The following is a 144,179-nucleotide window of genomic DNA, read 5'->3' on the forward strand; positions in this document are numbered from 1 at the left end:
CCAGCAGGGCGAGGTGCTTTCAGGAACGGATTTCCACCCTCGCGCTGATCTACAACAACACACGGAGGAATCTTCCTAATTCTGCCCCAATACCTTGAACAATACCGGTTTCCTTAATGAGGTCTCTCCAAGGCTCTGTGGATTAGAAGGAACCTGTTCTCCCACACCCTCCGGAGGCCCCAGGAATCTGTGTCTGTCGTCCTGTGGGTGAAACCGCCAGAGCTCAAAGCATCTGGGAGTGGAGGCATGTTCACCTAGAATGTAACATTAGTAGGGGCTTGCATGCATGTCTGTGGACTTACAAAGTGAGGAAGTAGGAAGAAAGCACCGAAGAGGATGGAAGATGGTGTAAAGTTCAAATGTAGAAATAGCAAAAGTATATAAAAAAGTTAAAGTTTGAAAAAGAAGCATAAACAGCCAGATTCATCAATGTCCCGATTTGCGAGTCCTGAATAGCAATCATTAAGGAATCGCTATTAATGACTCGCAAAACGGGATTCATGTAGAAATCGCAATATTATTTGCGTTTTCTACAGCTTCCTTATTTGCGATTAGCAAATTGCTAATCGCAAATAAGGAATGACTCCCCAAGCATTCCTATGGGCCTAGTATTTGCGATTAGCAATTTGCTATTCGCAAATAAGGATGCGATTTCAAGGGTGCCAGGGGTGTCCAAAGGACACCCTGTAGCACCCCTGAAATGTAAATGTAGACTGATGTTGCGCACACACATGTCCAAAGGACATGTGTGTGTGTAACATACAACTTTGAAAAATGCACTAAAGTGCATTTTTCAAAGTTTTCGCTATTTTCCACGAAGTCAGACTTCGTGGTAAATAGCGGCCAAAAATAGCGATTTCGCAATTCAAAAATGGTTCATGAATTGCATTTAAGGAATCTCAAATAGAGATTCCTTAAATGCAATTCCTCGCAATTTAGCGATTTCGCAATTTGCGATTTTTGCATTTGGGATGATGAATCCCAAATGCAAAAATTGCGCTTGCAAAGGGCCAGATTCTCAGAATCTGGCCCTTTGCGAGACGATTTTACAATGATGAATCTGGCTGAAAGTCCCAAAAACTTTGAAGGCAGGTTTGTGGTTAACGACAGGGCTTCTGAAAGTTTTAGGGTTGGTCAATGATTGCATTAGGGTAGGAGTATGGTATTGTTAGGGTTGGGATATGTTTAGGAATAGCGAGAGGGTGTGGGTAAGGCTTTTGCACAGGTTAAGGGAGGGAGATGGAATTAGCAATGAGGTTAGTGTTGTAGTTAGGTTTGTGTTTTAGGGTTCGGCAGGGCTTAATATGTAAAAAAAAAACAAAGTAGGTGCCAGGATCCTTCTCAGGAGGCATTGCAGGTTTGGCAACACATTGCCCCTGCTAGTGTTACCAAAGACAGTACAGTTACGCGTTGAGCCAGGGAGGGGGTCCTCGCGGGGCCATGCGCGCTTGGCAGACGCGCAACGTAAGTAATGGGACACCCACACGCTGCTCGTGTTGGCGGTGGACTGCCTAATGGGGTCATGCCCCGTTTATGTTAGCTACGCGCTCCGCCTTCTGGCGCAAGCGCTGGGCCGGATATTTCCGGTGCGTGCAGCAGCGTCAAAGGCTGGCACGCTAACTCACCACAAGTACCAACACAACTAGTAACCATCACAATCCTACAACTGTGACAATTCAGACTATTACAGGACATCCAAAGCTATACGAATGTCATAGGTGGCAAGTATTATTTATTTTTAATGTATATTGAAGTATTAAATACTGTTGGGCTCATCTGAAAATTAGCAAACATCGCCCCCATGTGGTGGACTGTCATAAGGGCGGGTGTTGAGAATAGAGTGCAGAGCACCCGAAACCACTCGCTCAAAGTACGCCCTGGGGTTCAGGTACACAACCTTATGGTGTAAGTGATGGGGTTAGCATTGGGGATGGTGTTTAGGAATAGGGTGCCTTATAGCACTGGTAAATATCTGCAAAAACATGTTTTTATTAGAAAAAATTTAAATAAAATAACTTTTGACTTTCAGTCTAATAAGCAACTACATTACATTGTAAGCTTTAAGTTTCTAATTTTTTCCTCTAACCTTTTTGGTTTTCTTACTTTAAATTCAGACGTCCAAACTAAATTAGAGAGGAATATATGGGGAGGATGGAACTGCAATTTAGTTCAGGTAGTGGGGACACTTCAATTAGGCCCTCTGTTATCAATTTGGTTACTGGTTGAGATGGGTGAAACCCTACTCGTACAGTAGGCTGAAACACATGCCAACCTTGAATTAACCTGTGCTTAACCTTCTGGTAGCTTGGCACAAACGCAGTCAGGCTTATTTAGAGGCAATGTATAAAGTATTTATGCAGCACATCAAACAGTAATGAAGTAAAAACACAACACAAGAAAAATCCCACTCCATTTAGGAAAAAATAGAGTTAAATGTAATAACAATTTGACACCAAAATGACAAAAAAATCCAATCAGAAGAATTGGAGATATGCAATTTAAAAGATTTAAGTGAAAATAGTTCCAAAAAGCACAAAGTGCCACTCATGTCTATCTGGTAGTGAGAAACCAGGTGAAAGTCACAAGTTCAGGTCACCTTGATGAAGTGATGGATACAGGAACAGGGTTAGTCCCACTGAAAAAGTTACCTTTAAAGTCCCATGTGAAAAATTCGGCTCATGGTGGAAGGAGCCGCCAGGATCAAAGAGAGAATCCCGGATGGGAGTCCATGTGGAACAAAGAGCAGGCCAGGCATCACAGAAGGACCTCACAGTAGCATGAAGTTCCTTTCAGCACTGCGCACGGTCTTTGCTGGAGCTTCGCATTGGCGATCATCGCAAGCTGTCAATGCTGCAGCGCAAAGTGCAGATCGAGCTCTGCCAGGTGTCGTTGTGGCTGCTGTAGCGCGAAGAGTCCGGTTCGCTGGAGCTTCACGTTGGCGGCTGACATAGGCGGCCAGATCTCGACATGAATGGTGCCATTCACGTTTATAAAGAGCCCAAAAATTCAGGGGAGCTCAACTGAGGCCACACCAAGGGTCCAGGACATAAGGGACACTCAGGATGGTCTAGTTGTAGGCCCAGGTGAAGGTCGGCTGGGCAGATGCGGGGAGCCTCTGGAGCATGGTATGTCTCTGTATCTCAAAACAGGAGGTCAGCTGGCGTGGAGAAGTGTGGCTCAATGGTTAGAGCGGCAGACCCTGATGCAGAGGTCTGGCCCGGGACCAGGGTTCAATTCCCCGCCTCGGTGGGTCTTGGGCTCAAAATTCCACGGACCTGATCATTCTCGCCTCGGTGCCTATTCCAATCATGGAGTCCCACTCTGCAACTCTGGGCAATAGCTTGCTTAATCTCCACAACGGCCCCCGCAACGGTAAGGATGCCTGGCCTCCACCTTGGGGGTGCCCAGGAGTGGACGCCTCACAGGGAAAGCCAGGATGGGTTCCACAGCGGTATTCGTACAAGCGCCTTGAGACCCTTGTGGGTGAGTAGTGCGCTATACAAGTATCAATTTACATTTACAATTTTTACCCTTGGAGTCACTTCAGCCTGGGATGAAGGGTGCAGGTCCACTCTTACTTCTCAGCAAGCAGGGCATCAGAGTGACAGGGCAGCACAGTGGCAGTCCTTCTGACAGCAGAGCAGCACAGCAGTCCTTCTGTCGTGTTCATAGGTCCAGAAGTGTACTGAAGACTTTGGGGTCTGAAGTCCAATATTTATACCTGATGCCCACTTTGAAGTAGGAGAAGCTTCAAGAGCTTTCCGCCCGAAGGTGTTTGGAATTTCCTGCCTCTCCGTCCTGGCCCCAGATTGTCTGGGCTCACAATATATTAGTGTCAAGCCCCTTTGGGAGAGTGGTCTGGCAAGGAGTTATATGTAAATTAAACATGCCAATTGAGTATAATACCATGTTTAGAGAAGAGAGCACAAGCACTTTAGCACTGTTTAGCAGTGGTAAAGTGTACAGAGTCCTAAAATTCAACAAAACAAACAAAAAAGCAAAAAGTCTGGGGAGGACCCCACAGAGAGGGCCAAGTCCAACACCCTCATTATTAGTGGCCTTTAAAAAATCGTATTATTTCCCTCGTGCAGATTTACTGTTACTGGAGGACCCAGTAACATTAGAGAGGGAAACTAATAGGAATTATGAGTTTTGTGGAATAACATGCAGATATCGGACTTACTGTTCTGATTTCTACATGTGCACCCCAGGATTCCATCCAGATACTTGCCTGCTCGGAGCTCAGTTCTGTGTGGAACAACAGCCCCAAGTGTTGCTCTGGCTAAATCCGTAATTCCAATAGGTGAAGAAACTCCTATAACCAGTAACATCAGAATTAATAGAATGCTCATAAGGACAGCCTTAGAGTCAGTCAGGGAGGGCAGAAGTTGTATTACATACAGGTGCTTTATTACGTCATGTTATGAAATGTTATGTTATTATAACGAAATAGGCGTTTAGCATGTTTCCTCCCACTTTTTGTCCCCATTTGGCCTACCAGCTGCTTGTTTTTTGACACTCAGAATGCTAACCAGACCCCAGTGCCAATGTTCTAACTCCTTACAAAGTGTATGTCACATTGGCTACCCCCAATTGGCAGAGACTGGCTTACATATAAGTCCCTAGTATATGGTACCCAGATCATGAATATATGATGTTATAATGCATGCAATTACAACACATGCTTTTACAACACAGTCTTTACATCGCAACTACTATTACATTACCATATTTTACAATGCATGTCATTAAAACACATTTTTTAAAACTACCATTACAACGCATTCCATTACAACACATACCATTAAAACGCATAATACTTTTAGGACAACAATAGGGAAGTGCTGGATAGTGTAGGGGTAAAAATTACTATTCCCACTCCAGTGAGAGCAACTGTAGGGTAAGTGTTGGCTAGTGTAGGGGTAAAAATTACTATTCCCACTCCAGTGAGTGCAACAGTAGGGAAAGTGTGGATACTGTAGGAGTAAAAATTGCTATTCCCATGTACCCCAGAACCCATACCCACCCTAATACTAAACAAATATCCATTACTTACCTTATAATGCGTTGTAATGGCATGCGTTGTAATGGTAAGCGTTGTAATGGCATACGTTGTAGTGACATGAGTTGTAATGGCATGCATTGTAGTGACATGAGTTGTAATGGCATGCATTGCAATGGAATGCAAGGTAAAGTCAGTTGCATTGTAACAGTTGCGTTGTAAAGGTTGGTTGTTGTAATGACTTCGTTGTAATGGATGTTTCCCCCCAGGTCATGTATGATAGAGAATCCACCCAGGGCTGCAGAACTGATTGTGCCACCCTTTGTGAGACCAATTGCAAAATGGCTCCTATTTGCTGGGCGTTTAAAGACAAGGGGCAAATGTCAGGCTATGTATTCAGACAAATTGCAGCTTACTTGGAAACTGTTATTTACTTAGAAATTTCTCTGACTCCAAAGTGAAGGGATTTGAGAGAAAGTGACCTAGGTGATAATCTTAACATGAAGTGAAATGAACTGCAGTAGGTTGTCTCGGTTTTCTATCACACAACAATATTTAAATACTTGTAAATGAATGAACTATACAGATATTTCAAAATATATTAGCAATTAGGAAAGAACAAATGAAGCACATTTATTTGTAATTCTGAAGTGTGTTGGAAACAAAAATCTTAATATGATCAAAACAAATAAAGACGCTTAACATGATGATGCATAAATGATCAATATTGGCTGAAACATGATTTCCTCACGTTATCATTTGTGCAGTGTATAGTTTTACGATCAAAACAGAATCTCTATGCAACTTTAGTGGCAATTACAATAGAAAATGTGTTGTCTGTTATTGACAGCGCTACCAAAGCAGTGCTCCAAAATACACCACCGACTTCATACCACACCCTTACTACTCTGCCACTGAATGGTCGTGGCACATTTGCATCACTTGTTGTTTGTGTGCTGCTTGGATTTTTCACAAGTCCTATGACTTTATTGGGGAAACATCATTTACTGTGAAGGCATTACCACGCGTAACGTTTACTACGGTTCACTTACCACGCAAACGTCTTTTCAATGCGGGTGCATTCCACGACCGTCTTTACCACGCAACGCAAGTTTAATTCCTTAAAGTTTTCGTTCCTTCGTCCTGCGACTTCATCATTAAGTAAAAGGAAAAAATAAAAAAAGGGGGCTTGAGGGGTTGGGGGTCTCCCCCCAAAAGAAACAAGCGGATTGTAAAAAATAAAGAAGAAAACTTAGAAAAAAACGATATTCAGTGCCTCTGTCGATCAAGGAAAGAGCCTCCCCAACGACGTGGCGTGTACGTCATTATAGAAGTCCTATCTCTATTTTTCAAGACGTGTTTTGACGCTCATTTCCGTGAAGGGCTGCTGGTGAAAGGCGTGGAGAGGTGAGATAAGAATCCAATGTTTATCTTAAAAAAAATAAAAATTAAGCGCATTGTAAATTAAAAGAAAGTTAAAATGTATGGTAATCTGTTGTATTTGTTTGTTATAAACATCGATCTTTTGCTTTGTTCTGCAGTTTGGACAATTTTTTATTAGCCTATCAGTATCATTATGTACGTTTCTAAGGTACGTAAGGGTCGTAATGTAATTTTTGCGGAGTATAATCCAGCGTTATCAAATGCTGCGTGGTAAAGACACATGCAAAGTAAAATTCGCGTGTTAATGTCATGTGTGGTACTCGTTAGCGTTGTATAATCATATAACCACTTTATTGATATAACATTAATGGAGGCACCCCGACTTTGAAAATCGTTCCAGCACCACTGCATGGGGCGGAATAGAGCCCCCTGTGAAAATACATTTTGTTTTCCATGGGGGGAGGGACTTCTCCCATGAAGTAAGTTTTTCCTCTGCACTTCCAACATGCCTAGTTCCCACCCCTTGAGAGGGATGTAGAAGTGCAGATTTCTCTGCACTTGTGAATTCCTAGAATAGGCTTCATATGGTAGAGGCAGTAAAGTTATTTTCAATAAACACTTCAAAACAGATCAGTTAATTTTACATTTATTTCAAAGTTATTATAAAAATAAAACATTGATTGGCTTAGTAAATAAGTTCAAATAAGGTAGCGGAGCCCTTAAGTATGTCTGTGCAGTATACAAGTGAAACAACATAAGGAAAGGAAATCGCACTTGAATGCCCTCTTGCTTGGCTATCTGTGCTCTTTGTGGCGTAGCATGTGCACAGCGCGCAGATGAGTGGTGCCAGGAGGCAGGAGCATGCCTGGTAATGTTTATGACGTGGTAGAAGGAATTGGCAGGTAGGGAGAAAGAACTGGTTGTGGAAAGAGACAAGCAGTAGAAAGGGTAGTGGTTAATGCTCAACACTCCAGAAGTCCCTCATGCATTCAAGGCCATCTGCAGGAGCTGGAACCAGCTTTTCCATGTCTCAGATGAGAAATCATTGGGAAAATCACTGAATTATTAGAGATAAAAACAAATACATACTGAAACCCTCTAATAGGTTCCATATCACAATATCCTAAGAACAATTTATCCATCTGGATCACCCTGGGGGGTTGGGTCTTTCAAGTTATAGGTAGCCTGCCTAGATGAATGTACACATATCCAAGGCATGGGGGGGAAATGTATAAAGCAACCTGGGATCTTGTGTGTAAAATGACAGAAATATGTAGATGTTCGTTACACACAGCAGGTCACAGGATACAGAGGGGGAACATCCTTTACCACAAAACATTTAACAAGCGGTACCATTACCACGCAGGTTTTACAACGAAAGTCATTACAACGACTTTCGCTGGAGGGCGCCCTAGGATAGGGAATAGTTTAATTTACTATCCAACACCTTCCCTACTATCCACGGGGACTGGAGTTAGAATAGTAAATTAAACTATTCACTATCCAGCGCCCCCCGACGCAAGTCGTTGTAACGACTTGCGTTGTAAAACCTGCGTCATAACGGTACGCGTTGTAAAAGCACGCCTTGTACTGTCATACATCCGATACAGAGCACAGGTAATAAGCACAAGTCGTTGTAACCTCGGGCGACTGGGATCGGCGACTCGCGACTGCAAACCAAGGCATAAGGTCCTCACTGAACTGCAGAGACCAATAGGATTCAAGTGATAGACAGAGCAGAACCACTGGTAGGAACAAAGGGAAGGGAGGAAACCATGGGGAGAGGAGCAGAGGGTGAAAAAAAAACTAACTGCAAAAGTAGAAAAATAGAAGGCCTTCCTCCTCCCTCTCTTTGAGAAGCGGTGGGTGCTCGTTGTTGTTACTTGAATTAACCTGTAAGAGAAAATAAAGCAGTAGTGATTATTAAGAAAATCATCAAGAACAGATATTTAGTCCACAAACTGAAAGTTTAACTCAGCTTTAACAAAGTCCTAAAGGTTGGACTACAAGGAGACCTGGCTGCAGGCACTTTTACTATGTACTAGAATGCCCTTGAGCAAATTTTACAAACAATTGTGAATGTTGCCCTTTATTATTGTTTTGTATAATCGAGGGAGGTAGGTTTATTTTTTCTTTCATTTTGATGAATTGTTGCTAACATTCTGCTTGAAGTATTTGTGAATTATTTCATATACACATATATATTCACTGAAAAATACAAAGGTTAAAGTAATGTTATAGTTAGTTGAGAATTTCAGTAAAAATATAATGCTTTAAATGTACAAAACCACTGAAATTCACCAGTTTATGTTAGCTTTGATAATTATGACTTGTGCCCTAAGGTAACTATATCTCATGCCCTCACCGTGCACAGTTTTCTCATCAATAATTTCATTGCAAATGTTGCATTGATATTATCAATGATGTCATAGAAGATGTCATGAGTGATGTAACATGTGGGATAAGTAGCAGTGCATGGCGAGGGTGCATGTCATTATAAAGGGGAGGCGGGGCCCGTGTGACTCCCCTCCCCAAGACCTATTAGGCACCGGGGACCCCATCCATGTGGCCAAAATATAATATAAAAGGTGGGGGAGCCAGACAGCCCCCTTCCCAGGGACTATTATGGCCCTGGGCCTGACTTAATTATATATGGGTTCCTACCCGGGGCACACACCGAGATGCACCCTATCCGCCTCCCTCCCCTTTATAATGACAAGCACTCTCATCACAACGCACCCCAGTTGTCTTCCTGCATACTGCAGGAGCCGACAGTGCTCCCGCCCAGAGGGAGCAGCTGTTTTTTACATGCTTTCTCTGAGCGGGAGCAGTATCTGTTCTGTTTCCCTGCCAGCAGGAGTGCAGGCAAGGAAACAGAAGTCTGCTATCACACAGTGGAAACAATGTTTAAATCTCCCATCAGCTGGGATCAGACATGCCTTCCCTGCCCATGCTGCTGCAGACAAGGAAGGAATGATTACTCCTGTCTGGCAAGAGATTTAAAAATGCTCTGGTCTGGCGGTAGCAAACATGTGTTTCCCTGCCTGCGGTTGTGCAGGTAGGGAAACTACTCTTTCCTGGAGGTGGGCTCCCGGGACAGAGTTATAGAGCTGGTCTTGAGGGTTGGGGTTTCAGGGGCCTATAGAGGCTGAGGGAGGGGGGCCATGCGACCTCCCTCCCGTTTAAGTTCAACCCCAGGGGCTCAGGGTGGGAGGCCCCTCCCCTTCATTTAAATATCTGCCCCAGGGGATGGGGTATGCGGGGCTTACCAGAGGCTTGGGGATGGGACAACATGCCCCCTTTATAAACATGTCAGCCCCAGGGGATGAGATTCACAGGGTCTTTTTAAGCTTTGGGAGGGGATCTGCATGGCCCCTCCTCTTCATAAAAACATCGGCCCCAGGTGATAGGGTCCCCCGGGCCTCCTATAGTCTTGGGTGGGGCATGTGCCCCTCCCCCTAATTTACCTATCTGCCACTCTCCAGGCCCTGGACAACCCCAGTGGGTATATGTTTTACAGCGTGGGAGACCCACTATAAAAATGTTTTTACAGCAGATTTAGGGATCCTCTTCAAATATGACATAAAGTGTAAAACAAATTTGGGGACCCCAGGCGGGGTCCTTCTGGAACCCCACCACAAGGTCTAGGGCTTTCAGAATATCCCTACCCTGCAACCTTATGTCTTGTTTTGGCATTTCTTTTAGGACTTGGGACTGGTTCCCGAGTCCTAAGATGGCTTCCGCCACTTCCTGGTTAATGTGGTGGCACCCAATCTGATCTCGACATGAGATCTGTTGGGTCCACGATTCCTCCGTGGCGTGATGTATACAAATTTTGTGAGCAATTAAAGCAAAAAAATGCTGGTTTCCCCAAGAGGCTTTGCACCGTCAATACGAGCTGTGCTTCGCGGTCAATGGAAAACACATTGTTAAAAAATACAACAATGTAGTTTCCATTCCACGTGAAGCACAGATCGTATTGTCTGTGCCTCTTGGGGAAAATACTCCCATAACTCTATTCCAGCAACGAAAATCAGCTCCAGGATGTTATGATTCTAGCTATTCATGTATTACTGCAAAAATAAGATGACCACGCTTTTCGACAGAAGTGTCGCTCATAAAACACCAATTCCCATAAGCAACCTATATAAATAGTCTTTATATGCTGTTCATGGTGCAAGGTATTGTGGGAGTTGTAGTTTACTTTTTCACATATATTTTGGCCTTGCCAGGACACAGTATACCATTACGGTCAGGGTACGAAGGTTCCTAATCACAGAAGCATTTCACGATTGCACCTGATGGCAGTAAAGTCATTACCAACTTGTACACCGATGAATCGGTATTGTTTTCATCTCCATTACATATTTCTGACCCAGGATATCAAACATTCTTTCCGTATATCTCTCATGGCCTCAGGTGGACCATGTCATTATGCCTCGGGTCATTGTAAGACATCAAGGCCTCAATTTCTGGCAGCTCACACATCATTGAGTGACCCTGTGCTTGGCATTGTGACTGCTTTTACATTAAAGGAGAGGAGCTGCAATGCCGACACATTGGGAACGTGAATATGGTGACAGCAGTAATTTGTAATTTGTAAAAAACTCGCCAGGATGCCACTGCAGCTTGCACCACATATTGCCCCAGCCAGCGCTGCCAATGATAGTAACAGCGCAACTACTAACATCACACTCCTACAAGTGTGACAATTCGGACTATATCAGGTCCCCAACGCTATAAGAATGGCTTAGGCGACAGGCAATAGTAGTTTTAAATGTATATTGAATTAATAATTAACTGTTGCTCTGCATATCTCTATATTGGCCAGACAGCGCCACCTTGTGGCAGAATGTCACAAGAGCCAGTACTGACAATTAAGTGCTGGTGCCGAGCACCAGAAACCACAGGCTCAAATTGAGCACTGGGTGAAAGAGACCTGCTGCCCATTGCAGGCCTCCGTCCAAAGTTTTAATACAATGTGCAAAGAGGAGCACATCAAATTCCTTCCCCATTAATATTATCAGTAGTTTACCCCTCATTGTGTACAGTCCCATTGCACGGAGAAGTATTTGTAATGGAATATCACATAAAGCAGACTCCTTCAAATGCCTGCACAGTACAAATTATTTTGAGTTTTGAGAGCATCATACCTCTGAGAAAGTTTCGCTGAAACGTGACTGAGAAGTAAAGAAAGACTAACTGTAATGTAAGCAAAGATGAATATTCTCAAAACAGAAGTTTACATTGTAAACAACACAAATTAGTTACCAAATGCCAATATATAATCATCAACCCCAAGTATCCAGGTGCCCCCAGTAACCGCACCACGCTAAGTCCCCAATTTAAAAGCCTTTGCAGTGTCCTGGCATCACACAAGTTGACGCAAGGACAACGCAAAAGCTTCATTTGGATTTGCAATCAGTGATTTGCGCCACCTTGATAGACATTGGAAAGAAATGTAATGCAACGCAATGGCTTGCGGTGACTTGCGTTACATTTCATAGTGGTAGTCATTCTATGGGTGGAGCATAGGCGTTGACGGGCATCCACCCCTGGAATCAGACACAATCGCAGATTTACTAAAGGCAACAATACTGGGATTGCAACCAAAACCTGCACCTACCACAGAAAGTCCTAACAGGTAGAAATATCTGTATTTCTCCTCGTTACTTCCTCTTCCCATGTGTGTTGCACAATTAGAAATAGGAATATGCCTCTAAGGATGGATTGTTTTTCTACAGAAAGGTGTCCCTTTGTGCACAACAACAATCCGATCTCTAACACATGCATCCTTGCACCATGGTGCAAGGATCCATGCTTTGCTGCTAGGCAGCCTCAAGTGCTCCATAGCAGGGAGCAGTGCTTAATTTGAGCTGGTAGTCCAGTGCTCGCTACAGGCACTTAACTGTCCATAACGGTACGTATGACAGTCTGCCACAGGGTTGTTTTGTCAAATTTAGATATAAGCATAGCAGTTGGTTATTAATTTAATATACATTGAAAAAAACTACTAATACCTGCCACCCAAGCCATTTTATAACTTTGGGGGCCTAGAATAGATTGATTTGTGAAACTTGTAAGAGTGGGATGGTTGTAAGTTGTGTTGCTATGTTATTTGCAACACTGCAGAGGCAATGTGTTGTGCAAGCTGCAATGATCTCCTGAGGAGGGCGCTGGCACTCACAAATTAAGAACGGCCAGGAAGAGACCTGAATAGCGCTATACCTCAGTAGATAAGGCACTGTTCAGCTCTCTCCTATTCATGCAACACAGCACAGCATCTTTGCTTGCTGCCCTGCATTGCATAAACTTCCAATAAATGCATTTCCAGATGCTTCATCCAGCCAGGTGTGGGACATAATATGATTTGAGGAGCAAAACACTCATACCCAAGGAAGTGTGTTGGTGCCACCAGGGGCGGCTCTAGGCTCATGGTGGCCCTGGGCAGGGAGCATAGTTAGGGGGCCCCGGAAGAGGGGGTCCGGGCGTGGGCGGAGCACGGAGGCCAGTGAAGAGGGGGGGGGTCAGGGTGTTTGGAAGTGGAACAGAGCCAGAGGCCACCATATCCCTGCCAGGGGCCACCACACAAATATGTATCCATCCTCAGAGGATTATTATATTAAGTATATATATTGGCGTGGTGGCCCCTGGGGTTTGGTGGCCCTGTGCAGGTGCACAGCTTGCACATGCCTAAGGCCGCCCCTGCTTTATAGATAAAGGATATTTATTGTTACTTACTTCATTGGTACTCCTGTGTCTGGGACACAGGACAGTGTGGCCCGGTTCTTTCTCTTCAAGGGGACACAGAGGGCAGCAGCAGGAGAGAGATCTTTCTTGCTTCCTAGAAATGGTCTATGACCTCCACTTATTTACGAAAAACCATTCAAAAGGGAAGTTCCCCTTGCTGACTCCCCTGTGTTCTGATGGAGCAAGGAGTGTTTATAGAAGGGTGGCTCGAGTACTAGGAGAGGGGCTTATGACGGTGGCTCCTACTTTGGCATGTGGTTCTGGGACATCTCACCGCAGGCAGGAGTCCGGCACATGCTTTCCATTGGCGAGTCTCCAGAGGTGAGTGTTGCAACCTTAAGGCAAGCAGCCCTGTGCTGCTTGAATATTTCCTTTTAGAAATATGTACTAATCAGAACTTAGAGGTTTAAAGCTCTAGGTCAGGTGCTATTGGCTGGCCTAGGGGCCACACCATTTGTGTTATCTAATCAATAAAAACGACCACTTTAAAGATATTGACTGGACTCTATTTTCTACAGTGAGCACATTCCAATATTTAGGCGGTCTTTTCTTACCCCATATCATTTGTTTTTGGGGTGTTGTCCTTTTCCTGATCAGGATTTGCTATTTCCCTTTTGGGTCTTATCTCAACTGACCAGTGGCGCCCGCCATAACCAAAGGCTGGTGGGGCGGGTGTGGTCGCGCGGGAGTCGTCACACGGAGGGGGGATAGAAGTTCATTATTAAAAGCATAAAAACATACCTTTTAACACCGTCCGCCTCCGGCGTCGAATCTCATCACGCGCCTCTCCTTTTCTTCCTGGGTCCCAGCGGCCCCTGGGATAGGTTCCCTGTCCAATCCCCATGCTGCATAGCAGCGCGGGAATTGGTCTGAGTGGGCAGGAAAGACGCCCTGCTCAGACGAGGGAGTCTGTTGGGTTTCTCCAGCCCGGCTACTCAATGCAGCCGGGCTGGAGAAACCTAAGTGCACATGTGTGTTTTAATCGGCCTGAGACGGCCGGCGAAACCCCTATGAGCACTTAGGGAGTGGAGTGCACGTAGCACTCCTCCTCCCCCTCTCATGCCTCGGTTCCACCCCTTCCAACACTGCTGGCAAGATTATTGTTTTATTTTTCATGTCCTGGCTCTGAGCCAGGCAGTGGGGCGACGCTCCTCTGCCATTGCGGAGGAGCCGCTGCTGCCTCTGACATTCCTCAAGGTGGGCAATGATTCGATTTTCATCTCTACGGACCAGACACTTTTTTTACTTATATGACGTGAAACCGCAGCCCGTTTATTTTTTGTTTTCTTTTGTGCACGGGGTCCTCTCACAAAAGACCCCTTTCTTTTCTTATATTCCTCACCTGCTTCAATTGTGCTATAACATCAAGTGATGAAGCGCTGTCTAGGAATTATCCAGCGACGCACAGTAAGGGCTACAAAAGTAATCAAAACTGGCAAGTACTACTAAGCATGGCCGACCAGAGAGTGGGAAGTTAGTCATAAGGTCACCGCCTTCAAACAGGCAGGATGGGAAATGTCTTGTCGTGGCCTGCGAGCCATGAGGGCTCTTCAAAGGAGTGAGGCCAAAAATCCAAACTGGTGGCTAGGGTGCACCTCACCCCAAACATGCAAGCACACTATAGGCAAGAAGAGCGGGGGTACCTAATTATGGCACCTTTTACACACACAACCTTTTGTACTAATGAACTCAATCCTGAAGGTAGAACTCAATCACCTGAGCTTCAGGAATTTACAAAAAATGGAGCTGTGTGATTATACTTACAAGAAAAGAAAGGCATGGGGTGACCCTCACCCAAAACAAGGCAATATGGGTGTGTTCGCAGTCTGTCCCTTTGGGGGTGTAGAAAGACCACTAGACACTAGAGAATAAAAAAAATGCAAAGGAGTGGGAGCAGCCAACTCTAGAATAGAGCTATGCTCCCACCCAAGGAAGGGAGGGTCACCACAGTCTTTCTGCCCCGCCCCCACTGCCACAAGAAGGCTGATAGGGAGTTCTGCTTACAATCTGGCCGTCCGGGTAGAAAACCCACTAGATACCAAGGAATTTCAACAAAAGGGATGTTGGTGTCCTAGCCTGGCATGGGGTATGCTCTCACCCTAAAGGAGGCAATATAGTCTTTCTGCCCCTCCAGGAAGCACATTTCGGGGCTGCCTGCGATGAGCCCCCCCCAAGGGGTAGAAGAGAACTAGACACCAGGGATATACTTTAGGTAAAAAAGAAAGGTGTAGGGCCAGATAGGATGTTTTCCTCTAATTTCTCCTCCAGGTGGATAAAAAGCCCTCTAGACAGCAGCAATGTTTGCAGTGGGACATAAAAAAACTAAAGCGTCCCACCAGGGAATTGGGTTTACCCCAAATACCAAATGTGGCAACAGTCTTTCTGCCTCCTCCCCTCTACACCCCGGAGGAGACTGGGGGTTTGCCTCCAACCTGCTCCCTGGGGGAGAAGTGAGAGGCAAAGAGATCACCGGATGCCAGAGTAGTTTTGGAAGAAATAATGTGGTTGGGTCCAGCTCATCTGCCTATTGGACAACCCCAACCCACATGTAAAGCCTCAACAGTCTTTCTGCTCCCCTACATGCTAATACATACATTTAGATTTCTATTTCTCGCAGAGTGCAAGTATATCATCATTTCATCCAACTTACCATGCTGAATGGTTGCACTAATCGGGCCCGGGGTCAGCCAGCCAGCCACCAGGAAAACCTTCTAAACCCAGAGATTTCTGAAAACTAGACACCCAGCGGAGTCCAAGGTGGTGTGACTTGTGTGAATCCAAAGGTGTTTTCCTACCCATAATGCTCTGCAAACCTCAAACTTTAGCTAAAAATCACACATTTTACTCATATTTCAGTTGGAGAAAATTCTGTAAACTGTCGGGATCCAGGAAATTTCTACTGTTCTGAGTTCTGACACATCTCCTGAGAAAACAGAAAGTGACTTGTGTGACTCACAACACAAAACACCCCAAAACAAGACATGGAGCCATACCTTTTCACCAATTGAAACCGACCATGGGTGGCAGCGGATCGCAGTCCCACATTCCGTATCTACTGACATCGCCAAACCAGGTAATTTTTTGCTCAGATTTTTTTAATGTTTCCATGTCACATTTTGAGGTAGTTCATGTTGCTAGCGCTAGACCCAGCTCTACAAGTGGGGGACGATTTCAACTGGGAGAAGTGGGGGAATGAATGCTGGATGGTAGGAATCTTGAGGATCCCCAAAGCTTGCCAAACTTTGTCTCACAGAAATATAAAGAAAAAGCATGTTTTGCAGCCAAAGTTTGCGGCATTCAGTGCCTTATGGGTAAGAAACTATTGTGGGATTTTTGTTCTGGGAAATGTTTTGTCTCTATGTCATGTTCTGGGTGTTTGTGTTGTAAGAGCTAGTCCGATCCATACAGGTGGGGTACCATTTTTATTGGGAGTGGTGTAGAAACACAGAAGAGCTGTGCATTCTTTCTTGACTATTGGATTTATCCGTATTTTTGGATTCCAAATGTAAGTCAGTAAGCAAGAAAGAACACAGTGTGCAAAATGCCCTCTCATTCACATAATATTGTGGGTAACCCTAAATTCAGAGGTGTCCAAATAACATCTGTTCCTAAACTCAGTATCATGTGCACATTTCAGAAATACATTGATTTCCTTTATACCATGTTTATGTTCAATATACTTTACCATATAAGTTACTGCATGTTGAGTACATAATGAAAAATCATTATAATCTGCAGGACAGTTGTTGACTCTGTGTATCGCATGTTTTTGGAGAACCTACAAACCCTATATATATGTTCGCACCTGAAGGCTCTATCAAACGTAACAATGTATTGCCTTTGTGAATCTGCCATCAAGACCAAACATTACTGATGAAAACTTCATCAATGGCTTTTTTAACTACTTACTGCTATTTTTTTTAATTTCAATGATTATTTTATCAATGGAAATGTTCAGGTATTTACACAAATGACCCTTTTCTCAATTCATAAGTTTGTCTACTCTTCAGGAACAAGCAGCTTCCCAGGATTTCCCAGGGGTTTCACACCTGTTTCCACCTCAAACTGCAAATAGGTTGAAACAAAAAGAAAAGTAGAAAAATGGACTGCCCCTTAGAAAAATACAAAACGTGTGGTAAAATTATTTTTACAACTTAGCTTGTTGCTGAAATATGGTGATGCTAGAACCCTTCACTGATGCTATTTTTAGAAAACATACACTTTCTTGCACAGCAATTTCGACCAAATAGCTATATTTTGGAAATGTTCTCAGTGCCCGCTAATGTAATCCACAAACCCCAGGTACTATTAGAATCACCAGAATGTTGGGGAAAAAGAGGGTAAACTGACGTGGACACCTTATGTGGAAAAATATCCCAAGATGAAAGCACAAAATACCCAAATATCAAAAAAGGGTCTCTTTACTGAAGTAGCCAATTATCAAAAACAGAGGTCATCACTGGGGCTAGAGAAGCACCAGTGAAGACGTTGGGGTACTCACTCTAGCCTGTATCATTTTTTTTTTTTTTTAGAATTCAGCTTACCTTGAGCTTCGTCGCAGTCATAAACATTTTTGCAGTCCTGGCTCTCAGTTACCCTTCGCCTTTGTCCATCGAGTTCCTCACACAGTACATTTGGCGTACCCCAAAAGAAGACCTCGTTTACCTTCTGGATCCCGGTTTCATTCCTGGGAAGTAAAACAGAGAAACATATATGTTTTCCCCTTGACAATTCCTGGACTGCTACCCGTCCAGCTCAACCTATGGAGGTAGCTCTACCTTGCTGCGAGGACTGGAAATTGCTTTAACAGACACTGCAACAATGAAGATCGACACCTATGAGGGCATTGAAAAACTGTCTTTTAAATGGAGTCATGCGATCCATGTGTGAGTCAAGTCAGTGACTAGGCAAAATAGTGCCCCAGTGGCTTATTTTAGACAGGAATCCCCACCTGGGGGTGGCACGCCGGGGAAAGAGTGAGAGGTGTACGAACCACAAAGCAGGGCTGTAGAAGATTTGTTGCAGTGGTGGTTATTATTAGTAGTAGCGGTGTTATCCGGCACACGTTCATCGAAGCACACTGACACTTGGAACAAAAGATTTAAAAAGAAATGAAAGAAGGACTGAACCCAAAAGGGAGAAGGTAGTGCAGTGGTGCAGATGTGATGGATGTGCTCCCCAATGCAGAGAGGTCCAGGAAATCCTAAAAGCAATGCATCCTTTTCCAATTTAACTTTTACAACCCACATTTACCAGAAATGAGGGAAAACAGTGTTTAAAAAAACGAATTCACCCGGAAATACGATGGTCCTCTTTCCAGGTTGTTCTGGAATACAGAGATGTAAAGCCACCAATGAAAAAACACTACTGCACCTTTACCTTCCCCCTGGCTGTTTTTACTTTCTGGTTTCGAGTTCTGCAGGTCAGTGTGAAAGGCAACAAGCAGGAACAGTTTTACAGAATTGGAAAAACACCTGGAGGAACTTGCGATGGCAAAAATGGCTGGACCATGCGCTAATTTTGTGCAACTCAAAATTCTGCTTCCACCTGAGTCCAGATTTAATGAAGCACTCCGAATTAGCAGCAGTGTTATATATATATGTATTCATTATTTAAAACCTAAACAGGTTACACATGTCAGTGTACACAAAACTATATTCCAATGGGTAGACATTGATATCTTAATTTTCACCCTGTAAGTGGTAAATGCTCAAGAGTCAGGACCAGTATAGGGATATATAGTCCCATTGGTTAAATGGCATTCTGAGAATGCCTTCTTTCAAGGGGACCAGTTGACTGGTTGAGCTGACTGAAGGGACAACTTGGCTCCACCTTGTTAGTGTGATGTAGGTGGCCAATTAATACAGGCGCAAGAATTCACCAAGGTCCAAGTGGCAATAGCCATAGAGGGGAGTGGGGCTTAGAGGAAGATAGATGGAGGTCAGGGTTTGGCCACAGTTTAATGCTGATATGGGACATGTCTCAAGGAAAGGTGTGTGGTTCAACTTGATGAGGGCTTCAGCGGGTCCTAGAGCATAAGGCAACAGGAGACTGGAATTGAGGTACAGAAAGGGAAATAGGGGTGTGTATCAATGGAATGGATGGGGGTAACTAGTTAGATTGGAATGGGAATAAGTTAAATACGTTTGTTCATGGCAGAGACAAGGATAAAGTTCATTGGGGTGGAGCATATATGGACTGAACTATTCTAAGTGCACGCATCAATTATTTTGAATCTTTTTGTTTCCCTAGAAGTACGTTTTACTCAAGTGATGTTGATCCATTCTCAGGCCCACTTGCTCAAGTTCGACAATGCCCTATGTAAACTCTCAAATATACTCACTTATATCCGCGCAAGAGAGGCTGGCACTTCCTGAAGCGGCTTCGGGTGGAATCTCCACATGGTGGCTTGCACAGGCTCCACTCACTCCACTCTGACCAAAAGTTGCCTTCCTCTGCAAAGTACAGTGATAAGAGATGATCTATCAGATGAGAAGACCCTCAGGTTTACGGAGACTTTTGAAACAATGCTCAGCATTCATGCAATCCGAAATATCTGTGTAGTGTCAGTGGAATGTCGCTGACCATACAGAAAATGTGCACTATGAGCGGAAAAAAGATTTGGCGTAACGGCTAGAGTGATCGACCTTGAAGCGGGGGAGCCAGGTTCGAGTCTCGGCATCGATGCTCAAAATCCTGTGATTCTGGGCAAATCACTTTTAACAAAACTGGTGCCCATGTAAAGCACGCTGACACCTGATAGCTTCGGGTCGACATTGCGCTATATAAAACTCTATAAATAAAAATAAAATAAAGAAAACCAAATATCCCATGGGGCCTTGGTATAAAGCATAACAATTAAATAATACAAATAAATAATATGGAAAAGTTCTTTTAAAACTTAGCTCTTTATTTTGGGCATCTATATTAAATTAAGGAGCACTGAATACCTCAGTGTATGTGTGTCGATGTGCTTACTTTGGCCGCAGCCAGGAAGCAGTCAACCAGGTCACAGCACTATGGACCGTCTGGCCTTTTGCATCTCTGACCTGTAACTCACGTTCCATTGGAAAAAGATGTTTTGAGGACTCACCCACCATTGCAAGTTAAATACCTCTTCTCTTTGGAATGGCATACTGGTTGGACATTGCTTTGTTGATTGCTAATAGATGTGCTAGTGAGTTCGGTTCTCTAGTCCGCGTGCACCACCTGCCTGAGAAAGCCTTGAGCTGCTCGATTTCGCTAGCCAGGGGGTCAAGTGCTAAATGGGGAACTTGGTGCCCAGTTTTGGACTCCCCATTACAGTGAAACCCCAGGATGCCAGTGGTAAAAGACTCTGAGGCATATTTACAAAGAAAGTGCACTGCGCTGCAAGCAATTTCGCAGCGCCGCGTAATGTAGAAAATGCAGGGAAGCCCCGTACTCACAAGAATATGGCGCACCCCTGTGTTTCCCCCAGCGCTGGCACTGAAAAAACCTGTCTAGCACCAACACAGACACCTTTGCGTGAAAGTGCAAGGGTGCCTGCGTTTCAGGGATGATTGTTTATGTGCAGGAAAGGACACTTTCCTGCACATAAACAATCATTAAAGTTGATTTGCTCTTTCAACGTGTGCTGCAGACTGGAGCACACATTGAAAGAGAAACAAGCATTGGAAATGCAATAGGTCTCGCACCATTAGAGTTAGTGCTTTTAGAATTGTTTATGGGTTTTTTTTGCAAATGTTTATCATTTTTGTTTCCTGTAGCCAATGCTAAAGAATTACAAATAAAAAAAGCCATAAATATTTCTAAAAGCTCTAACTGAAATGGTCTGAGAGCTATTGCACTGTGTGAGGGTGAGGTGTTGAGGGTGAGTGAGGGTGAGCGTGAGGGTGGGTGAGGGTGAGTGAGGGTGAGGTGTTGAGGGTGAGTGAGGGTGAGTGAGGGTGAGGTGTTGAGGGTGAGTGAGGGTGAGGGGGAGTAGTTGAGGCTGAGTGAGGGTGAGTGAGAGTGAGTGTGAGTGAGGTGTTGAGGGTGAAAGTTTGAGGGTGAGGATGTTTTTTTTTTTTTTAAATTGCGAAAATAATTGCTTTGTTATTTACAATGCCAATAGTTTTATGTTTTGTAAATCTGACACATATTGTAACACAAAATGTGTTGTTGCACTGAGTGGTGTGAGGGTGAGTGGTGTGAGGGTGAAGGGTGTGAGGGTGAGGGGTGTGAGGGTGAGGGGTGTGAGGGTGAGGGGGGTGAGTGTGAGGGGGGTGAGGGGGGTGAGGGTGAGGGGTGTGAGGGGTGTGAGGGTGAGTGTGAGGGGGGTGAGTGTGAGGGGGAGGGGGGTGAGGGGGAGGCGGGTGAGGGGTGTGAGGGTGAGGGGTGTGAGGGTGAGGGGGGTGCGGGTGAGGGGGGGAGGGTGAGGGGGGGAGGGTGAGGGTGAGTGTGAGGGGGGTGAGGGTGAGTGGGGTGAGAGTTAAGGGTGTTGAGGATGAGGGGGGTTAGTATGAGGGAGTTGAGAGTGAGGGGGGTGAGGGTGGGGGTGAGGGGAGGGGAGGGAGGGTGAGGGAGGGTGAGTGGTGTGAGGGTGAAAGGTGTGAGGGTTAGGGGTGTGAGGGTGAGGGGTGTGAGGGTGAGGGGGGTGAGTGTGAGGGGGGTGAGGGTGAGGGGTGTGAGGGGTGTCAGGGTGAGGGTGAGGGTGAGGGGGGTGAGGGTGAGGGGGAGTGGGGTGAGGGTGAGGGGGGTGAGGGGTGTGAGGGTGAGGGGTGTGAGGGTGAGGGGGGTGCGGGTGAGGGGGGGAGGGTGAGGGTGAGTGTGAGGGGGTGAGGGTGAGTGGGGTGAGGGTTAAGGGTGTTGAGGATGAGGGGGTTTAGTATGAGGGAGTTGAGGGTGAGGGGGGTGAGGGTGAGGGTGAGGGGAGGGGAGGGAGGGTGAGGGAGGGTGAGTAGTGTGAGGGTGAAGTGTGTGAGGGTGAGGGGTGTGAGGGTGAGGGGTGTGAGGGTGAGGGGAGTGAGTGTGAGGGGGGTGAGGGGGGTGAGGGTGAGGGGTCTGAGGGGTGTCAGGGTGAGGGTGAGGGGGGTGAGGGTGAGGGGGAGGGGGGTGAGGGTGAGGGGGGTGAGGGGTGTGAGGGTGAGGGGTGTGAGGGTGAGGGGGGTGCGGGTGAGGGGGGGGAGGGTGAGGGTGAGTGTGAGGGGGGTGAGGGTGAGGGTGAGTGGGGTGAGTGTTAAGGGGGTTGAGGATGAGGGGGGTTAGTATGAGGGAGTTGAGGGTGAGGGGGGTGAGGGTGAGGGTGAGGGGAGGGGAGGGAGGGTGAGGGAGGGTGAGGTGGTGAGGGAGTGTAAGGGAGAGTGAGGGTGAGGCTGAGCGGGTGTGAGAGGGTCAGTGAAGGGGTGTGTGAGGTGGTGTGTGAGAGCGTGAGTGAGGGGGTGTGTGAGGGGTGTGTGAGAGGGTGTGTGAGAGGGTGATGGTGTGTTAGGGTGAATGAGGGTGAATGAGGGGGTGTGAGGGGGGTGAGGGTGGGGTGTTGAGGGAGTGAGTGTGAGGGTGTGAGGGGTGAGGTTGAGGGGGTGAGGGTGAGGGGGTGAGTGTTAGGGGGTGACTGTTAGGCGGGTGTGAGTGTTAGGGGGTGTGAGCGTTAGGGGGTGTTATTTTTAGGGTGTGTGAGGGTGAGGGTGAGTGAGGGTGTGTGACTTTTCGGGTGTGTGACGGTGCGTGAGTGTTAGTGTGTGTGAGGGTGAGTGAGGGTGTGCGAGGTTTTGTTACACAGAGGGTGTGTGCCGGTGTGTGAGGGTGAGGGTGTGTGAGGGTGTGTGTGAGTTATTTGGAGTGAGTGTGAGTGAGGGGGTGTGAGGGTGTTGTTGTGAGTGTGAGGTGAGTGAGGGTGTGTGAGTGTGATGGGGTGTGAGGGTGAGGGGGTGTGAGTGTGTGTAAGTGTGAGGATGAGTGATGTTGTTTGCGTCTGAGAGTGTGTGAAGTGTCGTGAGTGTGAGAGTGTTGTGATGAGTTTTAGGGGAGCGTGTGTGTGTGAGGGTAAGGTGTTTGAGGATGAGGGGGTGTGTGTGTGAGGGTGAGTGAGGGTGTGTTAGGTGTTGTTAATCAGAGGGTGTCTGACGGTGTGTGACGGTGTGTGAGCGTGAGGGTGTGTGAGGGTGAGTTAGAGTCATTGGTAGTGAGTGTGAGTGAGTGTGAGTGAGGGGGTGTGAGGGTGTTGTTGTGAGTGTGAGGGGTGTGAGCGTGTGTGAGTGTAATGGGGTGTGAGGGTGAGGGGGTGTGAGTGTGTATGAGGATGAGGATGAGTGTTGTTGTTTGCGTCTGAGAGTGTGTGTGGTGTAGTGAGTTTGAGAGTGTTGCGATGAGTTTTAGTGGAGCGTGTGTGTGTGAGTGTAAGGTGTTTGAGTTTGAGGGGGTGTGTGTGAGGGTGAGTGAGGGGGTGTGACGTTTATGGTGTGTGACGGTGTGTGAGTGTGAGTGTGTGTGAGGGTTATTGAGGGTGTGAGAGGTGTTGTTAGGCACAGGGCGTGTGAGGGTGTGTGAGCGTGAGGGTGTGTGACTTTGAGTGTGAGTTAGTGTGAGTGAGGGGGTGTGAGGGTGATGGGGTGTGAGGGTGAGGGGGTGAGGGTGAGCGAGGGAGTGTGAGTGTGAGTGAGTTGTTGCGGCTGAGAGTTAGAGTGTGTGAGGGTAATGGTGTGAGAGTTATTGTGCATGTGTGAGGGTGAGGGGATGAGGCTAAGGCTGTGTGAGGCGGAGGGGTGTTGATGGTGATAGAGTGTGAGGGGTGTGAGTGGGTGCGGCTGTCCGGTGTAGTGAGTGTGAGCTTGTTGTGAGGGGTGTTATTTTTTGAGGGGAGTGAGGGTGTGTGAGTGTGTGTGAGTGTGAGTGAGTGTGAGTGTGTGTGAGTGTGAGTGTGAGTGTGAGTAAGTGGGTGTGAGGCTGAAGGTGTGTGATGGTGTATGAGGGAGATGTTGTGTTAGTGTTATTGAGGGTGTGTGAAGGAGTGTGATAGTTTTGGTGTGTGAGGGTGATGTTATGAGTGTGTGTATGTTAATATTAATTAAGTAATATGTGTTGTGTTTTACAAAAGGTGTTAGATGTTCCCTTTGTATTTCTTCTGTCTTATGTGTATATTTGTATGTAACTGTGTATGTTTTGTACTAACTGTGTGGTGTTATGTGTTTAACGTGTTTGTGGAGTCCCGTTTATTTTATTTTTTTTTTTAAATGGCCGACGCAATGCGTCACTTCGACGTTGGCTATGTTTAGCGGTCTAGTTTTTTTGTGTTGTGAGTGTTTACTTTTTTTGACGTTTATTTTTAGCCAATCGGAGCGCGACGTTTTTGACGTAGCGTTCCGATTTGCTTACGTCAACGGTGGAATTTCCCAGAGATCGAGAATGTTGGTGCGCGGAAGGCGTGTTCTTGTTCCTGTGGTGTTGCTGCGTCGTTTGACAGGTAAGAATGTATTCCAAAGATTGTTATTATGTAATGTAATGTAGTATATATGCTATGTTTAAGTTAAAGACTTGAGAAATGTATTTTTTTCGATCGTAATATTTGTAAATGTTTGTAATGTAACGGAAAGTTTTGTTTTTTATTGTTGATATGTAATGCATATGTTTTGTTAAACTGTAATGTAATGTATTTTTTGCTGTTTTTTGTTATTTGACGTACAAAAGCTGTTATTCGAACTTTGAAGTGCTAATTATTTTTTAATATATTGATGTAAGTTGTGTTTGCATTATTTTTTCTTGTGATGCTGAAGTAGCCGGATTATATGTTATTGACGTACTTGATGTATGAAAGGAAACTTTGTGTATTTGCTGACTTTATTATTCCTAGCAATGTATGAAGTGGATGTATAGTGATGTAATGATATTTATTTTTGCTTTTTGTGAAAGAATAGTTCTATTTTCGTAATATGTTTCTTATATTAGAAGTAATTACGTGTGAATAACTGCTATTGTTCTATGCGTACGGCTTTTTGTGTAACTGTTGACCATTGTCTTTAATCCGTCCCATTCTCGGATGAATAGTGCTTGTTTATTGCCCCAAGAAAAAGTTGGCTGTTTCAGAATAGTTGTATTTTCGTAATATGTTTCTTATATTAGATGTAATTCCATGTGAATAACTGCTATTGTTCTATGCGTACGCGTTTTTGTGTAACTGTTGACCATTGTCTTTAATCCGTCCCATTCTCCGGATGAATAGTGCTTGTTTATTGTCCCAAGAAAAAGTTGGCTGTTTCACTTTTGTCTTTGTACATCCTCGTCCTCGCTTCCTGCCACATATTTGTATTTGTTTTGTTGGTGTAATATTGTTGTAATATTGTACGAATTTTTTTTGCTTTTTGGCCCGAAGCCTGATTAACATCCTTGCATGCTGTAGGTCACTTTTGGGAAGTATATTTTGTGTATAACGTATCTGATGCACTACTCCGTAGACCCCCTTTTTTTTCGTCCTAAAAGTTGTTTATGTGTATGAAAATGGCATAACATTCATAAATTTGCAGAGTGGGTGAATGATGCAGAGTGGGTGAATGATGGAGAGTGGGTGAATGATGGAGAGTGGGTGAATGATGGAGAGTGGGTGACTGAAGCAGAGTGGGTGACTGAAGCAGAGTGGGTGACTGAAGCAGAGTGGGTGACTGAAGCAGAGTGGGTGACTGAAGCAGAGTGGGTGACAGAAGCAGAGTGGGTGACTGAAGCAGAGTGGGTGACTGATTGGAAAGTCTGTGCTATTGGTATTGTAACGGACAGCTTTTTTATTTATGTGCTTGTTTTGAAAATAGTGAATTAATATGTTTGTTATTTACAATGGCAATAGTTTTATCTTTTGCCAATGTGATACCAATTGTAACATAATATGTGTTGTGAGTGAGGGTGAGGGGTTGAGGGTGAGTTGTTGTGGGTGAGTGAGGGTGATGTGTTGAGGGTGAGTGAGGGTGAGGTGTTGAGGGTGAGTGAGGGTGAGGCGTTGAGGGGGAGGGGTGGAGGGTGAGGTGTTGAGGGTGAGTGAGGGTGAGGTGTTGAGGGTGACTGAGGGTGAGGGTGAGTGAGGCTGAGTGCGGTTGCGTTTTTGAGGGTGAGTGTGGGTGACTGAGGGTGAGGCGTTGAGGGTGAGTGAGGGTGAGGTTGAGTGAAGGTGAGGGTGAGGTGTTGAGGGTGATTGAGGGTGAGTGAGGGTGAGGTGTTGAGGGTGAGTGAGGGTGAGTGATGGTGAGGGTGAGTGAGGGAGGGTAATTGAGGGTGAGGTGTTGAGGGTGAGTGAGGGTGAGGTGTTGAGGGTGAGGGGGTGAGGGGGGGAGGTGTTGAGGGTGAGTGAGGGTGAGGTGTTGAGGGTGAGTGAGGGTGAGGTGTTGAGGGTGAGTGAGGATGAGTGAGAGTGAGGGTGAGTGAGGGGTTAAGGATGAGGTGTTGAGGGTGAGTGAGGGTGATGGTGAGTGTAGGTGAGGGTGATGTGTTGAGGGTGAGTGAGGGTAAGGTGTTGTGGGTGAGTGAGTGTAAGGTGTTGAGGGTGAGTGACGGTGAGGTGTTGAGGGTGAGTGAGGGTGAGGTGTTGAGGGTGGGTGTGGGTGAGGAGTTGAGGGTGAGTGAGGATGAGTGAGAGTGAGGGTGAGTGAGGTGTTGAGGGTGAGGTGTTGAGGGTGAAGTGTTGAGGGTGAGTGAGGGTGAGGTGTTGAGGGTGAGTGAAGGTGAGGGTGGGTGAGCGTTAGTGAGTGAGGGTGAGTGAGTTGTTGAGGGTGAGGTGTTGAGGGTGAGTGATGTTGAGGGTGAGTTAGGGTGAGGGGATGATGGTGTGAGGGTGAGGGTGAGTGAGGGTGGGCGAGGGTGAGGGTGTGAGGCTTATTGAGAATGTGTGTGGGTGTGTGAGGATGTGTGAGAGTTTGTGAGGGCGGGTGTGTGTGAGGGTGGGGGTGTATGAGTGTGGGGGCATGTGAGGTTGTGTTGTTGAGGTCATGAAGGTGAGTGTGGGTGAGTGTGGGTGAGGGTGAATGAGGGTGAGGTGTTGAGGGTGAGTGAGGTTGAGGGTGATGGTGAGTGTAGGTGAGTGTGAGGTGTTGAGGGTGAGTGAGGGTGAGGTGTTGAGGGTGGGTGTGGGTGAGGAGTTGAGGGTGAGTGAGGATGAGTGAGAGTGAGGGTGAGTGAGGTGTTGAAGGTGAGGTGTTGAGGGTGAAGTGTTGAGGGTGAGTGAGGGTGGGGTGTTGAGGGTGAGTGAAGGTGAGGGTGGGTGAGCGTTAGTGAGTGAGGGTGAGTGGGTTGTTGAGGGTGAGGTGTTGAGGGTGAGTGATGTTGAGGGTGAGTTAGGGTGAGGGGATGATGGTGTGAGGGTGAGGGTGAGTGAGGGTGGGCGAGGGTGAGGGTGTGAGGCTTATTGAGAATGTGTGTGGGTGTGTGAGGATGTGTGATAGTTTGTGAGGGCGGGTGTGTGTGAGGGTGGGGGTGTGTGAGTGTGGGGGCATGTGAGGGTGTGTTGTTGAGGTCATGAAGGTGAGTGTGGGTGAGTGTGGGTGAGGGTGAATGAGGGTGAGGTGTTGAGGGTGAGTGAGGGTGAGTGAGGTTGAGGGTGATGGTGAGTGTAGGTGAGTGTGAGGTGTTGAGGGTGAGTGAGGGAGAGGGTAAGGTGTTGTGGGTGATTTAGGGTGAGGGGTTGAGGGTGAGTGAGGGTGAGGTGTTGAGGGTGAGTGAGGGTGAGGGTGAGTGCGGGTGAGAGTTTGAGGGTGAGTGTGGCTGACTGAGGGTGAGGGATTGAGGGTGAGTGAGGGTGAGGTTGAGTGAAGGTGAGGGTGAGGTGTTGAGGGTGAGGTGTTGAGGGTGAGTGAGGGTGAGTGATGGTGAGGGTGAGTGAGGGAGGGTGATTGTGGGTGAGGTGTTGAGGGTGAGGTTAGTGAGGGTGAGGTGTTGAGGGTGAGGGGCTGAGGGTGAATGAGGGTGAGGTGTTGAGGGTGAGTGAGGGTGAGGTAGTTTGGTCGCACTCTGATGTTTATTTTTTCTCTGACTTGGCTTTTTTGTGTTGTTTGGACCCGTATGTGACTTGTTTCGCTGCTATGCTTTTTTTTTTGTTTGTTGATTGTTGTAGTTAAAAGTATTATGTATGCACTGTTTATGTTCTGTTTGTGTGTGTTTTTTTTATATTTTCTACATTTCAGGGAATGAGCTGCTACGATCGACAGGTAATGAGAATTTTATTTTCATATTATTAAAGAGTGCCTTTGTGAGTTGTTATACTTTTGTTTATGCATTTCCTTATTGTGATGTTAATCTAATTATTGTTTTCGGTCTTGCTTTGCTCGCACGTACTTTCTGTCTGGCTCCTTTCTTTAGAGTGTGTTTTGTATTTTATCAATGGCTGCTATTTAGTTTTATTTTTTGCCATGGATTGAGTTCCGTTTTGCCGTACGTGTTTTTCGGTCGCACTTGCCTTGTGTTTGGTATTTTTCTCTTCCACGGCCTCCCTGATGTCCATTTATGCAGCACGCAGCAATAGCACATTATAATTCGGCACCCCCACAGTACCATTGAGCAACATCAGATCATCACTCTGCCCCACTAGAGCCGTATTTAGCACACCCCCAGTCTAATTTAGACATACTACTGCAGTACTGTACAGCACCAAAGCATGCTTGTATAGCTGTAATTGTGTGTGCTACGTAAAAAAAGTTGTTAGAAAGCGTGCACTTCCGGCTGGTGGTGTGTGTGACTGTTGAAAGCGTGGACTGATGCCTGTTTGTGTGGGTGTATGCATGGTGAAAGGATGCACTGATGACTGTTGTGTGTGTACGCCTGGTGAAAGTGTCCATTGCTAGCTGTTGGTGTGTGTGCCTGTTAAAAGCGCACATGTTTGGATTGTATGACGTTTGTCTGCTGAGTAATGCTGTAGTGGTAATGAGTGGTGCTGTGGTGGTAAGTGTTTGTGTGTGGTTGTAGTGTGATAGTGTGTTGTTGTTGAATGATGCTGTTGTGGTGGTGCAGAGTGATGTTGGTGTGTTGCTGAGTGATGTTAGTGTGGTGCTTAGTAATGCTGTGGTTGTGATGTGTTGTTTTGTGCTAGTGATGAGTGGTGCTGTGTTGGTGTTTAATAATTACCACCACAGCATAACTCAGCACCACAACAGTTGCACTTCTCCCAACAACGGCATCACTGATGTCCACGAATGCAACACGCAGCAATACCACTTTATCATTCTGCACCCCCACAGTACCATTGAGCAACAACACAGCATCACTCTGCACCAACTCAGCCGTATTTAGCACACCAACAGTCTCATTCATACATACTACTGCAGTACTGATGAAACCCCAGGATGCCAGTGGTAAAAGACTCTGAGGCATATTTACAAAGAAAGTGCACTGCGCTGCAAGCAATTTCGCAGCGCTGCGTAATGTAGAAAATGCAGGGAAGCCCCGTACTCACAAGAATATGGCGCACCCCTGTGTTTCCCCCAGCGCTGGCACTGAAAAAACCTGTCTAGCACCAACACAGACACCTTTGCGTGAAAGTGCAAGGGTGCCTGTGTTTCAGGGATGATTGTTTATGTGCAGGAAAGGACACTTTCCTGCACATAAACAATCATTAAAGGTGATTTGCTCTTTCAACGTGTGCTGCAGACTGGAGCACACATTGAAAGAGAAAAAACGAGGAGAAATAAAAGTATTTCTCCTAGTTGCACCAACCTAACTCCTACTATTCAGTGGTGTTAGTTTTTGACGCTGCCTCATATTTACACATCTTTGTAAATCTGGGGCAGTGTCAAAAAGCAATCGGTGTTGTGGTGGAACTCTCACAGCAACACCCATCGCTCGCCCCTTGCATGCAAATACCTGCGTGAAAAGGTACTAAATTTCCAAAGCGGCGTTAAGGCATACAAAGTGTCTTAACGCCACTTTGTAAATATGGAGCAGGGCATTGCGCCACCGGAACATCCTAAAATGTGAAGCTGCGGTGGCGCAATGCCCTTGTAATTATGTCCCTCTGATTCCAACAATCTGAGCAAAGTAGCCCCTCAAAAACTTCCCACAATTGGTAGAAAGTGGTGCCGAATTATCAGATTCTTATTCCAGGGAACACCAGTAGCAGTTAAGAAGCTCAGATATTTTCCCACACAACCTACACATAAAATGCAGATGGAAGATGGGAAGAGTAGACCTTAACCTGTCCCTAGATGAGCTGAAGGGGATGTGCTGGTGCGACCATAGAGGGCTGTATTGTCCAAGGATCCACTAACTAATGTGAGCAGAGGTCTTCCACTTCCATACAGCTGCTGTGTTGGTTTATGCCAGCAGTATAGTTCACAAAAGCCTTTTATTACCAAGCAAAGTGGGTGAAGTGGCCGTACTGACTACATTGGCTCTTGACACAAAGGTAGGGATAGAAATCAACTTCAAGAACCCAACAGGAGTTCCGATCCACCATTTTGGGAGAATGCTTCAACTGCGTGCTCCGGTCATCTCAAGAGCTGTTACGAGCTGGGAATTCCTTCCACATGCGCTGTCAGCAGTCAGGTCGCCCTAGCTCAGGGTGGCTTCTTTTGTTGGACTCCTTCCCCCTCCATTCATACTTTGAGTCCCTGCAGCATCAAACCATGAGCTAAGAAATTCAAAGGTAAGGCTTTAGAGGTAGGGGAGCAGTCATGGTAGTAGAGACGTCCAGCTGTCAATCGACAAGGAAGCCACGTACCCTTCAGTGGTACCTTTTCAGTCTTGGAGTTCAGGCAAAGGTTTAGAGTCACATTTTTTCCCCCTCGTCCTCAGATTTTGGAGTTTTGTGGTCAGGGCTCCACAATGGATTAGCATCCCTCGAGCTAGAGGTGGAGTGGGCGGCTGTTAAGTATTTTGGATCTCCACAGACAGAACCAGAAATATTAGAACTTTTCTCTCCACTCACTGAAAAAGATCGTGATTATTACCTTTCCAGGAACATCATAGCACCCCCATAAACTTCCCCTTGCTTCCAAGTATTGTTGACACCTTTCCTTTGCATTGTTTGAAGAGCCTTTAACTCCTTGTTGTGTATAAGTTTACTCTTGGTTGCCGCAATGTCTGGTCGACAATTAGGATATATTGAGTCTCCAGTACATTCCATCAACATCTTTGGACTTTGCCAAATTCTTTGCTATTGAGGGGGGGGCTTTATTTCTTCTAAAAATGTTGTTTATGATTTTTTATTTCACAATTTTATAAATCGATACTCTACCAAGAAGGTTTCTGGGAGATGTGTGGGTAAAACATGATTGAAAGGCGGGACATGTCTTACAAGGAGCCATCATCAGTAACGCTGAAGGTATAAACATTAAAATTCATCAAAAGGCTCAAAGCAAATACTAGAGTTGTCGCCCTGAGTGGGAGGATTAGGAAAGTAAGGGAGCAGAGAGGGAGTAAAATAATCCTAAAACTGAGAGTATATTGACTAATGGTGCAGAAGGAGGGTGGAGAAGGCTGGATGCCTTTAATGACTGTTTATGTGCAGGGTGGTGTCCCTTCCAGCACATAGGGCCCGATTCACAGAATGAACTTAAGACTAAATCCTAAACTTACTACTATTTTGGTATTCACAGAATACACTTACTACTTTTGGCATTCACAGAATGAACTTACTACTTTTGGTATTCACAGAAGTTAGGATTTTGTCTTAAGTCTGTCTTAAGTGTGTCTTAAGTTTGTCTTAAGAAAAACTTAAGACAAAATCCTAAACTTACTACTTTTGGTATTCACAGAAGTTAGGATTTTGTCTTAAGTTTTTCTTAAGACAAACTTAAGACACACTTAAGACAGACTTAAGACAAAATCCTAACTTCTGTGAATACCAAAAGTAGTAAGTTCATTCTGTGAATGCCAAAAGTAGTAAGTGCATTCTGTGAATACCAAAATAGTAGTAAGTTTAGGATTGAGTCTTAAATTCATTCTGTGAATCGGGCCCATAAACAATAATTAAATAATGAAGATTTGACACTTCTATTTGTAAACAATAATCAACTGCAATGCAGGCACTTTTGCACTATGGCGAACAGTTGTCTGTGTAGGAGCTAGGCAGCTGTTTTTTGTGCAGCGCTAGAGAAAACACAGGTGTACGCTGTATTGTGTAAATATGGCGCATCGCTGCATTTTAAAAATGTCAGAGCATGGCGCCGCCAAAATTTGGCGCAGCTCCGGGCTCCGACATTTTGTAGCAAATATGCCCCTGAGCCTCTTATCGTCTGGAGTGGGCTGGGAGGGAGCTCCGAATAGAGGGGTCTGCTCGAGACGCAGCGGTGTCACTGCTTCCCGTGTTCTTCTACCTAGGGTTCATTTGGATCAGGATGTAGCTGTGCTTGTTTCAAGTTCAGGTGCAGATTGTACAGAAACCAATGTTTACAGGGGCATCACATGAGCCGAGTGCTATCTGTATTAATGAAATGTCTCATTCTATTGCATGCCTAGATTATATTCGTTAATACTGCTGATACTTGATTGTCTCACTCCATTGCACGACTAGATTGCATTTGGTAATCCTCATAACACTGTATTGTTTTCTTCCATCGTATGACTAGATTATGTTTAGTAATCCTCATAACACTGTATTGTTTTCTTCCATCGCATGACTAGATTATGTCTGGTAATCCTCATAACACTGTATTGTTTTCTTCCATCGCATGACTAGATTATGTTTGGTAATCCTCATAACACTGTATTGTTTTCTTCCATCGTATGACTAGATTATGTTTAGTAATCCTCATAACACTGTAGTGTTTTCTTCCATCGCATGACTAGATTATGTTTGTCAATCCTCATAACACTGTATTGTTTTCTTCCATCGTATGGCTAGATTATGTTTGGTAATCCTCATAACACTGTATTGTTTTCTTCCATTGCATGACTAGATTATGTTTGGTAATCCTCATAACACTGTATTGTTTTCTTCCATCGCATGACTAGATTATGTTTGGTAATCCTCATAACACTGTATTGTTTTCTTCCATCGCATGACTAGATTATGTTTGCTAATCCTCATAACACTGTATTGTTTTCTTAAATTGCATGACTAGATTATGTTTGGTTATCCTCATAACACTGTATTGTTTTCTTCAATCGCATGACTAGATTATGTTTGGTAATCCTCATAACACTGTATTGTTCTCTTCCATCGCATGACTAGATTATGTTTTTTGCAATCCTCATAACACTGTATTGTTTTCTTCCATCACATGACTAGATTATGTTTGGCAGTCCTCATAACACTGTATTGTTTTCTTCCAACACATGACTAGATTATGTTTGATAATCCTCATAACACTGTAGTGTTTTCTTCTATCACATGACTAGATTATGTTTGTCAATCCTCATAACACTGTATTGTTTTCTTCCATCGCATGACTAGATTATGTTTGGGAGTCCTTATAACACTGTATTGTTTCATTCCATTGCATGACTAGATTATGTTTGGTTAGCATTTTAATGCTGGTTCGTTTTCTTCCATCGCATGACTAAGTTATGGTTGTTTATCCTTATAATACTCGATCGTCTCATTCCATTGCTTCCTACACTTCGTCCCACCTAGGACTAAGAGTAACAATGTTGTGACACATACAAAGATAAATTGTGGACGGGGTTTCAGAGAATAATAAATACTGCTGGGAACTGAATCTATCTGTGGTATGGGAACCTAAAATAAGCAACTCAACCAGGAAGGGGAGATCTGGACTATTGGACCTTAGGCCTTTTGAACAATGTTCCTTGCTGAGAGTGTCAACACACGCTTCTCACAATTAATATAAATCTATAGTTTTACAGTACTTAAGACTACATTTTACACAATTTTTAAGTGCTGTAAATCCCCAACTCAATAGTGCTGTATTTTTTTTTGCCAGAGATGGAGGAAAGACTAGACATCCATAATGCAAGTCTTCGCCGTGAACGTCACAAACAGATGTGAGCTCTCAGTGCTTGATTCACTGAGCCATGTTGCCGGCACTCAAACTATGCTACTCCCTACAACTTCCCTTCCACACAGACACTGCATACTTTTGAAACAGTGCTGCTTACCAGCAATGCCAATTAATGCTGCTCACATGGCAGCCACCCAAACAGTATGAGTTTAGTGAAATCAGAATATTCATACTCTTCTTATCAAGGCTGACTGTGAGTTTTGAACAGGGACACTGAATGCTGATGTCCAAGAACTTCATGCTATATATTCTAATTTTTTATAGTGCAAACCTAGTCAACGAGCACTTTATGTGTATGTGTAAATGTGTATAGGCATTTATATAGCGCACTACTTACCCGTAGGGTCCCAAGGCGCTGCGACCGCTGCGAAACCCTTCCTGGCTTCCCTGAGAGATGGTCCCTTAATGGGTATCTCCAGGGTGAGACCAGGCATCCCCAGCGGTCTGGTGGGGCCGTTAGTGAAGATGAGGCAAGCTAATGCCCAGAGTTGCCGAGTGTGATCGCTGATCAGAGTGGGCACCGAGGCGAGAGAATTATCGAGTCCGCTGACCCTGGTCCAGAAACCTGCCGCGCCGGGAATCAAACCCTGGTCCCGGGCCGTCCTCTGCTCTCGGGTCTGCCGCCTCTAACCAGTGAGCCACACTACTTCACTTTATAACTGAACCAGAGTACCTTATAATTTATTTTTCTTTTCAGCACCAGGAGATTGAGTGATTTGTCCAGAATCACACGATGTTGAGCCGAGGCCGGGATTTGAACTTGGTTCGCCATGTTCTAAGGTTGGCAGAGCTAGCCACCAGGCAAAGTCTCTACACAATTAGGCTTAACAGGAGTATCATAAAATGAGGCTACTGTTGCATGCCATAAAAGGCATTCAATTAAAGGAAGCTACAATGTTTACTGAGGGGACAGTATACAACTTCTCCCTCTTCAGATATAGTGTTAGACAAGACCTTTTGATTTTACTAGAATGATATGTATCACACATTTATACTTATAAGGGCTTTCAGGCAGAACTCTTCATTCATTGGTCTATTATTTTGTAATTCACTTTTTTCTTCCGCCCACTATAGTGTACAGCATGTGCAATGGCTCAGCCTGCTTCAGTGAGTGACAGTATTCCCCTTTTCACAAGGTACACGTCTGCACACAAAGTAGTTCCCTTCAACGACAGGGACTACTATGGCCATCTGTGAGTTTTGAGACCAAAAAATATATTTGCTTTTAGTCAGTGTTTTTTTATTTATTTTTTTTAGATTAATGAGGGGCTGGCCCTTCTCCAGCACTAAACGTTGGCAAAAACCATGAAAAAAAAAGAATTGATAAAGCCAGAAGACAAGCAGCCAACACCAGACCTCCTGGCTTTGTCAATGCTTGTTTTACCTAAGGCATCAACTCTACTCAGCTATGACCAGATATAAGAAATCAACCACATATATTTAAAATTAAAATAAACATGAAGACATGGGGCTTTATAGAGGCAGCTTGTGCCCACCTCAATCCCATTCGGCCATCCACAATATCCCGCCCCGTAATTAGGGACAATGCCCCATCAATCGGAGTCCACCCGCCACCCAAGCCCAGACCTGAACCCCTGCTTCTCCCCCTTGAGAAGTAAAAATATCACTTCTAGTGGGGAATTCTCAACATGGAGCTGATGGCAGTGGCAGTATTCATAGAGCTGCGAAGTAGCTTCATGTCACAAGACAGCGCTATATGAAACAAATCATTTATTATACTTAAAAAAATAAAGAAAAATGTCAAGGAATGTCTAAGCTTAACCGTGAATAGAAAAGAAGGCTTTCTTTTTAGTGGGGGCAAACTGAGCTACACAAGGCAGATGTGGGGGCGGCTTTGTAGTGAAAAGACCCCACCGCCACGCCCACCATTAGTAAGTCAAAACCATTCAGAAATGTGGTTTTGGGGTTAGGATTGTATGTTTCCGCCACTGCTGCTAATTTCACATATTTACAACCACCCCCTCCCCTCCCATAGAGCATGGGGGAATTTAGTGGACCAACTGGATTGGCTAACACTGAAGTTTTTTTCCTCCGCAACACAAAAAATTAATAGTGTTCTGACACCGCCTTGTTGGAGTTGGAGCAGTCTTTCAACTGACCCACTTTTTTAGAGAAGCTTTCATCATCTAAAGAATCGGGTCGTAATCCCCTACCACTTAGGGTGCACGGCCACTCACCATTCCCACAAAGTTTGGGTCCTTTAGATGCCAATAGATGCCCATGAAAAAAAGCAGAGAATTCAACAGAAGACACCCTCCATGGGACAAGCAGAGAGACAGACTGGACACACACACAGGACAGTTTCAAAACATGTATAGTTTGTGACTGTTATTCCAATGGAGGGTCTATGTGCATAAGTGTACTTGAGTCTGCGTGTGTGCGGATGCCTGTATTTTTGTGTGTTTCTGTAAGTATGTGTGTGCGTGTGTCTGTGAGCAAGTGTACGTGAGCCTGTGTGTGTTTAAGAGTGTATTTTTAAGGGTTTGTGTGTGTGTGGTGGGAGTGTGGTCGGTGTTTGTGTCTGTGTGTGTGTGTGTGTAAGAGCATGTTTTAAGTGTTTGAGTGTGAGTAAGTATTTAGGTGTGTGGTGTAAATGTATGTGTGTCTATGCAAGTGTACTGGTGTCTGTGTCTAAGAGTGTGTTTTTAAGTGATTGTGTGTGTGTGAGTAAGTATTTGGGTGTGTGGGTGGAAGTGATAGTGTGTCCGTCAATGTGGTTATGTAAAAGCCTGTTTTAAGTGTTTTTGTGTGTGTAAGTGTGTGTGTGAGAAAGTATGTTTTTTATGTGTGTAAGAGTGTGTGTAAGTATTTGTGTGTGTGGTTGCAAATGCGTGTGTGTGTGTGTAACAGGGTGGTTTTTAAGTGTGTTTTGGGTGTAAGTATTTTTGGGTGTTTGTTTGCCTTTGGTTGTAAATGTGTTGTAAATGTGTTTGTGTGTGCAGGTGCCTCTGCGTCTGTGTGTGTGAAAGTGTGGTTTTAAGTGTTTATGTGTGTGCAAATGTGTGTTTAAGTATTTGTGTGGGTGTGAGTATGTGTGTGCAAGGGTGTGGTTTTATGTTTTTTGTGTGTAAGTGTGTCTAAGTATGTGTGTGTGTATGTGTGTGGTGTGTGTGTGTGTTTGTGTGTGGATGCTTGTGTTTGTGTAAGTATGGCAAATGTACAGGGCGAAATATAAGCAAGAGCACAGCCACAACATGCACAAGTGTTTGCAGATGAGATGCACACTCCAGCAGTACTCACTGAATAGGCACAGGTTGATGTTGTAGCAGCTCTGGTGCTCGATGGTGGAGCCGGCGCACGGCTGTCCGCCGTCCTGGGGCTGCTCGCAGCGCCGAGTGCGCTTCTGGATCCCACTTTTCGTGGTGCACTTGATCTTAAGCCCAATCCTATCGCACTCGGTCCACTCCGACCACTCGCTCCAGCGCCCGTCCACTGGGAAGCACAGGCACAGAACAGAACTCAGTGGCCATAGGGTCATCAATGGGAATGACAAAGCACTATTGTGGGAGAAGGAGCTGGGGATGTGAGGGGCTAATCCTTTGGGATGACCCACTCTTGAAAAGGGGGAGCACCAGTTATCTTTTCTGATGAAAAGCCATAAAAATCCATGCATGAAATGAGACAGTACAATTTTAGGTCTGGTTTAAAGAGGTGTACATATGTCACATACCTCATGTTTCCCAAAAAATCATAATAAAAATACGTACACATAATTACAGGAGCCTTGGGTCAGCCCATTCCATCCATTGGTTTGTTCAAGTGTCATTATCAATCAATCAATCAAGTTTCTCGTAAAGCGCGACTACTCACCCGTTAGAGTCTCACTGCGGTGAGGGAGTGGGGGGGGGGGATCTATGGTTCAGTCGATGAGCCAAGTCTTGAGGTCCTTCCTAAATTGCGACAGGAATGGTGATTGTCTTATCATCTTGATTCCGCCCACCACAGCAACATCATAGGGAAATGGGTGATCCCACTTTACTCATTAGCTCTGTTTACTGTGAGCAATGCTATTGACGTATGCACAAGTAGTGTGCTTCAGAGCCAGGGTTGGTGGGCCCATCTCTTCATTTATCTCTGCTTTCAATTTATGTTTTGACATTTATTTTTGCAATGGATAATTTCTTTACTTATGTTTTGTGCGAACATGCGCACATCACTTTTCCATTGTATATATTTTTACTTTCAAAAGTTTAATACCTGTTATATGTGTTTGCAAAACAAAAATAATCTCAGGCTCAGCAAAGCCAGACTTGTTGGCTTTGCCAATGCCTGTTTTAAGTCTAAAAACTTTTAAACCTAAAAAGCTGAGAGTAAGGGCCAGATTTTAGCGGTCGCAAGTGGAAAATTGGGCCATTTGCAACTGCTAAAAAGGGTTGTAGCATCTACAAACCCAATTTTACGTGTCGGTAACCTATTACCGACTTGCAAAATAGGGTTTGCGAGTCATTATTATGAATGGGCATAACAGGGTCATCCTTCCCTAATAGTGAGTTGCACTGGAATGTACAATTGTTTTGCAAGCACAAATGCAATCGCAAAACAATTGCAGTTACCACCTACTTCAAGTAGGTGGTAAGCCAGTCACAAGCAGGAAGGCGTCCTTACGGGACCCCTTCCCCTTTGTGAATGTATGCTAAAATATTTTTTAAGAGGCAGTGGTCCGCATCCTGTTTTCCTTTAAGGAAAATGGGCTGTATTTTGAAAAAAAAACGTTGCTTTTTTCAAAAAGCAAACACGGACAAGGTGGGTTGCTGTCCCCAGCAGACCACCATCGCCTGTGATTGTAGCCCATTCCCAATGGGTCTCAAATTGCGACCTGACTCATGAATATTGATAATTACATTCCGTTTTGCGAGTCACAAATTGCGAGTCGAAATAAATCCAATTTTTGACCCGCAAAACGGAATGGTCGTACATCTAAAGGCCAGACAAAAATGGAAGTCAAATATTGAGTGAGATGCTGATATCGCACGATACACACCTCCTGTTTTTCAGATCAAGGGTCAGAATGTAGCAGGGGACGCCAAATAGACTTTTAAGAGTCCAAATTTGATCACAGGTAGATGTTCAGGGAGATGGTCAGAAGAAGAAGGGACCATGAGCTTGTTTGTCGACAAACAGGCATCTTCACCATTGGGAGTTTTAAGTAGCATTTTCACCGCACCGGAAACCACGACAGATGTTGACATCTTGGATCCAGTTTTGAATCATTTTGCATTTTTCTAGCTTTTGAAATGTCCTTGGACGGGACCACTATGTCCTGACTGTGGGGAAAGACCAAGCTGTAACGACGGAGGGGGGAGATCTGAGCTGTTCAGGTCAGTGGGAAGGATCAAGCTGTTCTGATTACTGCCAGAGATTCAAGGTGCGCTAACTGATGGGGACGATTAAAGGGGTGCTCGCCACGGGAGGGATCTGGGAGGTACTGGTTGCTGGAGAGAACAGAGCTGTGCTGATCACTAAGAAAGATGGTGCAAACGTGTGGAGGAATGCAAGCTGTGCTGGCTCTAGGTGGGATGCCAGCACTAGTGACCAGTGGGAGACATCAAAGCTGTGCTGACTTTGCTAGGCTGAATCTTTGGAGGGATCTGAGCTGTCAGGACTGCTGGGACAGATCAGAGACATGCTGAACACTGGATGGATGGGGTCTAAGATGGGCCAACCACTAGGAAACATCAGAGCCCTGGTATCTTCTGGCAGGGATCTGAGTTGAGCAGGCCCACTGGAAGGGATCCGTGATAAGCTGAATGGTGAGAGGATGTGAGCTGTGCTGACTACTGGGTGTCAGATCTGAATTGTGCCAACCACTGGAAGGAATCTGAGTGTGCTGTCCCCTGAGAGGGAACTGAGCTCTGCTCTCCGCTGTACAAAGTCCAGCCTGCATTGTCTGATCGGAGAGTTCCGAACTCTTATTTACTAGTATTTGACAGAGGTCTGCGTTGCAAGTCACTTTGCTTTGCCCCCCTACTTCTTCCTATTATTAAGAAAAACAAAGGTCCAAAGCTGAAAAGGAATGTAAAGAACAAATGCTATATAGACCACAATAGGCTGCTATATGTTTTCCTTGCCCAGCCGGGCAGGGAATTTAATATAGAAGAATCCAAATGATTTGACAGTTTAAATACATTTAGCAAGCAGGCATTTTCCCCAGGTATCGCTTGTTGTGTCCTGATGATGACCCCCTTTATTATGTTAGCGATCAAAATGTTGTCGACCTCAGCACCATGACGCATACTTGTTTATATATTTATTATAAATATGTGCAATGGTGCTATTTATATGTTTTTGACTTAATTACTGATAACGCTTCGGCCACACGTTGCAGTGCCTGAGTTCCGAAACTCTCTTATTACGTTGGATACTGTCCCACTTTCATGGTTTATTTATTCTGATTTAATATGATTATAAATTCAATTGGGATTTCTAAAACATAGACATCGTTGTATTTCTGTGTCCATTGCAGTTTATGACTTATGCTGTGAGGGACCGTTGTTCCTTTATAAGTATCTATCAGTTACGGTGCATTCCTGTCCTCATTCACAACGCTGGCAATCAATTGGCTGCCTTGCGCCACCGCAGGCACCCGTGCACCATGGTGCGAGGGAGTCAGCATTGGAGGGATGATTGTTTTTGTGCAGGAAGGGACATCTTTCTGCACAAAAATAATCAATGGAGGTGATATCCTCTTCCTATGAGGGCTGCATAGAAAGAGGAAAAACAAGGAGATACAATGTTATTTCCCTTGGGGATCTGCAGGCTTTTGAAGCATTCGCAGGTTTAACACGTGTTGTAAATCTGGAAATGCGTCAAATGCCATGGATATTATGTGGGAACACCCACCGTAATGCCCATGGCACGCATCCCCATCGTAGGGCGAGGCAAGGCAGCGACTTGCGCTGCTTTACCTCACTTCATATCTACAAGGCCATGAAAAGCCATGCAGGGTGTTTTTACGTGGCCTTGTAGATATGGCTAAGCCCTGTGCGTCAAGGGAACAGCACAAAAAGTGACGTTCCTGCGGCGTGCAGGGCTTGGAAATGAGCCCCCAGTTGTCCAGGAGAAGGCGTATTGTTTTAGCCCCTCCCATAATAACAGTAGACCCTAATGCGGTCTGGGAGTGACCCAACTTGGTGTCAAAAGAGAAACTCCTGAGGGCTTGAGATGTGACTTCTGAGGAGATTTACTAAAATAATGTAATGTTGCAACTATGTTTCTAAGAAAATACAGACCCTTCTTGATTCACCTGCAGTTCCAAGTGATCATATTTTACCTGGGCAGGGCACTCCGGTGTTGCACGTCCATGTCCTGGTGTCGCTGCCAATGCAGTAACGACCATTGTGGCGTGGAGCTGGATTGTTGCACAATCGCTTTTCTATCTCACGCCCAACTCCGCAGGTCACAGAACATTCACCTTCTTTCTGCCATTCGCTCCACTGACCATCCACTGCAAAGAAAACCACAAAACGGAGTAATGGTGGGCGGGAGTACCTGTTCCAGCCACCTGGTAATCACACAGGTGAACCCCCTTCAAATATGTATGTAAAGTGAAGACCTGATTTGGCAGTTCGGGCTGGACTGTTCCCATGAGGCAAAGCATCAAGACTGATTTGCATATAGCTGGGTCTGAACTGAGGCGGCAAAGTGAGCTAAAGAATGATGATGGATTCAACCCAGATCTGTGACTGGGGCTGAGTGTCTGAAAAGTTTCAATGCTCCGCCCATCATCTCCTTGTGTTTGCTATGTAATGTGCCAACATTGGAGTTTGCCAACCAGTGGTCCGAGTCCATTTCAGAAAACATTTTCTAGCTTCCTGTACTGGTTCATCCCTGCTGCTGTGGAGGATTTCAACTCTGACATACAGTTGCGTCTTCACGGCAAGAGTCCAAGCTCAACTTCAGAAATGTGCCCAGGATCACACATTTGTGAGCTAGGAGTCTGAGCTGACTGTAACTGCTATTCCCTGTAACCAGGCAGGACATTCAGGTACAACATACTGAAGGCAGATCTCATAGCTAACATCTAGAACCCCACAGCTTCAAATCACACTGAGCTCTACCTTGGAGGATAGACTGACAGACATCGCTTAACAGGGGTATGACTGTGTTTCTCTGTGCTTCAGGTTCCCAGCAAGAAGGTGTACATGAGTAAATAGCTTGATGCAGTTAAACACTTGATTTTCCACACAGGACATTTTTATAAATTCTTGCTAATAAATGGTGTTGTTTCTGAGAAGTGTTGTCGATTGACTGGCTTCTGCTTTTCTGCAGGTTGGGGCACAGAGCTTAAAAGTGACATACGAAATGTTAGTTGTGCATCAGATCATTTTCAAAATGTCTCACCTTCTTCTAGCGCCATGAAAAGATGCCTGAGGTACTCTCTTCTGGTTCCACAAAAAGGTAACTGAGTAAATCACACTTACCTCCTGTTAGCAGTGCTTAGTCTGTAAATAAAATAAGGGGCAGGGCCCTAGTCAGGAGGCCACTACTGCTAGCATCACCCAGTGCCACTGTCAGTGCTGGCAGTTACCATAACAACACAACTAATAACCATCTCACTCCTACAAGTGTGACAATTCTGTCAATTCCAGGCTCAAAAAGCTGAAAGAATGGCTTTGGCAGCAGGTATTAGTCACTCATAGTGTGTATTTAATTAATAAACAATTGTCGCTGTGCTTGTCTCTAAATGAAACAAACAGCACCACCATGTGGCAGACTCTCATAATGCTGGTGCTGACAATTAAGTGCTGGTGCCGAGCACTGGAAACCACCGGTTCAAATTAAGCACAGCCTATTAGCCACTTCTCTATTACAGTTGACCCACTAGTAACCCAACTCCCCAAATGCTGGGAGATCAGACCCTCCACCCTCTACAAACATGTCCATTTCTGTAGGGTACTTGCAGAAGTTTATCAGACAAATGACCTCTACTATATGTCATTTTCACGAGATATCATGTGTAAAGTCTTGTGGTGTGTTGGTCGGTCACTCTAGGGTCTTGCCTCAGTGCCTCCCCGATCACCCGTACCTTTCACATAGTATGATGCAAGGGGGTCTCTTACCTGGGCATAAAGGAAGGCCACTGCAGTCCCTGACCTCATTCCCAGTTCCAGGGCAATCATTTCCTGGTGGGTCGGTGGAGGGTGGTGGATTGTTGCACTGTCGGTGACGTACTTGCGTTGGTAGGTTTTTTGCAGCTTCTTGTACGCAGCTGCTGGAGCACTCACCCCAGGCACCCCAACTACTCCAAGAACCGTGGGCTAGAGAGGAGAGAGATAAAGTAAACCATGGGACAGTAGGTCAGTATCTAACATGGATGGTCAAGTCACTCACTCCATGTCCCTACTCAGGCCTGTGTGTAAAGACAAAGCTGGACTTTGCTAGAGTGTGCAGGGCAGGCTTATCCAAATTTGTAATTATGAACCTTGACCATGCACTAGTTATGGTTGTCTTGCGTCCTTAAGGTTGCGTTTTAATGACATTCACTCTTACATTCTGTTGTAGTTCTTGAAAAGTATGGCAATTAGGGGTTTAGTTAGACATTGGTACATGGGGAACACCTGACAAAAATTGACGGATATCATGCCTGCCTTATCTAGAGTTTACCCACATGTGTACACCCCATGCACACCCTTTGTCTACAATGTTAAAAGCATTAATCGCCCCAAATATAATGCACAGAGAGAAGTCTGGCATCCCATAGGGGAGGTCTGACATCAGGGTCCTGAAGTGATGAAACACTGGACGCGCTCTAACCGGAAGGGTGTGATGTCATTGCTTATGGCAATCTATGGGGAAACTACAGTATTAATAAAAGCAAGCAAAACAGAACTCGGCAAGTTACAGAAGTCTACAAGAAAAGAAGCTTTAAAACGTAAATAAAAACAAGATTTGTGCAAACATTATTGACCACACTGTAGATTGTTAGTTTAAAGAAACTATTTGGCTTTCTTCTAATGGAAACACTCACCTTTAAAGAATGTTGAAGCTTTAAAGAAGTGTGACTTGGAATAGGCACATGTGTTGTCCTAATTTTTGTACTTGCGATTGTCATACAAAATAATTAACAAGGAAAATGTACTTTTTCCTCAAGCACCTGTTCATTGCCCAATAGCAGACTGTAAAAAGTGACACCTGAACTCACAGGAGTCGAGTTAACTGGCACCTCGACTCTAAACTCAGAAATCCCCATCCAGCTCCACCATCCCTTGATTTCTTCACTAGGATGCCTTTCATCCTCTGATCACCAGTCCAAGTCCAGTTCCAAGCCAGCTTCACTTCCATTGCACTCCCACGTTGACACGGCTGTTATCGCCCTCGTCGGCTTAAAGCTTGAGCTTCCATCAACCTTTTGAATTTTCGTGGCTATAATATGGCCATTGCACTGTCTATCTTTATTTGTTTCTTTTTTTATAGAGTTTTATATAGCGCAAATTTGACCCGAATCAGGTATCAGAGCGCTTTACATAGCACCAGTTGCATTACATGAGGACACATTCATTTTTGTTAGGCACAGGGATATTAAGTGATTTGCCAGAATCACAGGATATTCAGTGTCATAGCCAAGACTCGAACCCAGTTCCCCCGATTCGAGGTCGACCGCCCTAGCCGTTAGGCCAACTCCCCTCCATCTTGACTTGAGCTTTTGTGCCTATAGTCTGCCCATGGCCAATGATCTTGTCAACCTAGTCCCGGCTTCCCCTAAACTCCTGAGCTCTCATGTCTCCCATCACCGCAACGGCCCCCTTAATGACCCACAGTCAGATGGATCCATCTTTCCCTTCAATTGGCCTCCTGAGCAGCCATGACTACCTCTTCCTCATCAACATATATTCTTCAAAAACCAGCTTCATCTGTCTTTGAGGCTTTAAATGACATCACTAGCCTCTCCACATAATGTTCCAAATGCAGCGCCCCCTTTCTTTAACCTACTGAACTGATGCGGTTATCATCTTATGGTCTTATAAATCCAGTCCAACCTTCCCTTGTATTCCTCCATCATCATAGCTGCCTTCTGCCGTCACGCACCGGTCTATCAAGCCGGGTCTACCTTAAGTTCCTACATGTCCATGACTGTCATCAGCAGAACTCCCAGAGGGTTTCTTACAATCTAATGCCAGCTTCCCTCAAGCTTCTCCTTTGCTATAGACAACATCTGACCATTGTCCCATAACTTCATCAACCCCAACTCAGCCTTCCCTTGAGCTCCAAAACTGCCATTGATATTATCAATGTCATCACCCTTGAGCCTACTCAATGTCATACCCACCTTGAGTGGCAAAAACCACCTACCCTATTAGACCATGGTATTCCAGGGCGGATCCTCATCAGCAGTGGAGGAGAGCTGCCATGTCTGCTGCGACCGCAGCAGGCACACATGAATTAATAAAATGGAATTGCAATACCATTTATTTATTTGCCACAATACTGGCTCGCGCTGTCTACAGCGAGAGGGTGGGGGCAGGGCTGAATCCTGCAAATGCAGGATGTCAGCACTAGTCTACAGTGCGCATGTCGGATTGTCCGGCCATCTTGCGACAGCCAAGGCATTGTGCGTTTTGTAGATCCAGCAATACCTAGGCTGTGTAACAGCCTGGAGAGTGCTGGCACAGGCACCCAGCATCAAAATGACCACTGGGTTAGCCTGCTCCCACCAATCCTGGAGCTGCCTGCACAGCATCAAAGCAGATCCAGGATTGGTTAGGGTTCCAGTCCACAAGCAGGAAGGAAGTCCTTCCTTTGCCAGCTAGTGGAAAGGAGAATTGCCTCAGCGGTCGTGCTCAAGCTCTGCATTTATAGTGAGTCGAGCGCCCTCGTGCCTCACCATTTTTTATCAAAGCTAGCTGCCACTGGGTTTTCCCAAAAAAAGCCATGCTCCCTTGAGCGCTAACACTGACATGTCTCTTTTTCCACCCATCAGCTTTGCGTTTCCCTGGTCTAGTCCCATTCTGGGAAGGTTCTACCTATGAATGGGTTTCCTTTTCTCCGTCACCCAATGGATATCTCAATTAATTTCCACATCAGAGGGAGGTGTGAAATGGGCACTCACTTGGGCAGATCCTTCCGGTGTCGCAATTGGAGATTTCCTTGTTTGTGCCATGGCAGGTTCCTCCGCAGGTTGGTGTCGGGTTGTTACACTCTCTCCTCCTCTCCATGGTTCCAGACTTGCAAGTCACTGAGCAGGGTGACCAGGGGGTCCAATTTGACCAGCCACCATCCTCTGGAAAAACAAGGTGACACAAGAAGCTTGGTTACAATGCCTCAGCAGATGGTAGATAGGAAAATGAGGGGGGGGGGGTCTAGGACATGAGCAGGAACCTAGGGAAAGAGACAGGCAGAGAGAAAAGAGTAAAATACAAAGAGGAGACAGGTAGCCAAAGGAAAGAGGCTGATAAAGAAAAAACAGGGAAAATAAGTCACAGTGGATACACAGGCAGAGAGGGCAGAGAGAAGCAAAGAGGAGTGTGGTTGGTAGGCCGGAAAGGAAGTGCGAAGCATTTAGAGAGGAGAGTAACATGCAGAGAGGATAGACAGGAGACAAGCAGGCAGAGATATGAAAGAATTATTCGCTTAGCACCTTTGCTGGGGTAAGACAAAACCTAGGCTAAAGACATGAAAAATCAAGCCAAATGTGCATATGGTGCAACATTGCCAGTGCCTCACAATTCCCTATGGCCTGTCTTCTGTCTTGTCTGGGTAGAGATGGGCCAGTTGCCTCACTGGCCCCATCAAGGATCATGATGTTTCGACCGCCCTACAATTGTCTCCGAAATATGCTTTGCACAGATGATGAAGAGCCACATTTGCCCTAAAGAGAAATGTGCCTTTTGTGGTATCATGGAGCCAGTGTTCCTTTTAAAGGTTTACTCAGATCATGTGGCCAAAGGTCCTCCTACATCCCATGATTCCAAAAGACATTGCATGCATGGTATGCATGCTCACCTTACTGTCGACACTACCACAGTGTACTACTTGCACATGGTCAGCACCCTGCGCCAGTACTTACAAGCCTTCTCACACATAATAATGACCCTTATGCCATCCCTACACAGCTAAACAGTTGTTTGCCCTCCATTCTCTAAACCTTCCTTGGGCCCCTCCCCACAGTCTGCAATCCAACATCATTCAACTATAGAAAAAGTCCTACTCTATGCCTTCAAAACCAACACTCCCACACCATGCAAACAAAGCAGGAGTCCTACCTCAACTCTCCACAACCAGCACCACCAACCACACAAACAAAGCCAGAAACCTACTTTATGTCCCCAGCAGCAGAACTCCTACACCATGCAAATAAAGCAGGAGTCCTACCTCAACTCTCCACAACAAGCACCAACAACCACACAAACAAAGCCAGAAACCTACTATATGTCCCCACCAGCAGCACTCCTACACCATGCAAACAAAGCAGGAGTCCTACCTCAACTCTCCACAACCAGCACCACCAACCACACAAACAAAGCCAGAAACCTACTATATGTCCCCACCAGCAGCACTCCTACACCACGCAAACAAAGCAGGAGTCCTACCTCAACTCTCCACAACCACACAAACAAAGACAGAAATCTACTATATGTCCCCACCAGCAGCACTCCTACACCATGCAAACAAAGCAGGAACCCTACCTCAACTCTCCACAACCAACCACACAAACAAAGCCAGATCCCTACTATATGTCTCCACCAGCAGCACTCCTACACCATGCAAACAAAGCAGGGGTCCTACCTCAACTCTCCACAACCAGCACAACCAACCACACAAACAAAGCCAGAACCCTACTATATGTCCCCACCAGCAGCACTCCTACACCATGCAAACAAAGCAGGAGTCCTACCTCAACTCTCCACAACCAGCACCACCAACCACACAAACAAAGCCAGACACCTACTACATGTCCCCACCAGCAGCACTCCTACACCATGCAAACAAAGCAGGAGTCCTACCTCAACTCTCCACAACCAACCACACAAACAAAGCCAGAACCCTACTATATGTCTCCACCAGCAGCACTCCTACACCATGAAAAACAAAGCAAGAGTCCTACCTCAACTCTCCACAACCAGCACAACCAACCACACAAACAAAGCCAGAACCCTACTATATGTCCCCACCAGCAGCACTCCTACACCATGCAAACAATGCAGGAGTCCTACCTCAACTCTCCACAACCAGCACCACCAACCACACAAACAAAGCCAGAAACCTACTATATGTCCCCACCAGCAGCACTCCTACACCATGCAAACAAAGCAGTAGTCCTACCTCAACTCTCCACAACCAGCACCACCAACCACACAAACTAAGCCAGAAACCTACTATATGTCCCCACCAGCAGCACTCCTACACCATGCAAACAAAGAAGGAGTCCTACCTCAACTCTCCACAACCAGCACAACCAACCACACAAGCAAAGCCAGAACCCTACTATATGTCCCCACCAGCAGCACTCCTACACCATGCAAACAAATCTGGAGTTCTACTTCAGGTCTCCACTGCCCGCACCACCGACCACACAAACAAAGCCAGAAACCTACTCTATGTCCCCACCAGCAGCACACCTACGCAATACAACCACATCAGTAGTTTTTCTGTTTGTCTTCACCACCAGCACTCCAACGCCATGCAACCAAAGTTGAACTCCTATTAAATGTCCCAACCCCTGCCAATTGGGAGCAAACACCCTGATAATGTGGGGTAATTCCTCTTAACTACAGCGGCAAGTATCAGACTTGTTCCACATATTTATATCACACATGCAATTTGCATGCCCACTTTTCACTCCCGTTCTCAGGGTAAGTGGCTTCATCGCATCCCACCCTGACGAAAGCACAAGACCATTTACAGGCCATTAGAAAGTGCTGAAACGTGTTGCTGTTCTAGTTTGGGTCATAGGACCACCACATCCTCTAAACCCTACTATTTTGTTTTTAAACCATCCCTCCCACTTCAGTAATAAAGAATACTTTAGGAGTGGGGGAGGAATTTTATCTTTAAAGTTATGCCCGATACACCAAGTCTTACGTAAGTGCTCTCTGAAATATGGTTGAGCCCACCCCAACCTTTAAGAGTTGAGGTGAGCCCGATGAGGAAGCATGTCAGAGTGAGCTAGAGTGACTGGGGACTATATTAAGAAAAGGGCCTTTTCCCCTTCCCACCCACATTAGTGGGTTGGCAAAAGACTGACGAAAAAATCCTTGGTGTCCCCTAGACCTCTTTTTCTCTCTTGAATGAATCAGCCTGGTTCCAGAAGGGATACCCAATTGTCTGCAGATACTTTTAATAGGGAAGATGTATCCCCTCCAACCTCCTTTGTGGGGACCTCTCTACCCTTTAAGGGCCCCCACCTAGATCCCTTTCCTTGTGAACGGTCCTACTTCAAGCCCCACAAGATCCATTCGAAGCAGCAACCATCCATGCCTGGAGTTCTGCCCCACAACAACCATTCCATCCATGCCTGGATCCTGCTCCAAGCCCCACAAGAATCGTTCCAGCAGCATACGTCTGTGCGTGGAGTTCTACTCTATTCCCCACAACCCAGCATGTACAGCAGCCAATGCGCTTCTATCTTGCCCCTTACAGGGAAACTGATTCCCTGTTGCCATCTTGAGGCTCCCACTGCCCCAAAATTGAAAACCTCCAATTGTCAGAGCAGCTCAGTTCTATCACCCAACATCCTGGTAAAAAAAACACAAGAATGCAACAGAAAGGCTAGCACGGCCTGTGGGCACTCGGAGGAGCTCTGGGCACTCACGTGGGCAGCAGTCTTGCAAGGCGCAGACTCTGGTCTCCATCTTGTTCTCGAGCTTCTCATCTCCCCCGCAGCTCCCCTGGCCGTAGCAGGCCCGCCGACGCTGCTGCACCCCCTCGGTGCACGTCACGCTGCAGGGCCCCCAGGCGCTCCATGCACTCCATTCTGCAGGGCTGCAGGGCACGAGACAAACAAAGCAGAGCGTCAGTATGACGTCATCGACCAAGGGCTCTTCCGTCTCTCCAGCTGCCTTACTGCTGCCACGTGCATATAGAGTGACTGCGCATGCTCTATCTTCAGTCTGGAAATAGCAGGAAGAGGCTTACGTCATTAGAGACAAAGAACATTGCATGGCAAGGACAGCTGTGCCACCCTGCTCCTCTTTGACTTTTCCTGGTCCGCCCTGTGGTTTTATTCCTCAATTACATGGCGATCAGCCAAACTCAAGGTTCTTCTGGCCTGTGGTTATGCTTGAAAGAAGCCCACATTCATAACCGACAGTGGCCATTGCAGCCTGGCTATGTGCAGACAATTGGTGGTCTATAAATTTAGTGCAGGGGCACGTGAGTTTTTAAGTATTTCCAAAGTGGTATAGGTATTGTACCAACCCTCCCATGTAAATCCCATCTAGATGCCCCTCAAACTGGGGTCTCTTCACCAGTATATTTAAACTAAATATGTTTGTGTGTGAGTGTGCATTTGCTTGTGTGCGTGTGTGTGTGTGTGTGCGTGTGTGTGCGTGCGAGTGTATGTGATATACTACTGTGATCCCCAAAATAACCCTTTCTAGACTCTCCCCTACGCTACCCCTCCTTGCATCATCTCATATCTCTTTTACTATTCCAATTCCCCAAAGCAGCCTTTCTAAAAACCCTTCCCCCTGACTCTTCGCCCTCCACCTCCCTGTTTCTCATCCCAAGCCTCTTCCTACTGCTATAAGCTCCAAAAAGCAAACATTCTATTTCCTTCCCTTGTCTATCCCTCCGGTATTGTTCTCAATCCAAATAACAGACTAACATATCCACCAGTCAAATAACTTTCATATTTCACTATAGTAATTCACCACTAATCCTTTATGGTCCCAGAATAGCGTGCTAATCGCTGAAAAAGCGCTTCAACACCCCCATCGGGGTAGCAAGCGCTATATAAGTGCAAACCTTTTTACCTCTTCTATCCCTCCACTATCCTTCTCAATCCAAATAACTGACTAACATATCCACCTCTCAATTTACTTTCATATTTCACGATACTAACTCACCACTAATACTTTATGGGTTCCGGAGTAGCGTGCCACTTGCTGAAAAAGTGCTTTGACACCTCATCAGGGGTAGTAAGCGCTATATAAATGCAATTACAATAAAATACAATATTGTGCTTATTCTTTATCTGAGACTGTGTGTGCCTGGATATGTGAGGGTGTGCATGTTTATGCGCGTGGTTCAAAAACTTTGGCAAAATCAATAAATGAATGGCACCCTACACAAGATACAGTGAATGCTACACAGAACTGTGGTTATTTGAATGAATCTTGTGCGTGTGACAACCTACTTGCTGCCTTCCTCAGTGCAGAGCCCGTGAGATGCTGTCCTGGTTTGGGGAACTGAAGGAACAACCATCCACTTCCTGAAGCTGATAACATCAGCCTGGCAACCGTACCTGAGCAGCTCCAACCTTGTTAGATCGAAGCCTACCAGACAGCACAGCCGTCTGGTTTTTAAAGACTTTTTGGAGACATTCCGAAAGCTTACCTGAAAATGAATTGAAACGCACTGCTTACCATTGTTTTTGTAACTTACATCTTTGCTTTCCATCTGCAGTGTTTAATTGTTTTAGGCTATCCAGCATGTCTTTTTTCCTTCCTGTGGAGCACAGCCTGTTTACTGTTTTGTTCTGCAAGTGCTCACTTTCTGTAAACAAGTTTTTAGATTTTGTTCTTATCTTGCCACATTTGCTGTGCATTCAAAGGCAGAGGCCAAATATTAGGCTCTGTCTTTTTGGCACCCTTGCACCATTGAAATTACATTCGCAATTTGCGAGTACCTATTGGTTACTCACAAATTGTGCATGCAATTCCCATTCCTTCCTATGGGCCTCCAGGCCCATAGGAAGGAATGGGAAGCCATTCCTTATTTGCGACTCGCAAAAATTTTGCAAAAACCTACGTACATTGCATTTTGCGAGTCTATAATTGCAAATCGGTTAAATTCGCTATAATAGACTCAAAAAATTTAATGTTGATACTTCTGGCCCCAAATGCTTTATTTTAAAAAGTTAGTAACTATGAAGACTTTATTGTGGAAACCGTATTAATGCGCTATTCGAGAACTGCAATATGTTGTAAAGGATTGAAAATCAACACCGTCACCAACAAATACAAAAATAATAGATTTTCTTTTAGTAGAAATTGCTCTTTGAATTTCCAATGGGACTCTTAAACTAATACCTTGAAAAGCGAAGGCTGTAGGTCACCACGAAGGATGCCTTAGGCAGCGAATAGAGTGTACTGGCAAACCTGCAAACTTCAGAACGAGGAAACCTGTGATTGAATCCAAGCTATCACCCAAACTGTGTGATCCTCGGCAAATCACTTTCTGTACCTATGCTTCAGTTCACTTTCCAGAGTGCTGCACTAGAAAATGCAATCCTTAATGTGGAAATTAAAGGATGGTCCCCAGTGCCATGGCCATGAAGGTGGCAGAATGACAACCAGAACTCATACAAATTTAACAAAGGAGGGAGGTAGAGTAATGATGTAGGATTCTTACTCCACGGTCTTAGTTACATAAACAAGGGGAATCCTACTAACAGTGACTAAGGGAAGTGTTACCCACAGGAGTGTGGGAGCACTTAGTGTTTTGTAAAATACCCCTCACACACCAAAAGGCCCATTGGTGTCATGCTTCATCATAGGGGTCTTCGCACCCCTCTAGCGGGATGCGGCGTGCTGCGACCTACGATTACGCGGGAGCACTGATGGTAATGACTATGTGTGGTGCTTGTGGTGCAAGTGATAGGGATATTTACGTGAGTGGTGGGATTTAGTGAAGAGTTAAAAAGTACCTGACTCGTGGGTGTATAGGAAAAAACTTTATTCACAACCCCGGGCTGGTACTACTAAAAGAAGTGAAGTGCGAGGTTTAATCTGTCGTATTTATGGACAGTACCTCATGTGTGCGTTTACATGTTTCGGAGCATGTGCTCCTTCTTCAGGACTGGGGCACAACTTCCCCACCTTACTCACGTTTCACTAATTTGTAACTTAAAAGTTTTGTGTAAGTAACAAAAAGTGAAAAATAATTTTTTAAGTGTATAAAAATATATAGGCTATAATGTGCCTACAGCGGTTTTTGCTCAAGTTACATGCAATTGCATGACCCGAAAAAGAAAAAAGAAAAAGGAGATGGTCACCCTAGTCATGGGTAGCTCAGACAGGTGCAGTCACCTGGAACAAACCATTTGCTCAATTGGCCCTGTAAAAGAAAAACTAACAAGACATACAACATAGAAAACACACATTTTTGTCTCTCAAATGAATATAAAGGAAGTGTTGGTCATACTTAATAGGTATAGCTTGCTTGCTTCATGAGCACTCTAGAACGTCTGGGGGGTGATTGCTATTTGTGCAATGTAAGTAGAGAAACAATCTGGGTTTTAAAATAATTTCTTGCTTACTTTGTCATAAGGAATGCTTGTGTTGCAATCTCTATACTCACAAACTCGGGATGAGTTGTCCTCCGTCTTACCCCACACGCTGCTCCGCCGGAATGAATCAGAGAGTCTGCCGTATGTGGTATTTATACCCGGTATTCCTAATTAGTGGAGCCGTCTATTGAGCCCAAGCAGATGTGATGTTATACCCAAATAAGGGTAATCGCGCATGCGCTGCGGGAAGACACAGAGTCCCCCGCGTGCGTACTTGGCTCAAAAGTGGTGGCGCTGCAAGGTTTTTGTACCGTAGTAATCACACGCATTGCTTCAGGAGACTGGGGGATAGACACTAACTAAGCGTGCGCGAAGCAAAGACAGACCACGGGGGCTTACGCACGGACACGGGGCTGAAATGAGAGCAGGCTCTACTGGACCTGCCTTAAAAGGACCTACAATCAGCCTAACAATCAATGAATAAAGGGCGGATTACCCTTATTTGGGTATAACATCACATCTGCTTGGGCTCAATAGACGGCTCCACTAATTAGGAATACCGGGTATAAATAGCACATACGGCAGACTCTCTGATTCATTCCGGCGGAGCAGCGTGTGGGGTAAGACGGAGGACAACTCATCCCGAGTTTGTGAGTATAGAGTTTGCAACACAAGCATTCCTTATGACAAAGTAAGCAAGAAATGATTTTAAAACCCAGATTGTTTCTCTACTTACATTGCACAAATAGCAATCACCCCCCAGACGTTCTAGAGTGCTCATGAAGCAAGCAAGCTATACCTATTAAGTATGACCAACACTTCCTTTATATTCATTTGAGAGACAAAAATGTGTGTTTTCTATGTTGTATGTCTTGTTAGTTTTTCTTTTACAGGGCCAATTGAGCAAATGATTTGTTCCAGGTGACTTCACCTGTCTGAGCTACCCATGACTAGGGTGACCATCTCCTTTTTCTTTTTTCTTTTTCAGGTCATGCAATTGCATGTAACTTGAGCAAAAACCGCTGTAGGCACTTTATAGCCTATATATTTTTATACACTTAAAAAAATATTTTTCACTTTTTGTTACTTACACAAAACTTTTAAGTTACAAATTAGTGAAACGTGAGTAAGGTGGGGAAGTTGTGCCCCCGTCCTGAAGAAGGAGCACATGCTCCGAAACATGTCGACGCACACATGAGGTACTGTCCATAAATACGACAGATCAAACCTTGCACTTCACTTCTTTTAGTAGTACCAGCCCGGGGTTGTGAATAAAGTTTTTTCCAATACACCCACGAGCCAGGTACTTTTTAACTCTTCTCTAAATCCTACCACTCACGTAAATATCCCTATCACTTGCACCACACGCACCACACATAGTCATTACCATCAGTGCTCCCGCGTAGTCGTAGGTCGCAGCACGCCGCATCCCGCTAGAGGGGTGCGAAGACCCCTATGATGAAGCATGACACCAAGGGGCCTTTTGGTGTGTGAGGGGTATTTTACAAAACACTAAGTGCTCCCACACTCCTGTGGGTAACACTTCCCTTAGTCACTGTTAGTAGGATTCCCCTTGTTTATGTAACCAGAACTCATAACCAGCCAAACTCACAGCTAGCGCCTCCATAGTTGTATACACTGGAGGAAGATGAAATGAGGGCTCCTTGACTGACAGATCCTCATAATTCACCTCCTTATGACCAGCCTCTTCCTGGCACATGCTCGTAGCTAGGAGTGCCAGGAAGCAAGCACCCCTTCCCAACACCATCACCACCATAGCCCCCCCATCCCCCCATGTGCAATGCAGTTTCTGAAACAACGAAACTGCCCATATTATGCCCCTCCTTCTCTACCCTTGTACAATTGTTAATATAACCTCCATGTGGCATTTGTCGTGTAATCTGTGATCATGCTTGTTTTTATCCCTACCTGTTGATGTATTTGCATTATTGCCCTTCCTTTCCTTCCTATTGTAAAGCGCTCTGATATCCCATGGGATCTAGTACGCGCTATATAAAACTTTATAAATAAAAATAAATAAATATATTACCCTGTTACACAGACTAAGTCATTCCCGCCCATCGGGGTCGCAGCCTGGTTTCTAAGGGGTCACAGCGACCTTTGTGATACAGCCGTCACCCCAGGCACCCCCACGCATGTGCGTTCAGAACGTCAAACGCGCGAGCGCTTTAAAATGTCCACCAGCCACATCTGACCTTTTAAGCAAATGTTCTTTAGATTGCGGGCCTCGCTTCTTTACCACGAGCACAGGGAGCAGCCACTACTCACCCTCCCTCTGCGGTTACAGCGCGAGATATATCGGAGTTGGAGAGATTTGAAATCACACAACCCGGTGGAGGCAGCAAAGCAGAAAATTAACAGCTTCGGAAAGGTCAAAGGCGCTTTTTACATATTTCATTTCACAAGAAGATGTGTGAAGCACAGCCACAGATGGAAAGGCTGTCGAAGAGGAGGAGGAGATGAAGGTCTTTCTCAGGGCCTCTTGCCACAAGGTGCTGGTGAGGGCACCTGAAATTATGCTGCATGGAAGCACCATTTTATGCGTTAGGGATGGCTAAATTATTCGACAAGAAAAGGCAAATTATGCAGCATAACGTGGCACATTTTATTATAGCAGTACTTCATTAATTTGTAATTGTTACACGTGGTTAAACTGTGTGGACAAAGATTTCACCCCTTAAGTACCAGTTTAACAACCAAATACAGAAATAAGCAACTTAAAGATGACCAGTTAACCTTTGCCGAGGGCCTTCCACTGCGCGAGGACACTTTGCCACGTTTTTACTAACTTTTGATCCGTTTGAGGTAGAAACATTTTTTTGTTAAAATCTACAGATTTTGTAGCAGGTGATGGAAATCCATGCTTCAAATGCTCCAAATCCATAACTATGCGAAAATAGCCGCAGCCACAGAATCGCATCATTCCAGCGGGCCTCACTATAGGCAGCTGCCTTACAGCGCCACCACAAATGCCCACAAGAAGGTGCCAAATTGCAACAAATGGTCGAAAAAGTCAAGTGGAAAGGACATTTTTTTTCACCCTCACCTGTTTTTCATGTGCACCGCCTCTGACCTGTTGCAAAACACTGCAGGGCTAAATGCTGATGGAGCCAGGGGTACTGCCTGTCAAGGGGTGCCAAAGCGACCATAATGGGTGGCTTATGTACAGAAAAGGATGGGCAAGTTTTTGTCAGTAGCTGCCTTGGAACTCGTCGATAAAATGATGCATTTGCAGTAACAGACTCCTGAGGCTAAACCTGCTCATCTCTACGTCTAGAGTGTCCCAAATTTGCCTTGGCTCTTAGATCACTCAAGATTCATGTTTAAAAATCACCACTTTTAATAAAGTACTTCTCAATGCAGTGCTATAATGTGACGTAATAATGTCAAAGCTTTCACATGCTAAAGAAAAAACATTTTTGAATTTTGAAGAGACATATTTTGCATGATGTGTGGTCTATGATTGACATAGTAAACATTTTCAGGGCTCAGCTCTTTCACAGACTCTAAGATCCGAGCCAGACCATTGACTCATATGTAGCTCTGCCCTCCCCATTGATATGTTGGGTCCCCCACCTCTACTTTGTATAGAATGTTGTTTTCTGACAGATATTGAGAGCTATCCGTAGCAAGACCGCAAAGAAGGAAGGGGGGAGTGTGGGAGGTCTTTTCATAAAGAAGGGAATTGGCTGTCTTGCCTGAGAGTAAAACATGGACTTAAAACGTAGATTCAGATGGGGTGCCAAGAAGAGTAAGTGGGGCCAACACCTCATGCAATAAGGAATGGGACAAGAAAAGGCATATGGAGCCACGCTACCTCCATTAGTCCACATCTGAAACACATCATTTCAAAATGAGAGGAAAGGAACGCCTTCCAGTCAGTAATGACATGAAAATGCTCAAGTACTAAAAAATATTGAGAGACCCAGTTAAACGCATCTAATGTGCAAACCACCCTACCAAACATCGAGACCCCTATCCTCTATGACACGTTGGACCCCAAGCTTCAAGATCCACAAACAGGAACATTTTAGAAGATGTGGAAGAGCAAACCTCCCTCCCCTATGGAGTGCACCGTAGAGTATTCCCAAGATGGCATAGCACGTCTGCATATAGGGGTCGATTACGATGGCGGGCATCGGGATCGCCCGACATGCAGGAGGCGGTCCCGCACTCCAAATTAGGATGTGACCCCCACTATGGCGGTCGCATCATACAATTTAACACAGCGGCAGGTGCTACCGACTGCAGTACCCACCGCAATGTCAAAAATGCATGTGCTGCTTTTCACTGCACTACGTGGCAAGCACCACATGGTGCTTGCCACTTAGTGCAGTCAAATATAGGGGGGTACCATAGGTACCCCCAGTGCACCAAAACCTCCCCCAACACAACCAAAATCAATCCCCGCCAGCCTTTCCATGTCAGTTTCGCCGCCATGGAATGGCTTGCTGAAGCCAGCATCCTAATTTGGCGGACAGTGCCTGCTAGGTACCACCACTATTTTACAGATGCAGACCGCTCAGTGGTTCCATGGCAGGAGGTCTTTGTGCCCGTTACGGTCGCAGTCTGGATCCGCCCACCATTATAATCTGGCAGGCGATGATTTCACTGCTGGTGGTGGCAGGTCTTCTGCCATCGTAAGGAGCCCCATAGTTATGAAGAACAAAATGACAGACAATTGATGGACGGAATGCAGTACAAATCAAAACATTCACCTCCAGTCAAGAGATCTGGGTTAAATTCATCATTCTTTTGCTCACCATGCCACCCCAGTTTAGACCTGGGCATATGCAAATCCGTCTTGACCTGTGCCTCATGTGAACAGTCCAGCCCGAACTGCCAAGCCAGGTCCTCCCTGGACCAGAAACAACCATCCTAGGACTAGTTTCGGGGTTTCACCCCTCATCAGCCAGGATAGTTTGAATCCAGTGGAACAGTGAACCCGGGACCCACATCTGGGCATACCCTGCACACTTAGGGCGAGAATTCAAAAGACACACAATTGATAGATGGAATGCAGAACAAATCAAAACATTCACCACCAGTCAAGAGATCTGGGTTAAATCCATCATTTTTTTGCTCACCATGCCACCCCAGTTTAGACCTGGCCATAAGCAAATCAGTCTTCATGACCCTGTGCCTCATGGGAACAGTCCAGCCCGAATTGCTAAGCCAGGTCCTCCCTGGACCGGAAACAAGCATCCTAGGACCAGTTTTGGGGTTTTAACAAAAAGAGCAGTCCCCTCCCAAGAGAAGCACAAAAAGCGCCCCTCAAGGCAAGGCATGTACAATTAGAACTGAGCACTTCTGCGCCCAAAAGAAGAGATGCATAAAGTCATTTTACGCCCCCTTTCAGTTCTCTCCCCATCTTGCTGTGTTCCTCCAAAAGGGAGATTTATTAGGCATCATATAAACCTGACCTCTCACCCCAACATCCAGTGGCTCACTCGCTCCGCATTAGGGTATTTTAACACTTATTTAAAACAAAAATCCCCTTTGTGGCATATGTGGTCAGCAGTGGTGTCCCCTCCACTGAGTCGGAGGAGTGTCGCCTCACTGCCTTTGGCAAATAAAGGAAAAATTAAATGAACTGGTTCCTATTATCATTTTATTTGTTTCTGCTGTGACTTTGTGGGCGGGCGGTTTGCTCTGCTGTAGGAGCAGGGGAGGAGTAGTGGCACTCTCCTAAGTGTACAATGAATGTTTGGCCAGCCCTCTTGGGCAGGACAAAAATCATGCGCACTTTGCATGTTCTCCATGCAGGCTGCATTACCGCCTGCATGGAGAACATGCCCAGGGCCCCATTGCCTGGCTGAGCACGAACCGTTGCAGCGTTGTGATTGGTCAGGGGATTCTGGGTTTGCTTCCTGGTTCCTGCGGAGACGACGATTAGGGATGGCAAGGAGAGGCAAGGAGGTAAGGTAAGTTGTATTTGTTTTTCTTTACTTTGCCCCCTTCCCCCTTCTCGGCCCCCACAGTGTCTAGAGGATGTAGAATCGCTGGGACCCCAAGGAACCACCCAATGTGAGTAAGTAGGGACCCCACGGAGGACGGGTGTAGTGTGAGAACAATTCAATGGGACAGTCTCGGTTGCAGTTTTAAAGTTTAGGGCCCCTACCCAGTGGATTGCAAGGAAGCCTTTTGGATCATAGGAGGTTGAAGAGACACCCCACCCACGGATACCGTAGTATCAGAGTTACCTATCACAGGGTAGCCGGGTGCATAGGTCTGAAGTGGTGTCGGAAACTGCCGTCGATCTCAATGGAAGACCTCAAGGAAATGCCACTGCGGAAAGAAGAAAATGTCTGTCAGAATCCAAAGGTGGATTAGTGTCGAAGAGTACCTGAAAGGAGAGGGGACAGAGTCTGGGTCACTCAGGAGTGACCAGGGGCTCGGTAGACGAATGCCCACCAATGTCGGGTGCTTCAGGTGCGTTGAGGGGGTTCTTGACTCTGCAGCCACCGGGACCAGGAGACGTCGAGGACAACCAGGAGCCGGGTTCGAGCTGTCCCACAAAGGATGTCGAGTGCTGAGGGGTCGATGTCTGGCTGGAGCACCAACAAGCCTTGGCAACCCACGAAGATGGTCAAGAGGAGTTACCGTTCAGACCAGCAATGCACCGGAGACTCACCAAGCACAGGGGAGTCGGGGCAAGCCTGAAGCAACCAGGGAAGCCCAAAAAAGCAGTGTTGAACCTCAAGAGGACCACCAGGCCGGAGGTACAGGATTCGCAAGAGGACCTCAAGCAGAATTACAAAGCAACAGCCCACGGAGCACTCTGTGCGAGGAGGCCAAAATCTTTGGTGGAACTGGTGCCATAGGTTGGGGCTACTCGGAGCCCAGTGCACTTGTTTTGGGAACACCAACAAGCATATGCAATTACAAAAGTACACAGTGCACAGGAGTATGGCTATTGCAGCTCCCATGAGGGATGTTGTCCTAAAACTTGGCAAGAGGGCAGCTTGGACCTCAAGAAATGTGGAACCCACTCCCTGTGTTGCTGGAGCCTTTGGAGTCCGTAGGAGCTCAGGATCAGCAGACTGGTCAGTTGCATTATGATGCCTGCTTCTGCAGGGGAGTGACTCCTTCACTACAAGGGAGATGTCTTCAGTGTTCCTTGATGCTCCACAGGTCCTGCACTGAGCCTGTATGGTGCACGGGCACAGACAATGCTTTGGATGGAGTGGGAGACAAAGTTGGGCCCAAACAAAGTCCAGCAAAGTCCAGAGTGTCCAGACGGTCAAAGGTCAGTGGTTTCTTTGTCAGAATCTTGTCCACATCAAATCTAGGGTCCTTCAGCCAGTTAAGCCCTTTTGTACACATGGGAGAGGGTTAGACAGATTCAGGGGAGGGTCAGGACAGTAGGGAGGTTACTCCCATGTCCTTAGTCCAGTTTCGTGCCAGAGCAGGACCCAACGGCTCCCAGGAGTGGTTTGAACTGGACTATGCACAGGGGCACCAAATGTGCCCCTCATTCAGACTTTCGGTCACTTGCAAGCGCACCCACCCAGGCCTAATACACTAAATCCTGTCTGGGAGGTGGTCACACCTCCCTGGGACAGGATGTCTATTGTTCTGCTTTCCCCTGCTCGAGCTTGGCTCAGCAGCTGGAGGGCAGAAATGTGTCTCTGATTGGCAGCAACAAATACACGATAGGGTATCGCATAATGCTACTCTATATGTTGTAAATAGCTGCAGCACTAACAACCCTGAAGAATGGACTCCGTAGGCTGCATGGGTGTCCTGCTCATGCAGTGGTTTCCTAAGATTTAGAACCAAGAACCCTGCCTTCAGGATTGTCATGGCTTGCTATAGGGGTGACTTATAGGTTTTAAGTGTAGTGACTCTTAGATATAGTAAACCTATATCTTAAGTAAGTGTTGCATGCACCAACTTACATGCTGCAATGGAAGGCCTGTAGATCCATTTTGCATGGCCTCTCAATGGTGGCATAATACATGCTTCAGCCCATGGGAGGCCTCTGGGGTACCTATGTCCTGGATAAATATGCTATACTAGGGACTGACAAGGGTACCCCAGTATCCAATCTGGAGTGTACCTAAGTACATGACAGAGGGCCCGATTCACAGAACTAACTTAAGACAAAATCCTAAACTTACTACTTTTGGTATTCACAGAGTTAGGATTTTGTCTTAAGTTTGTCTTAAGACGAACTTAAGACAGACTTAAGACAGACTTAAGTTCGGATTTTGTCTTAAGTCAGTCTTAAGTCTGTCTTAAGACAAACTAAAGACAAAATCCTAACTTCTGTGAATACCAAAAGTAGTAAGTTTAGGATTTTGTCTTAAGTTAGTTCTGTGAATCGGGCCCATAACATTTTAGGGAGAATGCAGATAGACTGGGGGTCCTGATTAGCAGGATTCCAGTCAGAATAGTCAAAAACAGTGTAACATCAAGCAAAAAGTTGGGGTAACCATAAGAAGCAGGTCCTACTTTCCTACACAAGTCTACTAATCGCATCTATGCCTGGTTGCAGCCCATTATGTTTTCACTGCAACTAGACCACAGTAGTTGGTGCAGGACCACCAAAGAGGGCAGTAGTGTATTTAGTAAAACCCTGTACTTTAGTCTCCATTACTGAAGGTAATATATTGTTTTGTGGTAATGTTTAAGTACCTCTATTTCCTAACATAAGCATTGGACTGAACAGTCCAATATTGGTGTCTGCTGTTTAACTCTTTGATTTCCGAGCCACTGCCTCTCACACCAGCTCTCTTAAATGCCTTTAAGTGCACACTCTTGCAGCCCTGAAAGTCAAGTTAGAAGGGGTGCACATGGTCCAGTTTGCAAAGTCAAGTACAACAACCCCAGCATGCAAGAGGCAAACAGCCCCAACCACCACAGTTGATGCCCTTTAGCCCCAACCTGCCCATTGCCCCCTCACTGGCTCTGACCCGCTCATCTCCAATCATGAAGTACACTTACTAGCAAGCTTCACAGGGGGAGTCTTCATCACGCTTGAAGCCATACTGAAGGTTCAGACAGCAATCGTCTTCTGAAACGTCGTCCCCGAGGAAGTCCACGCAGTTGCCGTCAGCGTTGTTGAAGCTACTATAGCAGGAAACACTCTCGGAGACTACAAGAGGGAAGGAACAGAAATATTACTGTTGGAAGCCAATGGGTGACATACATGATCAGAGATAAGAAAGGGGTTGGTTCCCACAGGCTGTGTCATTAGGTTAAGCCCATCCTAAAACTACCAATGCCACCCAAGGAATGACTTGCACCTTTGAGAAGCTGTTCTAATTGAGATCCTGCTGGAAGAATTTCTGGAGAGAGACCACAATCCCCTAGGAAAACATACACACCATTTTATAGTCTTTATTTTTTGCCTTTCCTTTCATTTTTAAAAGTTCATATAATTTTCCACGGGTAAGGGTCATGTGATGTCCATCTCTGGAAAATTCTGTATGAATTTGTTTCAGATGTGCATCAATTTTAGACAATATTCACATTTTTAGTACCTGCTTGGAAACTGATTTTTGGAGGAATTTCTAAATCTGGTGGAGAATAAACCAGTGGATTTTCATCCCAGGAAGGGATAGTGTGGTGAAAGAAATTCAGCAAATCGAGTGAATCCTGGTGGCGGACTCTCCTACAGACTGAACTGTTCCTCCACAAATAGGAGTATTTTCTGTTAAAACCCAACTTTAACGTAGGCGTAGTCTCTGTTTGGAAACACATCAGACCTGGGGGCATATTTACAAGGCGATTGCACCACTGGAACGTCGGGCCTGATTCACAGAACTAACTTAAGACCAAATCCTAAACTTACTACTTTTGGTATTCACAGAAGTTAGTATTTTGTCTTAAGTTTGTCTTAAGACAACTTATGACAATATCCTATCTTAAGTCTGTCTTAAGTCTGCCTTAACCCCTCCCATGCTCGTGACGGAACCGTTCCGTCACAAGCCTCGGGTGGGCTGTGCTGGTGACGGAACCGTTCCGTCGCGGCCCGCTCGCGCGCCTGCGCGGGGCGAATTCCGCACCTGCACTGACATTCTAAAGAGCGGGCGGGGCCGTGATGGAACCGTTCCGTCACAAGCACAGCTCACCCGCGGGCCGTGATGGAGCGGTTCCGTCACGTGTACGGGAGAGCCGCACAGCCCCTCCTCTCCCTTAGCGCTGTGGCGGAATAGCCACAGCAGCGAAGGGGTTAAGTCTGTCTTAAGACAATTTAAGACAAAATCCTAACTTCTGTGTATACCAAAGTAGTAAGTTTAGGATTTTGTCTTAAGTTAGTTCTGTGAATAGGGCCCGTCATTTTTTAGATGTTCCGGTGGCGCAATGCCTTTCATCTTATTTGTAAAGCAGTGTTAAGCCACTTTGCATGGCTTAACGCTGCTTTTAAACATGGCACCTTTTCATGCAGTTCTCTGCTTGAAAGGGGCGTGCAATGGGTGTTGCTGTGGGCGTTCCACCACAACACCCATTGTTTTCTGACGCTGCCCCAGATTAACAAGGATGTGTGAATCTGAGGCAGTGACAGAAACTAATGCCATGCAAAAAGGCGTTAGATTGGTGCAGCGAGGAGAAATACTTGTACTTCTCCTTGTTTTTGCTTGTGCCATGTGTGCTGCATTCTGCAGTACACACAGAAAGAGCAAATCGCCTTTAAAGGTTGTTTATGTGCAGGAAGTTTTCCCTTCCTGCACATAAACAATAATTCCCTACAACATAGGCACCATTGCATCATAGTGCAAGGGTGCCTGCTTTGCACAAAATCATCTCTGCAACACAGGTACCCTTGCACTATAGCGCAAGAGTGTCTGTGTTGGCACTAGGCAGCTATTTCTAGTGCCAGTGAACGGTAAACACAGGGGTGCGCTGTACTCTTGTGAATATGACGCATCTCAGCGTTTTTTAAATGAAGCGGCACTGCAAAAATTTTCGCTGCTCTGCGCCATTTCCTTGTGCATATATCCTCTGGAGGATTGAGAAATAGTGCTCTGCCACAGAATCCAAGTTGAGAGACAAAGGGGCTGATTTGCAAGCCTCTTGCGCCGCTGTTGCGTCACATTTCCCCATATAAAAAGTGACGCACTGGCAGTGCAAGGGGTTTGCAAACAGCCCCAAAGCTCCTTAATGTCGTCAGACAACATGATGATATTAGACCAGATGCTTCCTGTCCTCGAAAACATCTGTCTCGTTCAGATGAGTGTAATGGAACTAACAAAATAAAAAATGAATAAGGAAAAGCTCAAGTACCATTGTTTGCTTCGATAAAAATATGTTTTATAGAAATTGTTTTACCTAGTTGGAAATCACGAAAAATAGTATAAATTGGATATACTGTTTTACAACAAATTGAAATGGTGGTGGTATATGAGGTGAACGGGTGGAAAAGGGGAAGGTGATAGGGAGATACAGTACAGAGCAGGACTGGGAACCAAAACCGACCAAGGCGAAGTTCTCGTCCGGCCCCCCGGGGCGGTTGGGGGTGTGGCCGAGCTGTTTGCCAGGGCTGGTTTCGGCCGATTTCGTTACAGCGACTGATATTGCTACGATGCTGCAAAAACGGCCCTGTAACCAAATCAGCCCAAAACCGGCCCGAACTCTGGCAGCCCACGGATAAAATGCCCGGTGCCTGCTACAGCCAGTCCGGCCCTGGACCCAGCATGGCAGAGAAACAGCAGCCCCCTAACTGATAGGTTCATTCTTAGAAACAAGGCAGTCTGAGCATCCGGAGGGCTAAGCTGAAAATCAGCCGAACTTAAGAGACATGTAAGACCCAGAGGAAGGTGGTTTGAGGATGCTTAAGCATGTGAAGAAAAATACTTTTATCAACCTTAAAAAGATTGCAGCATGGTATTGAAGGTATAACTCTTAGAAATAGTTTGCTGTAGTCATCCTCAGCATATTTTCTGTGTAAATACAAGGGGGTATTTACCTATCTTACACAGTGCAATTGAATATAAACACCAGGGGACATGTTGCAAAGTGTCTCGCAGGTCACCGAACAGCTGAGGCCATCTTTTGTATCTCAGGGCTCTTTGGTGTTACAGAAGTTGTTGCAGATGCTGGTGCTGCCACTTATATGGTATTGATTGAGCTGCAACAACCCCAAAGGGATGTTCCCTCATTCGCATGGGGAGTGGCCCATGCAAATGAGGAAACACCTTTGCAAGGACAAACAAGCCAGCCGGAGGTGCAATGATTGCATGGCACATATCTGGTGTTACACAGTCAGTGCTCCCCTGACCCCAGGTGTACTTTCTGCTACTCATAGTTCACTCACCCTCAGCTTTGTGATCTGCACAGTACACATTCTTTGCAGCAGGCACATTAACCCTCCGGGCTAGTTTAAGATGAGTCAAAACTGCCACTAGACAAAATTCCAATCTCTCACTAGTAGGAACAATATTTACCACAGTTATCTTGACATTTTTGTTGCTGCCTGAAAACTGCTGAATGCACAAGGAAGTTCACATTTTCAGCCAATAGTTATTGTTAAACACAGCGCACCAAAGTCAGTGCTAGGTAGGGCTGCACCAGTTGCATCTCACTTTAGCCGGCCCTGCATCCCATGAAGGATGTGCTGTCGGGGAGACCAGGACGGCGAGCAAGAGCATTCAACATAGATACGCGGTCCATATCAGATTTTCAAGACGACCACTGACCATATAAATGGTTTCTATGCAAAGACCTATGCACACTGATGGTTCAGTCTGTGGTGAGGGACTCACTTCTGCAGGTGTGCTTTCATGCACAGATGGACTGCCCGAAGCCCAGGACCACTGAAAGAGTGACTTACTAAAGAGTGACATTGATGCTGTCCCTAATTAGGATGCTTATATGCAAGCCGGTCCTTTAAAGAAGCCTAGATCACTTCTGCTGTAGTCCAAGCATTTGGTTTGTTTTTGGGACCAATGAATGAGCTTAGCTGAGGACCTGGCACCAGAAACTCAGTCAAGGCCAGGGTATCATGTGCCCCTGATATGACAACATGACTGTACACTAAAATAAAGGGTACATTATTTGGCCCCCTATAATGCACTTTATTTCTCATAAATGGGACCTGCTGTTTTTGCTCCTCTAGGGCTAAGTACACTATGATGCCCTGTGAAATGAGATTTTTTACTGCGGATTGTCTCTCTGCCTATTTATGTTATGTTGTCCTGTATAATGCAATCTTGTTGCCTAAACTGACGGGGGAGTGGTGGGTGCTTGGTTAAAACTGTTGCACTTTCAAATATTTTAATATACATGGGATATTGAGCTGAAGATCTCCCAATGAGTTTTAGAGAGAAGATATTTTAACTCATATACTATTTTATATTCAGTTTAGACTTGTGATATGTGCTATTTCATTGATTTAATTAAGTGTTATGCATTGGTGATATTATGATATTTGTAATTGTATAGGTCAATGATTTGGGTAATGTGCAATATTTCTATAAGAATTAATTTCTTGGAAATAAAGAATTTGATCTGATCACTAAAATAAAAGGTAAACAAAATACAAAATACACCATCAACCTGGAGACATTTACACCTCCAAACGCCACATTAGCTGCTCTTGGAGATTTGCTTGCTGGGTCACTCTTGTGGTCAAAGGTTGGCATAAACACCTGTCCTAAATGGACATTTTGCTTCAAAATTGTATCACGAGCCACTGCTTTTTCTGCATAAGAATGGATTCCTCATATTGGTCACATAATCTATCATCTGCTGCATAACTTCTATATTTCAACCCAAAAAATTCTAGATCAAACAAATAAAAAAAAGTTACCAAATGAACACTTAATATGTGGCATGACGCGGCTGGTCACTCTTCGTGATGTATTCAGGTATTAAGGCACAGAAGATGTGTAAATGTGGTACCAGTGCCCCCTATTGGTACTCTGAAGAATGACTCTTGTCTGCTGCAACGGACAAAACCTTTCACATTTAGATGGAGTTTAAACAGAATAAAGACAATGACTCCTTCGAAATGTCACTTTAAAGCACGTTCATGCTATGCCACAGGCACTGTCCTTTGCAGGGTCTGAAAACATGACCCCTGCACTGCCTCCTTGTGAAAAACTTACATTATACATAAGGATTGTACAATGCGGCTTTTACAGGGCTCTTCCTCAGGGCTCGAGTCGGGGTACCACGCGGGTGGAGGGCGTCCCCCCCACACTTATTTTACCAGGATCTCGATTACTGGAGCAAATGGAGCCACACATTCACTCTTTGGCCTCTCTGGGGCGAGATCAGAGCTCATTCAGATCGCTGCTCACGCGCTGGCTTCTCTGATGCAATCGCATCTAAGGGGTGAGCGAGGGGAGGCAATGAGTCTGATGGTGCAAGCCACCTTTCGTGACGTCACTTCCTGTCGTGATGTCAGCGTCCCCCACTTCTTTTTTTTTAGGACTTTTGCCCTGCTCTTCCTTAAGGAAAGAGGAGTTGTACACAGGCTGAAAACAAACTAAATCTGAACTGAAGACTATTGTAAAAACATATCTGGAATCATGCCCACAATAAACTAAACACACCTTTTATTAAAAAAGTAGGAACATGTAGCTTTACTTTGTACGAAATACAGCACTTTACGTTTGATACAAACTCTGCAAGAATGAGAGTTAGGGAAGTGTGCATAAAAAAGCTATTCTGTGCAGTAATATTTTTTTTGTTTGCATGAACACACTTTGATTGGGATCTGCTAAATGTGTAGTGATTTCTTTCCTAAAAACCTGTATAATTTCTATATTAATGGGACCCATTTAGTTTTACTCTGTACTAATATGTCAAAATGAGGGTCTCCGAACTTTTCTGTAGTGGTAGCTACTTCTGGTCAGTGAAAAATCATTGTGAGCTACTGAAGGCCAAGCCACTCGCACAAGGTTACCAGACACCCCTACACCCAGTTTCATCAAATCTAACCCTAATGTCCATAGAGCCAAAGACTAGAGTTTGAACAGATTATTTTGACATGGAGCACAATGACAGGGCTGCCATGTGTTTGAAAAAAGGGGTCCCTTTAAGAAAGTGCCTTTTTGCATGGCTGCCCCCACTATTTGCAAACCATTGATGTACTTTGACTGAGTGTGCCCTGGGTCCCTGCCAACCAGGTACCCAGAGCCTATGTTCTTTCCCTGAACTGCATTGATACAAAACCCAATTGGCACTCTTTTGCCACATATAAGTCCCTTGTAACTGGTACCACAGGTACCTATGTCACTGTGGTCAGGGAAGGCCTCTAAGGACTGCAGCACTTATTGTGCCACCCTTAGAGGTTGTGTACCTTCACACACACACACTGCCCTTGCAGGCTTTGTTTTGGTGCAGACCAAAGTTTAGAGTCGACATGGCACACATCCCTGTGTGCCATACCTATAAGCCACTGCCCTGGCATAGGTAAGCCACACCTCTAGCTAGGTGAACTGTACCAGTGATGAGGAGACAGGTGCATGAGCCCAGTACCAATACAGTATCTAAGTCCATTCTTAGACATTGTACGAGCAGTACTGCCATTAAGAGTATATGGTGCTGGGAGTTTGTCGTTCAGTACTCCACAGCACCATGAAGGCTCTACTGAAAACTGGGAAGTTTGGTATCAAACGTCTCTGCACATTAAACCCACATTGATGCCAGTGTGGGATTTAATGAAAAATGCACTCAGAGGGCATCTTAGAGATGCCCCCTGAAAAATGACCTAACACTAGTGTCCTGGCTGAGTGGCTGCTTGCCAGCTGCCAACACCAGTCATGTTTCTGGACTCCTGGGTCGAGAGCCTGCTGCTCTCGGGGGTCTGAAACAATGCACATCCTGGGACAAGGTGCCAAGCCTCCTCCCCAGGATGGGCTGGGTCCAGGAAGGGGATTCTTCAAAGGCTTGCCTCCTTTGTGAGTCACACCAGGCCTTTACTGCTTGCTGCAACTGGCCCCCACTAGTTCTGACCCCCACTTTGGGTGGGAGAATTGGCAGGTAAACCAAGTGAGGAAGGAAGGTGTGCCTACCTTTGCCAACCCCACCCCTCAGGAGGGGGAGGCGAGGTGAAGCACAACTCTCCATCCCTGCCATCTTGCAGATGGGGAGACCCATCCAACTAGAGAGAGGCATATGCACCACCCCTTCTGGAGGGTGCATAATAGGGGATGTACCCCCCCCCCCCCCAGGAAGGGACCCATTGGTCCCGACCTTCACCTACCTGTAACGCCTTTAAATCTAGTATTTAGAGGCAACCTCGAACCTTGCCTCCTCAGACAAGAACCGACCAGAAGAAGAGAAGAATAAGGACTGAAGAAGCTGTGCTGTACTAAGGGAGGAGGATGCCCACTGACTTGGCCCGGTGTGTCCTGCAGCCAGCAGCCCCCAAAAACCCGGAGGACCTGCCCTGCCTTCCAAACCAAGACTTTGTCTCCCATGAGCACCGGATTTGCTCACCCACAGACTCTGGCTCCAGTCAAATCTGCAAGTCTGCACCACACTACACCCGATGCCCATGGCCCGATTTCGAGTGGTCCAACACCACTAGGAGGTCTCCCTGGCAATCCTGACGTGAGATCCGGTGATATCTGATCTGCCTCAAATCTCCAATTGACGCCTGCAGCCCCTTTATGGAGGATCCCCCCGACCGTGACCTGAGCTGGTAAGAAAACCCAACGCCTAAAGACACCCCAGCACCCAATGTCCCATGGCCTTGGGTGGCCCAAAGAACAGTGTTCCAGCATCCCCTGGCATCCCAACTTACCTCTCCAACCAGTGATCACCTCCAGAAGATCTTCGTCCTCGAGCCTGCAGTGTTTGTTGGAGAATCCCCATTGAAATCAACAAGGTACTCAATGACAAAAAGGCACCCTGCACCCAGCTGCCCCTGCGCCGCTGCGGGTGCACCTTGTGTGCTAATCCGGATCCCCTGTTGTTCTGAGCCTCATACCAGGAGCTTTGCTCCCACAACTATGTGGCCTGCTCGTGAGCAGTCCCCAACAAGAGCCCTCCTATCCCCCATTGGATAACATTGGGCCTCAGCACTCTGCACTCGGCTGCCCTAGTACAGCCGAGGGTGATTGAAGAATGCATCCTTGACCCTGGGGGAAACCTGGTGTTAACCACAGAATACCAACTCCCACAAAAAAAGTACTTACCTGTTAATTGATTACTCCATTTCCTTCCATAGGAGTGCATCGACTGCTTTTCTTTCAAAAATCTTCAAAAGTGTAGAGTTGTTTTGTATGAAAACTTGAAAAACTGCAAGTGTACAAAAACGGTATTACTTGCCTTTTGTCTAGGAGATGTCCTAGTGTGGTATCTAGGCATATCACACTGGTTAGCAAAAGTAACTTAAAAAGTAATCCAATAAGTAACGTGCACAGTAACCTGTAAAGTATTATTCATTTACCTGCACCAGGCTTGGCTTGTTTCTAGAAAAAAAATAACTAAATAATATTTTTGATACAAACAAATTGGTCTGAGTTCAATCTTTGAGTGTGTGACATCAAGGTTGGGAGCACATAAAATGAAAAGCAAAAAAACATTTATACTGATACAAAAATGAAAACATCCTGTTTATTATTGTTTGTTGAGATATTCCATTTTCTCTATGAATAAATATTTTTAAAAAGATGTACGGTCATTGTACTTTATCTCCATAAAAATATTAAAATTCATTCAAATGACATGCTACTACTCACATTGACCCATACGTACGTCCACTTCAAACACCCATCATACTGAATTATTAATATGAAAATAAATTGTAATCATTTGATATATAAATGCAACACAAAATGGAACATTTCTCTCTGATACAGCAAAGGTCAATTTACACTTGTGGCCACATAATGTTTGCATTTATAAAAATAATGCTGTTTGGTCTCAACAAAACACCCTTGTGATTCTGAGAAAATCATTTAATCTCCTCTGTAATATTTGGGAATAATCCTATCACATAAAGAAAGCAATTGCATCCATGTCCATGTCTTAGTATAAATACATTTGGAAGCAGACACCATCTGTTGTCACAATAAAAGCACATTGCATCTGTTGTCACAATAAATATCCATTTATAGAGAGAAAATGACTTCTTCGAAGTGCATGTGGCACAGTAAAACATGGCTCCAAATGGCAGGAGGTTCAACTAGGATGATAGGGAAGGAGAAAAAATAAAAGTAGTACCTCAATCAGAGCATTATCAGTGGTAGGACAGCAATCAGGCTGAAGCAATTAGTATTTGGTCCATTCTCCAGTCGAAACAAGAGGAAGTGAAGTCAGCATGCACTGGCCAATTAGAAGGTAGCAAATAAGAGTAACAGTGAAGCCAAAAAATGTTACTCAATGGGGGGTGGGGAGGTGTAAGTCCATTGTTGTATACAATATCTCTTGCAAGTGCATGCAGCACATGTGATGTCGCCGCCAGGACATAAAAATGACCTGTAGCCTCTGTCATCCTGGTCCTGGTCTGGACTCTGGACTTGGAAGTGAGAGCCCTGCAATAGCATAGAGGAGGCGAAGTTTATGATTAGCGTTGCACGGTGATCTCACAGTGGCGTCTGTGCATGGTGCTGAGACAGAGCTACCAAGTAAGAAATTCCTTTAGTATGCGTGTACTGGAATTCTAGGATGATGCAATGATACTTGAAGTAGTTCAAGACAATAGTCATGGCTGAAGTGGACTATTACTGGAAGGGGCACAACTGCAAACAATGCTTCCATTATCATTGAATGGAGAAGGAAATTGCATGAGCTTCAGGAACAGGTGGAAAAACTGGCTGTGAAGTAAGACGTTTCAGCAGCTTTTGAGCCCCACAGATGACTCCTCTTGTCCCCATTTGCAGGATGTGGCAGAACTAAGTTAAGATGAATTCTTTAGCATCTGATTGAACCTAAATATCTCCAGGTGCCTTCTTGGTCCTTGTTGGCCATTCCCACAAGGGGCACATGACATCCTGAAGCACAGGAAGGCCAAAAACATTTATTTAACTGGAAGACCTTTCAGCCTGTCCTTTTAATAAGCTAAAATCAAACATTGCCCTCCCTCGCAATCCTTTCTTGGAGGTATGTCTTCCCACCTTTTCACATGAATTTACCTGGATTTAATCTTGACCAGATACCATGATATCATCTTTGAATGTTAAAATTGCACTTACCCATCAAGCATCTTACTTATCATTCTCCTGAATATGGAAGACGTCAGTAAATATTATAGAAATATATTCTGAAGCCACGGGCTACACTGGTTGTTGAAGGCCCTGAATGTCAGGTATTGGCCTGAGCTGTAGGTCCTGTTTTCAGGGGAGCTCTCAGTATTCCATTGTTCTAAAACAGAATGCAGTATGAAAGCAACTGTGAGGTCTAGTCATAACTTCATTTTGTAGTGTGTTTAGTAGTGCTACAATAGTACAAGTAGCATACTACAAAATACTATTCACATCACATCAACATATGGAGGTCTACACCTCCGACTCCCTATCTTTTCAGTGAGCGTATTTCCACCTGAACTGTAGAGATCTGTAGGTATACATTTTCTTGATTATGTGAAATTGATAGTGAAGAATGGCTGGGGAATGAGAAATAGTTACTACTGAGGGGTTAAGGGGAGAGTAAGGAGGTTTAAGGAGAGTTAAGCAGGTGTTTAGGAAGGGATATGCACCCACTCGCGAAAGCGTTAGCTCATCACTATTCGTAAACTGCCCTTCTAAGGTTTCTGTATCATACCTCCTTCCACATTGCAAAGGACTTCCCCAAGGGTCTGCAACAACAAATACAGTAGCGAAGTCACTAGTGGTAGAAACGTTACTGTTGTATTTGATGTTTGTACTGTCGCTACTCCCTATTTTAGAGGGTGGTGACTTGCAAGTCTGCACTTTTGACTAACTTTACATTCATAAATGGTAAATACCCAAAAGTTGTAAAGTTACTCAAAAGTATAAGAGTAAATGTACTCGTAGAAAATCTTCAAGTGTAGATTGACCATTGTGAATTATGAATAGGCCCCATTATCGCAAGTCCCTGAACAACACACTAGTCCCAAGCAGCCCTTAATCCAGTCACAAGAAATGAGAACCACATTGATTATTGAAAGCCTTTGAGAGATACGTCTTTGATTGCAAAAGATGCTGCCTTTAAATTGTGCCATTAATCTGTGATTTTACATAAAGTCATTGAAGGTAAAGAGGAGACATAGCACACTAAGGATTTGCACATGGCAGTGTTTTCCAGTGACTGAATTATGTGGTCAAAATCCTTTGTGAGGCGTTAATGCAACAGAAGGACTTGGGGGTGCAGACATGATTCTGCTGTATGTTTTTTCTACTGGAGGAGATTCTTTTCAAGGCACATATTACAGTAGTCGCATCGCACGCACCCCAACAAAGTCCATAATGGTTCCATTTGGGTCGGGACCCCATAAGAGTTACAGACATCATTACCTCCTGGAATTATCAGATTCGCTTCATTTTCCACATAATCATGGATTTGACACACTTTGAACATAATCCATCATCTTCTGTATTCATTTTCGAATTTTAACCAAAACTTTTTGACACTCAAACAGATTGGAAGTTATTAAGAACACTTTCACACGTGGTTCCATGCAGTGGTGCAGAGGTAGGTAACCTTTATGTTGCTGATTGCTGTATTTTAGCTGTTAAACTGATAACACTAATGTAAAGTATTTGTCCATATAGTGTTAACGTGTAAACATGACAAAATAGTGAGGTACTACTGCTTCAAAATGTGGTGCATCATGCATCTCAGTGGTGTGCCTAGAGCTCTAATCCGGGAAGAAGTGTCCTGCCATCTTGGATTTTGAGAGAACGGGGCACTGTGGGATTATTTAGGGTAAACACCCCATGGAAATGATGTCCAAGTGGACAGGGTTACCACTAGGAATATTTACTCTAGTGGTAATGGAGTCACATTCACTTACAAGCCAGTGCCAGGCATAAAAGCGGCACCCTTGGGTACCTTCTTCAGAACCCCTCTGGGCCTGTGGAAGATAGAACAAGGACTGCAACTCCTGAACTCTGAACTTCAGAAAGAGGACTGCACCTACTGTAATCTGTGGAGAGAGCCCTCAAGGGATGGAACTGCTCCCACTTGTACCCGGGACTGAAGATTGGACTCCAGGGGCAAGTTGCCTACCCTCCTGTAAAACTCCAGGAATAGAAAAGCTGCAAGAAGCCAAGATTCTGCTGAGCCCAGCTGACAGGATTTGCCCTGGGCCCTGCTGGTAGTTTCTGAAAGATTGAGTCCTAACCCCTAAGTGGCTTCCAAACAGTCCCGGACCTTTGGCAGGTGAAGACTGGACTCTCTCCTTATCAAGAACTGCAAAGATGGAAACTTACAAACGTTTTCCAAACTTTTGCCTAAAAGGACCAGAGGCTATCACCAGACCGCCGCCAAGACACTGGTCGGATTTAACTTGCTGGTTTGCCCAGTTGAAAAGAAGTTTGACTTCCACAAAAGTTTCTAAGCCTGAGCGCAAGGGATTCCACCATGGCTGACGATGAGGAGTCGCTGACAGGACCTGCCCAGTCAGACTTTGGACTTCATTCCCTCAAAACTTTCCTGCCATTGATGCCGCGAGCCTCAAAATACTCACCAAAGCTGAGGTACCCTCCAAGGTCCCGCACTCCGAACAGCCAACAGCAAAGAGTCCTTCTTCAGATCTAGGTGGCACCTCAACCCGCTGACGGCTTAGTCAAGGGGGATTTTCTCCACAAAAAAGACAATGGGCCTGATTCACAAAGGAAAACTTACACTTTATTGTACGTTTATGATTCTTTGCAATTCGCAAAGGAATTTTCCGAGTAGTATCTTGTGGTGGAGACCCCAGACATTAGCAGGTTGTGAAGACACTACATGTTTCCTTTGCAAATTGCAAAAACTCCTAAATTTACAGCAGAGTGTATGTTTACCTTTGTGACTCAGGCCCTAAGTCAGAAGGTAAACTATCTGCTGGACCGAACTTGGTCCCTGTATCCAACCTATGCTCCATTATGGTCAGCCTTATCTTTTGTCTTTGACCCGGTCTAGTGCAACCAGATACCTGCTGCTGGTGCTCAGCACTTTTGGGTGCTAGAAACAACTAATATTTTATAAAAAATAATCTCTCTGGTTCCCTACATTCTATTATTGTCATTTTGGTGTCTGTTTGCTTATTAAAATGTTCTCTATTCCTATCAATTTGAGTGGGATTTATATTGTGCTGTGTTCTCTACTCATTAACTGTTTTGGTACCAATAAATGCTTTACACATTTCTCCTAAGTTAACCCTGACTGCTCTGTGCTACATTTATCAATGGATGAGCCCAGGTTTATTTAATTAACTAAATTGGTCCCAGAAGAGACACTGGAGGGGTAACACCTGCATTCAATCAATCAGTCAATCATCATCATTTGTAAAGTGCGCTACATACCTGTGAGGGTCTCAAGGCGCTGGGGGGGAGGAGGAGGGGGGCTGCTCCTGATCGTAAAGCCAGGTCTTGAGACGTCTTCTAAAGGCCAGCAGGTCCTGGGTCTGTAGCAGGCTGGTAGGGAGAGTGTTCCAGGTCTTGGCGGCGAGGTAGGAGAAGGATCTGCTGCCGGCGGTGGTTCTCCGGATGCGTGGAACTGTGGCGAGGTTGGCAGAGTGGAGGCTGCGGGCGGGTGGGAGTGTAGAAGCTGAGTCAGTCGTTGAGGTATGCTGGTCCGGCTTTGTGTAGGGCTTTGTGTGCGTGGATGAGGAGTTTGAAGGTGATACTGGTGTTGACGGGGAGCCAATGCAGGCCTCTCAGGTGGGGTGTGATGTGGCTGCGTCGGGGACGTTGAGGATCAGTCGTGCCGAGGCGTTCTGGATGCGTTGCAGTCGTCTCAGGAGCTTGGTTGTTGTTTCTGCGTAGAGGGCGTTCCTGTAGTCCAGTCTGCTGGTGACTCAGGGCCCGATTCACAGAATTAACTTAAGACTCAATCCTAAACTTACTACTGTTTTGGTATTCATAGATTGCACTTACTACTTTTGGCATTCACAGAATGCACTTACTACTTTTGGTATTCACAGAATGCACTTACTACTTTTGGTATTCACAGAATGAACTTACTCATTTCGGTATTCACAGAAGTTAGGACTCCTAACTTTAGGACTCCTAAATGCCTTCTGTGAATACCGAAAGTCTTAAAATTAGGATTTTTCTCAATTTAGTAGTAGTAAAGTTAGGACTCCTAACTTTAGGACTCCTAAATGCGTTCTGTGAATACCGAAAGTCCTAAAATTATGATTTTTCTCAATTTAGTAGTAGTAAAGTTAGGACTACTAACTTTAGGACGCCTAAATGCCTTCTGTGAATACCAAAAGTCTTAAAATTAGGATTCTTTACTACTACTAAATTGAGAAAAATCCGGTGGCAGACGGTGTCGAAGGCTGCTGATAGGTCCAGAAGGATGAGGGCAGCTGTTTCTCCTTTGTCCATAAGGATCTTGATGTCATCGGTGGCGGCGATGAGGGCGGTCTCGGTGCTGTGGTTGCTGCGGAAGCCGGACTGGGATGGGTCCAGGATGTTGTTGTCTTCGAGGTAGCGGGTCAGCTATCTGTTGACGATCTTCTCCGTGACTTTCACCGGGAAAGGGAGCAGGGAGATGGGCCGGAAGTTCTTCAGGTCGTTGGGGTCCGCCTTGGGTTTCTTTGGTAGGGCGTTGATCTCAGCGTTCTTCCAGCTCTCTGGGAAGGTTGCTGTCTCGAAGGAGATGTTGATTGTTATCCGGAGATGGGGTGCGATGGCTGTGCTGGCTTTGTTGAAAACGTGGTGAAGGCATGGGTCAGATGGGGATCCGGATTGAATGTAGTTCATGGTCTTGATGGTGTCTTTGTTGCTGACGTTGGACCAGGCGGTCAGGCGACTGGTGTGGGTGGTGGTCGCAGGGTAGTGGTCTCGGCGGTGGATGTGAGAGCGGGGCAGCGAATGGGAGCGTGAGGGGGCGGGCCGCAGGGGGGCATCAGAGGGAAGAGCGGGACGGAGAGACGGGGAAGGCTAAAGGGTGCGGGGCAGGGGCGCTATACAGCGACGCAGGGCAACAGAAGCAGTGAGAAGCGAAATAAAATACAAATACAAATGGCACAGTTATAGTAAGTAAAAATAAAACCAAAAGGCACAGTACAAACTGGAGCGCAGAATGGGTGTAGCAGGTACAGAGCAGTGATACCAGCGGAGAGGGGGGGGGGGGCGGTGAACTCCCGAGGCGGCAGCAGCTGGCTAGGAGGCAGGAGAACACAGGCGGAGCTGTGCGGTGAGGGGGGCAGCCTAACCTGCAAGCAGGGTCAAGGGCCACTCTGCCTGTTTTATGGATTTCGGTGTCTTCAGCATGCCACTCTGCCTGTTTTTATGGATTTCGGTGTCCTCAGCTTGACAGTCTGTCTCCTTCACTCGGAGCAGAGATGCTAAGGAGCAATATGAACCCCTCACAATGCACAATCCCCTTTGGTAACTTATGAACATGCACTCTGTGTTGGGCCAGGAATACATTTGGGGCCAGATGTACAACTCTTTTTTGCGGCCGCATATGGGAGAACCTCCTGTTTGCGGCCGCATAAAAAGGGTAATAGCATCTACAAAAGCTATTTTGCGAGTCACTGAGTCGCAAAATAGCATTTGCGACTCTCGCTATTAGTCAGTTCCTAATAGAGAGTCAACATGCTATGTACTAGTGTTTTGCAACCGCATTTGTGTCAGCAAAACACTTATTAAGGAATCGCAATTAAGGAATCGCAATTGCCTATGCATGTAGGAATCGCAAAAACCCTGCGATTCCTACACATTCCTTAATTTGGACTTGCAAATTGCGAGTGGCAATTAAGGAATGGCTTCCCATTCATTCCTAAGTGCCTAGAAATCCATAGGAATGAATGGGAATTGGTACTCGCAAATTGCGCATGCAATTTCAAGGCTGCAAAGGTGCCAAAAGGATGCCCTGTTGCACCCTTCAAATTACAATGTATCCACATGTTGCGCACACACATGACCCAAGGGCATGTGTGTGTGTGTAACATGGGACTTTGAAAAATGCACTTTAGTGCATTTTTCAAAGAAATTGCAAATTGCAAATTACCATCAACTTTAGATTGACAGTAATTTTCGATTCATATTTGCGGAATCGCATTTGTTTTGTTTAATGCATTGCATTTAAGGATTCCCAATTTGTGGTTCCTTAAATGCAGTCGCAAATTTTCAGTTATTTTCAGGAAGGTGTATGTAACCAGGAAGTGCTTAAACATACTTTGATGGTATCATCAGGGTTTGGTTGGAATGACACTAAGGCCTAGAAGGAAGGTTCAGGTTTCTTTGGTCACAGATGGAGCTTCCCTTGAGCAGGAGTCTGCTGACCAAGATCAGAATTATTGTTGGAGTAGGTTGTACAAGGCAGTGTTCAGTGACAAACTAGGGAAGATCACAGGGTTCAAACACAAAATTAAGGTTCACAGTGGAGTTATGCCTGTTTACAAGTTAAGGAATGTACCTTTCAGCATTTGTGAAGAATTATCAGAGATAATTAAAAAAAATGTGTGAAGATGGAGTCATCTAACCTATTGACTCATCATTGTGATTATACCTTTTGGTGATAGCAAGGAAGAAGAATGGGCAGTGAAGGGTCTGTATAGACCTGAGAAGGCTGAAAAGGGCGATATGGGTACGTTTGCGGGTGCCAAAGTGTTAAGCAATATCGACTTGGTTTCTGTTTACCATCAGATTAAACTAGATGAGTCCTTTAAACATTTTACAGCATTCGTATCACTGGTTCTCACAAACCAATTCAAGAGGGGGCCTTTTGGATTGGCGTCTGCTGCTTTGGTTTTCCTGTGAGTGTTGGAAAATGTACTCCAGGGTTCAAAGGGGTGTTAACATTCCAGGATGATATCCTGGTGGCTGGAGAAGACCTGGCTAATCACTATAAACTCTTGCACGTTGTGGTAAAAATATTGCAAACATTTTAAATATTAGCCAATATGAAAAAAATTGAGTTTTCCAAAAGTGGCATAGAACAATTAGGCCTGAAAACGAAGTAAAACCTGGGTTGGTTGAAGCGAATACAAGAGTCCCAAGCCCAAAAGCGCAGGTGTTATCATTTATTGTAGTTTGTGAGTTCTATTCCAAGTTCATAAGAAAACTTCTCAAACAAAAAAAGACATTTGATTGGAATAACGCATGCCAAGATTAATTTGATGCTCTCAAAAATGACATTGTATCTAGAGACGTGTTGGGACCTTTTAATCCCACAAGGTAGTATGTCATTACAATAGACGCAAGTAACGACAGACTGGTTGCCACGCTTGCTCTAAAAAGCAGTATTGGAAATTAGGTAAAGGTGAGTTTTGCTTCCAGGTCACTGAAAGAAAATAAAAAGTATTTTCTGTTATAGAGAAAGAAGTGTTAGCCTGCTGTTGGGGGTGTGGAACGTTCTAAATGTCTTATATGGGTATGGAGATTTACCCTTTTAGCGAATCACAAGCCATTGGTGAATATACTTGGAGGTACAGTTATCAGAGACCACACTCACAGATTGGCCAGATTGGGCTCCAAACTCTTAGAATATGATTTTAAAATTGAATACATCCCAGGTGTAAAAAGCTCCAGACAGGAATATATATCATACTTCCCAGTCAGTTCTGAAGAGGATTTTATGAATTGGGAGAAGGACGATGAAGAATGCTTGAAAGCCACCATTGATGTCTGCCAAGGAAATGCGTTATTGGAGGATGAGTGGAATGTCAAAATGATGGAAGATGAAGATTTTGAGAGTGTGGGGAAATATTTTAAAAAGGGATGGCCCAGGGAGAAAGCTTTGCCAGCAAGGATCCGGGGTTATGCAAATGTGTAATATGAGTTGTCGGTTTAGCGGAATTGGATGTTCTAGGTTTGCCATAGTAGTAGTAGATTATTACATCAAGTGGTGGGAAGTAGACTTTATGCAAGAGCCCAACACTGTCGCAGTCATAACATTTTTAAATAAAATGTTTTTGAGGGAAGGATGCCCTAAAGAAATTGTATCCAATAACAAGGTGCATATGGCCCCAGGTTGAAATTTACCAAACAAAATGAAACAAGCATTTACAATGCAATAGGTCTCGCAGCATTAAAATTAGAGTTATTGGCATTGTGTATGATAATGCCAATAGTTATAACTTTTGCAAATGTGACACCTATAGCATTTGTAATGGAATATGAGTTGTATTTACGTGACTTAGATGTATTGATATTACAAATAACAACTCCAACTATTAACAAAAAAAAAAACATTATTACACGCGCCAAAGAAGCTTAGGAGGCATGCCAGCTCTATAGTACCCATTATGTTTAGCCTGTGAGATGTATAGAGGGAGTTAAGCTGGGTATATTTAAATCTCGTGTTTCAACATACTTGCGTATACCGTAGCACCGTTACCCACTCTGTGGCTGTCCATTCCTTTCCCATTGCTTTTTCACCCAGTCTATCAGTGCTATTCACAGTAAGGGGTTAGTCTTATAGAGCCAGGACACCAGTTTCCAGCTAATTCCCATGTGAGGAATGTTTGTAAAGTGTCATGCTACATGTGTTCTACATCTTCGTCCCTCCATATGTCTCATATCCAACCCCATGTGTCACAGACACCTATATGTCTGAAACTAGGAGATTTGCTTAGATTTGCAGCTCGCTGTTTGTGTAACAATCTCCAGTGGTAGGTAGCCAAGCCTCTGTCCACGTAGCCATCCACCAGACCGACACTTTTCTCCTGTCTCCAGCCCCCCCAGCTAAAGCAGACGTGCTAAGGCATACAGGGGTCTATGACCAGTTTTTCACGATACTTTCCTCAAACACTGCAATGTGATCGCAAACAACTGTGTACAGTCCAGTCAATTGAAGGAACAGCTTTTACTCAGGCATGTACTAATACTGCAACATCACAGGAAATGTGTGTTTTGTGGTGGGATCAGTTCACTTTTAATTCACTCTCTTAACATTTTGTTTTACATCTATCCCTTATGCTTCAAAATAACTGACCTGGAAACGCGCCAAAACACCACACCAACGCGAACCTCTTCGCACAAGCAATGGCATTAACAAACTCTAATTTAAACGTGCATTAATTGCGACCATACGTAATACAACAGTGCCATGTGATTGGCTGTGCCGAACGTCAAAACAATAATACACGCATAGCAACAAACAACTAGACAGAATGCACGTACAGCAAAAACAAACTACAGCGCTAAACTAAGTCCGACAATTAACAAAAATGAGCATCAGCAAGGTAGTTTGTGCATGAAAAATATTAATTATGTGGTCTGTGTGTTGCAAAATAGAAGCTCTTAATTTTGTGGGCGTTGGTAACGGGCATGGAGGGGGCTTATATATAGGGGGTTCTTGTACACTGTGTATGATCATCGCCGGCCTGGCCCAACTCCTCCTTTTTACGCCGCATCAACCAACCCCAGTATTTACCACCCCCAGCCATGCCTGGTGGAGCGGGCCCCCAGACCACCCCGTACCACCCCTTCACCAGCCCGCTCCATAGGCGGACCTCCTTGCCCTCCTTATACTACCAATTCCTTTACTCTGATGACCCCATTTCCCCTGTTATTCAACCCCCCCCCACAGTGTACCTTCCATGGCTGCCTGCGTTGGTGCCCCCATCCCCCCACTCCCCTTTACCTCTCCCACCCCTTGCTCGCCTTAGACTGCACCATCCCCAGAGCCAATGGGAGCCCCTTAATGGCCGTAAAGTTCTATATGACAATGCTATGCTCCAGAGCTGCCCATGCGGCTGGGCGGGGGTCAGCCTCATGGCAGCCTTTAAGGAAGAGTCCGTCAGATGCGAGGCGGATGTTCACCTCTGACTGGCCTAGCCCCAGCCCTACAAACTTGCCAGCAAGTCTGCCAATTTACTCCTATGTCATATGAGACCCAAGAACCCTCTGGGCGTCAAGGCGCTGTACCCTCTATCGGACTGTCACTCGCCTCGATGTACAGCCCAGCCACCCATGTGGCGTACTAGAACTATAAAATGTGTAGGACTATAGAATGGTAGAACATTTATTATTATCAAATGATTTCCTGAGACCAGAAGAGTGCGACAGCCATAACTGTATATTACTTTTGGTAATCTGCAATCAGGGTAAAAAAATGCAATTAAAAACGCTTACAATTGCTACTTTTTTCTTACTTCGTTTTATCTCAATAATTTGTTTAAGAAAACCATCAGTAATCTATGCAAATGACACCTTCCTTATTTCTGAAGTTTGCCTACTTTTCATAAATGCATTGCTTTCCGGGATCACCGTGGGTTTGGCACTGGTTTCTAAGACAAGCTGCGTGTTACTGAAGAAGTGCGCGGTGACAAACTACAGTGGGGCGGGACTTCCGTTTAGTGCTGGACGCTCACTCCCACGGAATGGCTAGCCAGGAGAGGAGCAGTGGTGACGCGGGGCTCCCATGCCCGAGGGAGAGCCCCGCGGTGGCGGCTAAAGTCTGGAGTGGCAGTAAGTGGGCCTTATTTGTAGAGGGTAGAGGGGATGGGGGGCTCGGTGCACTTGTTTGTGTGTGTGTGCGTGTGTGTGTATGTGTGCGACGGTGGGGGGGTTTCTCGGGTCACTCGTGTGTGTCTGTGTGTGTGTGCGCGCGTGTGTGTATGTGTGCGACGGCGGGGGTGGGGGGTTTCTCTGTATGTATGTGTGCGTGCGTACACGCTCGTGTGTTTGTGTGCGCTTGCGTGTGTGGTGTTGGAGATTCCCAGGAGACAGGAGCTGGTCACAGCGAGCGCGTTCGCGTGCGCGTGGCCCGCTCCAATCGCCTTCTCGGAGAGGAAATGCGTGCGGCCAGGTGCTGTCTCCTGGAAAGCTGCGTCGCTCACAATAGGTCTCTGGCGAGACAGCGCTTCGCGCTGTAATCGCTACGAGACCTAAAAAGGGTAAGATGTTAGACACAAGAGGTCCGATTCACAGAATGAACTTAAGTCTAAATCCTAAACTTACTACTATTTGGTATTCACAGAATGCACTTACTACTTTCGGGATTCACAGAGTGAACTTACTACTTTCGGGATTCACAGAATGAACTTACTACTTTCGGTATTCACAGAATAGATTTAAGACTACTAACTTTAGGTCCGCACTCGCGGCTGAAATTCCGGCCCGGAGGAGGAGCTTCCGGATTGGGGGCGGAGCTTACAGCCCAGAGGCGGAGCTTGCACCTTGGAGGCGGAGCTTCCGACTTGGAGGTGGGTATTTAGCCATGGCTGAAATCTCCACCTCCGGGCCGGAAACTCCGCCTCCAAACTGCAAGCTCCACCTCCGGGCTGTAAGCTCCACCCCGAGCCGTAAGCTCCGCCTCCGGGCCGGAATTTCCGGGCAGGAATTTCCGGCCCGAGTGCGGACGTAAAGTTAGTAGTCTTAAATCTATTCTGTGAATACGAAAGTAGTACATTCATTCTGTGAATCCCAAAAGTAGTACGTTCACATTGTGAATCCCGAAAGTAGTAAGTGCAATCTGTGAATACCAAATAGTAGTAAGTTTAGGATTTAGTCTTAAATTCATTCTGTGAATCGGGTCCAAGGTTAAGGAGGTGAGAAGTGAGACGAAAGTTGGTGACTGGGTATGTGTGAAAGATCCTAATCATGTTGCTAAAGGGAAGTCAAAGTTCATATTTCCAGAAAGATGTGAAGCCGTTTCTAAGAATTCCGTTTGCATAAAAGAACATAAATTGTGAATCAAAAGCAGGGTAGGGAAAAGGAAGCAGAGATGCAAGTGGTGAGGCTCTGGATGCTTCATTTTCTGTGTCTGTTACCTCCTGGTGGAGTGCGGATGTGCATCCCTGTTTCAAATCATGTTTCCAGAGATTTGCTTTAAGTGAAGGTTGCTAATCCTGTCGAACGTAGACGCAAAAAGAGCGGTGGTCAAACCTGCTAGACATCATGATGTATAAGGTGCAAACACTATATTTTTGGTGTTCATATGTAAAAGTTGGTATGGAGGGACTCATGTACTTGTCTTTGTTATTTGCTGGTGTATGTTAGCTATTTTCGATGTTCATGCATTTTGTAATATATAAGGAGGGAGATGCTGTGGTGTTGTGATCTTTTCTCTACATTCCACATTCTAGGTCCCAGTCCTATGGAATGTTGAATGTGGAGCAAGGCATGTTCAGGTGAGGGTCTTTGTTTGGCGGTTGCTGCTAGAAGCTGGAGAAGACTGTGGCTAATGAACCTATCGCTTGTATTTTACACTTTGTGTGGTGTTCTGGTTATTTTACGCTACCACAGACAGGTCGTACACATGGGGAAAAAATCACCAAGTGCTCTATTGTTGCAGCAGGGAGAGGAATGGTCGAAGCAGCAGGCAGCTCAGTAATATGCTGCTGAGAATTGAGAGGTATGCGCACCTCCTACCCTCCCCCGAGTTGGAGGAGGGGTTTGGGTTGGGTCAAGGATGACACTTTGCCAGGAACGGTTGTGGTTCCCAGTCCGGCCCTGGTCTCAAGGTCGAATTCCGGCTGGGCGACACAGTCTTCCATCCATCCAAGGTTGGTCATCTTAGTGCCAATACACTGGAAAACAGTAGCTTAGAACCAGCAAAAGTACAGTATGAAAATGTGCATTAAAAACAAGCTGTTGTATTAATTTTATGAGCTTGGACGCGTGTTTCTGAAAAGTGTTCAAGCTCCCAGTGGATGCATTGGACATTAGACATGCCACTTGGGGTAGAATTGGGACCTACAGCCCCTGCACTCTACAAACATAAAAGTCAATGGATCCACCCATCACCCAGCAGTAAACTGTCCACAACGCCCACCTCCCCCAGGGAGCTTTACTGGAATAAGCTCTGCAATGTTTACTGAACCCACAGTGGCTGTTGGCCAGCCTTGGACTCATTAACAAACCTGAAATATGTGAGGGCCAAAGCACGGCTGGTGGACCTTAACCCTTGCCAAGTCTATGCAGGGGAGGGGGGTCGGCCAAAGAAAACATGCTCTTTTCAGACCCACAGGTGAAGGCCATGCCTAAAATCTACGAGATGACCACAGAACTGATTAGTGCACTTTGAGTAAAGTAAATAAATAACTTCTAGGACAAAAATGACAGAAAATGTAATACAGGAAAAAATAAAAAGCTATCCGTAGTAATAATAAAGGGACATTAATTAAACTGGCTTTAGTTAATGATGTTTTTTTTATTGAAACAAACCTATTTCTCAAATAGGTAAATTTAATTGTGGCCATTTTAAAATGTCTTGGTATGTACAAACTAAGCAATATTATAGTAGCTAGTGTTTAAATTGTTTTATTGTATCTAATGGGTGCCCCTCTGCTGTGTTATTTTTTACTTTCTTATTCTTTCAGTATTGTACGGAAGAGGGCAGTGTGCACTTCAACTAATTGCCAATATTACAATCTTACCAGCTCATCGGAAAGGTGTTCAGCTCTTTTTCTCATTGGTTATGTGTGAGTACTGGCAAACACCTTTTTGAAGTTATTTTTCTATGTGTTTAAAGTTGACATCATAATGTGTGTGAATTTTAGCAGTTTTGAAAGGATGTTATTACTTCTTAATTTCTGAATGTCACAATTTTTATCACTGCATGCACCCGCTGGTCTCCCTCACAGCCTACCTTTTCTGTTTTTCTGAATATAACCTCTGTCCCCTTTAGAGAAAAGGGCTGCACTCAGAAAAAAATACACATGGGAAAATCAAATAGTCCTATCTTTAATATTGCAACATGAGCCCACATTCAAATCTTGACATATAAATAAAAATAAGAATAAGAAGTGTCTGATTTAGTAAAAAGAATTTCAAAACAGCATTGCATTATCTATACAATGCATAAGTAACAATGAACTGAGAGTCAGTTGTAGACAGCCATTTTGCTTTCGCAAGCCTCTTATTGCTATGTACTAAATCTATATTGTGAGTCGGAAAAGCGTTTCTGACGCGCACAAATGGGTATACCGACCATTTCCGAATCATAACTATGAAGGACCGTGAAAAGGGAGTTCTGTCCTAATTGCAATTCATAGAGGTATCTATCAATGGTTTGTGACCACAATTTTGGTTGCCAATCATTGAAAAGGTATTGACTCCTCAATGGAGGTGGTAACAGTGGCGGCCAGCACCAATCCGGTGGTTGCGGCATGGTGGCAGCGGCACGGGGGGAACATGTAAAAAAAAAAAAAATGAAAATAACTTACCATATTACTGCTGCGTCTCTCCTTAGCGTCAGGACACCACCAAACAGGAACCAGGAAGCACCCAGGCTCTCCTGACCAATCACAATGCTGCAGGGCAGCGTTGTGATTGGTCTAAGTGCCGTGGTTCGGCGCTCAACCGGGGAATGGGGCCCTGGGCATGTTCCCCACCTGGCTATAATGCAGCCTGTATGAAGAACATGCAAAGTGCGCATGAGTATTTGGCCAGCCGGGCAGAACAAACAGTCATTGAGCACTTGGATGGGCAAACTACTTCTCCCCTGCCCTCCTGTGGGAGCAGAGCAGCCCCACTTGCCCGCAAAACAGCACGGAAACATAAAGTGATAATAACTTAGAGTTATTATAATTTCATGTTTCCTTGATTTACACTGCTTAAAAGCAGTGGGGCGACGCTCCCCCACCTTAGCGGAGGAACCGCCACTGGTTGGTAACACATTTGCAAAAGGAAAGCTGCCTCCATCTGACAGCTTTGCCTTTGGGAATTGCATCGGGTGACTTTGGGAGCAGAAGGTAAAGATGCGAAGGACCACTGAGACCTCCCGGATGTCTTCCTAATAGGGTTTGGGTTTTTTGTAAAGCAGCAGCGTTTCCTTTAATGAACACGGCCTGCACTTTAAAAACTATTTTTTTTTTGCCATTTGGGAATGCAATGTTTAGGAACAACAAGGGGCCCCAATTAAGCCAGCATAGGACCTCGGGGAGCATACTTTATAAAACAACAGCGGTCCCATGCAAGATGCATGGGACCACTGTTGTTTTATAAAATTTGGGAATGCAAATCATGGATCGTGGTCTACTGTCACGTGCAGGCCACCATCCTTGAGCATCCCTGAGTTTGTAGCCAATTACAAGGGTCTCAAATATAGACCTACCTATGTAATATTCATTAAGCACTTGAGACAAACTCTGTGACGCGACAGCTTGTAATGCAACCTATTAGGTAACGAAATGTTGCTGTGCCATTACAGACAACTTTTTGAGGCCACTCTTTTCATGCATCTGGCCCTGAATGCGCTTTGTAAATGTAAAATAATCCCTCATGCCTTGCATTGGAAGGATACCTCCAAACAGCCAATTACATAAGGTGAAAGAGTATTACTCCACTGGGCTAGGGCCAAATCTCATTATATGTAAACGTTAAAGTACTGGTGATAATAGGGACCCATAAAGCACATGTGAAGCTCTACTCACAGTCCTACTCCTAGGATGAATCTCCACTTTTTGCTGTTCACCTTTTCAGAATACAGAATCACACCTAGGTGTAGACTTACTTGTCTCCAAGATGGATCCTCTTATGACCGAATTTATGAGTGTAAAGAAACTTTTAGTAACTTTCCAGCTGTCTTTCCAGTTTTCCAGTTTGGACATCTCCCCACTGTCAAGTATAGGTGAAGTTAATTAAGCTTACAAAAAAAATGAAAAATGCTTGAATGTTAAATATAAATGTCAAATCATTACAAATTATGATTAGTATTAGTAGTAGTAGTGCTATTGTTGTTGTTATTAAACATTTATTTTAATAAAAGTATATTACCTTTTCAAAACATTATCAATAATTATACTAAATTTTAGTACTAAGACAGACAGACATATAGATAGATAGATAGATAGATAGATAGATAGATAGATAGATAGATAGATAGATAGACAGACAGACAGACAGACAGACAGACAGACAGACAGACAGACAGACAGACAGATAAATAGATAGATAGATAGATAGATAGACAGACAGACAGACAGACAGACAGACAGACAGACAGACAGACAGACAGACAGACAGATAGATAGATAGATAGATAGATAGATAGATAGATAGATAGATAGATAGATAGATAGATAGATAGATAGATAGATAGATAGATAGATAGATAGATAGATAAAGATAGACAGACAGACAGACAGACAGACAGATAGATAGATAGATAGATAGATAGATAGATAGACAGACAGACAGACAGACAGACAGACAGACAGATAGATAGATAGATAGATAGATAGATAGATAGATAGATAGATAGATAGATAGATAGATAGATAGATAGATAGATAGATAGATAGATAGATAGATAGATAGATAGATAGATAGATAGATAGATAGATAGATAGATAGATAGATAGATAGATAGATTTCAGATTAATTTAACATCAATTTCTATGGGATGTTAGTTGAATTCCCTACCGCCACTAATTTCTGGGTGGGTGTGTTGCAGTTCAAATGGTTTGCCTTGTGTGGTGCTTGACTTACTCCAAGGATGGACCGGAGTACATTTAAGCCTTCTTTCATAGTATTACAGCTGAAATCAATTTAGAAGTGTATTTCATGAATTGCAATAGTCTTTGTATTTTGAGTCCATTCATGTCGTATTAGAGTGTCCTTCACTAAAACCCGCTTTAACTTTGTCTTAACCCCACCCATTTTCCCTCCACTCCCACTGGTCTCTCCTACATTTACTACAAAGCTGTATACTGATGTGTGGGGAGAGCTCCGCACCTATGCCAAGGATCTCCAGACAGAAACAGTAGGAGAGGCAGAGGTGGATTGAATTTTGTAGTAAGTAAATAGTACCACTAAGAGTGCTAATTTATGTTCTCCAACACTTACTTTGTGAATCAGACCTTGAAGATAGCTATGCTACCAAGACAGACTTAAAAATGCAATTCTTAATTAAATATTGCTGGTTTGCTGTCCCTTGCAGGCTTCCAACCTTGCATTTAGTAGGATTTGCAAAACAGAATCCTGACAAAATAATAACAAAGTGCGATTCAACAACTCCTACTGAATGCTCGTTTTGCATTTTCACAGATTTCAACGTGGGTTGTGGTGCAAAATGAAGGTCGGGTCACAAAACAATTGGTGTGCATGGTATGGGAAGAGTATGCCCAGACGTGGCTCTGTGCTTGCTACGCCACCGGTTACAAGCTAGCCTGGCTGATGAGGGATGATGCCCCGGTTCTGATCCCAATTCCAGTCCAGGTAGGACCTGGCCTGGACTGTTCCCATGGGGCACAGGGTCATGGCTGATTTGCATATAGCTGGGTCCAAACTGGAATGGCATGGCGAGCAAAATAAGGATGGATTAAACCCATATCTGTGACTGGGGTGAATGTTTGACAATGTTCAACATTCCGTCCATCATCTTTTTCTGTTGCTTTGCAACAGGCTTTCACAATACAATTTCACCTAATTAAAAAAATTCTGTAAAGCACCTTTCTGACTTCTATATCCCACTTACTTTCAATATCACGTGCTGTCCAGTGGTGGCCTCAACTTAACGGGGTGGCGAGGCGGGCAGGGTAGAGGGTAAATAAAAGAAAAGCCAATTACAACATTGCTGATAGCAGTGTCGGGATTGGTCTGAGCATCGTGGTTCCGCACTCAGAGAGGTACTGGGGGCCCGGGTTTGTTCATCACCTGGGTGAAGAACATTCAAAGTGCGCAGGACTGTTTGGTGGGCCCTAGAGGCCGGACAAACAGGCCTGCACACATCAGTGAGTTCCTTCCACTCCTCCCCTGTTTCTGTTAGAGCCAGCTCCGTCCCGCCCCTAACCAGCCGAGCCACGGAAAAATAAAATGATAATAATGGTTGATATTATCATATTATTTTTCCTTTTCCAACTAGTAATAGAGCAGTGGGGCAAAGCTCCTCTGCCTCAGTGGAGGCACCGCCCCTGGTGCTGTCCCCCCCAATAGATTCTCATTAATTCCTCTGAGTGAGAATCTACTTGGACAAGGCAACTCCTCATCAAGCAAAGATTTCCAAGAATATAGGAGTGTATTAGCAAGAACCTCGTTAAAATTATTGCTGTTTTAGGGCAGGAAACTGCCGCTAAAACGGCGATAATGGGCTTGCTAGGATGCATTATAGAATTCCAATAGAAGCCCAGGTTAGATGTGCAGGACATCTAACCTGAGCTTCTATTGGAATTCCATAACGCATATTAGCAAGCCCAATATCTCCGTTTCGATAATTTTAACGAGGTTCTTGCTAATATGCCCCATAGCAATCATTTTGGCAATGAGTTATGACCCTGAGCCTGTCAGTAACCAGAGCTGGGGTTATAGCTTAGTGCTGAGTGCAGCTCATGCGTGTGGAGGCGGTACTCTATATCAGCTTGTTTTAGTCGCTTTCAGCGAAGGAAGGCTGGCAGTCATCATGGCGTGCTAGTGCTGTCTGGAATGAGACTGCAGTGACGGAAGTCATGCTGCACAGTAACATACTGCCAATGGACTGCGATTCCCACCAAGCCACAATCACTCGCATGTTCTAGAGAGACGGCAGCCATCTTTGAATATTGTGTGTAACTTCCCTTAATGGTTCTTGGGGTCCTTTGTTTGCCAATTGTTTTAAAATGTTACTGTTCTCATCTCATGTGGTAGCAAGAATTAAATACACATTTGATTACTTTTTGGGTAATTCTTCATAATTTCTGCCTAGGAAGCTAAGCATCCTCCAAGGGAACTACTGTTCATTTTAGATTTTGTGACTGTTACTGCAACCAGGTCCTTGCTAAGTTTTCGAATCTCCTTACAAAAAGCTCATGGCTACTTAAGGGATTATTTTGAATGGAATAGTGCATCACAGAGAAGTATCCCGAAAGTCATGTTGTTGATGAAATTGAACTTTAAACTATTCTCTTGATTGGTTACTTGAACTGTTCATACTGGGGTTGTATGTCCTACCAAGTTTGCCTTCTGAAGAAATGGGAAGGATTTTTGAGTGCATTATTACATATGTATATATGACTTTCATGTACAAGGTATTATAGTTTTATCAAGGACATACAATTGCTTAGGTTAGAGCACAACAGGATGTTAACAGTACTGGTTATTGTGACTTGACAGAGACAAAAGCTCCCACTGAATGGTGGAGGCTGCATTAAAGCATTAAAAACCCACAACTCCAATTTAAAGTATAACTTTGATCCAGATGTTTTGGGATTGTGTCTACTGGCCCCTTATCCATCGTGTTTCAAAATCATGTAATTTGAAAGCATGAAGAAATAAATAGACGAGGCAACAAGACAGAGGTAAAGATAAAAAATAATACATTATAACGATGATGCCTTAGAGATTTTATAAGATCATTGGTTAACAGGAAAATATCAGTGTATGATCTCTTTGCTGAACACAACCAGGCAAAACACTGTTTCCCTCATTAAAAATATCTAGAGCCAAGTAAAATACATAGTGATAACTTGAGCAAGATCAAGGCACTGACACTGGAGAAGTGTGGCTCAATGGTTGGAGCGGCAGACCCTGATGCAGAGGTCTGGCCCGGGACCAGGGTTCAATTCCCGCCTTGGTGGCTCTTGGACTCAATTTCCCCGGACCTGATAATTCTCGCCTCGGTGCCTAGTCTCATCATGGGTCCCACTCTGTGACTCTGGGCAATAGCTTGCTTAATCTCCACAATGGCCCTAGCAGCGTTTGGATGCCTGGCTTCACCTTGGGGGTGCCCAGGAATGGACATCTCACAGGAAAGCCAGGAAGGGGTTCACAGTGGTATGAATACAGTGCTACGAGACCTCTGGGTAGAAGGCGCTATATAAATACAAACCCATTTACATTTACAACCACCAGGTGTATATTGTACCCAAGGAGACCTGCCTGGTGATTGTTGGAAATCTGTCATGACAAAGAATGTCATGACAGAAAATATCTTAGCAGAGAGTCCCCCACAATTAATATCTTAAAAGAGAGTGCCCCAAAATGACCAGCCTAACAAACAATAGCCCAGATTCACTAGATAAAATAAAGAATGCATGCACAATATAAAATGTTAAAACCAAAGGGAAAACATGTAAATAGGTCAGGTTTTGGTAAGGGTAGATTTAGTAATATGATTACAAATATGTTAAGGGTTAGGATTAGATTTCTGTTAAAGGTTAGGGTTAGATTTTTGAAAGGGTTAGATATAGCTTAAAGATGATTGTGAGAGGAAATCTAAGGGAAAAAGACAGAACAATGATAATGGTTTCAGTCAGCATTAGGGTTATGAGCTAGGGAAAGTTTAAGAATAGAGGTGATCAGGATAGGTGGATTTATTGTTAGAGAATGGAATGTGTAGGGTCAGTTTATAGGTCAATTCACAGGTAGGAAAACAGAAACAAGAGGGAATAAGGTTGGTGAAGGAACACTGAAAGGCTTTTGTGCAGATCAGAGTGGTCAGGGATTCCTCGTCCAGTCCTGGTCACATATTCTCAAAAATACTCTAGGTGCTTCTTGATTAAAGATTACATAACATTGTAGTTTATTTTGATGAACCCTTTTGTCTTGAAATAGGTCCACATGTTTGGCAAAAAAGGAGAAAGAATATGGTAAGTGTCTGTTTGAATTTGGGCAGTGCTTGTAATTAGCACAAAAACATTTTTAAAATGGGAAGTGCTTCTAAAATCCTCCAAACTTCTTTAGGAGTTGCCCACTGTCCGGGGCGATAACAATTGCATTTAATAACAACCAACACTGAGGGGTTCGATATTTATTGGTGCGATAACTATTGCAGAATATGAGTCTTTGGGGAATAACACACACAGATTTCAGTTCTTTCTGCACCAAAATCCTCATGTTCCAGTAAATACTGAACATTTTCTCCTGATAAATATAAGCAGTTTTGGCCTGCCAATATTTATCACATAACGTGTATTACTAAAATGTGTGGTAAAATGAGTTACACTTCATATTAGAGTTTATTGGCCCAGTTGTAATGAGGGCCTTACTGTAAATTCCCAAAGTACGTAATACTATTCGCAAATCAAGCATATATGGGCTCATATATATTCCGTACAAATTCTGTAGGTAATGACCACACATTACCTCCAGATTTAGCGTCCAGAACCAATCATTGGTGATTAACTGGTGGTTACGTTGTTAACCGCACAGTTTTGTTTATAATTACGGTATAGTTGTCATCACCTTTTACCACATTACATTTATGTTGCAATCATTGCACACTGATTGACGTTAGCGTCATATTCCGCCATATATCATGCATTTTTCATAGTTGCCAGTGGTATGTCATTAAATTAAGTTTTGCCCAGCAATGAGCTACAAAGCTGGCCTTCCTTCTTCAGTGCAATTAACAGACCTGTGAAATTTCCAAAAGGCACAATACAACCAACCAATGGTGCACCTCAAAGGACCAGCAACAAATACCAGGAAAAACTGAAACATGAATACATGAATGAGAATCACTCGCAGCAGTGCCGGGTCTGAAGTATAGCCGGCATACAGGTGTAAAACGTGCCTTGGATGAGAAGACAGCCCTGAAGAAGTCCTGGGGAACACCCTATATGCCGAAACACGTGTTGGCTGGGCTCCAAAGAAAGAAAATAAAGAACTAAAGAAAAAGAATTTCACATATGTTGATCAAAAATTTTGTGTGTGATTGTAATAAGTGTGTGCTCGGGATTCAAACTGTTCAAACGATAATCAGGGTTTACCAAGTTCCCAAACTTGGAAGTTTATGACAATGCAACCAGGGTACACCTGAAACATAGAATAAATGTAAAATATATTCCACCCAGACTGCTTTAAAGACCTAAGATCAAGGTTGCAGCCTAAATATATGATGATGGTGCACACCACAAACCTTAACATAGCAGGTAACACTACACTAACACACTAAAAAGAAGGCGGCGGTGACACTTGGCTCTCAAACAGATGCCGCGTGTGGTAAGATAATGCCAACTGTGGGCACCTTCTGTGTTCAGCCCGGATCTTTAAACAATTAAATCCCCAAAACAAACCTCGTTGCTAAGGCTTAAAGAAGGAGCTTATCTCACAAGTTTCGCAAGATGAGGAAATATTACATGAATTCTGTGCCCGGAACTACAAGCCCGGGGTCAACATAGCAACATTGAACCCAATCCAGCTTGCAACAGAATGGGACTTCTGTTGCAAGCTGGATTGGGTTCAAGAGGCTGCTGCAGACGGCACAAGTCCTAAGGAAAACTGTGGGGAGACTAATTACCATATGCACTTGATGAATGACGACACTGGAAGTGACGTCACAAGAGTGGCATGTCTCTGCATTATTCCTTATGTAAAAGGTGAAGGGTCTATTTTACAGAAACATCAACTTAACATAATCACAAATAAATATGAAAAGAACATTTTTTGTTTGATTTTGTATAAATCAAGTGCATTTTTTCCAAATATCAAAGGTGCAAGTGAGCCTGGAAATGGTTGCGAGTTAAGTGACAATGGGGCATATGTATCAAATACCGTTATTGCGATTCTCAAATAGCAATTTTTAGAGAATCACTATTTGAGAATCGCAAAACGGGATGTAATAAAATATTTGGCGATTCCTTGGCATTCCTTAATTGCGAATCGCAATTAAGGAATACCTTCCCATTCATTCCTATAGGCTAGGAGGTCCATAGGAATGAATGGGAAGACGTTCTCAATTTGTGATTTGCAATTAGAGAATCGCAAATTGAGAATGCAATTTCATGGGTGCCAGGGTGTCAAAAGGACACCCTGTTGCACCCCTGAAATATGTATAAATGCAAAAAAGGGTATTTTTGAAAGAAATCGCAAATTACCACCAATTTGAAGTTGGTGGTAATTTGTGATTCCTTAAGGCCAAATCGCACTTTTTCTGTGCTTCATACATTGCATTTAAGGAATTGCAATTTGTGATTCCTTAAATGCAATTGCAAAATAGAGAATCACAAATTTGCGATTCTCTAGTTTGCGATGCCCTTTTGGAATGATACAACCCAAAGGGTCTTTTCTCGTTCGCGAATGAGACGATTCTGAGAATCGGCACGTTTGCGAATGGGAAAAGGGCTTGATACTTTTACACGGGCATGTGGAGCAGTTTATAGTGACTAAGTAAAACGTGCTGGGGGTATTTTTTTATACATCAACACTTGCTGTTAGGAGTGTTTGTTTCCTGCTGGTGCTCCTTAGCGACCTGCAAAGCTTCACCTTTACAGTTTTCTAAGCACACAATGCTGGATTGTAGCCTTGACAGGGGGGTCAGGCGGGGGCTCTGTGTGGTCTCAGGCGTGAGATAAATATTGCAATCTTCTGAACCACACACTTCAGAGTGGATACTCTTATGGGCCTCGTTCCTCCAATAATTACTAACTTTACAAGCTTGTGCTTAAAATTTTCATAATGTATTTTTTTTTTTCAGTAATTTTTTTTTATTAAAAATTATATTTACATGGTGCAAAGGATATACATGGGTGGTCTCTGGCTCAGAGGTGTCGCTTATGGTCCACTGCTGTGATTACGGTGGCTGGTGTGAGGAGAGGTAGAATGTATTTATTTTTTTGAGACTGACAAAAATGTAGCAGCTTATGCAAGTACGGTTGTCACCTTTCCCAGAGAAAAATACCCGCCTTCTGTTCACGGTTTAAGATTCATCTACCCTTCTGAAGAAGAACTTTGAATGAAATGGCCTGTATTCTTTTTTAGCATAGCCTTTCTGTCTTTGTTTAGTTTAATCATCTGTCAGGAGTTATTAAGACAGCTGTAGAATAAATGGGACCAGGGTGTCTACATTGGTGCGAGGCAGCAATTTGTGCGCAAGCGCAAAGAATGGACAGGAATGCGCCGTATGATGTTAAATAAATACAGCATATTCCTTCCCTTTCCCGCAGGGCAGCTCAGCAAGGTGCGTGGAATAATAATCAATCTGCCCCTTACTATTTAATTATTATAACGATAAGAGGAGAAAATGCCGGCTTTACTGGATTCACCTCTTTTTTTGAACCGGCAGGGACATTAAAATACCGGCCCGGTCGATTTAGAACAGGCCAGATGGCACTCCTATATGCAAGGAAATTTACGAAAATAGTAGAATTTCATACATAAACTAACCCCAAAATGGGACTATCTGCCTAAATGGTTAGGATTCAATTGCAAACGCAACTTCGCTTTTCTTTCTTTTAGGGTCTCGCCCAGAATTTTTTTTTTAAGGTGATATAGTCCTTCACTTTACTTTGAGAAAGGTTTTGGAGCACAAATAAGCAGGGGCGGTTTCTGTATTTGGGCATGGGGGCATCGCCCCCTGTTTATTTGCCCCATATTAAATGAATGTTTGCTGACTGCGGTTTTAATTTTGCTGGGTTAGCCGCGGTGCGCCACATGGCATGATAGTGCAAAGTGTTCCTTTAACAGGTGAGTGAGGTGGGGGATGGGGGGCAGGGAATGGGAGCTTCAAGCTTGAGTGATTGACAGATCAGCTGCCGGTCCTCCTTGGGGTAAAGTGCGCATGTCGGGTTGGACGGCTGTCTTGTTCTGTCCAGCCCGACATGCGCACTTGAACCTTCGCCTACATGCACAATGTAGAGAGCCCGTGGATATTTGCCACAGCCCCCAAGTCTCCTTTGGGGCATTGTCAGACCGTGACCGAGCCAATGGTCACACTGCTCCCGTGATGTTTCCTAACATAAACAGCAAGTGAGCAATGTCTGGATTGGCTGATTTGTCGCGGGGTGGGACTGAGGGCCAAGCTGGGTCAGGTCACTCACAAGCTTGGTTTGATGGATGCACGCCTGGATGTACGACGCTGCACCGAACGTACAGTCGATGAGTGTTCTTACTCCTTCGCTGTATCTGATTGTGAGTGAATGTGTGTATTAAATAACTTTGGCACAGTGGCACTGCCAGCATTGTTCAGAGAAGTTGGTAAAGCAGTTCTAAAGGTTGATTCCCTTTTCAGTGCTGCGGCTCGGGCGATTCTGCAGTTTTGGCGAACACCATTCCATCCACATGACAGAGCCCTTACTCCCTCCATCTTATTCATATCTTTCCCCATTCCTCTTTTCAGACGTTCCTGTTCGCCTTAAGCGATTTGAGGTGGCCTTAGACAGGGCTTTAAGTGGGATGAAAAAACTGGAGGTTCTCTTAAAGGGGCGTGGCCAATGTAATTAAGGCTGTGGCTTAAAAACACTTAAGCTAAAAAAATCTGTGCTTAGCATAGTGTGCCGCCCGACTTGTATTTTGCTGTTTCTGTCATTGCATCTAAATATATAATACAACAAGTAACATCATACCTACAGCAAGTCAGGACTATTGGCTTTGTCAATGGTTGTTAGTTGCATAAGATAAATAAGCAGCAACTGTGGCTTGTATATAATATTGAAAAAGCTTCCACTTAAATCCCTGGTGGTGACACCCACAACAATGTTGCTGCTCCTGAGTTTCAAAAAGAGAAGGGGAATACAGAGAGAAAATGACTTTCTTTAAAGCATTCCCCTTCCCCTACAAGGCTCACCTGGCATGACATCATGCCGTAACTTCTCCACTAGTGAGAAGTGCGCAATGTGAGCAGCACACATGGATGTGCCTGCTGTCACTGCAGTCAGGAAAAAAAGGACTGCCTGTGCCAGGGCACAAAACAGAGCCCGATAGAGACCCGTTTCAAGGCCCCTTTGAAAAAACTGCCGGTGCTCAGCACCGGTGAGACCCGGCCCACTTAAAGCCTTAGCATTGGGATGCCTGTGAGCTATACGATTAGCACCATACATCTGACCATAGTTGCTATCAGGCTCCGGCCAGAGGCCCCCTTGCCTTCAAGGCTTCACAGCGCTACTTCCTCCAGCAGTTGCTTCCCACGCCCCTCAAGCCGCTGGTCCCAGAGAAGGGTGAAGTTGGAGTTTGTGGTGGGTCATCCCACTGACGTCAATGGAGATGAAGAGGAGGGGGATGAAGGTTTGCACGGTAGATGTCCTTATTAATTAATGTATTTATAGTACAGAATAAGTGCTGACAGTGAGGGTGCAGACTGTTTCTTCAATTTACAAAGCTGCCCATTGTTGGTATACTGGCATCCCATCATAAAGGAACCATTGTCTGTCCTTTAGCTAATCAGGGAATCTTTCCTGGTGTGTTTACAAACACTTTAAACCTTTTAACAAGGTAAGCCGCGTGAGGTTACCTTGATTTACATTGTGTGGTACACTGTCTTTTTTTTTAAAGATCAACTGCTCTTGTCAGTATTTCAATAGAATCATAAAATTGGTCTAATATTTGCGTATTTGCACATTTAGTTTTAACATGCTGCTTGTATCTTGCACTGCTCAACAAAACTGGTGATTTTGTGGTTTTGTATGTATTTTATTTTGTTACTGTTATTATAGCTCTGGATGATTTGATATATCAGAGCCTTTTTATTCGTATACTTTTTATGTGGAACTCTCAGGGGTTCCAAATCATAATAATAATTGATTGATTGGGATCAACTGCTCACTTTATTGCCCCATGCTCCCGCGGAGCTTTAACAGTTTTGTCTAGTACATTATAGCATATTTATAATACGTCCAGATATAGTGCATCAATAACCTGGAGACAACGTGACTAGGCGCTTTACAGTAGAGAGCATTGATGAACATGGGGGGCTCACATAAGTATAGAGGACGCCTCTGGCATATTGACTTGAAACTGACCCCACCCTCCCCAAATTGAAGTAGAGAGGTTTGCACGCTGTCAAGCAGTCTCATGTCTCATGTGACACTTCCTGCCATGTTGCATTCTGGAACTTGTAGTTTTGTGTCTCGGGCTTCCAACCGTGCCACTCCTCAGATCATATTGTCTCTAGTTCAATTGAGGTATATATGTGCTCTCCAATTTTTGAAAGACCTGGGTATCTATGAATTCAGAGAAGTGAAACTGCCTGTTCCTACTCTCATCATAAAGATGCCCAGAGTTGGGTGGCAGATTAAAGTGCCCGAATATACTGGCATGATGTGACTGGGCCACCGCACAGAGCAGAGTCGCAGCCAATCCGGAGCTCAGCTACGCGCACTGGATGATCACATTGTGACCATTGGCGTAGCTAAGCACTTTGCAGCCGATGGCAGTCCTTGCCTTTGCCACCCCCCGGCCGCACTGAAGAGCGTTGGGGTGTTGCCGGCGATGTTTTCTGCGTTTGCCGGCTCCACAGCCCACTCTTGTAAGAGCAGGGTCACTGCCCTTCACCCCCTCTTGCTATGTCACTACACGGGCGCCTCTCCACGCTGCTGCACCGAAGTCACACATGGGCAGCTGAGCAGCCGCAGTCCGTGCAGGTAACAGCTGTAGGGCGGTGGGGCCGTGTTAGCGGGGAATACGAGGGACGATGCTGAGGCAAAATTATTTTTTTATTACATTTTCCCTCTGTATCGTCCCTCGAAATCCCCCCTTACCCGGCCCCACCGCCGTTACCTGCACGGACCGCAGCTACCGCTGAGGCCACCTACACACTCCCAGGTGACATAGCTCAGTGCACCACAGCTCATGGCACCTTGGCTGCTGATGACAACATACTTGTAAACATGTCGGTTAGGATGACGTAGTGGAGCATGTACAGTACAGTGAGTGCAGCTCCCTGGCACCTATCCCGGCTCTGCTAAAAAATTGGCCACTATGCCTAAAAAGCACCTGTCTCGATTCGTCAGCTGAATTTGCGTTATTCTCACTGGCTTGAGGTCTCTGGTTTAACAGAGCAGCTCTCTGGGACCTATAAGGTCATCACTTTGGGTCCTTGGCAATATGAAGCAGCACTGGGTGGGGGCATGATCAATATGAACAGTTCTGTGGAGCTTTCACTGGCTAGGCATGAGCCTGGCACTATCTGTGCGCACCGAGGGCTGGCAGCAGACCTCTGCAGTCTGCACACAATGCACATTCGCACCCTGAGTATCAATGCCATAAGAGCATAGAGCCACACACAGTCTCAAAAGCATGTCCTGTTCTCGTCCTTGCCCCCTGATTTGTTTTGGTTACTCAAACTCTGTTATGAAGTTCTGTGGTTATACTGAATAAGCAGCTATCATATGAAATGTCTCGTTATTGATGTCATAACTACACTTTCAAAATAGTCTTATGAACGTTCTTGCTTTCACAGCTTTGCTTGAAAATGCACTATTTGCCAACTCTTTTTTCAAAATGTTCTCGGGGGAGAACCCCCATCGAACTCCACCAAACACAACCTCCCTTATGATGGTTGGGCTCGCTCGCTACACTCACTCGTCACAAGTCAATCAACCTGAACTTTTGCGCCTACAACTTTCAAATGTCACCAGTCACCACTGCAAACAAGGTATGAAAAACGATTGAGAAAGTGTGAGAAATCCCTTAAAGATTCTACTTTGTGAGTGTTAACTATTTTCCGAAGTGGGCCCACTGCTATTCCCCTGTAAGCCCCGTCTTCCCACCCTTACCCACAACATGCAGCAACTGAACATCTGCAATATGCAGTGGTTTAAGTGGGCTGGATCCGTCTTACGCAGTGGTTTAAGTGGGTGGGATCTCTTGGGAACGATGTTCCCAAACTTTTTACATTTTACACTAAAAGCCATACTTCTTGTTGCTTCGCTCCTAAATTGGCTGCCCCAACCCCATTGCAGCCATCATAGTTCCCATTTTTTTAATGCACTTTATCCTCTGGCCATACATGTGGATTTCCTCTACATACAAGTTCAATCTGCGTGTCTAAATGTGAGCCGAGTCTGTTTCTTTGAATCAGAGTTTTTACAGCACCCAGATACCCCCAGGGTAACAGTGTTGTGCTTTACAAATGCTGTTTGATTGGCTGACTGATTGATTAGCCTGCAGAGGTTGAATTTTGCATAATCAATTCTGATAGATTGAATACGTAAAGTATAATGATATTCAGGCCTTCAGAAATTAAATCAAAGTGTCATTTTTTGGGATACCACAATTCAAACCAATAACTTTCAGGTTACAGAAAGATGCCTGCAGCAAGCACTCAACCCGCTCAGCTGTTAAACCATCAGTTGGCCAAACGAAACGGCAAAACTGAAATTTAGGGAAAGTGCAAGATGTTGTAGCATCAGAATGGGATTGGAAAACTGTGACCACTTGTTGCTGGTGCGTCCCTATATGGCAGAGGTCTTCACTAGGGCCTGGGGTTGTGTTCCGGGGGGGATCGGGAGGTGCGCCTGCAACTACTTGTAATTGAAGATGGGCTGGAAGCACGAGGCGCTTCCAGGCTGAATTATTTTACACAGAAAGGGGTATGGAGTTATGTTATGTTATGTTAGTGCTATTTGTATTGCGCACAGCTGCTCCAGCGAAGGAGCGTCCCGGCGCACCGACAAGGTGGCGAACACAACACAACAGGGGAACAGAAAATATTACTAAAATGGGGGAGTGAAGGATTTAACAGAGCTCAGAAAATAAATGGGTTTTAGCGGCCTTGCGGAAGAAAAGCAGGTCACCAAGGGTCCGAAGTTTCAAAGGGAGAGCGTTCCAGAGTGCGGCTGCCCGCACCTTAAAGGAGCGACCCCCCACCCGACTGAGTTTGAACCGAGGGGCTACCGCTAATTCTTGGTCCAGCGAGTGCAGCGAGTGCAAAGTGCGGCCCGGGATATAAGGGCACAAAAGTTGGCACAGTAAGGGAGGCGATAGGCCCTTCAGAATCTTGAAGGAAAGGCACAAAACTTTAAAGTGGATCCGCTGCCTAACGGGTAACCAATGCAGGGCTCGCAAAGATGGACCGGCCGAGCAAAACCTAGGAAGACCTACGATTGCTCTGGCCGCAGCGTTCTGCACTCTTTGAAGTCGGGTTAACTCGGCCTGGTTTAATCCTATGAAAAGGGAGCTGGCATAGTCCAGCCGAGCCAAAACCGTTGCTTGCACCACCAATTGACGAGTTGCGGCATCAAAGTATTTAAGGGCAGGACGCAGATTGCGCAAGATGCAGAAGCAACACGCCGCCGTCCTTTTGGTGTGGCCGACAAAGTTGAGGGAAGGGTCCAGCCAAACACCAAGATTTTTGATCTCCGCAACCGGAGTGGGGGTCGGCCCCAGCTCAGAGGGCCACCAAGTATCTCCCCATAGGTCCGTCCGCTTCCCAAAGATCATCACCTCCGTTTTTTTGGCGTTTACTTGGAGACAGTTGGACGTCATCCAACCAGCCACCGCCCTGAGTCCTTCTCTGAATCTTGGGGCATCCACCCCAGAGTCCCCGCTGATCGTGCCCGCTAGCTGGGTGTCATCTGCGTACGACACCATGGTCATACCACAGAGCTTCACAACCTCAGCCAGCGGCCTCACGTAGATGTTAAACAACGTGGGGCTCAGCGAGGAACCCTGTGGGACCCCAAGAGACAGAGGATGACATTTGGACGGGTAGGGCGGGGACGCCACACAGAAGGAACGATCCCTGAGAAACGAACGAAACCACTGGTGTGCAGTGCCGATCACCCCTATCTCCTCAAGACGTTGCAGGAGAATATCATGGGAGACCGTGTCAAAGGCGGCGCTTAGGTCTAACAAAACAAGCGCCGCCGTTTGACCTGCATCCAGAACTGCCCGCAGGTGCTCGACCATAGATAGCATTGCGGTCTCCGTACTGTGGCCAGCCCGAAAACCATTCTGGGTGTCGTCCAGAATGTTGGCACGCGACAGATGACCAGTGAGGGCGGTGTTAACATGCGCCTCCGCGAGTTTGGCTGGCCACGGGAGAAGCGAAATCGGGCGGTAGTTCTCCGATTTTGTAGGGTCGAGAGATGGTTTTTTCAAAATGGGCATTCCTACTGCATGCTTCCATTTCAAAGGCACCTGGCCTGATGATAGCGACGTGTTGATTAAGTCGCAAACCGGGCGAGCAAAAATCTGGTCTCTGAACATTGGTGGCTTGAGCGGGTCGTCCGGCGACCCAGACTTAACTCAGAGAGCCAAGGCCGTGTAAGCCTCTAAAGAGAGAGAGGGGAGAGAGTCTAGCACCACCTGATCCGGCAGGATGGGTGGCCCCATACTGGTTTGTGCAGTGGAGGGGGGGAAGGCCCTATATATGGTCTGGACCTTCTCCAGGAAGAAAGCCGCCAGCGCTTCACAATGAGTTTTGGAGCTGATGGAGTTACCGGCAGGCTTCCTTGCCACAAGGTCTTTAAGGGCCTTAAAGATGGTTTTAACAGGGTTCCCACTACTGCGAAACTCCAGAGCGTAGTATTCAGCCCGGGTTCTACAAACCGCGCGGTGATAAGACGTAACCGCAGCCATATACAGGGTTTTTTTGCTGCTGTCATACCTCTTCCTCCAGTCTCTCTCTGCACGTCTGCAGACACTTTTCAGAGCCCTCAGATTGCCATCATACCAGGGGCTAGGGGCGCTGGAGCCACACTTACTGGAAACCATTGGGATAAGGGAGTCGAGGGCCCTGGTTACCCATCCGCAGAAATGGAATGTGTTCCTAACCGCCCTGTGGCAAGGTCAGGGGGCAAACACGTGGCTAAAAAGAAGAAAGTATTCTGTAAGCATTTTGATGTTTTTTGGGTTCAGGTAACTGCTGATAAAATAATGTGTGCACACCATAGATGAAATATAAATGCAAGCTAAGCTACTCAGTGGGACTTGTACTCTTTCACTAGTAAACCTCAGTGTGCCAATGCAAACAATCCAGATAAGTGTCTGACAAGATGTCACAGAATTAAATAATGGTGGTTGTCCCTCCTTCAGCTTCAGAGCACAGGAGCCATGCCCCCACCCCACCATTTGCCTTCAAAAAAATGCACCTCGGTCAGGGATGGTTGTTTTTCTAAAAAGGTGATTCCAGGGGTTGTCAGGGAGGAGGCAAGCAAGGTGGCAGTCAGACATTCAGAGGCAGAGCTCTGGTACTCCAAACCCCTTGGGCCTCAGACTGATGATCCAGAGAAAAGAGGAAAGGAGGGAGGTCCAATGATGGTGTCAGAGAGATGACCCAGAAAATGAATGCACCATCTGGGACTCATTCTTTGTTTACAAATGGACAGGCACAGCTTCCTCTGAGAGATGCCCCAGGGAAGAGGGTGATAGATCAAGTACAGCAGATGCTGGGCACTGGGGACAGGTGTGTGAGTGGCCACTGCACCACAATTATGTTTGTATTAGTACAAAAAATGGGACGGGGGTCCATTTTCCTTACTAGTCTGTCAAAAGTAACGTTTATTTAGACCATAGGTCTTTAAACAACATAAAAACATATCATTCTATGTAAAAATTCTAAAATCATCACAAAGTCATCAACAAACGCCCTTATAGTAGTCTGATTTCCATATGCTCCCTTTCGAAATTCGCCATATACACTATACATGAGTCATAGACACACCTATATATAAACATAAATATTAAACGTAAGAACGATAAAATTCCTTTTCTAAAATATATTTCCAAAAGGTATGTATCAGGTAAAAATTCTAAAATCCATATCCATCATAGCTTCTATCTGACCTTTTAACCATCCATTTCCTTTTCCATAAAAAATATTTCTACAGCCTTCATATACTTCGCAATGGCTATTGCTATTACAAGGTTTGGCATATCTATAAGAAGTTCAATAGCTTGTGCATGCAAAGCAGCACCATATTTTAAAAAGATGGGGAGTAAGAACTGTTTATGTAATTCTAAATATTTTAGGCAGTCCATTAAAATATGTAAATTATCCCATTTTGTGCCCGGCTTGCATGTACATTTACCATCAGGTCGCATAATTTCTGTTTTTATTCTCCCATTAGTCATACAAGGATTAATGCCGATTCTCAATTTCGTGCTTCGGATCTAATGCATTGATTAGGTAATATATCAAGATAAGGATATCAAATGTCTTTCTCCCAACTATTGATCATGAATATCACAGATTCTTTCTTTCTCAGATACTCCATGTCTTTTCCTTACTAGCATTAGGGCCCAGGTCACTCTTGCTGCACACAGACCTGGGGACAAGGTAGTGTTGGGGTAAGATGTGTGGCTTGCTTTAACATAAAGGTGTCAATAGTCTGCTTTGTGCCTCAGGGCTAGGCCCAGTGGCCCAGTGGAGAGGGCAGTGAATACAGCCTGCTTAGCCAGTAAACCCACTGGAGTGACCAACTTGAGATCCTGGTAGAAGCGGGAAAACTGAACGATGCCTGATCTCTGATGCCTGACGCGCTCTCCAGATCAAGCGTTGGATCTACTTAATCTGAGACAACCCCAAGGGGACGGGGTGAAAAGGGGATGAAAAAGAAGATATGACAAGTGCGTCTTCAAGTGTTGGCGCCACTGCGTTCCTTCACACTGCTCTGCTTGGTGATGTCTCACACTGCTTTTAATGTACTGCCTCTCTTCCTTTTGATTAAATCCCCTGGGCATATGACAGCACGGATAAAAGACAATGTTTACAACACCTCCCCACCACTAGACGCTGCTTATCTTTTATGTCCATACCCTCAACCCCCTCCCCCGCGATAACTTGTTTTTCCTTTGAGCCTCTCTTAGTTGGTGAGTAGAGTATAAATGTCTAACCTTGAAGACTTTTCGACTGTAGAACCGAACTCTGGACTGGTACTTTAGAGTTTGCCCAAATGCATCTTAGTGTGCGAGCGCCTAGAACCTTGCCCTCTCCTTTGGCGCATATTGGTACCCTCTTCTTGAGCATCATTATCTTTTATATTGGTAGAGCTCCATTTCATGATTTGTGGCCTTATCAGGGCTGGGTATTATTTTACAAAGAAGCAGAGCAGGGAGCAGGGGCGGCTCTAGGCTCATAGTGGCCCTGGGCAGGGAGCGTAGGTAGGGGGCCCCGGAAGAGGGGGTCCGGGTGGGGCAGAGCGAGGAGGCCAGTGAAGAGTGTGGGGTCAGGGTGTTTGAAAGTGAAACAGAGCCGGAGGCTGCCAAATCCCTGCCAGGGGCCACAACGCAAATATGTATCCATCCTCAGAGGATTGTGATATTAAGGATATATATTGGCGTGGTGGCCCCTGGGGTTTGGTAGCCCTGTGCAGGTGCACAGCTTGCACATGCCTAAGGCCGCCCCTGCAGGGAGGGAGAATATTTATCTTTGGCCGTGTTTTAGTGAACAAACTCTACGATAACGTACGCTATTACCAGATTTTATGTGGATATGAAATACTGGATCACAATTTCTTCGCTTGGTGTCTAATGTATGGTGGACGCCCAATAACCACCCCCTCATGCTAGCCCATGGGTGTGGCTGCTCTTCAGAATAAAAGCCTTGCACATTTGAGAAGTAAATACACCACAGTCCACAGAGGCCCTGCACAGTCCACAAGGTCCCGTGGCAGCACGGCGCCAAGGGCCTCAGGAGACTCCTGTGAGAAGGGAGTCCAGGCAGGAGAGGCAAGATTGAAGCTGCTCTACCCGCGGGCACCGGGAGGCATCCTCGCCTTGTCCACCGGACCCTGAGCGCCTTCAAGAAGGTCTCCGAAGTGGCCACCACCACCGCTCCAGATGCTCCCTGAATAAACTGTGTAAATAGTCTTCAACGCCATGAGACCAGGCCGGTCCGCACTACACCGCCGAGGCGAACTAAAACCTCCTGGCCGTGCATTCCAGAGCTCCGGCACTGCCCAGAAGATCGCCCGAAGAGACTCAACGGTGTTGTGTAATGTTGTTTGTTTTTCCAAAGGTTGGACTTTTGTTTGTTTCTTTTCCAATAAAGTTGTAGTGTTGAGCCTCGGGCTGTACCCACATTAAACACCCGCCCATCACAGGCATCACTGGTCAGGTGACCCTGGTAATAAAAGGGTCCGGACGCACGTGCCCGGGCCAGTCAACCAAGTATCTCTACTGCCTCTGTGTCACTAATTTTAGTATCATGTGGGCCCAGGGCTCACATCATCACAGGGACTTGCTTTATTTTGATTATGACTACAGTGTAGCAGTTTGTAAAAAGCAGAAAAAAACAATTGATTTTCCAAGGATACAAAGTAAGATTTGTGCTCGCTGTTGCTGCTTAAGCCACCACCTCATCAGCCTGAAAACAGGCTGCGTTCTTGTGAAATAAAACCAAAAATGGCTACAAAACTTATGTACACATGATCTTTGCAAGATAACTTTTTTTTGCCTTTAATTTAAACAGAATTGCCTTTTTGTCTGACTGACACCAAATTCCTCGTCCCTGTTCGTTGTAGCATGTACTTAACGGCATGTTTCTTTGCTTTTTTTACCAAGTCAATCTTTTGCCATCTGCTTGGTTGTTGTCTTTCTCAGATGGTAGGGCGTCAAGTGCATAATTTAGAGAGTTGCCAACAAGATGAGCCTCAAAGAGGGGCAATGCCATATAAATATTACAAACTGAGTTAACCCCTCCCCTGCTGATGACGGAATTGCTCCGTCATCAGCTGCGGTGGCGCTGTGCTGATGACGGAACGGTTCCGTCATGGCCCTGCCGCTGCGCCTGCGTGGCGCTGATTTCGCGCCTGCGCAGCGCATTCTATTGAGCGGGCGGGGCCGTGACGGAACCGCTCCGTCATGAGCACCGCGCAACCGACGCTGGTGACGGAGCGGTTCCGTCACCAGCATGCGCCCGCCGCTCGGCTGCCCTCCCCCCTTAGCACTGCGGGGGAATAGCCACCGCAGTGAAGGGGTTAATTTATTTCCCAATGTCAGAGTTAGAATTTCATTCTACCAATTAAAATGACTCTATCCCATTGGCAGTGTCTGCCTCTTTCGCTACCCGATTCACTCCGTCACAGTGGCAAGAGTATCCACAAACCTAGGAGCAGATTTACTAACAATTCACGTAACGCAGGCCAGCCAGCAAAGATGCTGCAGTGTGTTGCGTGACAGGGAGAGAGGAAATGTGCCATGTCTACTAAGAACGGGCCCATTTCTGCTGCCTCCCAGCGCTTGCACACTGTGTGCTGCCGAAGTACAACGCTGTTACCCTTGGACCATGGTGCAAGGGTGCCTGTGTTACAGGCAGGATTGTGTTTGTACAGGAGCACATCTTCCTGCATAAAAACAATCTGTGAAGGCATTTTTCTCTTTCTATGTGTGCTACAGAACGCAGCACTCATAGAAAGAGGAAGTAATGGGCAGAAATAAAAACATTTCTCGTCGCCGCGCCTGCTTCCGGTAAGCCTTGCATTACATTTTGAGACAAATCCCACGCAAATCTGATTTGCATGGTTTTGCAAATTTAAAATAACATTTTGCAACAAAAAAGTGGTACATACACGATGCAAAATGTTAGTAAATCTGTCCCCTGGTGCCCTCTCTGGCCCAATGCAAGAGTTTGGAATCTAGTGCTAACAACACTGGGGGGAAGATTTCATATGATTTTGTGTATGGATTGCATCACTTTTGTAGTGCAGGCCTGATGCTAAATTATTTTTGGCATTTACTAAGCCACACAAATCCACATAAATAGAAAGTAACGCAACGCATCCCATAGCCCTACCTCACTTTGCATAGGGTAGGCGTTACACGGGCGATGCATGGGTGTATCCATGCATTTGGACACAAACGCAGATTCACAAAGACTTGTAAACCTTGGTATTTGCCAAAATTGTGTGCCAACGTGGCAGAATATTATTTCTCCTCATTATTTTCTCTTTCCATGTGTACTGCATTCTGTAGCACACATAGAAACCGGACTATGCCTCTAAGGATTGTTTTGTGCAGAAAGGTGTCTCTTCCTGCATGAAACAATCCGGCCTGTAACAAACGCATCCTTGCACCATGGTACAAGAGTTCCCGCGTTGGCGCTAGCCAGCCTCTAGTGCGCCAACACACGGCGAGAGCCGAAGAGCGTCATATCTTAAGTAGATATGGTGTTTTCAGCTCTCTCACAATCACGCAACGCAGCACAACAAAGGGCCTTGCTGCACTACGCTGAGTGAATTCTAATTAAATCTACCCCTGGATTTTGAGGTACACTTCTTTTGTGAGATATGCACAGCATTGCTTTGTACTTTCAAATTAATTTTATATGATAATTCTTCATTATTACATTTTCCCAATTTTATTTCATATTATTCATGTCTTCGTTCTTGTACACTCTTCGAAATATTTTCACCATTTTTTTTTAATTTACATCTTCAGGAGATATAATTAGAGCCACTGGAATTATGCGGCAAGGAGGGCTTAATTATAGCATTGGTTCCACCTCCCTAGTACCAGTTTAACACCAAAATATAGCAATAGGCAACAGAAAGGTGACTAGTCGGCCTTTTCAAAGGGCCTTCCACTGCACGGAAACAAGTGTTGCTGCTTTTTAAGTCACTTTGGAACCATTTTAGCTAGAATTTTTTGGTGGGCAACTCATGCAGCAGATGATGGATTATGTGGCAAATGTGGCAAATCTAAAATTATGCGAAAATGCTGCAGCCGTACAATCACATAATTCCAGTGGCCATGTTTATAATGTATTGTTTTGTTTATTCAGTTACACATGACAAGTTACACATCTGCACAATTAACATAAGTTTTAAGATATCAGTTCACTCGTTTTCTTGAAAGAAATTTGCAAAAAATATTCCGGACTGAAGATATGAATAACATGATAAACAACTTAAAGGTTGATGTAGAAAGAAGTGCATTAACTATGATAACAAAACAATACATTTGAGAGAATGGTGATACATGTGGATGAGTGATATAGTGAATGAGAGAAAGGAATGTGAGTCATGCAGGAAAATACTACAATAAATATGACCTATTGCTATCACATGAATAAGACATTGTCGTGAAAATATGATGCAGTAATGTAAATGAACAAGGGTGTGTCAATACATATAATCATGTAATAAATAAGACAGTGATGTTAAAATAGGAAAGGGTATTGTGAATATTGAAAGCATTGTCAAAAGGTGATGTAATGCACTCGAGAAGGGCCTTTGATTTAATGTGCATGTTAGAATTATTATGAGAAAGTGCTGGATTGAATATGTGACAGTAAAACACTTGATTTTTTAAGCAATATGTAACAGAAATCACTGTGTTTGATACCACAGGAGTGATAAATATGAGAAAGTGTTCTAAGTTTTAAAAAGTGCTTTGATTAAAGTGGACATACAATAAGTAGGAGAGCATTTTAATAAACCTAACAAAACTTTGTAATTAATACCAGAACATTTGGAGAGATATATATACATACACATGTTTAAAATATATGAACATGCAGTGCAGTTAACATTAATGTAAAAATATGTGATAGTGTTTTTAATAAATATGAAAAGTGTTATAATACAGTTACCATCATGTTGATGTTATTGGGAGAAGTGTAAGGGATATAACTGGGTGTTATAATGTTTTGGAGAATTTGACTTAGTTAATGAGATTTTTAGGAATAATGTGAGGCGCTGCTGTATTAAACATTTCAAAATGTTGAAAATGTAATGCTGTAATAAGTAACAAAATATGTAGTAGTTATTACTAAATAGCAATCGTGTTGAGATTCTTATATTGTTATAGTATTTAAATAAAACTTTAATTGGATTTTAGTGAATATGAGCAGTGTAATAACTGTAATGTTTATCAGTGAAATTGAGGATGACTACTAAACACATTAAGACATACAATGAAATGAAAAGTAGCTTTAATAAAAGTGGCATGAACAAAAAAAGAGCTCAAGCCACAAAGGTATTTTTGCCTTTACCAGATTCTTTATGGCCTAAAATGGCCTACATTTACTCCTCCAAGGAATTCACACAAGCAATTTTGTTAGCTGCAACTGGTTTTACAACAGTGATTTCTCCACCATGAGTATAGAGAAGCCTGCAGCAATAAATCCCATGGAAGGGATACAAAGCCAATGTAACAAGACATGGCTAGCCTTGTAAGTTTGGACATGCCCCAAAACTTTGCATATTTTGGGGTATTCCCAAGCTCCTATCCAACCCTTTTCCACCCAGGAAATAACTAGAGATTTTTTCCAGCTAAATCCTGAAGAAACTAGCATTCCAGGGTCTGAAAAAGTATGGATCAGTCAAGATTCGTACGGGAAGAGCTTCCTTCAGGGGCAAAATATTTTTGCTACGGAAAAATAAAGAAATAATGTGCATTTGTAAATAGGCTCTATCGCCCCATTGTGTAAATCTAGGGTTGAAGAACAGCGTACAGGAAAACTAGAAACCCCACAGGCAGTTGTTAGACAAGCGCCCTTCACATACAAAGCTCCCACAGTAGAGCATGCAAAGGATAAAAAAAAAAAAACATTACAAGAGATTTGCAAAACCCGAGGCTGCGGAGGGTGCGTCTCTTATTTAAACAACACCACCGGCGGCTGCAATGCAAGCTTCCCTCATGCACACAGCTGCTGTGCTTAATTTGTAAAATAATAATATTATTAGGTTGTTCAGGGCCCAAACCTGTTCTTAAAAGGCCGTTTCGGAGCTGCCCAGTGACAATACCAAGCCCCCCTAGTCTTTAGTCGATGTCATGACTCTCTCTTCCTCCACCCTGCACCCTAGTTCGCTTCATGTCACTTTAGCAGGTTCTTTTTAAACCCCTGCTGGTGCCCACCACCGGCACAAATTAAGCGCTGCTTCTGATATGGCGCACGTTCGTCCATTAAAGAGCTCACCTCTCACGCACCCCGCCAGCAGGGCGGCCAGAAGCAGGGGTACCCCGGCAGTCATGGTTGGGGTGAACCGAGGGCTGACGTTCCTCTCCTGCCCTCACCTCAGCAGCAGTGACTGGGGACGCACGAGGCAACCTGGAGGCGGCGGGTGGGCGGGGCTAGTCTCCCTGCTAGGGATCCTTTATCTGCCCTTTGTTGGCCCTCCGCCCTCTGGCAGGGCAGGGGGCATTGTCCGCCCGACCTCGGGCAGGGAAAGGGGAAGAGCTTCCCCACAGGGACGGCCTCCCCTCCCCGGGTCCAGCTAGAACCAAGCATGTGCCTGAAATTGCGCAAATTCGCCCGAATTCTGCTCAACATGTTTAAATAAGATCTCAGAAAAAAAGAGGCGATTCATAAAAAGCGGAAGGTGCCGCGGGGAACGCCCTGGTGAGCAAAGCAACTCAGGGGGCAGCTGACACTGGAACTCGGGGATAGCTCGGTGGGTTTTTTGCCTGTTGCTGGGCTATGTATGCGCTCTGCAAGTCACAGTAGGTACGACTCCCACGAAGAGCAAACACAGCCTCGCTTCATTCTCACAAAGAATGCCCACTATCAGGCGCACAACGCCCATCGGTCTCAAAGGGCTTCAGCCCCCCCCCCCACCCTCCCCCAAAGCCCGGGATGAGACAGCTTCCAGGGTGGACACACAGCCTCACCTGAGTACTAAACAGGTTTTTTAAAGACCCTTTGCTTGTTAATGAGGCTTTGATGGTTTTCACCCCTTCTTAGGGCCCCTGCTGCTCCACTCTGCCTTTTACTTGAAGAATCAGCCCCCCCAATTTTTTCTTAGCACCCCCCCACCGAAATTTGACTCTAGGTGCGCCTCTGCCCACCATTGAGGTGGGTAACAGCACCTGGCCATATCATGACGCGTTGTCTGCGTGAGCGCGGAAGGTCTGCGCGCTTCTTTTTGGAGTCGCGTTAATGCATCTTTTTGTTGTACATGCTTTTCTGTGCTGGCACAGCGCCGAAAAGTGGCATCCTGCTGGGGTGTACTGTGCTACGAAACAGCTGATCGAAATATGAGCACTAACTAAAAACAATGTGGGGTGCGCTGCGTTGCGTGACAGGGAGGGAGCCAGAGAGCGGCATATTTTCAAAGATAGAGCTCTCTCCTCTCCTTTACCTGCACCGGCCGGCGCTGATTTTGCGCCATGGTGCTAGGGTGTGTGCATTAGTCTAGCATAGGTTTTGTTCAAGACGGGTACCCTTACTCTACAAAATACGATGTCCCGACACATGCACGTTTTTCCCGCTTTGTATGGGGGCTGCATAGTGCCGCACGCATGCAAAGTCGGAAAAGGAAGGAGAAATTCTTCTTCCGCGTGCCTACTTGAAAAGGGCACAGCTTTCTCACGCTAAACTAAATCTATTTTAGTTAGTAAATTGGGTTTAGTGTGAGAAACCTATGGGCATGCCCATGCTCCACCGTTGGTACGCCCCATGGCGCAAAGTAATGTGAAGCAGCGCTATACACTGGTTTGCATTACTTTTCCATTTCCAGTGCTAAACAAGTTTACCACTGGAAAGTAAATAGAGAAAAAAAGATTTTGCGCCAGTTTGTATCATTGTGACGCAAACATGCCACAAAATCCTAGTAAATCCCCCATATGTGTTTCTTTAGTGCCTTTTTTTTTAGCAGGTTTATATAGCGCACACTCGACTGGAAGGTATTGGAGTGCTTTACATGAGCACCAGCCGCGTTACTGACGGACACATTCATGTCTGGTAGGCGGAAGGGGGGGGGGGAGATTAAGTGATTTACCCAGAATCACAGGATGCTGAGCCGACACCGAGACTCAAAACTGGTCCCCGAGTTCCAAAGTCGGCAGCTCTGGCCATTACACCACATCCTAGTTAGATCTACCGTTTGCTGAGCTGCTCAGCCGGCTTTAATGTAGACTAGAATTAACCCACACCAGTGGTTCTTAACCTTTTGACTTCCGTGGACCCCCCTAATTAATCATTACTGGAATCTGGGGACCCCCCTACTGATCAGTATTGGAATCTAGGGACCCCCGCACTAAATCCTTATTGGAATTGGTTGACCCCAACTGAGCCATTATTGGAAGTCAGGGACCCCGTCCCAGGTAATTTTGATGACAGGAACCCCAAAACAATACAGAAAATACAAACACAAAAGTTCATCAATCAAATGCACAAATAATTAAATATTTCATTTAATTAACAAAGAAATATAAACACTTTAAAAAAAAATTCTATTGGGAAGGTTGGAGATATTCTAAATTCAATTAAGCCCACCTATCATCCATATTACATTCTATTCAATACACTTCTCCCATGAATCAATCTGAGGATACCAACGTCATTGTTTTGCCTTCAATTTCACATTTTTTCATATTTACAAAACATTTTAGAATTTCTAATTACATTTTTCTTTTTTATTTATGTACACTTTATTTATCTGTTAGTGTTATTACATTTTGTAATCATTCGCGGACCGTCTGAGTAGGCATCACGGACCTCAGGGGTTTCCGGACCACGGGTTAAGAACCACTGACCTACACCCAACAACTTTTGGGAGAGTCATAAATAGGCCAGGATGGCATAAATCCAACCCTTTCCTGGTGGTGTCGCCCACTTTGCACTCATCATCACAGAAATAAGCCAGGCGCCTCCTGTAGGAGTTAAGGAAATGCATAACCAGAGGTCGTAGCTCAGGGCACAAGCAGGAAGTAAACCTGAGTGATAATCCCCACCATCCCCCATCAGAGGTTCCTCCCAAGTGATACAAGAGCTCTTAACTACAAAGTAAACTCCGCCCATTTACCCTTTCACTGCCGAGATGACAATGGGTCGATCTGCGCGCATATTTATTTATTTTATTTAATGCAGTTTTATATAGCGTGAACTTTACCCAAAGGTGTCAGAGCGCTTTAAAAAAGAACCAGGTATGTTACATAAGGTACACAAGATACATAAAGCACGCTAACAAGTTACATATATACAGATACAAAGTTACAGAAGAAAGACTGAGCACGCTAACAAGTTTTATATCTGCAATTCCAAATCGAACTATTTGCATATTTATATTGTAAAGAAATAAAAGGTGTCAGTGTTAGGTTAAAGTATGTACTAATGTTAGTTCTGTCGGGTAGAGAAATTGCTTTAACGTTACATCAATATTTTTGTATGGAGAAAAAAGAACACACCTAATTTGATTCAATCACAAAGCAGTACATTGACAGCATTAGTTGTTTTTTTCTTTTTACAACATTGAATGGCTGTCACAGGCAAACAAAAGATATTGGAAAGCGACACAGGACTAACTTATAGGTGATTACGTGAGATAGAGGTGACAAGGTGCTGTAGGTGAATGCACTATATAAGCTACTGTATAAAAGATATCTAAAATGTTCAATTCAATTGACATCCGTCCCTCAACCCATGTATCTCCAATTCGTCTAATGCTTAATCTGCTTTTCACATGGAGTGGAGAGGGGAGGGTATGGATTGTGTAGGTACATCGACGTTTCGACATAGAGAAGTGCGTGATTGAAGAAGGAGTCATTGCGAGTCTTCTTCAGGACACAGGGGGACAGCCAGTGGGAATAGTATCTGTGGAACTCTTCAAGGTATAAGTCTTTAGAGTATTATCCATGAAAGGTTGGATTCTTAGCATTGATGGCAATGAGTGACACCGAAGACCAGTTAATGCATGCATCAAAAGCTCAGTCAGGGCACCGGTGTGAATGGGATTCTCTTCTTCAATCACGCACTTATCTGGGTCAAAATATCTTTTATACAGCACTGTATATATTCACCTACAGCACCTTGTCACCTCTATCTCACCTTATAAATTAGTCCTGCGTCGCTTTTCAATAACTTTTGTTTGCCTGTGACAGCCATACTATGTTATAACCAGAAAACTGAAATATTATAAAAAGAAAAAAACAACTAATGCCGTCAATATACTGCTTTTTGATTGAATCAAAGTAGGTGTGTTCTTTTTTTCTCGATGCAAACATATTGATGTAACGTTAAAGCAATTTCTCTACCCGACAGAACCAACATTAGCACATATTCTAGACGCCCAGGTTCTGAGGGTCACCCCATTATACTTGAAGTGTTAGGATAAAAGCAGGGGTAAAATACATATTTACAAAGTTGACCTCATGTCAATTAATCAATCAATCATTTGAAAAGCACACTACATACCTGCGAGGGTCTCAAGGGGCTGGGGGGGGGGGGGGGGGTTCTGATCGAACAGCCATGTCTTGAGTATCCTCCTGAAGGTCTGCAGGTCTTGGGTCTGTCGTAGGCTCAGTGGGAGGGTGTTCCATGTCTTGGCGGCGAGGTGGGAGAAGGATCTCCCACCGGTGGTTGTTGTTCAGATGCGCGGGGCGGTGGTGAGTGAGAGGTCGGAGGAGCGTAGCTGGCAGTTGGGGATGTAGAAGGAGAGCCGTCTGTTGAGGTAGGCTGGGCCGGTCTTGTGGAGTGCCTTGTGTGCGTGGGTGAAGGATATCCTCCTGTTGACGGGGAGCCAGTGCAGGTTTCTCAGGTGGGGGGTGATGTGGCCGTGGCGTGGTACGTCTAGGATCAGTCGTGCCAAGGTGTTTTGGATGCGCTGTAGTCGTTTGATGAGCTTGGTCGGGGCTCCTGCGTAGAGGGCATTTCCGTAGTCGAGTCTGCTGCTGATGAGGGCCTGGGTGACTGTCTTTCTTGTATCTGTCGAATCCATCTGTAGATCTTGCGGAGCATGTGGAGGGTGTTGAAGCAGGAGGAGGAGACAGCGTTGACTTGCTTGGTCATTGAGAGCATTGAGTTCAAGGATGATTCCTAGGTTGCATGAGGTTCCTCGAGCAATCCCCCCAAGGATCATGATGCCACCCACGAGAGGCAACTTACGCGCCTCCAGGCCGAAATCAAACAGCTCTCCATGGAAGCCGCCAAACTCCACTTGAGGTCCTCTATAGCCAGGGTGTAAGGATGGGGCAACAAGAATGGGAAGATCCTCTACCGGCTGGCCACCTACCCGAGGGCCAACTGCATCATTCCTGAAATCATATACCCAGATGTTTTAATTCACTGATCCCCACTAGCACTGGACCAAAGTTTGCCTCATCTTGCTGCACTCTATACTCGGCCCAAAGGCCCAAAATTTCCCATTCGGACTTGTTTGCTGCAGGCCCCGTCCACCTCCCCTGCCTCAACGCGACCGCCATGGCCACCCTGGAATTTCCCATCACTCGTGAAGAAATTACTGATGCCATCATGCGTACCTCATCAGGCAAGACTCCAGGTCCAGACGGACTCCCACAGGAGTTCTATGCTACATATCAGGATATTCTTGTAACCCACCTGGCAGATCTCTTCGGAAAGGCTCTCGAAAAAGCTCCTTCCCATTGGCCACGATAGTCGTTCTCCCTAAAACGCAACCTCCGTCACCTCGATGTGCGGATAACCGCCCAATATCTCTCATCAACACCGACATTAAATTCTTTGCTAACATCCTTGCCCAGAGGATGAGGCTTTACCTCCCTCAGCTCGTCCACCCGGACCAATGCGGGCTCATGCCCATGCTGGGGACTAGACATTGTCTCCGTTGCCTTCATCTGGCCATGGCGCATCGTCATTTACTCACCCCTTATTTGGCGCTCTTTCTCGTCGATTTCGAGAAGGCTTTTGATTCAGTGGACTGGCAATATATGGAGGGCATGTTGGTGTAGATGGGGTTGTATTCCTTTGTTATATATGGGAAAACAATGGTTCCAGTGGATAATAGGAAAATGATTTAAGCAATGAATAAGCACAATCGCGATAACCAAGCAATGCTCATATATTAACATCAAAAATAAATCCACACAGTGGTCTTCTCCAAATTTCTTCTTGCTTTATTATGCCAGATCTTGTTAGATGAATACTTCAATTCTCATTTTCTTTTTCCAAAAACAGATAGCCACAAAGCCAACACGTGTTTCATTTTATATTGGCCGTCACCCAAGACTTCCTCAGGGCGCGAAAGATTATCTTCGGAGAAATGAGATTATGATATCTGTATCTGAAGTACTAGAAACCTATCATCCAACCAAAATAATGCCCAATTGGTTAGTGAGTCCTAAACCAACGGTATTGAAATTTCAAGGAAGAATATCCATATTAATAAATTGAAGGTCGTCCCAGCTATTTGAAGAGCCACCTGATGCCACGGAGAGTACTCCGTCTTTCAAGCGGCATGTAGCACAAAGACCATCTTAGTGCGAAAGCTATGTTAATTTATAATGTCACAGAATCCCGAAGTCAAGTGCAATATCCTTTTACTGAGGGTATTTTATTTCTAATATTTCATAATACATGGTCACCATCACACTTCGCACAGAGCCTTTAATTCCTTTGTTATATATGGGAAAACAATGGTTCCAGTGGATAATAGGAAAATGATTTAAGCAATGAATAAGCACAATCGCGATAAGTATGTAAAGGACCTAGTAATGTCGGAGGGCAAAATGAACCTTCTACACAGTTTGCACAGTATAGTTTTTTAAACAGAGCAAATAGTACATACACTTCTTTAAGTCAAAAGCGCAAAACTTTATGCATAGTGTCCCCAAGTGAAAATTGGAACCAAAAAGTGACTGTACACAGTGAATAATTTTGTAAAGGGTTTGCATAAGTTGTAAGAAAACGACCATTCAAATACACTTTTTCAACAGCCTAGGTATATAGTGATACACGCTGGGTGATGGTCCGTTTTGTGTGCTAATAGACGGCGTTTTGACCCTTCTGTGAATGTTGGGTCTCCTCAGGACTAACGATGTAGGGACATCTAAAAATGAATAAAATTAAGATTAGCATAAAGCCCATGTACATGCACAGATGCGAGAAACTATGGCGAAGAACTTGAATAAAAGAAGCTTACCTGTAAAAGACGGTGTACGAGGCACGGGGCTGCCCTCGGAAATGGACACAAATTTGGACCACCTGGAACGATTACAGAGGGAACATTTGCGAAACCCCTCAGAACGCCTCAATTGACGAACCGCTTGTACTATAAATGTTCTTTGATATGCTTGTGCATGCCTCCATACTGTTATCATTGTGTGTGCCCTGGAACTCCCTGCGCTTGAATGTAGAATATTATTATTGCCTTGATTGTGATGATTGCCACCTATCCCCTTCTTCTTTTGCTGCTATTAAAAAGAATTAAAAAAAAAAAGAGAAAGTTACCTGGATTGCGAAAAGGGCGCAGCCTTTGTGAACGTGAAGTGCCTCAGTGGAAAGTGAAAGAAAGAACTCGCGTGAGGACCCAGCCGGGTTCTTCAGTAGTGGGTTCAAAAAGGGGAGGAAAAGCAACGGTCACTATTTGTACTGCGTCGGTGTGTAATGCAGAATCACTAACGTCTTGAATACAGTCCTAGTGGAAATGGATGATTGAAAGTTACCTCACAGTGAGGAAGGCGGCTCTTAAGGCAGTTCAAAATAGGTGCCACAGACGCAAACAGGGAAAGAACACCCGATTACATGGAATGCGCTGCCCCCAGGTCGCCGCAAACTCGCTCCGCGCTGGGAGCAGTGCATCCCTGTGAAAAATGGAGTGGTTGCTGCGAAGCGCTCCGTGTTTTCACACTGCAGGTAGCAACCCACCGGCACTTTAAACGGAGATTAGAGATCCCCTCGCAGTTAGTGACTGCATCCGGCTACAAGGGGATATCTGGGGGTACATGGACCCCCCTTTTACCTCTCCAGAGGGCTGCCATCAAGTGGCGCCCTGACAGTGTGCCATTTTAAATGATGCACTGTCAGTGCGCCTCCTGAGGGCTTCTTCGCCTCTGCGCCCGCATCTGTAATAGGGTAATAGCGTCATAGGGATTCCCTTATTTGCATGGGGCACGCCCCCATGCAAATGAGGGAACATTCCCTGAAGATAGCGGTGGCGCTTTTCGTGCACCAGAGCTATCGGTTTTACAGAAGGGGACGCACAAGCGTTGTGGCCCCTTCGATAATGCCAAAGTAATGTAATGTAATGTAATGTATGTGTCTTGTAAAGCGCACTGCTGCCCTGAGGCGTCGTGGCGCTGTAGACCGCTGGGGAATCCGTCCTGGCTATCCCTGTGAGATGGTCCCTACTGTGCCCCGGTGGCTCGCAAAGCAGGTGCAAACGTCTGTTGCGCCCTCGGGGCAATTATGTAATACGGCCCTATAAGTCATATATTAAATTAATATGACGGATTGGGACCTTTAATAGGGAACCTTGAGCAAGGGTCACCTATACTGTATACTGTTTGTAATATCATGTTGATCTGAATTTGTGATGCTATAAGTTTTTAATTTGATCATAACAATTCACATGTTGCATCCATGTTCACTCTTCAGTATGTACTTTGCAAAAATTATGTAAATAGTTTTCACAAGCTGCATTTTCGAGGCTCTCTCATTTCAGGCTGGTGTGGTCCAGTCCAGAGCTTGGGGCTCTCCGAGGATGGCACTGCTGTCTCCTCCGAACCATGCTGATGCTGACATGACCCGGGGATGAGCGTCCCCACACAGCTGGTTTTATGAAGATGTACTTTCTTTTCTTTAAGTTAACATTGACTCAGACCTTTAAAATTACCACACTCACACAGCCTGTTTGCTTTTGTCTCCCCTTCAAGTTAGAGAAATAAAAGCCAATTAGTCAACTTGAACTGCAGTAGGATTTGACAGATATGTGGTTTACACACACGAAACTGTCTGGTGGGTTTAAGTAGAATGTACAAGCTGCACCATTTGGGAATGCTTTTAATTACTATTTCAAATGAACATTGTCATTTGTTAGCAGGCCTTTGTATACACATTGAATTTGCATTTTCGTGTGTCTATGTGCTGGACAATAGAGAATTTAAATAAATCTATTGGAATGTGAGTCCCACATTAGTAATAATATGGTACACAGACAAAATATCGATTTTTTTTATATCGACATACAAAAATATCGAAGTTTAAATACCGATGGGACAAAATATCGAAGGCAAGTAATATCGACAGTCTTAATATCGATATTAGTATGATATCAGTAATCTCGAAGTTTTAAATATCAATGTCAATAATATTGAAATAAATAACTTCGATGTTACTAATATCAATTTTTAAATACATTTAGTGTATATTATATTGTATTTATTATGTTTTATTATTTATTTTTAATGTAATTTAATTAAATATTGTCTTTTACTACTGTAGCGGGTTGTGGGTTTATAGGGGAATAGGGTGGGAAGTAATTTAATTATGTTAAATTAATTATTAATTAGTAGGAATTATTAATTAATTAATTGAGAAATAATTTTTTATTAATTTAAATTAATTGATTAATTGATAAATATGTTCTGTAGCGGGTTATGGGTTTATAGGGGAATAGGGTGGGAAGTAATTTAATAATAAATAATTAATTAATATATGTTTGTACATATTTTAATTAATAATTATTTGGTAATTAATTTATATTAATTAGTTAATTAATTAATATAATTTTGTACATATTTAAAATTATTAATTAGTTAGTAATTAATTAATATTAATTAGTTAATTACATTAATTATAGTATTTTTTTAATATATAATTTTTTGTTATTCTTAAATAATTAATTGGGAAAATAATATTAATTATTAAATTAAATTAATTACAGCTAATGTGCTAATATATTTACTTTATTGATATTGTTAATTAATAATTAATTGGTAATTAAATAATAAAAATTAATTTTGGGTAAAGGAGTATTTTTAGGGTTCGGTGTCAGTTTTCAGTTTTTGGGTAAAGGGGTATTTTTAGGGTTCAGGGTCAGTTTGCAGTTCATGGGTAAAGGGGTATTTTTAGGGTTCAGGGTCAGTTTTCAGTTCATGGGTAAAGTGGTATTTTTAGGGTTCAGGGTCAGTTTTCAGTTTTTGGGTAAAGGGGTATTTTTAGGGTTCAGTGTCAGTTTTCAGTTTTTGGGTAAAGGGGTATTTTTAGGGTTCAGGGTCAGTTTTCAGTTCATGGGTAAAGGGGTATTTTTAGGGTTCAGGGTCAGTTTTCAGTTCGTGGGTAAAGGGGTATTTTTAGGGTTCAGGGTCAGTTTTCAGTTTTTGGGAAAAGGGGTATTTTTAGGGTTCAGGGTCAGTTTTCAGTTTTTGGGTAAAGGGGTATTTTTAGGGTTCAGGGTCAGTTTTGGGTTTTTGGGGTACAGGGATATTTTTAGGGTTCAGGGTCAGTTTTGGGTTTTTGGGGTACAGGCGTACAGCGTAAAAACTAAAAAATATTACATTAAATCAATTAAATACCATTAAAAAAATAAAAGTACATTACATTATTAAGTGTTTTATTTATTTTAAATGTATATGTATTACTTTTAATTTTGTTTTAATATTTTTATTTAATATTTGTTAAATTATATGTATTTTAAAATTATTTTTACATTATTATTAATACATTTAAAAAAACGATATTTTTAATTCCGATATTTTTGTACTACGATATTTTTTTTCGATATTTTTGTACTTACCTTTATGAAGATAGGATTCCGATATTTTTGATGTCAATATTTTTGTTACAATATTTTTGTAGTTCGATATTCTGTCTGTCGATATTATGTCAGACATTCTAATAATATATCATGAACCTCAGTGTGAGGTGTTGACAGAAGTTGGCAAATATGCGATTAACACTCCCTCAGTGGTTTAAATGAGTGATTACATGCACTTTGTCAATTGACGGTAGTCATTGAATCATACATTGTATGGGTATTTCTGTGGTTTTTCGTACTTTAAGATCAGAGTCCAATAGATTCTATTGATATGTGAGTCCCCACTCCATGTGCGCTTATGTGGTTCTAGGGACACATAAACAGGCTCTGTATTATCATCAATTGTCAACTTAGATCTCATAAGTTGATCGATTATTCTTATAACTACAGAGTATCATGAAGGTCCTTGTACACAGATACTTACATAGCAGTTGGTGAATAATTATCACTGGTAATGGCTGATACAGATTGGTGTAACACTATCAGTTTTTGACTCTGGCCGCTATACATTTTGCCGGACCTAATTCCGCTGGGTCCTGACCAAATAGAGGGTACTTATCTGATCCTATTTACCTGATCAATACTAAAGGGGGGATGATGGATGGAGCATCTGAACGAATCAAACACTCACACCCAGTCAACTGATCTGGGTTTAATCCATCACCATTCTTTGTCCCACTCTGCCACCCCAGTTCAGACATGGCCATATGCAAATCAGTCTGACCCTGTGCCTCATGAGAATTCACTGCCACTGGATTCAAGGTAGACTGGCTGATGAGGATTATGAATCCGAAACCGGTCCCAGGATGCTTGTTTCCGGTCCAGGAAAGACATGGCTTGGCAGTTCTGGCTGGACTGTTCCCATGAGGCACAGGGTCAGACTGATTTGCATATGGCCATGTCTGAACTGGGGTGGCAGAGTCCTTCATCTAACATGGGCTTCAATTGGAATTCCATAGAGCATATTATCAAGCCCATTATTGGCGTTTTAGCGGCAGTTTTCTGCCACTAAAACGGCGATTGTTTTATCTCCTGTCTTGATAATATGCCCCTTAGAACCTTATGTCCTAACAGGATAATGCTGAAAGGGCCTGAGGTACAAAACGCTTAGAAGCTATGGTCAGGGCCCTGGTAGTATGCGGCAGGAGAGGGCCAAATTATGTGACAGGGTTGAAAAGGCAAATTTTGTGGCATTATGTGGAACATTTTGGAATAGTATTAATTCATTATTTTGTCATTTTTTAACTTAGTAACACTGTCTGGGCATTGGCTGCACCATAGTAGTACCCGTTAAACAACTGAATATAGCAAGAGCAACAGAAAGGTGACCAGTTTCACTTTGTAAAGGGTCTTCCACTGTGAGACAACACATATTGCTGCATGTTTAATAACTTTTTAACCATTTGAGCCAGAAAGTATTTTTTTAGTTGGTAAAATCTGCCGATCGTGCAGCAGATGGTGCATTATGTGGCAAATGCAGCATATCTGTAACTATGCGAAAATCGCCAGGGCCGCACAATCCCATAATTTCAGTCGCCCTGGCTTTGGTGTAGGTTTGATTTTCTGGTGGGTCCACTCAGCCTTTCATCCATCTGAGGTCGATAAAATGAATGTCATTGAGTTGGGTAACAATAAACATATGTTATTTAGAGCCAAGATAGCTATGGGTGAACGTGTTCATCATTACAAATACATATGTCATGTCATTTAAACTGTGCTAAATTTCAACCATGGTGTGAACCTGCTTCCATCAGCATTGACGTCCCATTGTCGTGACAGCTGAAAAGTCTTTCTCCAATGTCGTCATAATTGAACGCTTTGGATTGCCTGTTATTGTTGTGCTGTGTCGTAATGGGATACGTTATGAAGTTCGTTATGTCTTTAACCCCTTGCATGCGCGGCAAATTTTCGCGCTGTGCGGGTTATTAACATAGTGGGCGGGATTCGGACTGTCCCAGGCCATCGTGAACACACGCCCACCTTGACGCATGACGGCCGGGAGCATGCAAGGGGTTAATGTTAAGAATGTTTCATGTCGTAAGTTCCGTTGGAACCCAGTGTGTGTGTGGTTCGGCTTTCGGCAGTTACTCATTGGCTGCAAACGGAGAATCATATTGTTACTAACTGGCTTTGGCAATAAAGACGCTCACAACATTTCCTGTGGCCTGGTGCCTCCTCATACCATGCTATTCTGTGGCATAGCTCCAACTCTTTGTCGATTGTTGACTTTTCACCATATTTTACTCCTATGGTCCATTCTGTGTCTGAGCTCTGTTATGTTTTCTACTGTGGTGTAGGGGCACTCTTGGAACATGTGTGCTGGCATCATTGACACCACTGCCTACTTGTTTGTGGGTTAATGTGATTTGTTCAGTTACTTTCTCTAGTATGTTTAAAGTCAATGAAATATATAAAAGTAAAAGTACAAAACTTAAAAAAATAATGTGCGTAATTATTAGCGTGCTTTTAGAAAGGCCCCATGGGTCAGGCTGGTCTGTTGTGCCACCTGGCAGTGCCAGAAAGGCTGGGCTTATGGGTCAATGTGTGGGCCGGTTTTGTGGCTGTGTGGTTGGCCATTTTATGGTGGCTTGGCACATCTGTGGCTGCATGTGGGCTGCTGTTTTAAGCATCTGTTTATAATGAGTACTAGCAGCCCACCCCAGCGTTGCCTGGGGCAGAAAGGGGCTGGGGGCAGTACACCCGCTCCCGCCCAAACCCCTCTCGCACCGACTCCCTCCCGCCCCGACTCACTCCCGCCCCCCTCCCGCCCCGACTCACTCGCGCCCCCCTCCCGCCCCGATTCACTTGCGCTCCGACATTTTCCTTTACTGCTGCCTCCTTCTTGCCTCCCCCTGCATCACACAGTCTTGCACTGAACTTTCCCTTTCCATACCTGTGCCGCCGCACCTCACTGCACAGCCGCTCGTCACTGCACCCCCGCTCCTCCTTCGTCGTCATCACGCACGTCGCGTCACGGTCATCACACACGTCGCGTCGCGGCCAGCGCTAGGTCCCGGCCGGCGCGACTTTCAGGGGACTACTTTGTTTACAAACTAATTTTTTTAATTTACTTTTTTTTTTAATTTATATAGCCTATGTCCATCTACACACCCTGACCTTTTCATAGATGTATCAGGTGTGTAGATTGGCGCGAGTTTACCTGGCCAAAAGGTGCAAATTCTCTCTTTATAATAGTAGTATAGATAATGTGTAGGGTGCAGCAGTAAACTGCACTGTGCAGGTGACAATAGGTTTCTCTGGGTAAACAATACAGCACAGTGTGGGTGGCTCACATGATATGGAAGGAGCTGCATCATGTACTATCAGGTCTGCTGTGGCAGGGGGTGCAAACCTAATCGGAAAATAAAATCAGCCATGGCGAAAGAGAGTCGCCGCCCCCTGCCAGCAGCATATAAAAAAATATATAATAAGCACAGGTTTATTTTGTTTACTGGAGTGTTGGGGGTGGGACCAGCGAGATAACAGGCACCACAGGGAATGGTATGCACTGTTATCAGTGCGCATGACGGTTTGTCTGTCCGTCTCAGGTCAGCCAAACTAAAATACGCACTAAAGCTCTCTCCAACATAGCTGCGTGTCTGGATTGAAGACAGCAAGCACAGGCTCCCAGCCTCCCTGGGAGTTCAAACCATCGGTGCCCAGGCCAATCCTGAAGCTGCTCTCATGCATGAGAGCAGTTTCAAGATTGGCCGCACGGGAGTCTGGGAGCCTCTGCCTGCAAGTGGAGCATTGAGAGGAGCAGAGGATAGCAATGCGGTGGGCTGCAGGTTGGTTCTGTTTTTCCTCCCTTTTATTCGTTGTTCATCGTCTACCCCCTCATGCCCCACCTCACCACTCTCCTCTGACACCGGCCGCTACTGTAATCAACCGCCAACTACCCAAGGTAACTGTTTCATGCATACCTTTCCAAAGTTACCCACTCTCCAACTTCATCCCCCCTCCAGTCACACAAACTCTGAATGCAGCACCAATGAATGTCCATTGCCAAATTCCCATTGACTCGCAAGCAGTGGCCAGTTGATTGGGTAGGTGTTATTGCCTTGGTGTGGTAATACCACACATGGCCGGCATATTGGAGAGGCCACACTAGGGGCTCTACAAATGTGAGTCGCTTTTTGCTATCCAGTTTGCATATGAGAAGGGCCCCATTTTGTGCCCTATTTTCTGTTCTAGTCCAATCCTAAATATCACAACCCTTGCAAATTCCACCTTTTATTGCACTTGATTCCTTTTGCTCCAGTTAGTTTTCACAATTTGATATATGTTCTAAATCTTCAAAACCCAGGGGCCTATTTACAAGCATGTTCACACTAGGGATCGGCACTACCAGCGGAGTACTAATTCCACCATTACATATAAATCACACTCAAGTACGCCTGGTCTGATGCCATTTTATTTTGTATTATACAAGCACTTTGAACAGAGTGACTAATCAACCATGGTCCTGATGAATGCCCTGGAATCCTTTTGGGGTCTGCTAGTGGGCAGAAACATGTTGACCACTGAGAGGGGTATATTTGGTTTACAACCCCAGTCCTCTTTTTAACTCTACCCATTTGGACCTACAGAATAAAGTTATTTTGGCCCTCTGGAGGTTGATTGAACAAACACCAGACATTATATTTTCACTAGCACTTTGTCCCTCGCTGACTCTATCTCCATCGCTCATCAAAACACCTTTCAGTCCGGGTGTGAGGAGGGATGAAGCAGGTTACCCTTGGGTGAGTGAGGGTTCTTGTCCTTAAAATTGATTCCTTCCATGTAAACGACTTAATTGCATCATCACACATCACACATACTTATTTTTATAGGGTATAGTTTTAGGCTGTGCATTAGCTTACATACAAGCCTCTTTCGACACTGGGGTGTCACTTTATTTAACGCGCCGGTGGGGTAAAGTGCAGACTCCTCACTACGATGCCTTTCAAAGCCACTTTGCGTGGTTTTTTTATGGCCTCACAGATATGGTGTAAGGCAATGCAGCCCAAGTCGGTTTGTTGCTTACACTGCATCAGGGGGGCGTACAACGGATGTTGAGGTGGAAGTTCCCATGCAACACGCATGAGTTTTCACAGATTAACCAGGATCTGTAAACCTGGGAATGTGTCGAAACTGTACGCCTCCCCAGGACAGGCGTAACGAAGAGAAACATGTTTATTTATACACGTTTTTTCCTTTTTTCATGTGTGCTGCATTCACACATTTAAAAAGAAAAATGCCCCCATGGATTGTTATAGTGCAGGAAGGAGTCCCTTCCTACAAAATTGCAATCCAGCCAACAACGCAGACACCCTTGCACCATGGTGCAAGGATGATTGTGATGGTGCAAGGCAGCCAAAATGGCGCCGGCGCGAGGGAAAGGACAGAAATGCATGTTATATCATAAATACGGCTCATTCCTGCCCTTTCCTGCGTCAAAAACCCATAAATTCTCCCACCCCTGCAGCCTGGGCTGTCCTCTCTTGCATCAGTCTCTGTGTACAGTGAAGACTGTGGCCTTCACCCCTGCAGGAAGAGGGCAGTTCCCCTTCCACAGAAGTGCTTCTGGGAACCCTGCCAATTTCTTTCATTTCTGAAGTACAATCTGGACAATGTAGTGCCCTGCGACAGGCTTATAAAATGTGAATGAAGAAAAATGAAAGATTTCACCAGGTCATGTCTCTGGACTGTCATGAGTCTGTCACTCTCAAAATCAGGCTGGGTTATTTTGTAATTCCTTAATAAATATCCTTTTTGGGTATAAACGCTCTCTCTGCACTCCAGCCCACTTGGCTTTTGTTCAGTACACCAGGGTCACCAGTGTTATTTTACCTGTGGTGAAGCTGGGAAGTTGTAGGAGGAAGTTCTTTTGTTAAGTCTCCCCAGAATATGTATCCTAGCAACGAGTGTGCTCAATCGACAATGGCGCAAGTCGTTTATTTATTTATTATTTAGCTTTATAAAACACTGGGTGATGACTTGCAGTCACTTCAACTCTCTGTGATAGAAAGGCCATTGCCAGTAAAGCACTTCAGTGAATCAATGAAAAAGAGTCCTAGTTACAAGTAATGCAAGCAACAGGGAGAACCGACTCTTTGTCGACGCGACGCAGTACTACAAAGAACTCCTCGACCGCAGTGATAGAAACTGTCTGGTGGATTTAAGTAAAATGCACAAGCTTCACCATTTGGGAATGCTTTTAATTACTATTTCAAATGAACATTGTCATTTGTTGGCAGGCCTTTGTATACACACTGAATTAACATTTCGGTGTGTCTATGTGCTGAACAATGAGGATTTAAATAATTATAAATGTGAGCTCCACATCAGTAATAATATATCATGAACCTCAGTGTGGGGTGTTTTTGGGAGTTGGCAGATATGTGATTAACTCTCCCTCAGTGGTTTAAATGAGTGATTATATGCACTTTGTCAATTGAAGGTAGGCCTTGATTAGACACTGTATGAGCATTTCTGTGGTTTTTCCTGCTTGACGATGAGGGTAAAATACATTCTATTGATATATGAGTCCCCACTCCATGCGCGCTTATGTAGTCCATGGACACATATACAGTCTCAGCCTGCCATGCAGCCAGCGACGATGGTTCTGCCTCATATCATCAATTGTCAACTTAGAATACATCAGTTAATTGATTTTTCTTATAACTATAGCGTATCATGGCGGTCCTTGTACACGGATACTTACACAGCAGTTGGTGAGTAATTTTCACTGGTAATGGCTGATACAGATTGGTGGTACACTAATAATTCTTGACTATGGCCGCTGAACATCTAGCAGGACCTCATTCTGCTAGACCAGGACCAAATAGAAGGTACTTACTTGATCCTCTTTAACTAATAACATAAGGCACACAGATCACCAAAACTTACCTCAAGACTTGTGAATAAAGAGCTACACCACTGAATGCACTTTTCTTCTGATTACCCAGAATGTATCCATTTGTTTGTCCTGATGAAGACCTGACCAAATATCACATCCAACCGCTTCGAAACGTCAATGCCAATCAAATGCTTGATTTAGTGTGATTACAATTGGGCACAACTTTGAGTTAACTGTTTTGTATATCGATATATATATATATATATATATATATATATATATATATATATATATATATATATATATATATATATATATATATATATATATATATATATATATATATATATATATATATATGTGTGTGTGTGTGTATATATATATATTTGTGGTATTTATTTGTGTGTGATATTTGTTCGTGGTATTTTTGAATATGTGGTATTTTTGAATATGTGGTTTATGTATATTTTGTTTGTGTGTGATAATAATGTAAGTGTGGTCTTTGTCGATATGTGGTATTTATGTATGGTATTCATATACATGCAGAGTTTATTTATGTGTGATATTTGTGTATGGTGTTTATGTATCTGTGGTTTGTGTGTGGTAATAATGTATGTGTGGCCCTTGTCTATATGTGGTATTTATGTATGGCATTCATATGCATTCAGCATTCATTTGAGTGAAATATTTGTGTGTGGTGTTTATATATCTGTGGGTTGTGTGTGGTAATAATCTATGTATCACCCTTGTCTATATGTGGTATTTACATATAGTATTCACATGCATGTCACATTTACTTGTGTGTTATATTTATGTGTCGTGTTTTTGTATCTGTGGTTTGTGTGAGGTAATGTATGTATGGCCCTTGTCTATATGTGGTATTTATGAATAGTATTCATATACATGTGGTATTTAGTTGTGTGTGATATTTGTGTGTATTGTTTATTTAACTGTGGTTTGTGTGTGGTAATAATGTATGTGTGGTCCCTGTTTATATGTGATATTTATGTATGGTTTTCATATACATGTTGTATATATTAACAGGAGTGGTAACCCGTCAACCTTGTTGGGATTTGGGTAGAGAATGGCAAGGGGCGACCAATCGGTCCCCCCGAACGTATGGCAGAGTACCACGATCCCCCCGGGAAGCCATCTTGGGCGGGAGGCGAGTCTCGGCTGGTATGCCCGAAGCGGCGTAGCCGGGGCGCGCCTTTTCCCGCCCTAGAGTGGGTTGGCCTAGACACTGACGCGGCTGGCCACGCCCTTGGGGCAGGCAGGGGCGGGTTTACGCCCGCCCTGAAGACGGATAAAAGGAGGAACAAGACCGGAAAGCATCCTCTTGTTCCTGTGCTCTGAAGCTGCACCTCCTCGCTGCACGTGAGCTCGAGACGGAACGAAGAGCCATTTTTGACCCACCCACCAGCCCCTGAAGACAGCGAGTGGTTTTAAATAAAGTTTGATTTATAATTCTTATTTTCGTTTACAGGTTGCGGTATTATCGTGAAGATTTTGAGTATGCAATAAAGAATGATCGTTTTTGTGTTATGTTTTGCAAATAAAGTAATTCTGCTTTTGTGTTCATCAGTAGGCATGCTTTGAATAAAGTTGTTGTTGCTACTGTCTGTTATATTTAGTCTTTAGTTATTTAGTTATCATGTCGTATTTATTTTGGTCGGGCGGTAAGGTCATGATCGGTGAGCACTAATTGGAAGATCCCTATGAGTGGGCGTCACCCATTACGGATGGGGGGCTCGGGGGAGGTGGCCATTGGCCCCTCAACGGGGAGGCGGTCCCTTCTAAGGATGGGTCGCCGAAAGGAAAGGGAAGGCGGTCAAGGCCCCTTCATGGGTAGGAGGGGTTACAGCCCCCTCCTGGGGAATTTCCCGGGGCCAGTACGTCTGCGACGGCAGATGTGGTAAGTTGTGTGGGGTTTGGGGGGGGTCTACGCTACCTTCTAGATACCTCACACGAGTCCTCGTACGACCTTTAAGTGGCGTCGAGTTTTATTGGGGCCCCCGTCAAGTCAAGGGAAATTGGTAGTTGCACTTGAGGTAAGCCTCCGTGCCGCCCCTCACAAGTGAGGGGGATATGTCTGGGTTAGGGATCTTGACACCGGTTACGACCTTGCCGTTGGCCCTTAAACGTTAGGATGTACAATTTCAAAAGTTAAGTAAATGTTTGGTAGGATGTTAGTTCGGCTAGGAGAACCTTTGTACTAGAGGATATGTTAAGGTTAGCCAAACATCGCAATGTGGTAATGAAATTGTACATAATATGAAACTGTTTATTTTAATGTTTTAATTTTGTTTCATATTTTAATAAATACGGCCCGGGAGGGTCACTCCCTCCCGTCTCCAAAAAACTTCAGAACTGTTTCCGGTTTCCCATCCTTGGGGATTGTGTTGAGAGGGGGTGGCGGGTATCTCAGCCATACTATATATACAGAACAGTATCCCAACTGGTAAGATTTGTAGACAGTTAGTAAGGATATGAATACAACATTATCCAGGGAGGGACAAGGAGACTCTATATGATTGTCACGTGTGCTCAAGGCATTATTTTACTCAACAATTTTTCAAAGGAGTGGGCAAGTACAATTACAGTTAATATCAGCACTGCAATTTATAATTCAAGAATAACAACCCAAAGTTGTACAAGGTGCACGAGTGAAGAGGTGAATAACACTACGGCGACGCAAGTGACAGAGTGATCAGAGTGGGCGGCGCAAGGTGTTTGTGCATAGATATATACAGTGAATAAAGAACAGTGTGGTTTCTAAATGATTTAGAATGGTTATTTTCCGTTTGTCATTCTTTGCGAGAACCACTGTGTGAGGGGCGCCTAGGGTCTTGCTGATGAGTCGACGGCGTTTCGATCCGTAAGAATTGGGATCATCTTCATGACTGTGTGGGTTGGTAGCAGTGCGTATATCGCGATTGGTCGGCCGTTTATGGGGAGCCGATCTGTGGGGCTGCTCCGCTAAGGCTGGAGCAATACGGGTGCCTGGTGGGTCATCCGTGTTAATATCGCTAAGGAGTCGATAGTATCTGTGTAGGTACTCCGTGGGCCATGGATCCTACACAAAGCGTCGTTCTGATGTTAAACAATTTCAGGGGGAACTCCCGGTGCCGCGTGGTCCGGGGGTGGTACGAACCGATCCAAGCGTGATCGGCGGGGTGAGGAGACTCAATCTTTCCTCGTGGACAAGAAGGCACGAATGAATCGCTGTCCAGGCGTCTCCTTGTTCCTCCCTGGATAATGTTGTATTCATATCCTTACTAACTTTCATATACATGTGGCATTTATTTGAGTGTGATGTCTGTTTGGTGTTTATGTATCTATGGTTTGTGTGTGGTAATAATGCACGTGTGGCACTTGTCTATATGTGGTGTCTATGAATGGTATTCATATACATGTGGCATTTATTTGTGTGTGATATTTGTGTGTAGTGTTTATTTATCTGTGATTTGTGTGTGGTAATAATGTATGTGCAGTGCTTGCCTATATGTGGTATTTATGTATGGTATTAATATACATGTTGCATTTATTTGTGTGTGATATTTGTGTGTGGTGTTTATGTATTTTTGGTTTGTGTGTGGTAATAATGTATGTGCAATCCATGTCTATATGTGGTATTTATGAATGGTATTCATATACCATGGCAGCTATTTGTGTGTGATATTTGTGTGTAGTGTTTATGTATTTGTGGTTTGTGTGTGGTAATCTATTTGTGGTCTGTGTCTATGTGTAGTGTTAGAAGGTGGTTCTGACTATCTGAGCCGCCCGGATTTTTCGCATTTTGAGCACCTAAATATTGAACTTTTACTGTGGGAGAGCCTCATAAGTTGGGACTCACCCACAGTGAAATCATGATGAAAGAGACTGCATGTGGATTTTAGCGGTGTCCCCCTGGTGAGAGTAGGCCACTGTGCAGAAGCCGGAGAAAGGGACACTGGGCTGGTTACATGCAAACACGTGTGTACATGTGTGTGTGCGCACGTGTAGGGGCTGCTCAGGGGAGATTGTTGGCATGGGCAGCCCAGGAGCGGCTACAAATTGAATGGTGTGGCAGGAATTGTGCAGAGCTGGGTGGGGACATGGATTAGGCTTTATACAATGGGAAGAAACATGTAAGGGAAAGTCAGTGTGCTTTACTGTTTTCACTGAAGGACCACTTCATTATTCTGCTATGGGGATAACATGGGGCAGTTTCACTTCCCTAGGGCCTACAAATTCCAGACACGCACTAAAGTCCACTGTACCTTAGGTGAGAAGTACTATTCTGCAGAGTCCAAAGTCATATCTGTACTACTTTTGGGTCATCCAGAAATGTCATATTCCTCTGAGTCAGCTCATATCCAGAGCCTGGCTGGGGCTGACCCTGCCAGGCTGGATTAATGACCTTCCTCCCCAAGCTGTAGCATCAGAGGCCTAGCCCTTCACAACAAGCATTCCAAGGGCTAAGGTCTCCTCTCCAAAAGGGAGAGAAGATGGGTGGAGCTACACGGTTATCCATCAGCAGCTGTCACCTGGTGCCAGGCACCAAGCTGCTCTGGAGAGAAGGAAGAAAGGGGGAAAAGGGCTCTTCAGAGACCATGTGGCAAGAGACCTCTGGACGACGCCATTTGGAACTTACCCTGAGGCCTGGGTAGGAAGGAGGGAGCAGGGGCAGAGAGGTGATGTGTTGCTGCTTGATAGGGCAAGCAGAGACTTCCTGCCAGCCGCCTCAGAATTCTTTTAAAAGATCTTGCACAGGAAGATGAGCTCTCTCTGGGGTGTGGTCTGCTGAGGAAGACTAGTGCTTGAGCTGGTCGCCATGGGCCGTTGGAAGGAAGAATCCCTTGACTGTCCCAGGATCCAGAATTGCACCAGGAGGGGAGTCCAGGACCAGTGATCAGAAGCCTGGGCCTCGGCGAAGGAGAAGAGAGGCCCAGGAGGAGAGCCAGGCGAAAGGCTGGTACAAGGAGCCAGTGAAGACAGTTCCCTGCTGAATTCACCCTCCTTGAGATCAGGAGGGTGAAGTAAAGTGCTCCCCGTGGCTGGGGCTGGCCACTAGGAGTGAGAATTGTGAAAATCTGTCCCCTAGGGGCTAAGATATGCCCTCCAGAAGGTAGGCTACCTTTAACCTCTAATTGGACCGACGACGAAGCACGTGGGGCTCCACAGCCGGTGTCAACTATACCCCCGGGTTGGGCCAGGTCCCCGGGGCTGCCCCTAGAAGAAGATAAGTCGGGGAGCGCCGTTGAGCTCCCTGTTAAGTTGCCCTGGAGGGGTGCCAGGAGCCCACCCTGGCCCAAGGTGACATTGGGGGAGGGGGAACGCCGCTGCGCTCCCCTCAAAGAAAGTGCAAGGGCCTGTGACCCCCACCTCCGGGCCCCGGTGATGGTGGAGAACAGGAGGGGGCCGTGCTGTTTCTGACAGCTCCTCTAGTATTTGTTCGAACTGTAGTATTTCTTCTCTTCTGACTCCTTCACTTAATGGACTGCTGTTGTTTATTTGTCTCCACCTCTGTTGTTCTATAGGGCTTTTGACAGCTTGTAATGTGGCATAATTCATTGCTTCTTGCACCAGTTCATCAATTGTTATTGGGGCAGGTGTGTTTTTGTCGCAGAACAATGTTGAGGTACTCCTCTGCTATGGACGTGGTCTCTGGTGCGCGAGGTAAGGGATGCTTTGACATGTAATCGGGAGGGTTATGCCGCTTCCCTGGTTTATGCACTATTTGGAAACGTAGTCCAGCTATCCCCCTTCTCAGGTTAGGAACAGACCTGAAGGCCCTTCCACCATCCTGCTAGAAATACTTGGAAGAAGGCAGAGTGGAAGGAGCTATCAGTGGTGAGAGATGGGTATGGGAGGTATCCCTACAGCGGAGAGCTGCCTAGAAAAACCAGTCACAGCTCAGCTTCCTGAAGAAGAGAAGTGTCGTCAAGGAAGGACTCAATAAATAACACCAACAGAACACTAAGGCCCAGATTGACTAACATTTGGTGCAACGCTATACAGGAAGAACTTGCTGCATTGCGTCAAATGGAGAGACTAGAAATGCATCATATTTACTAAGATATAGTGCATTCTTGCTCTCTCTCTGTCTGCTGCCTAATGCCAAAGCAGGCACCCTTGCATCATGGTACAAGAGTGGTTGTGTTACAATCAAGATTGATTTTGTGTAGGAAGGGACACCTTCCTGCACAAAAACAATTCAAATAGGAATTGACAAAGAAAAATAAATATATGTTTCCTCATTATGCCTCTGTTGGGACGGCATATCATTTTTGACACATTCCTAGATTCACTATTCTTAGTAACTCGGGGAATGCACCAAAATCCATGGATCGATGCAAGGAAAAGCCGTCACTGCACCCTTGGAATGCCTTCCCTATGCAAGGCACTGACTTGCGCTGCCTTGCGGTAATCTAGATTTAGGAAGCCATGCAGAGCCACACAAGGTGGTTTTGTGTGGCTTAGTAAATCTCACTTAAGTGCTTGAGTTGCCTTGCGTCGCCTTGTGTGACTCAAGGTCAATGCAAGCCCCTAGTAAATTTGCACCTAAGAGTGATGTCAGGCTGAGATGCCTGCCCATACTGCGGTGAGCGGATTGGGGTCCTATCTCACTAGTGTGCTCTTAGCTGAGTCTACAGTTCTTCAGGGTACATGGACGTGAGTAGAGATGCCTCTTTAAGAGAGAATGGAGAAGACAAGATTGCAACCCCACCACTGCAGTCTCTTAGCTCTTGTAAACCGAACAAACCTAAGTCATCATGAAACTCCTCCTGGCCTTCATGACCGTGGTCTTGATGCCTGGACACCTACTGACAACTCTGGTCTCCCTTAGGACTCTCGTAAGATGTCTTGGATACCAGCAGTGCTTAATTTGTAAACATTTAAGTGCCAGGACCCTCGTCAGGAGGCCACTTGCCCGTGCCAGCGCCGCCAATGACACAACCAACACAATTACTAAACTTCACATCCTACAAGTGTAACAACTCAGAATATTCGTGGCCCCCAAAACTATAAGAATGACTTGATCTACAAGTATTAGTCAATTTTAATGTCTATTGAATTAATAAACAACTGTTGTTATGTTCATCTCTAAATTAGACAAACAGTGTCACCATGTGGCAGACTCAGAAGACTGAAAAAAGTGGAAAAAGGAGGAAAAAATACCTAACTATTTATCTAATAGGTGACTCTAAATTCTCCCATTGTTTGTGTCCTTTGTCCACTATATATCACTAACAAATTATCAAAGCCATCACTACCAAGTGAGGACGTGATTACACGTTTTATTTATTGTAATCAAGCAGAATTATTCTCCGCTAATTTCTTTTATCAAAAAGTTTTTTTAAATATACACAAGTATACATACATATGTACACACCTATATACAATGAATACAAACAAAAACAACATATACACTTTATACAAAAATCAAAAAGATCACGAAATAATATCTTTTTCACCCAATCAAAAACAATCTTACAGCTGCGTGTCCTCCTATGCAGTCTAGGGGGTACACTAAGAGGTAGTCAGACACAACTGGTTCAACTAATGACTTAACAGAACCCAAATCTTCGGATGTGTCAATGAAAATAATTTTCCATAATGTTTCAAGACAATGACTCCTCCTTATGGCAAGTGTCGACACAGTCGCGTAAAGTGTCGACGCGGTCGCGTTTTGGCCTTCCAGCAAGTCTGGCCTCCTCAGGACAGGGCGATAAAGAACTCCTGAAGCTCAATCCAACGGCACCAGGCATAGGGTTTCTCACAATGCACAAACCACTGCTTAAGTACAGCAGGCTTGTGTGTGCTAGAGCAGAGCTCTCACTGGCGTCTGGCTTGGGGTAATCAATATCCCAAAAACAACTTCGTTCAGCGCAGGTCACTCATTCAAACTCAGCGCGGGCCAGCCATCATGGTCAAAAACTCACCATGTGGCTGACTGTCATAAGTGTCGGTGTTGACAATTAAGTGCCGGTGCCTAGTACTGGAAAGCACCGGCTCAAATTAAGCACTGGATACCTGGCTTGTTGGGGCGAACTCTTCAATCCTATGTGTGGCCAGTTATTGGCCTGCTCGGCTTCTCCAGGGAATACATGGAAAAGATTCCCCAATCCATTGTCATAACTGTTTGGAGACCACCCCCCCTTCCTACTGCCTACAGAGGCCACCCAACACAAGTCCAAGAGGAATGCGCACATGTGCTTCTGAAATAACAGAACCAGCTGGAGGCTTGTGGGCGCCTCTGACATGTGACATCTGTAGCTCACGGACTACAAATCCCAGAGTGCACCAAAATAACTCATGGAACAAACACAAGCAGATGCCACAGTGGGCAACAATGTGACAATGCACTTCAGATATAATGAGCATCTGACGGGCAACATCCTGGTGTTAATTGTCTTTGCACACAGCATCATGCCCCTAAGACTTCAAACACTTGAACGGACAGAGGCATCAGGTGCCCTGGCACTTTTTGATCCCAAGCTGGCATGGCCTGCCAAGACTGCCAGTGCTCTCTCTAGGCTGGTTATGGGTCGACTCTGCTGAACCCTTTCTCGGCTAGTCCCACCGAGGCATCTGGGCATAATGAGAGCACACTACGGGAATTGTGGACTTCGTAAGAAATCGAACTCTGCCCATTTCACTCTGGCAGGACAGAAAACTGTAGCAAGAGTTGGAGGAATGAGCAAACACAGGCGTGTGCATGCGAATGAGCACACATACAACCCTCCTGTCCTCAAAACTCTTGCCTGATGTCAGAGTATTTCTCTAGTGAACGTAGGGGCATATTATCAACGGGTAGTGGTAAATATCGCTATTCGCGCCTAGCGCGAATTTAAATATCGCCGTCTATCGCTGGTTCATATCGCCGAGTTAGTGCGTTATCATCAACGTCTAACTCCAAGGCGATAAAAAAAACAGCGATAGCGGAAAAATGTGCGATTATCGCTGGAAATCCAGCAATAAAAGCACAGCGATAGGCAAATTCTTATAGATCGGGCAGGGTGGACTCATCCATACAATCCACCTCCTGTTAGGATATAATGGCTAAGTCAGATTGTAAGCAGGTGTTAAGAAACCAGCGATAAGCGCGGTTAGCTCTACTTTTCATATCGCTACGCGGGTTTGCAGCACGATTGATGTTAGGAGATAGTTGTGTTAGCGACAATTTCCAGGTTATTTTAGTAAGGTACGCCCACTTTGCATATAATTAGCGCTGCAAGGTTGGGCGTTATGAAAACGGGTGCTGAGGCAAGGAATCACGCGCTAGCATGTCCTTGTGGATAGTGCGATGAAATTATTGCCTCTTTTCGCCCGAAAACTGACGCTAAAGTGGCGATAATTGTCTTGATAATATGCCCCTAAATTCTCAAATTAAATTGTATGTTTTGTGGTCCAGTAGTCTTCTGAAGAGATAAAAAGCGTATTGAATTAACCCACTAGAGTGTTTTTGCATTTATAGTTATTCAGACCAAGAAGTCTGAGTAGCCCTTGCCTTGTAACCTATGATCTTACTGGTGCATCTGAGGTGTATTTGAGATATCTTCAATCAGTAGCATCCCGTAAAAGTGGCGAAGAGGTGCATTTTCTTCAGTTGGACACAAGAGAGCGCCATTGTACCGCTATTTTCAAGCTCCAATGGGACAGTTATCACATACACAATTTTGTGTCTGGGCATTTGTAGGTCGGTGGAAATGGCTGGGCCATGAATCCGTTTTGCGGAGAATCTTCAAGTAGCTCTGAGGCACGCGTGGTACCTTGAGACAGGTTGGTCACACATACCACGACTCATTGCAAGGTGGGATTTCTCAGCCCATACATGGTTAAAAAAAGAAAAAAAAGTCCCAGAATGCAGTGATATTGACTAAAAAGCCAATATTAGCTAAGAGGGTGTCACACTTCCAGATTTTCACAGGCTCACGAAAACAGCTGTATTTTAGGTAATCCTAGTCAAATTAGACCGCCAGCGTCGCAGGATTGACCATACATTTTTGGATGGTTCTAGTTTCTTTCCTACATCCATGCCTAGCCCAAACAATTGTCTAATAGGTACATTTTACAGACATCATCGACACCCCCACTAGCTGCTACAATCTCTGCGCAAAGAGGTAAGTACCACTTGTGCGGCTGTGTCTGTTTTTATACGTTTCAGCACAGTCACGTGCGCTGTCAAGCCCTATGCAGCAATTCTACCCCAACGATTTTCAGCGAGGCTCATGCGCAGAAACTCCACCTGACTGGCAGGGAATTGCAAATCCTTCACACACATACCCCGGAGCAAGTCGCCTCGACCATGTACTCATCTACCATTTCCTCATTATCGTGGGACAGCTGATGTCCCACAACAATCACGGGTCTGGCGGCTCAGTGGACTAATGCGTCCACCGCAGGGGCCTGTGTTCGACCTCATAGTCACAGGTTCAAATGCCGGTGGGTCCACTCAGCCTTTCATCCATCTGAGGTCGATAAAATGAGTACCATTGAGTTGGGTAACAATGAATATCTGTTATTCAGCGCCAAGAGACCTCTGGGTGAACGTGCGCCATACACATGATACGTTATGTCCCATGTGTGTCCTGGCTGTCACCTCCACTGGATAGCCTGCAGTGCAGGGTTTCAGTGCACAACCCCCTAGAGGCTTCCGTTGTTGATCTTTCTCTTTTCCCCTAACCCTCCTCTTCACCCCCCCCCCCTCATAGGTTTCTTGCTTTTTGTTATTGTTAATTTAATTTATTATGCACTCGAATCACCCCCGAAAGGGTATCTCAGCATGAGACCAGGACGACAGATCGAAGAAACTATCCTTAAAAAGGATGGGTCTTGAGAGCTTTCCTAAAATGGAAGTGATTTTGGGGCATATTACAAAGCAATAGCGATAATAATTATCGCTATTGCTTGGTTAGAGACAAAAATTTACAGCTGAGCTGCGGCGATTTTTACCGTAAATAAACCTTGGTATTACCAAGGTTTATCGCAAATGCGATAAAAATCGCCGCAATGCATGAATATCGCTGAAAAGTCAGCGATATTCATGCATTACCGAGCTAATGCTCTTAGCCATGTTATCCACCTCCCATTGGATAACATGGCTAAGAACTGCTCAGGGGCAGGTGTTAGCTTTTGGAGATATTCGCGCTTAGCGCGAATATCTCCAAAAGTTGTTAATAGGAGATAGCGATGTTAGCGACTGTTTCCAGTCGCTAACATCTTGACACGCCCACTTTGCATGTCATTAGTGATAAATATCACTGACATGCAAAGTGGGGCCCAAGATGGTCGCTATCTCCTACTAGCTGTCGCTAACTGGTGTTAGCGACAGCTAGGTAATAGGGAGATAATTTTATCTCCGCTTTCTTGGCTTTTAAAGCCAAAAAAGCGGAGATAAACCCCCTTGATAATATGCCCCTTTCTCTTTCCTTTTGTCTTTTCACGAGTCTCCTTCTCTGCTTTCCCACCCTGAGAGCTCACTTTCTTGTTTGTCATTGTAGGATTGGGTGGGGTATGGTTTAAACTCGGCCAAGGGAGGGGAGTTGTTGTTGGGGACATTACTTAGTTTTTTGTAGTACTCATGAAGGGCAGCTTGTTGACACATCATCCCATGGTGCTGGGTGCACCAAATAATGCATATTTTTTAGCGTGGGTCCGACCTTAAGATGGGCTGGTGACACAGTGTAGGGAGTGTGTGACTGCCTCGTGGGAACAAAGTTTCTACCCTATTGTACATCACTGCATATGTTAATACCTTTAACTTCAACACATGGAATATCAGGGGGATGAGGCAGTCGGCCAAACATCACCTCATCTGTTACTATTTACCTATAAGGAATGTCCACATTTGCTGTGCTACCGGAGACACATCTCACAGATCTGGAGTGGTGCCGACTACAATCGTCCTGAAGAAGCCAACTTTTCTATGCCACATTCTCTCCAGGGGGTCCTGATTTTGATCGCAGCAATGGGGCCGTTCATGCTGGAGCGGCTGAAGGTGGACCTCAGCGATCAGTATATGTTTGTGAGTGGGTGGTTGGATGGCTCTCTTGTTCACCTTCTTGGACTTTACTCCCCCAACACAGGGCAGGGGCTTACATTACCGCCATGATTTGGAGGCTGATTACGATGTCGGTCAGAAAGGCTCCAAACAGCAGTAGGATTTTCCTAAACCGTGTCGGAACCTATGTTTCCGACTCAGTCAGAAACATTTTCAACCGACCGATTACGATGTTCTCAGCCAGAAATCAAACCATTCGGTCAGTCTGAAATGGTTCTGACCGGCATTCGGAAACTCAGAGTCGGTCGGAGCCAAATCAAACAGCTCTACGGACCGCGTTTCCGATTGACGGTTTACGATGTCAGAACTGGATTGCCTTTCCAAATTGGTCTGTCCTACACAAAAAGGCTGTTGGGAACTGACTTTGGAAGCCACTAGCAGGCCCCCTTCATCCGGAGGCTTCCAGCTGAGGTCCTTGGGGGTACCCAAGGGACCCTTCTTTAAAACCATGCACAGTGTGGGAGGCACCACGGGGTGCCCGCCAAAGGGGGTAGGGTTTTACGCAACCACTCCTTTTTTCAATGGGAGCCTGTGTTGCTGGTCAGAGCACAGTCTCTCATTGAAGTCAATGGAAGACTTTCCGAACGGTGTTCGGAAGCGTTGTAATCGATCGTTCAGACTCGCCGAATGCAAGTTAGTCGGAACCGATTCAAACAAGAAGTCGGTTGGTTTGCTTTCTGACCGACATCGTAATGAGCCCCTAGGTGGAAATGGCCTTAGGTGAGCCCTATTGATGAGTGGGGTCTTCAATTGTGTCCTTGACACCACGATGGACAAGTCTTACATCCACCACAGGGCACATTGGAACACAAGGCATCTACACACAAGGGAACCTGGATCCATAACCGGTATGTATCTCACACGTGGAGACAGGCACAACCATTAGCTCAGGAATACTCTAATTTCTCTCAAATTCACAGCCTACTCACAAGGATAGACATGTTCCTCACTTCCCAGCATCTCACAGGGGCAGCACACAACATATAATACTTACTGATGACCCACTTGGATCATTGCCCACTCCGACTGTCATTGCAATGCGCCCCATACAGGACATGAATACACTTGTGGCACCTGCAATGTTCAGCTTTAGAGTACGCTGCATACCGGGGCACTATAAGGGATGAGATCAGGCAGTATTTCGAAGTTAACGTGAGTTAAACCTTCACTCCTCTGGTTGAATGGGACGCTTTTAAAGTATATATCCGGGGTATCTGTATGAAGACCTCTTCTGGAGTTCAGTCCACTCTGCTGGCTCAACTGGACTGGATGGATAGAGACCTATGTCCCTGGGAACTGCGCTCAATTTCGGACATGAAGGCGCTTCGTGGTCTCAATCAAAAGCAGCGAGAACATGCTCATTTGAGCTCTTGGTTGGATCAACATGATTTTATGGAATATATGTGTCACAGAGGCACACGGAGGCGGACTGGGCTGGAAGAGACCTCACGTGTTTTGTTAAAGAAAAGCTTTGCCAGTCTACGATCACTGTCACCTGCCATCCAAAGCGACACTGCATGTGTAAGCAGGCAGACATCACTGTGGTGTTTTTGGACTACTATTGAGCCCTGTACGGCCCACAGAGGATGCTGAATTCTTTCTTAGTCAACACTTCCTTGGATAGGTTGACTCCAGAAAGGCGACTTCCAATGGAGACTCCCATCATGGAACATGAGGGAGCTCTGGTGATTAAGCAGCTGGTGACGGGCAAGACTCCTGGCAGAGTGTAATAAGTGGATCGGTAGCCGAGTTGTGATAATTCAAGTAGATTTATTGAAGGATAATTAGGTTGAATCATAAAGTCATTAAAGCATCATCTAAGATCTTCTAAGTATATTCAAGTCTCTTCTAAGCCCCACCAGGAGCAGCTCTCCTGCTACTCAGCCCTCTCTTCCAAGTGTCATCCATCCACCAGGCCCACCACACATTCCATATTACTTCACACACTCAACATTCCACCATTCACCCAGATAGGCTGATTAGCAAGACAGGTTAATGAGAAAGGCACATGGTATCCAAACCAGGATACCACACAGAGACAGCCTTTCCCTGGAGTATTGTTTATGCTTCCAGGCGGACCTTATCGAACAACTAGTTCTGTTGTATAAAACAGCTCGTACAGAGGGACTGTTGTCATCATCCTCACATAAAGCCCTTATTGTTATGATTCCTAAGTATGGGGGTAATCTTCTAAACAAGAGCTCATATCGACCTCTGTCTCTCCTTAACTTAGACTGTAAAATTCTGGGGAACATAATAAGAACCGCAATCAACCACATTTGCTGTCCTTGGTCTACCCGGACGAGTTCAGCTTTGCTGCAGGGAGTAGAAAGTCCTCGAACATCAGACGCCTCTTCCATATCTTGGGTGGGCTGTTAGAGCGGTGTCCCTGAGCAGTAGCGGTCTCAGTGGACATGGAGAAATCCTTTGATACGCTGTCCTGGTCGTACCGCTTAGCAGTGTTCCGTCGCATGAGGTTTGGGAAGGAGCTAATGTCCTGGATTAGGGTGGTCTACGCAGATCAGATCACGTGGGCGCAGATTGGGCTGGAGTTCTAGGACCAGTGGCTGCAGAGTGGTAGACATGGTCTGCGAAGACCAGTCCAAGTGTGAGCCATTTTATTACATGCAGACAACATTCTGGTCAAACTGAATGATGTCACCTCCGGCAGGACTCCGATTATGTAAATTCTGGACTCTGTCGGTGTGCTGTCAGGCCTGCGTGTTAACACACAGAACTCCTGCATCTTCCCGGTGTCGGACACATGAGTGCAATTCCTGGAGGAGACCGGGACCTACATTGTTCCCATTGCCCCATACATTTTCCTTTTGGCAGAGTCTTCTACTGTTAACTATGGGCCACACAACATTATCAAAAATGATGACCGTGCTACATTTTC

General features: G+C 44.9%; 1 protein-coding gene across 1 annotated transcript; it reads right to left on the reverse strand.

The window, feature by feature from the left end:
• Window positions 1-7,015: 7,015 nt before the first annotated feature.
• Window positions 7,016-112,197, reverse strand: CFP (complement factor properdin). The gene is made up of 10 exons (XM_086940428.1): window positions 111,860-112,197; window positions 62,402-62,552; window positions 49,793-49,962; window positions 46,091-46,261; window positions 43,104-43,301; window positions 41,315-41,488; window positions 37,285-37,476; window positions 19,479-19,590; window positions 17,680-17,822; window positions 7,016-8,278 (listed from the first exon to the last, which is right to left on the reverse strand). The coding sequence occupies exons 1-10, from the start codon at window positions 111,912-111,914 to the stop codon at window positions 8,274-8,276; spliced, it is 1,371 nt and encodes a 456-aa protein (XP_086796554.1). The 5' UTR covers window positions 111,915-112,197; the 3' UTR covers window positions 7,016-8,273.
• Window positions 112,198-144,179: the final 31,982 nt, after the last annotated feature.

Source organism: Lissotriton vulgaris, chromosome 10, assembly GCF_964263255.1.
Source record: "Lissotriton vulgaris chromosome 10, aLisVul1.2, whole genome shotgun sequence".
NCBI lineage: Eukaryota > Metazoa > Chordata > Amphibia > Caudata > Salamandridae > Lissotriton > Lissotriton vulgaris.

Excerpts from the sequence above, each read along its gene's own strand:
- CFP (XM_086940428.1), bottom strand. The coding sequence starts at position 111,914 with ATGACTGCCGGGGTACCCCTGCTTCTGGCCGCCCTGCTGGCGGGGTGC. Across the intron at positions 62,553-111,859 it reads GCTGGCGGGGTGCGTGAGAG|TCTCCGAGAGTGTTTCCTGC; the intron begins GTGAGCTCTTTA and ends TCCCTCTTGTAG. Across the intron at positions 43,302-46,090 it reads CACCGGAAGGATCTGCCCAA|CCCACGGTTCTTGGAGTAGT; the intron begins GTGAGTGCCCAT and ends TCTCCTCTCTAG.